The sequence below is a fragment of the Ranitomeya variabilis genome, chromosome 3, assembly GCF_051348905.1.
Source record: "Ranitomeya variabilis isolate aRanVar5 chromosome 3, aRanVar5.hap1, whole genome shotgun sequence".
NCBI classification, from domain to species: domain Eukaryota; kingdom Metazoa; phylum Chordata; class Amphibia; order Anura; family Dendrobatidae; genus Ranitomeya; species Ranitomeya variabilis.
In genome coordinates, this window is record NC_135234.1 from 730113684 (window position 1) to 730257862 (window position 144179).

Consider the following 144179-nt stretch of genomic DNA (forward strand, 5'->3'; position numbering starts at 1 on the left):
TGCGGAACCTGTAGCCCATTTCCTGCACACGCCTGTGCACGGTGGCTCTGGATGTTTCCACACCAGACTCAGTCTACTGCTTCCTCAGGTTCCCCAAGGTCTGGAATCGGTCCTTCTCCACAATCTTCCTCAGGGTCCGGTCACCTCTTCTCGTTGTACAGCGCTTTCTGCCACATTGTTTCCTTCCAACAGACTTACCATTGAGGTGCCTTGATACAGCACTCTGGGAACAGCCTATTTGTTGAGAAATTTCTTTCTGGGTCTTACCCTCTTGCTTGAGGGTGTCAATGATGGCCTTCTTGACATCTGTCAGGTCGCTAGTCTAAGGGTACCGTCACACATTGAAATTTCCATCGCTACGACGTTACGATTCGTGACGTTCTAGCGATATCGTTACGATATCGCTGTGTCTGACACGCTACTGCGATCAGACACCCTGCTGAGAATCGTACGTCGTAGCAGATCGTTTGGAACTTTCTTTCGTCGCTTGATCACCCGCTGACATCGCTGGATCGTTGTGTGTGACAGCGATCTAGCGATGTCTTCGCTTGTAACCAGGGTAAACATCGGGTAACTAAGCGCAGGGCCGCGCTTAGTAACCCGATGTTTACCCTGGTTACAAGCGTTAACGTAAAAAAACAAACCGTACATACTCACCCGTCGGTGTCCTTCAGGTCCCTTGCCGTCTGCTTCCTGCTCTGAGTGCCGGCCGGAAAGTGAGAGCAGAGCGCAGCGGTGCTGCGCTCTGCTCTCACTGTACGGCTGCACTCAGAGCAGGAAGCAGACGGCAAGGGACCTGAAGGACACCGACGGGTGAGTATGTACTGTTTGTTTTTTTACGTTTACGCTGGTAACCAGGGTAAACATCGGGTTACTAAGCGCGGCCCTGCGCTTAGTTACCCGATGTTTACCCTGGTTACCCGGGGACTTCGGCATCGCTCCAGCGCCGTGATTGCAACGTGTGACTGCAGTCTACGACGCTGGAGCGATGATCATACGACGCTGCGACGTCACGAATCGTGCCGTCGCAGCGATGAAAATTTCAATGTGTGACGGTACCCTTACCCATGATGGGGGTTTTGAGTAATGAACCAGGCAGGGAGTTTTTAAAAGCCTCAGGTATCTTTTGCATGTGTTTAGAGTTAATTAGTTGATTCAGAAGATTAGGGTAATAGGTCGTTTAGAGAACCTTTTCTTGATATGCTAATTTATTGAGACAGGTTTTTTGGGTTATCAGGAGTTGTAGGCCAAAATCATCAGTATTAAAACAATAAAAGACCTGACAAATTTCAGTTGGTGGATAATGAATCTATAATATATGAAAGTTTAATTGTAATCATTACATTATGGTAAATAATGAAATTTAACACTATATGCTAATTTTTTGAGAAGGACCTGTATATGGAGGAGACAGGTTATGGATGGCTTTGTAGGTCAGTATTAGTAATTTGAACTGGATACGCTGAGGGAATGGGAGCCAGTGAAGAGATTTGCAGAGGGGGGAAGTGGAGGAGTAGCGAGGAGACAGATGGATTAGTCGGGCAGCAGCGTTAAGGATGGACAGGAGAGGTGCAAGGGTGTTAGCAGGGAGGCCGCAGAAAAGGATGTTGCAGTAGTCAAGGCGGGAGATGATTAGGGCATGCACAAGCATTTTAGTAGATTGAGGGTTGAGGAAAGGACGGATTCTGGAGATATTTTTGAGCTGGAGGCGACAGGAGGTAGAAAGAGCTTGGATGTGCGGTTTGAAGGACAGGGCAGAGTCGAAGGTTACTCCGAGGCAGCGGACTTCGGGTACGGGGAAAAGCATGATGTCGTTGATTGCGATAGATAGGTCAGGTAAGGAAAATTTGTGGGATGGAGGAAAGATGATGAGTTCAGATTTGTCCACATTGAGTTTGAGAAAGTGAGAGGAGAAGGAGGATATGGCTGATAGGCACTCTGGGATTCTGGACAGCAGAGCGGTGACGTCTGGGCCAGAGAAGTAGATTTGAGTGTCGTCAGCATAGAGGTGGTACTGAAATCCATGGGACTTTATGAGTTGTCCAAAGCTAAGTGTATAGATTGAGAAGAGTACGGGTCCTAGAAAAGAGCCTTGGGGGACTCCAACAGAGAGAGGGTGGGATGAGGAGGTAGTGTGGGAGACATCATAGGTACACCACAACTATGAGAGTCAAAATGAGAAAACATCCAGAAAATCACCTTGTCTGATTTGGCAAGATTTATTTTTGCTAAATAAAAACATGCAACATTTCTGGCTCTCGCAGACCTGTAACTTCTTCTTTAAGAGGCTCTTCTGTCGTCCACTTGTTACCTGTAGTAATGGCACCTGTTTGAACTTATCAGTATAAAAGACACCTGTCCACAACCTCAAACAGTCGCACTCCAAACTTCACGATGGTGAAGACCAAAGAGCTGTCGAAGGACACCAGAAACAAAATTGTAGCCCTGCACCATGCTGGGAAGACTGAATCTGCAATAGGCAAGCAGCTTTGTGTGATGAAATCAACTGTGGGAGCAATAATAAGAAAATGGAAGACATACAAGACCACTGATAATCTCCTTCGATCTGGGGCTCCATGCAAGATCTCACCCCGTGGGTTAAAATGATCACAACTGTGAGCAAAAATTCCAGAACCACACGGTGGTGGTGGGGAACTAGTGAATGACCTCCTTAGAGCTGTGACCACCGTAACAAAGGCTGCCATCAGTAACGCACTTCGCCGGCATGGACTCAGATCCTGCAGTGCCAGATGTGTCCCCCTGCTTAAGCCAGTACATGTCCTGCACCGTCTGAAGTTTGCTAGAGAGCATTTGAATTATCCAGAAGAGTACTGGGAGAATGTCATATGGTCTGATGAAACCAAAGTAGAACTGTTTGGTAGAAATAAAACTAGTCGTGTTTGGAGGAGACAGAATGCTGAATTGCATCCAAAGAACACCATACCTACAGTGAAGCATGGGGGTGGAACAAGGTTGTGTTCGATTTTCACCCATCTCAAGAGATCGTCCTTCCCTCCTACCAGCATCCAGGCAATCCAAAAGAGGAAGAATATCCTTTAACAACCTTCCCATGTTGTTTGTATTTGCTCCAGATTTTAGACATAGCTGACTGTGAACAACCAACATCTTTTGCAACATTGCGTGATGATTTACCCTCTTTAAGAGTTTGATAATCCTCTCCTTTATTTCAATTGACATCTCTCGTGCTGGAGCCATGATTCATGTCAGTCCAGTTGGTGCAACAGCTCTCCAAGGTGTGATCACTCCTTTTTGATGCAGAATAACGAGCAGATCTAATTTGATGCAGGTGTTCGTTTTGGGAATTTAAATTGTGCATCACACAACCATCACCAAGATAGGGCGGGAACTAATACGGTGCCGTCATGGCTCTGGAAAATCAAATTACCGGTAAGTAATTATCATTTTTTACCTTCCCCATGACAGCACCACACATGAGAGGAAGAAATAGAAGAGACTCCTAGGGTGGGACAACAGCAGATAACACTTTCCTACCGAAAGCTAGATTTGAGGGCCCTAGATCTAGTCTGTAGTGGCGGAAGAAAGTGGAGGGTGAAGACCATACTGCTGCTCTGCAGATCTGTTCTACAGACGCATTAGCCCTTTCAGCCCAAGATGTGGCTATGGCCCTTGTAGAGTGAGCCCTTATACCCAATGGGGGAGTCTGACCTGAGGAAGAGTAAGATAGTGAAATAGCCATATGGAGCCACCGTGCAATAGTTGATTTTGAAGCTTTCTTACCCGTTTGTCCCCTGGAAGGATACAAAAAGGGCTGATGACTGTCGCCATGATTTTGACATCTCTATATAGGGTCATTCCATGTCAAGTGAACCAATGATTTTTACCTCTATATTTTTAATTCTTTTGAGATTTTGTTGTTATTTGGTAATAATGTGTCAGAGAATGCAAAATGTGAAGAAAAAAAAAATCTAGATATATATATTTTTTTAATTGATTTTCAAGGTTTGGAAAAAGTGCAAATTTCGGTGTTGCCTGCCTTTACATTTCTCATAACTCAGGCTAGAAAAAAAGATAGAGAAACCAAATAAACACCATTCTACTCAGAACTGTACAGGCTTTCAACAGATATGTCACAAGAGTATCTTTAATAATATTTTACCCATGCGAAAGCAAAGCGCAAAACTTTAAAATGCATTTCCGAAAAAAACGTTTAATTTAAAAAATTCAAAAACTGCACATGTGCCTGCTATGCTCCTAGCCACATCTGTACCAAAATACATGTTGGGATCGTGATGGGATCATATTTTAAAAAATAAAACTATTAGTGTCAGTTCGAAAATCTCAAATTCAGATCTGTTCAGCCTGTGGTGTAGAAGTGTGGGGTCCATATTTACCAAATAATCCATCCGGCGGGGTCTGATGAAATTTAGTCACAGGCCCTCGGATAATAAATTGGCTATCCACTGAGACAGGTAACGCTAACCATTGATGGAGGAAATGTCGGAGCCTTCCTCCCACCGGATTCCTGGCGTCATTGCTGTTTGAGGTGTGATCTAGGGGGAGGTTTATTGAAGAGGAATCCCGTATCTTTCCTCCAGGGTTTTCCTCGCATCGACCTATCATCAAAGCGTCCTCGACCACCTCTATTTCCTGATCCTTGAAAGGATGAGCGAGTATCACCCCAACGGCGTTTAGAGAAGGGAGGGAGTGGAAACCGTTTCTTTTTATCTGACGCTTTCTCCAATAGTTCATCTAATGCTTTCCCAAAAAGGTATTTGTTGTGAATTCTGTTGTGAATTCTGCTCTTGGGCTCCCTCCGGTGGTTATAAGTGGTAGTGCTGCTGTTTGTCCTTCACAGCAGTCATCAGGTGCGTCCACTTCGGACGGGGCTATTTAGTCTGGCTTCACCCTTTAGTGAGTGCCAGTTGTTCATTGTTTCTGAAGGATTCACATCCCTTCCTGGTCGCTCCTGCTTGCTGTTCATTTCTACAAGATAAGTTCTGCTTGTTTTGCTGCCCACATGTTGTGGGCCTCATTGTTCAGTGCATTGCATGTTTTTTCTTGTCCAGCTTAATCTGTGTAAGGATTTATGCAGCTTAGCTAGAATCTCTGGAGAAGCAGAAATACCCTCCATGTCTTTAGTTAGATGTGGAGTTTTTTTTTGTATTTTCTGTGGTGGACATTTTCCTAGTATTTTAATACTGACCGCATAGTTCTCTGTCCTATCTTTTCTATCTAGCTAAATTGGCCTCCTTTGCTAAATCCTGTTTTCAGCCTGTGTATGTTTTTTCCTCTCCTCTCACAGTCAATATTTGTGGGGGGCTGCCTATCCTTTGGGAATTTTCTCTGAGGCAAGATAGTTTTCCCTTTTCTATCTATAGGGTTATTTAGTCCTCCGGCTGTGTCGAGGTGTCTAGGATTGGTAGGTACATCCCACGGCTACTTCTAGTTGCGGTGTTAAGTCCAGGGTCTGCGGTCAGTACAGGTCCCACCTTCTCCAGAGTGTTCCCCATGCTGCTCCTAGGCCACCAGATCATAACAGGTATTGACCTTCACAAGGGACTGCACAAAGTTTTACTTTTGACTGAAAATCTGCAGTCCAGTTTTTTAGCCATAATGCCCCGAGTTTGATAGGGCGCACGCACAAGCGGCACATTGACTGACTCGTCCGCTAGGAATCCTGCCGCTTTCTGTAGTGAGGGTATTGCCTCTAACAGCCTTTCTCTCGGGCATTTGTTTTTAAAGGGCACCTGTCACCCCGTTTTTTCGGTATGAGATAAAAATACTGTTAAATAGGGCCTGAGCTGTGCATTACAATAGTGTAGTTTGTGGACCCCGATTCCCCACCTATGCTGCCGAAATACGTTACCAAAGTAGTCGTTTTCGCCTGTCAATCAGGCTGGTCTGGTCAAAAGGGCGTGGTGTCTTCCCCCAGAGCACGATGTTCGTTATTTCATTGGTGATGGGTGCGAACTCTGCTTCAGGAAAATGGCCGCCGCGATATCCATCTGCGCACGCGTGGCATCCCGCGGCCATTTTCCTGAAGCCGCGGCCAGCAGAGCGCCGCTTCTGCGCACGCGCGGCCAAAGGAAGATGGCCGCGCCCACCGATCACCAATGAAATAACGAACAGCGCGCTCTTTTCAATCCCCTGGCAGAGGATTCGGGACCTTGGGCATGTGCACACCACTATGCCACCAACGGAAAACTAAGCAAAATCTGGGGTAGACACCACGCCCTTTTGACCAGACCAGCCTGATTGACAGGCGAAAACGACTACTTTGGTAACGTATTTCGGCAGCATAGGTGGGGAATCGGGGTCCACAAACTACACTATTGCAATGCACAGCTCAGGCCCTATTTAACAGTATTTTTATCTCATACGGAAAAAACAGGGGTGACAGGTTCCCTTTAATTTGTTCAGTTAATTCTTTCAACCACTTAACCTTAGCACGAGCTGTGCAAGTGGTGGCAACCCCAGGCTTGAAAGACCACGATGACACCTCCCAAGCAGATTTTAAGAAAGCATCAGGGCTTGTTCACACGATCCTTTTTTTGATCCTTTTTTTTTCAGGTCCTCTTTTGGAAAACCCGCAGTGCAAAACAGCACTGCTGATTTTCCTGCGGATTCTTCTGCGTATTCCTCTGCGGGTTTTAAACAGCACTTTCCTATTGGTGCATGTTGAAAACAGGAGCGGAATCCGCAGAAAGAATAGACATGGTCCTTCTTTTTTTCCGCAGAAAATCAGCGCGGATTTTCGAGCGGAAAAAAGGATCGTCGGCACAGCGGTTTTTGTTTTCCATAGGGTAACATTGTACTGTACCCTGCATGGAAAACGTCTGCGGATCCGCAGCTGCAAATCTGCTGCGGATCCGCAGCAAAAACCGCACCGTGTGAACATAGCCTCAGCCTTCTTGTCAAGGGGGTCCTTTAAGGCACCCATATCCTCAAATGGTAGGGCTATTCCTCTAGAAGTGCTGGCGATGGCTGCATCTAGTTTTGGGGCTTTCTCCCATTTATCACAGACTTCCTCATCAAACGGGTATTTACGTTTTAGTGTCTGCGGCACCGACATCGTTTTGTTAGGTTTTTTCCATTCTCTTTTTTTATTAAATTTAGGAGGTTTTCATGAAAAGGAAAAACCTTAGGTTTTTTCCCTTCTAGATTGCTAAACATGGAATCTTGTACCATTCGTTGTTCCTTGGGCGTTTCAACCCCCATAGTGGACCTAACCAATTTTAGCAATTCCCCAATATTCTCGGATAAAAAAAATAAGGGTGGCCACAATCCTCATCTGATGAGTCTAGTTCTGACATTTCCGATGGGGTTAATTCTCCCAATTCTTCCTGAGTCTATATCAGAACTTTAATTTGGTTTTTTTAGAAGTATGGGAAGGGGTGGGTTTTTCAGAGCTGATTGTCGCTTGTTCCTTTAACTGCTGTTTTACTGACATCTTCACCTCATTCCTAATGATGGTTTTAATGCTTTGGAGCAGGGACGGTGACTCTTCGGCTACTGTTCTATCAATACATGACCGACAGATCCGTTTTTCGTATGTTTTAGGGAGGGTTTCCCTGCATAACACACACACCCTATTCTTCTGTTTTGCTGTGGCTTTTTTTTACCCTACAGTATAAACATGATATAGGGCAGTCACTACTGGTGTGTTTCGCCTTACAAAGGCTCTCACCCACCAAACCCATGAATACGACAGGCTGTGGGTTTCCTTCCTCCTCTTGTGCGCGTCCATCTGCAGCGGAGTCCGCCATGCTTGAGGCTGTTCACCACTTGGTACAGTGCGCTGCTTTGTTTTATGTGACGTCACTTCCGGTACGACCGGAAGCCGTCACCCATTCAGTCGGCGCCAGCGACGTGCTGGGCACGCCTGCACCCGGCCCAACCTCCTGACAGGAGCAGCCGCCGGGGAGTCCAGTGAGGGGACGAGCACGTCATAGGCAGCTCCCCATGGCCGGATTTAGACGCGCACCACCGTGCCCAGCTGCATCCCCCCGTGGACCTCGGCCTCCGGACCAGAATCATCACAGGGGGATCCCTCTGGAGGTATTTCAGCCACAGGCATCCGCCTGCAGGAACAGGAAACCAAAACTGAGGAGAGAGGTGCCGCCCCCTTCTTTTTTCTCTGCAACAGGTTTCCTGTTTCTGGGGGCGGACCCCATCTGTCATGTGCGGTGCTGTCATGGGGAAGGGAAAACATTTTTTGATGGCACTTTCCCTTTCTGTCCTCAGACGGAATAGTACGTCCAAGGACAGAGTCCCCCCTTTGATGCGCGCCACGGCGGTGAACCTGCATCGAAGCAGGGACATGTCAGCTGTTTTGTACAGCTGACATGTGCCCGCAATAGCGGCGGGTGGAATCGCGATCCACCCGCCGCTATTGACTAGTTAAATGCCGCTGTCAAACTGACAGTGGCATTTAACTAGCGGTTCCGGCCATCGGGCCGGAAATGTGCGCATCGCTGACCCCCGCCACATGATCAGGGGTCAGCGATGTGTCGCCCCTATGTAGTAGAATTGCTGCATTGCTATGAGCGGTGCTCATAGCAATGCAGCAATTCTACTACATAGGGGCAATCTGAGCATCGTTCCTATGTAGCAGAGATCAGGCCATGCCAGCTTCTAGCCTCCCACGGAGGCTATTGAATCATGAAGCATGGCAAAAGTAAAAAAAAAAAAATGGGAAAAAAAATAAAATATAAAAGTTTAAATCACCCCCGTTTCAGAATAAAACAATTTAAAAAAATCAAAACATACACATATTTAGTATCGCCGCGTTCAGAATCGCCCGATCTATCAGTAACAAAAAAAGGATTAATCTGATCGCTAAATGGCGTAGCGAGAAAAATTCAAAACGCCAGAATTACGTAATTTTGGTTGCCGTGACATTGCATTAAAATGCAATAAAGTGTGATCAAAAGAACGTAGCTGCACTCAAATGATAGCATTAAAAATGTCAGCTCAGCACGCAAAAAAATAAGCCCTCACCTGACCCCAGATCATGAAAAATGTATCGGAAAATTGCATTTTTTTTTTTTTTTTTTAGCAAACTTTGGAATTTTTTTTTTTACCACTTAAAATATAACCTAGACATGTTTGGTGTCTATGAACTCGTAATGACCTGGAGAATCATAATGGCAGGTCAGGTTTAGCATTTAGTGAACCTAGCAAAAAAGCCAAACAAAAAAACAAGTGTGGGATTGCACTTTTTTTTCTTTGCAATTTCACCGCACTTGAAATAATTTGTGTCCTGTTTTCTAGTACACGACATACTAAAACCAATGATGTCGTTCAAAAGTACAACTCGTCCCACAAAAAACAAGCCCTCACGTGGCCGTATTGACGGAAAAATAAAAAAGTTATGGCTCTGGGGAGAACGGGAGCAGAAAATGAAAACCGAAGAAACTGGTGTCATCAAAGGGTTAGGTATAAATACGTAATTCCTATTCCGGGGCCTCATTGTCAGCCATATTCTGCCTGAAGGCGCCCCACTCCAGCATGGTGTGTCTGAGGAGCTTCCGGAATCATCTCGATGCTGGCGGTGCAGCACTGTGCTCCACGGGAAAGCTGCTGCCTTCTGCTGCTTACTAGCGGCCTGCCAATTGTGGAGCTCCTGGGGGGACGCCCTCACAGAACCAACGCCTCTCCTGTCCTCTGACTAATAACTTCCCGCCCAGATGGCGAGTTGACGCTTTTATAGTCTCTGGCCCCGCCCCCAGCGATCCCCCTGACCAATGGTAAGCCGACTTATTCTGACTGACAGCGGATGGCGCTAACGCTGGCGGAGACGGAAGTCACGTGACCCAGAAACTGTCGTAATCTATGGAGGTCTCGCGGAATGTGACGTAAGCACAGAGATCTCGCGGGATCCGGCGGGAGGACAAGTTCAGGGAACATGGCGACGTCTCATCTGTTAAAGGTAAGGAGCCCTCCCCCCGGTGTGCGCTGCTGCTCCCCGGTCACCGCGGTGTGGACGCGTTCTCCGGTCTGGAGTGACGGCCGCTGCCGGGCGGCGCCTTGTCTGTGCGCTGTCACTGCCCGCAGCACCGGCCGGAGCCGCACACACAGGTCTGTGTCCCGCAGCGTGTGAGCAGAGCCGGCGTGCAGCAGGGCGGACAGTGCCCGGAGCCTGAGGTGACGGTCCGGGCCGTGTGCGGGGAGCTGCCGCCGCTCCTGTGTGATTGCTGTGCCTCTGTCCTCTGCTGCTCCTCCTGGAAACCTGGGGATAAATGGACAAGTGGGAGGTACCCTACACCGTCACCCACTGTCCAATCACTGCTGGGGCACTGACAGGATGGTGACGCCCGGATGTTGCTGAATTCACACTTTTCCAGGTGGATGAAGAGAGGAAGGTCACATCCCATTCTGTACACAGATGCCGGGGACTCGGTGTTTCCTGAGGAGCCCAAGTGTGTGCTCAATGAGACGCATCGGGCCCCGACAGCTCCCGGGGGGCCGCTCCCAGAAGTGTGAGGGCTGGGGTCCTGGAAGCAGATTGTTCACGAGGCAAGAAGTGTTTATATGCTGGAGGTCGGCCCCTGCCGGACACTGGGGGGAGCTAGAGCGGGGGCCAATCGTTTCTCAGGAGCCGGACCGTCATCTGTGGCTGTAGGATGGGAACCATGAGGAAACCTCCCCGATCCCCAGGTCTTGGGATTAAATGGCTCAGCGTGATGATGTGGTGGTCACTGGGGCGCGATGATGATGTGGTGGTCACTGGGGCGCGATGATGATGTGGTGGTCACTGGGGCGCGATGATGATGTGGTGGTCACTGGGGCACGATGATGATGTGGTGGTCACTGGGGCGCGATGATGATGATGATGATGTGGTGGTCACTGGGGCGCGATGATGATGCGGTCGTCACTGGGGCGCGATGATGATGCGGTCGTCACTGGGGCGCGATGATGATGCGGTCGTCACTGGGGCGCGATGATGATGCGGTCGTCACTGGGGCGCGATGATGATGCGGTCGTCACTGGGGCGCGATGATGATGCGGTCGTCACTGGGGCGCGATGATGATGCGGTCGTCACTGGGGCGCGATGATGATGCGGTCGTCACTGGGGCGCGATGATGATGCGGTCGTCACTGGGGCGCGATGATGATGCGGTCGTCACTGGGGCGCGATGATGATGCGGTCGTCACTGGGGCGCGATGATGATGCGGTCGTCACTGGGGCGCGATGATGATGCGGTCGTCACTGGGGCGCGATGATGATGCGGTCGTCACTGGGGCGCGATGATGATGCGGTGGTCACTGGGGCGCGATGATGATGCGGTGGTCACTGGGGCGCGATGATGATGCGGTGGTCACTGGGGCGCGATGATGATGCGGTGGTCACTGGGGCGCGATGATGATGATGATGCGGTCGTCACTGGGGCGCGATGATGATGATGATGATGATGTGGTGGTCACTGGGGCATGATGATGATGTGGTGGTCACTGGGGCGCGATGATGATGATGATGATGATGATGTGGTGGTCACTGGGGCGCGATGATGATGCGGTCGTCACTGGGGCGCGATGATGATGCGGTCGTCACTGGGGCGCGATGATGATGCGGTCGTCACTGGGGCGCGATGATGATGCGGTCGTCACTGGGGCGCGATGATGATGCGGTCGTCACGGGCGCGATGATGATGCGGTCGTCACTGGGGTGCGATGATGATGCGGTCGTCACTGGGGCGCGATGATGATGCGGTGGTCACTGGGGCGTGATGATGATGCGGTGGTCACTGGGGCGCGATGATGATGATGATGATGATGTGGTGGTCACTGGGGCACGATGTTGATGATGTGGTGGTCACTGGGGCACGATGTTGATGATGTGGTGGTCACTGGGGCGCGATGTTGATGATGTGGTGGTCACTGGGGTGCGATGTTGATGATGTGGTGGTCACTGGGGTGCGATGATGATGATGCAGTCGTCACTGGGGCACGATGATGATGATGCGGTGGTCACTGGGGTGCGATGTTGATGATGTGGTGGTCACTGGGGCACGATGTTGATGATGTGGTGGTCACTGGGGCACGATGTTGATGATGTGGTGGTCACTGGGGCACGATGATGATGATGATGCGGTGGTCACTGGGGTGCGATGTTGATGATGTGGTGGTCACTGGGGCGCGATGATGATGCGGTCGTCACTGGGGCGTGATGATGATGATGATGCGGTCGTCACTGGGGCGCGATGATGATGCGGTCGTCACTGGGGCGCGATGATGATGCGGTCGTCACTGGGGCGCGATGATGATGCGGTCGTCACTGGGGCGCGATGATGATGCGGTCGTCACTGGGGCGCGATGATGATGCGGTCGTCACTGGGGCGCGATGATGATGCGGTCGTCACTGGGGCGCGATGATGATGCGGTCGTCACTGGGGCGCGATGATGATGCGGTCGTCACTGGGGCGCGATGATGATGCGGTCGTCACTGGGGCGCGATGATGATGCGGTGGTCACTGGGGCGCGATGATGATGATGATGCGGTGGTCACTGGGGCGCGATGTTGATGATGTGGTCACTGGGGTGCGATGTTGATGATGTGGTGGTCACTGGGGTGCGATGTTGATGATGTGGTGGTCACTGGGGTGCGATGTTGATGTGGTGGTCACTGGGGTGCGATGTTGATGATGTGGTCACTGGGGTGCGATGATGATGATGCAGTCGTCACTGGGGCACGATGATGATGACGATGCGGTCGTCACTGGGGCGTGATGATGATGCGGTCGTCACTGGGGCGCGATGATGATGATGATGCGGTCGTCACTGGGGCGCGATGATGATGTGGTGGTCACTGGGGCGCGATGTCATGCCAGGCCGGCTAATGAAAGGAGGAGTTATAGATGCCATCAGTGATGAGGCAGGTCTCAGGTACCCTTCCTACGGCCACAGATCACTGTTCTGGCCGATGATCCTGGGTCCTAACAATCAATTTGCTCCAACTTTTATTATAATATATTGAAAAATAAACACTTTGACCTGATCAGAGACGGGAGAATCTATTTGTAGGATTCTGCTCCGTCAGCGAGGTCGGTAGTCTGTGGATGCGGGAGCCCGACTTTACCTCCCGACTCTTTGATTAGCCGGGATGCCACAATGTTGTCTTTGTCACGCTGTGTTCCGGGAATGCCGGGATGTTGGGAGATTCTCAGGCCTCTCATCCAGCAGTCACAGATTCCTGGCCTGTACGATGGAGCGGAATCTTGGAAATCGATTTTTTTCAACTCTAAACCTGATAGTGGATTCATGCTCCCGAACCTCAGACCTAGTGCATCGGACACTCTGCATTATTACAGCCGTGTATGTGATACTTAACAAGTTATATTGTGGTACTGTGGTAGCCAGAAATATCAATGTAAATACTTTAATGCCCAATAAACACAAGTTTGCCGTCTTGGTCTCATGATGTGAAAATGTGAACAGCCTGAGGAGGAGGACTGTTTAATACCAATACCCATAGGTTGGAGGTATCCCACTCTCCAGCAGCTGTTCCCTAATGATGTGACCTCCGTGAGCTGGAGCATTGTTGTCCTTGAAGATGAGATTAGGCCTGTGTTAGTGCAGACGCACAATAACTGGATTAATGATGGTATTCAGGTAGTAGGGGCTCGTCACTGTACCATTTACAAAGTGTAGGCCAGTTGGATATTGTCTAGACACCTGCCCTCACTAACACCACCACCAAAGGCTCATGTGACAACGGTGGCTGATGCATAGCGCATTCCTTGACGTCGCCAACGTTGTTGGCGGCCATCGTTTCTGTTCGGCGTGAATCGACTTTCATCAGTTAACAGCACTGAGGCCCACTTGTCCCTCTTCCAGCATAGATTCCCCCTGTACCTGGTGGTGTGGTCAGGTACTCTTTCAGGTCATCTAGCACACTGATGTAAACCATTTTGAATGGTCTGATGTGACACTTGGATGCCTCTAACCTCAAATGTGCCTGGAGATATGCGACATTCATCATCCGGTTTGGAAGGACATTGTTCACAATGCGGCGGTCCTTAGTGTGGGATGTGGCCAAAGGACGTCCACTTCTCTGCCTTTCTGTGGCTCTTCCAGTCTCTTTATCTCTGTTGCACCCTTCTGACTCTGTGACACTCTTAAGTTCTGTGGCCACTTTTGTCTGAGAACATCCTGCTTGAAGCCTCACAATGGCGAGGTACTGTGATCAATTGTTAGGTGTCGTCTTGGTCTCATGATGTCAAAATGTGAACAGCCTGATGATGACGGTCTAACACCAATTGTAATTGAACCCTAAAACTTATTGCCCGATTCATGGATCAAACACCTGTTGTGAATTGAATTTTGCCATTATGCTCCTTGTTAGAGAACAGCAAGTTGTGCAAAAAGTATTGAAACACTGAACAGTTGGACACGTGCATCCAAAAGTTTAGAGCCAATCACATTAATTTCACCTTTGAAAGGTTAGCGTGCATTTTAGGTTCATGCTGAAATTTTAACCCAAAAGCCAGATACACTATTCACAAAAAGTTAGGGCTATCTGAGATAACTAGTCCAAGGCAGGTCCTTCAGCCGCCCCTGGACTGATCGCTCCCTACAAGCGAGACCTGTCTATGTCTGAGACACTGCTGGGGACCTGCAAGGACTGGTCATCTGAGTTTCATAGCCGCCTCTCAAAGTCTGTTCTTTGATACACCACAAAGTCTCATAGTAAAACGTGCACAACGTCAGTATATGGGCAGCATGACTTAACGTTACCAAAAAATAATGATGTAGTTATGCCGGCAATGGCTGCATGATGTTCCTTCATAACCACTGGACCCTTGTCGCTCGGGTGTCATATATCAATGCTGCCTGCAACCTTTGGATGACGTAGATGTGATTCTGGAGGAAGTTCCTGTACGAAACGTTCACATTTTGTGGAGTTTTTTTCTGTTTATGATTTTAGTTATTCATGCCTGTCTCTTTTGGGTGACAACTAGTATGGCTGCCACTACAGTGGCTTCAGAATGTTCTCAGGTGCGTTTTGCAAAAATCCGTCTTGTCTTCTGTTTGAACAAAATCTAGATGATGACTTCTCTCTGTTTTACCATAAATCTCTGTAGGATAAGTCCCCATGCTCGGCATTAAAGAGAGTCCCATTTTAGATCACTAGGCTAGTCCATCTCTTTATAACCCATTTATATGTATGAAATCCCCCTAATGCTATGAGATGAGGGGGTGCACAGCACTGCGCCCCATGTTTAAGGGGATTTCCAGTTTCACAGAACACATCTGAAAACCCCTTTAAGTTTTTATCTTGCAGAAGCTGAACATTCAGCAGTATGTCTCCACTTTAGAAGACAGCAATTCCACCACTAATTGTCTGCTTCACCTATGTTCTTAAATGAAAAAAGTGGATCCAGCTCACTCACAGGGCTCATTTAAAAAATCGGCAAACTTTTATTGAGTTACTATTTAAAAATGGAAGATTACACTTACACACAGACATCTCAGATGACACAGCAATGACAGGAGGTGGTGTGTAATAATAAGGCTCTTGTACACTGATTACCAGTGTTATTAACCTGCCCGGTGCCTGCACGTAGCTGGACGCTGCAGAGAGAAAATGAACGTTGTTCTGACTGACACTGGCTCTGCACTGGGGTCCGGCTGTCAGTCAGTGCCGGAGGAGTGGTTACATCGCGACTGTGCCCACAGCTTTTGTCCCCGTGAAAGCGCCAGGCAGGTTAGTAACGCCATTAGCCTGCAGATTACCCCCATAGCTGCAGGTTAATAGCGTTTTTGCTGGTGACTGCTTCCCTTTAAGAATTACAAACATATCCTCGGGAGTGGTGTCCGCTTTCTCGGGAAGCTGTGGGCTCTCGCCCTTGGTTCTCTCAATTTAGATATTGATGAGTTATAAAAAGCGTAGCACAGCTTGAGTGGTCTGTCCCCTATATATATTACAGTGATAAAGCGGCCCGTTAACTAAATTGATGTCCCCACCCCTTCTCCCAATTCCTGACCCTCTTGAAGGTCATATTCTGTTTGACATACCCTGTATATGTACTCTCTTTTGATCCCTTACAGATGACCTCCTATGCTAAGGAAATTAGCAGTGAAATTTTTGGTATTTCTCCAACAGGACAACGCATTCTGACATACTGACCTCTAAGGTCAAGTTCTCATGATGAGCTTTTGACGCTGAGTATTATCACTGTGAACATAAATTCTCATCGTCTTACAGTTTCAGCAAAATGGATGGGATTTATAGAAATCTCATGCCCACTTTTTTTTTCTTTTTTTTTTCTTCAACACTACGTGCATGTGTTCATATCCAGAACATGTCAATTTCCCTTGCGGTTATGCTAAGAATGCAGATTTTCCCCATAGAGCTTCATTACATGTGGAAAATCTGCAGGTAAAAAAAGGCATATATGAAGTCGGTAAGCGAAACCTCCTACGCCGACTCCTCAATTTCACTGACTCCGACTCCACTGCACTGGTCACTACTGAGCATGTACATAAAGTGCAGCACAGAATAATCTCAACTAAAAGCAAAGATCCTCAGATCAGGAACAAAACAGACATTTCAGAACCGTCTCAAATTCTTATGAAAACTTGTACAGCACATCCTGCATTCTACTACTGAACCCAATTTATTATAAAAGGAGTTCGAGATGGTCCATTTTATTCCGACTTCACAGCCCTGCTGGAAGTGGAAAGACACTATAAATCCATGTAGTTCACACATGACTATACCAATAAAGTTTTCAAAAACCAAGTACCAAGAAATATAAAAAACAAAGCAGCTCATCAAACCAAATAATTAGGCTACTTTCCCATTTTGGGCTTTTGGAGAGTTTTTGAGGTTGCAGATTTCGTGCACATAATTAGGTTACTTATGTTTTTTCATTGCGTTTTGTTTTTGTTTTTTTACATGTGTTTTTATCACATCTTTGATTCTGCGTTTCTTGTTTCTTTTTGTTGTCATGTTATAAATAAAGTGGCTTAGTGTTTGATACTTCCTGGTATCACCCCCACTTTCCACACTTATAGAAACATACAGGCCATTAACACCCAGAAACTTATGAATAACTTGCAGTCCTCATTGGCCCCAATCTCCTCCATCTCATGTCCTGATTCTGCTCTGAACCATTACAATGAAACCCTGCAAAGTGCCCTGGATGAAGCTGCTCCTCCTATACACAGACGGCGACAACCGTGGCACACGCTGCAAACACGTTTCCTGCAGCGGTGCTCCAGGTGCGCCGAACGTCTGTGGAGAAAATCTACCCAAAGATTTCATCCATTATAAGTTCATGCTAAAAACATACAACTCTGCCCTTCACCTCTCCAAACAAACCTATTTCAACACCCTCATCACCTCGCTGTCCAATAACCCTAAACGTCTCTTCGACACTTTCCAGTCCCAACTCAACCCAAGAGAGCAGGCCCCAACCACAGATCTCCGCGCTGACGATCTGGCCAATTACTTTAAAGAAAAAATTGACCACATTCGACAGGAAATCATCTCCCAATCTCTTCATACCAGGCACTGTCCTCCCTCCCCCACTGCATCTAGTTCACTCTCTGACTTTGAACCAGTTACTGAAGAAGAAGTAAGCAGGCTCCTTGCATCTTCTCGCCCGACCACTTACACCAGTGACCCCATTCCGTCACATCTCCTCCAGTCCCTTTCCCCGGCTGTCACCTCTCACATAACAAAAATATTCAACCTTTCCCTCACTTCCGGTATTTTTCCCTCCTCATTTAAGCATGCCATCATACATCCATTACTTAAAAAACCCTCCCTCGACCAAAACTGTGCCGCTAATTATAGACCTGTTTCTAATCTTCCCTTCATCTCTAAACTCCTGGAACGCCTGGTCCACTCCCGTCTTACCCGCTATCTCTCAGATAACTCTCTTCTCGACCCTCTTCAATCCGGCTTCCGCTCTTTACACTCTACTGAAACTGTCCTCACTAAAGTCTCTAATGACCTAATAACAGCTAAATCTAATGGTCACTACTCCATGCTAATTCTCTTGGATCTCTCCGCAGCATTCGATACTGTGGATCATCAGCTCCTCCTCACTATGCTCCGCTCCATCGGCATCAAGGACACCGTTCTCTCTTGGTTCTCCTCCTATCTCTCTGACCGATCCTTCATTATATGTTTTGCTGGTTCCTCCTCCTCTCACCTTCCCCTTACTGTTGGGGTTCCTCAAGGATCAGTCCTAGGCCCCCTCCTCTTCTCTTTGTATACTGCCCCTATTGGACAAACAATCAGTAGATTTGGTTTCCAGTACCATCTCTATGCTGGCAACACCCAATTATACACCTCTTCTCCTGCTTTCACTCCGACTTTCTTAGAAAACACCAGTGATTGTCTTACCGCTGTCTCTAACATCATGTCCTCCCTCTATCTGAAACTGAACCTGTCAAAAACTGAACTCGTGTTCTCTCCCTCTACTAACCTACCTTTGCCTGACATTGCCATCTCCGTGTGCGGGTCAATCATTACTCCCAAGCAACATGCCCGCTGCCTTGGGGTCATCCTTGATTCCGAGCTTTCATTCACCCTCCACATCCGATCACTGGCTCGCTCTTCTTATCTGCATCTCGAAAACATTTCTAGAATTCGCCCTTTTCTTACTTTTGACTCTGCAAAAACTCTTACTGTCTCACTTATTCATTCTCGTCTGGACTATTGTAACTCTCTACTAATCGGCCTCCCTCTTACCAAACTCTCCCCGTTCCAATCTGTCCTGAATGCTGCTGCCAGGATCATATTCCTCACCTACTGTTACACCGATGCCTCTACCTTGTGCCAGTCATTACACTGGCTACCCATCCACTCCAGAATCCAGTACAAAACTACTACCCTCATCCACAAAGCACTCTATGGCTCAGCACCACCCTACATCTCCTCTCTGGTCTCAGTCTACCACCCTACTCGTGCCCTCCGCTAATGACCTCAGGTTAGCATCCTCAATAATCAGAACCTCCCACTCCCGTCTCCAAGACTTTACACGTGCTGCGCCGATTCTTTGGAATGCACTACCTAGGTTAATATGATTAATCCCCAATCCCCACAGTTTTAAGCGTGCCCTAAAAACGCATTTGTTCAGACTGGCCTACCACCTCAAAGCATTAACCTAACTATCCCTGTGTGGCCTATTAATCCCTTCACCCCCAAGGGTGGTTTGCACGTTAATGACCGGGCCAATTTTTACAATTCTGACCACTGTCCCTTTATGAGGTTATAACTCTGGAACGCTTCAATGGATCTTGGCGATTCTGACATTGTTTTCTCGTGACATATTGTACTTCATGATAGTGGTAAAATTTCTTCGATATAACTTGCGTTTATTTGTGAAAAAAACGAATATTTGGCGAAAATTTTGAAAATTTTGCAATTTTCCAACTTTGAATTTTTATGCCCTTAAATCACAGACATATGTCACGCAAAATACTTAATAAGTAACATTTCCCACGTGTCTACTTTACATCAGCACAATTTTGGAACCAAAATTTTTTTTTTGTGACTGAGTTATAAGGGTTAAAAGTTGACCAGCAATTTCTCATTTTTACAACACCATTTTTTTTTAGGGACCACATCTCATTTGAAGTCATTTTGAGGGGTCTATATGATAGAAAATACCCAAGTGTGACACCATTCTAAAAACTGCACCCCTCAAGGTACTCAAAACCACTTTCAAGAAGTTTATTAACCCTTCAGGTGTTTCACAGAAATTTTTGGAATGTTTAAATAAAAATGAACATTTAACTTTTTTTCACTCAAAATTTATTTCAGCTCCAATTTGTTTTATTTTACCAAGGGTAACAGGAGAAAATAGACCCCCAAAAGTTGTTGTACAATTTGTCCTGAGTACGCTGATACCCCATATGTGGGGGTAAACCACTGTTTGGGCGCATGGCAGAGCTCGGAAGGAAAGGAGCGCCATTTGACTTTTCAATGCAAAATTGACTGGAATTGAGATGGGACGCCATGTTGCGTTTGGAGAGCCCATGATGTGCCTAAACATTGAAACCCCCCACAAGTGACACCATTTTAGAAAGTAGACCCCTTAGGCCGGGGTCACACTAGACCGTAATACGGACGAGTGCTATGCGATAAAAAATCGCATAGCACTCGGCCCAATGTTAATCTATGGTGCAGCTCCCATCATCCGATATTTTCTCCACCGTATTTCGGATCCGAGGGAACTCGCAGCAGGCTGCGATTGTCAGCGTATCTCGGCCGAGACTCGCCAATGCAAGTCTATGGGTGCGAGAAAAAATCGGATTACACACGGACCATGCGTGTGCATTGCGAGAAATACGCAGCGGTGTTCTATAGAAAAGCCGGTAATTCAATTGCCGGCTTTGCATTTCTCCTTCACAAACCCGACAGGATATGAGACATGGTTTACATACAGTAAACCATCTCATATCCCCTTTTTTTTGCATATTCCACACTACTAATGTTAGTAGTGTGTACGTGCAAAATTTGGCCGCTGTAGCTGCTCAAATAAAGGGTTAAATGGCGGAAAAAATTGGCGTGGGCTCCCGCGCAATTTTCTCCGCCAGAGCGGTAAAGCCAGTGACTGAGGGCAGATATTAATAGCCAGGAGAGGGTCCATGGTTCTTGGCCCCCCCGTGGCTAAAAACATCTGCCCCCAGCCACCCCAGAAAAGGCACATCTGGAAGATGCGCCTATTCTGGCACTTGGCCACTCTCTTCCCACTCCCTGTAGCTGTGGGATATGGGGTAATGAAGGGTTAATGCCACCTTGCTATTGTAAGGTGACATTAAGCCAGATTAATAATGGAGAGGCGTCAATTATGTCACCTATCCATTATTAATCCAATTGTTTGAAAGGGTTAAAAAACACACACACACATGATTTAAAAGTATTTTAATGAAATAAACACAGCGGTTGTTTTAATATTTTATTGCTCTCTCAATCCATTTTCAGACCCTCGCTTGGCAAAACAATAAACACACAATATACATACCCTCTCTGATGAACTGTCACGTCCCACGAAGTAATCCATCTGAAGGGGTTAACTAATATTACAGGCAGAGGTGCGATAATCCACTCGCTCGTGCCTGTAATCCCCGGGTGCTGAAAGGAAAGCAGTGATGTGTACTTACATTCAGTCGCGGTGATGCGCCCCTGCTGGATGTTCTCATGAACTGCAGCCTGGGAACTTTTCCCCAGGCTCCAGGTCATATGAGGACATCCACCAGGGGGCGCATCACCGCGACTGAAGGAAATGTAGGTCAATGACCTATAGTTACCTTCAGTCGCGGTGATGCGCCCCCTGGTGGATGTCCTCATATGACCTGGAGCGTGGGAAAAAGTTCCCAGGCTGCAGTTCATGAGAACATCCAGCAGGGGCGCATCACCGCGACTGAATGTAAGTACACATCACTGCTTTCCTTTCAGCACCCGGGGATTACAGGCACGAGCGAGTGGATTATCGCACCTCTGCCTGTAATATTAGTTAACCCCTTCAGATGGATTACTTCGTGGGACGTGACAGTTCATCAGAGAGGGTATGTATATTGTGTGTTTATTGTTTTGCCAAGCGAGGGTCTGAAAATGGAATGAGAGAGCAATAAAATATTAAAACAACCGCTGTGTTTATTTCATTAAAATACTTTTTAATCATGTGTGTGTGTGTTTTTTAACCCTTTCAAACAATTGGATTAATAATGGATAGGTGACATAATTGACGCCTCTCCATTATTAATCTGGCTTAATGTCACCTTACAATAGCAAGGTGGCATTAACCCTTCATTACCCCATATCCCACCGCTACAGGGAGTGGGAAGAGAGTGGCCAAGTGCCAGAATAGGCGCATCTTCCAGATGTGCCTTTTCTGGGGTGGCTGGGGGCAGATGTTTGTAGCCAGGGGGGGCCAATAACCATGGACCCTCTCCTGGCTATTAATATCTGCCGTCAGTCACTGGCTTTACCACTCTGGCGGAGAAAATTGCGCGGGAGCCCACGCCAATTTTTTCCGCCATTTAACCCTTTATTTGAGCAGCTACAGCGGCCAAATTTTGCACATACACACTACTAACATTAGTAGTGTGGAATATGCAAAAAAAATGGGAATATGAGATGGTTTACTGTATGAAAACCATGTCTCATATCCTGTCGGGTTTGTGAAGGAGAAATGCAAAGCCGGCAATTGAATTACCGGCTTTTCACAGATATCGCGCTGAATGAAATATAAATACAGAATATATATATATGTGTCTCAATGACATATATTTATATATATATATATATATATATACTGTATATATGTTTTCCCGAACATTTGAGCACATAAATCCATTAGATGTCGGTTTTGCAAGCTTGCGAGAAAATCTCGGCATACGGATGCCATACGGATGTCACACGGATGTCACACGGATCATTTGATGCGAGGAAATTGCATCCTCGCACTGCACACGGATCACTGTTTTTGAAACATTTGTGCGATTCTCGGCCGTGAAAAACGGACCGTTTTTTTATACGTTAAGTGTGTCCCCGGCCTTAAGGAACTTATCTAGATGTGTGTTGAGCACTTTGACCCAACAAGTGCTTCACAGAAGTTTATAATGCAGAGCCGTAAAAATAAAAAATCATATTTTTTCACAAAAATGATCTTTTCGCCCCCTTTTTTTTATTTTCCCAAGGGTAAGAGAAGAAATTAGACCACAAAAGTTGTTGTGCAATTTGTCCTGAGTACGACGATACCCCATATGTGGGGGTAAACCACTGTTTGGTCGCATAGCAGAGCTCGGAAGGGAAGGAGCGCTATTTTACTTTTCAATGCAAAATTGACTGGAATTAAGATGGGATGCCATGTTGCGTTTGGAGAGCCCCTGATGTGCCTAAACATTAAAAACCCCCACAAGTGACACCATTTTGGAAAGTAGACCCCCCAAGGAACTTATCTAGATGTGTTTTGAGAGCTTTGAACCCCCAAGTGTTTCACTACAGTTTATAACGCAGAGCCGTGAAAATAAAAATTCTTTTTTTTTTCACAAAAATGATTTTTTAGCCCCCAGTTTTCTATTTTCACAAGGGTATCAGGATAAATTGGACCCCAAAAGTTGTTGTCCAATTTGTCCTGAGTACGCTGATACCCCATATTTGGGGGGAACCACTGTTTGGGCGCATGACAGAGCTTGGAAGGGAAGGAGCGCCATTTGGAATGCATACTTAAAGAGAACCTGTCACCTGAATTTGGCGGGACCGGTTTTGGGTCATATGGGCGGGGTTTTCGGGTGTTTGATTCACCCTTTCCTTACCCACTGGCTGCATGCTGGCCGCAATATTGGATTGAAGTTCATTCTCTGTCCTCCAGAGTACACGCCTGCGCAAGGCAATATTGCCTTGCGCTGGCATGTACTTTGGAGGACAGAGAATGAACTTCAATCCAATATTGCGGCCAGCATGCAGCCAGTGGGTAAGGAAAGGGTGAATCAAACACCCGAAAACCCCGCCCATATGACCCAAAACCGGTCCCGCCAAATTCAGGTGACAGGTTCCCTTTAAATGGATTGGTCTGCAGGCGTCACGTTGCATTTGCAGAGCCCCTGATGTTTAATTTCAAAGTCAATGAATGAAAAATTGGGGTACCTTAATGCAAAAATCATTTAAAACCCAACATGTTTATTTAGAGATAGCTAAAATGCCACCAACCTGTGGCTACACCAAAGAAAAAACCAAAACACACAGTGGAAAAACTAGTGTTGGGGGCCGGTATTTGCCCTATAAAGATTGCTATACTGGTGGCTACCTGGCAGTGGGGGTTGGCGCCCTAGGGGATGCGTTTTGGCACCCCCACTCCTCGTCGTCTTGCCCTAGGATCCTATAAGACCCTACCAATGGCTCTGGGTTCCCCTACCCACACAGTGAATATGTCTAAAGGTGCCCCTATAGACTAGACAAAGGTTAGCCTACAAATAGGAAATCCTAAACCCCAACATCGTGAAATTAAAAACAATGGAGTACATGTAGTGGACTTATGATGACTCGTTTGTAAAATAATTTCCCAAAAAGGCCAATGTTTGCCTGGGATAGTATATACGGCACCTATTCATGCAATGCCAGCCTGTAAAATGTATTCAGGACCCTTTCAGATCAGTCCTATATAGGGCCAGCTGCCCAAGAAAAAACATACAGTGCCACAATGAGCACAGAAAAAATGCCGTAGCAAGAGAACGAATCAGTTTAAACAGCACGCACTGCCCCAACCAGGCACCTTGTTGTATCTATATTTGATCATTTAAAGTGTCATAGTGCATATTATTGCTGTAGATCGATATTTGTCTAAGATTAAATTCACAGCACCTGTTTATGCAATAACAGCCTGCAAAATGCATTCAGGACCATAGAGATCAGTCCAATAAAGGGCCCACTGCCCGAAAAAACGTACCGTGCCACAATGAGCACAAGAATGCTGTAGCAGAAAAGCGGACAGTTTATATATCCCACATTGTCCCTATAAGACAAATTATTGTAGCTATAATTAATCATTTAAAGTGTCATAGTGCATATTATTGCTATAGCCCGATAGGCAAATATGGAGCACGTCATATGCATAAGTCTGTGCGGCTGATACTCATCGTTCTCTAGGTGCCGCGCCGTCTGCCACCTAACATAGTTCGCCTCGACGCGTTTCGCCCCTCTGGCTCATCAGGAGGCCTGATCGTGGTGTCATGTATCTCGATGATGAAAGATAAGAGTGAATTCTATTGTGTATTACCTCAATTTATCTATTTGGAGGCCGGAAAATTCGCGCGTACTAGTACTTCCGGTTAGACAACCCGGAAGTTATAAGATGATGCAGGGCACCTAAAGTGAATTACACCGCATGCGCAAAGTGGAGCGCACAAGGGCGCCGCAGCTTGCGTGTCACCTATGGTATCTCTGGCGGCCTAGTTGCTGCGCCTGCGTAGAAGTTATTAGCAAGATGCACTATTTTCAGCGCACACTATAAGCTTAGGTAGTGCCGCCACTAGGATCATCAATGGTTGCGCTTCTAACATCTGCCCCGTCACGCCTTTTCTGCCAAGTGTGATATCATGTTGCTCGGCACTCGATGTAAGATAGCCTATTATTTTGATATACTAGAGCGCCGAGAAGGACAATGATGTCAGAGGGGAACACTTTATAAATAAATTCATTGCTCCCATCCTATAAATAAAAGTAGGCAAGAAAATAGACCTTACTGGGAGATTAATAAATGTACATCTAAGCTATAACCAATGTGATAAATGGCTAGTCGATATATAGATATTCCTATATTAGTAACCAGCGTATTAGCCCCTGATGTACCCAAACAGTACAAACCCTGTCATGATCTCTGCAGGCAGAGATCATAGCAAGCCTATAGAGGGACAAGCTCTCGGAAGATGGAACTATACTGACCATGAACTAAGCCTGCCGCGCAACTAGAAATAGCCAGGTAGCATTTCCTATTTATCGCTAGATGCCCAGCTCTGGCCTAAGACCTAAATAGCTAGCAGAGGGAAATATAAGACCTGGCTCACCTCTAGAGAAATATTCCAAAGAAGACAGTAGCCCCCCACATATAATGACGGTGAGTTCAGATGAAACAACAAACGCAGCAGGAAAATAGTCTTAGCAAATTTGAGGTCCGCTTACTAGATAGCAGAAGACAGATAGTATACTTTCATGGTCAGCAGAAAAACACTAACAAAACACCATCCAGAGATTACCTTAAACTCTGGCATTAACTCATAACGCCAGAGTAGCAATCCCTGATCAACGAGAGCTTTCCAGACACAGTAACAAAACTTCAGCTGTGAACTGGAACAAATAGGCAAAACAAAACATGGACAAAAGTCCAACTTATCTAGTAGTAGTCTAGAAGCAGGAACAAGCACTGAGAGGCATCAGATAACATTGTTGACCGGCAAGAAACCACCAGAGAAATGAGCTTAAATAGCGACACCCACTACTGATGGAACCAGGTGAAACAGGAAAGAGGATGACAAGTCCAATTCCACAAGCGGCCACCGGGGGAGCCCAGAATCCAAATTCACAACAGTACCCCCCCCTCAAGGAGGGGGCACCGAACCCTCACCAGATCCACCAGGGCGACCAGGATGAGCCCTATGGAAGGCACGAACAAGATCAGAAGCATGAACATCAGATGCATTGACCCACGAATTATCCTCCTGGCCGTAACCCTTCCAGTTGACCAGATACTGGAGTCTCCGTCTGGAAACACGAGAGTCCAAAATTTTCTCCACAACGTACTCCAACTCACCCTCAACCAACACCGGAGCAGGAGGCTCAACTGAAGGTACCACAGGAACCTCATACCTGCGCAATAACGACCGATGAAAAACGTTATGAATGGAAAAGGACGCAGGGAGGTCCAAACGGAAAGAAACAGGATTAAGAATCTCCAATATTCTATAAGGGCCGATGAACCGAGGTTTAAACTTAGGAGAAGAGACCCTCATAGGGACAAAACGAGAAGACAACCACACCAAATCTCCAACACAAAGCCGAGAACCAACACGACGATGACGGTTGGCAAAACGCTGAGTCTTCTCCTGGGACAACTTCAAATTGTCCATAACCTGCCCCCAGATGTGAGCTCTGGCCTAAGACCTAAATAGCTAGCAGAGGGAAATATAAGACCTGGCTCACCTCTAGAGAAATATTCCAAAGAAGACAGTAGCCCCCCACATATAATGACGGTGAGTTCAGATGAAACAACAAACGCAGCAGGAAAATAGTCTTAGCAAATTTGAGGTCCGCTTACTAGATAGCAGAAGACAGATAGTATACTTTCATGGTCAGCAGAAAAACACTAACAAAACACCATCCAGAGATTACCTTAAACTCTGGCATTAACTCATAACGCCAGAGTAGCAATCCCTGATCAACGAGAGCTTTCCAGACACAGTAACAAAACTTCAGCTGTGAACTGGAACAAATAGGCAAAACAAAACATGGACAAAAGTCCAACTTATCTAGTAGTAGTCTAGAAGCAGGAACAAGCACTGAGAGGCATCAGATAACATTGTTGACCGGCAAGAAACCACCAGAGAAATGAGCTTAAATAGCGACACCCACTACTGATGGAACCAGGTGAAACAGGAAAGAGGATGACAAGTCCAATTCCACAAGCGGCCACCGGGGGAGCCCAGAATCCAAATTCACAACAAAACCCCCCACAAGTGACCCCATATTGGAAACTAGACCCCCCAAGGAACTTATCTAGATGTGTTGTGAGAGCTTTGAACCCCCAAGTGTTTCACTACAGTTTATAACGCAGAGCCGTGAAAATAAAAATTCCTTTTTTTTTTCACAAAAATGATTTTTTTAGCCCCCAGTTTTGTATTTTCACAAGGGTATCAGGATAAATTGGACCCCAAAAGTTGTTGTCCAATTTGTCCTGAGTACGCTGATACCCCATATGTGGGGGGAACCACTGTTTGGGCGCATGACAGAGCTCGGAAGGGAAGGAGCGCCATTTGGAATGCAGACTTAAATGGATTGGTCAGCAGCCGTCACGTTGCATTTGCAGAGCCCCTGATGTACCCAAACAGTACAAACCCCCCACAAGTGACCCCATATTGGAAACTAGACCTCCCAAGGAACTTATCTAGATGTGTTGTGAGAACTTTGAACCCCCAAGTGTTTCACTACAGTTTACAACGCAGAGCCGTGAAAATAAAAAATCTTTTTTTTCCCCCACAAAACTTATTTTTTAGCCCCCAGTTTTGTATTTTCCCAAAGGTAGCAGGAGAAATTGGACCCCAAAAAGATGATGTGCAATTTGTCCTGAGTACGCCGATACCCCATATGTTGGGGCAAACCCCTGTTTGGGCACACGGCAGAGCTCTGAAGGGAAGGAGCACTGTTTTACTTTTTCAACACTGAATTGGCTGGAATTGAGATCGGATGCCATGTCCCGTTTGGAGAGCCCCTGATGTGCCTAAACAGTGGAAACCTCCCAATTATAACTGATACCCTAATCCAAACACACCCCTTACCCTAATCCCAACAGTAACCCTAACCACACCTCTAATCCAGACACACCCAACCCTATTCCCAACCGTAAATGTAATCCAAACCCTAACCCTATCTTTAGCCCCAACCCTAGCCCCAACCCTAGCCCCAACCCTAGCCCCAACCCTAGCCCCAACCCTAGCCCCAACCCTAGCCCCAACCCTAGCCCCAACCCTAGCCCCAACACTAGCCCCAACACTAGCCCCAACACTAGCCCCAACACTAGCCCCAACACTAGCCCCAACACTAGCCCCAACACTAGCCCCAACACTAGCCCCAACACTGAAATAAATACATTTTTTAAATTTTTTTATTTTTCCCTAACTAAGGGGGAGATGAAGGGGGTTTGATTTACTTTTATAGCGGGTTATTTAGTGGATTTTTATGATTGGCAGCTGTCACACACTGAAAGACGCTTTTTATTGCAAAAAATATTTTTGCGTTACCACATTTTGAGAGCTATAATTTTTCCATATTTGAGTCCACAGAGTCATGTGAGATCTTGTTTTTTGCGAGACGAGTTGACGTTTTTATTGGTGACATTTTCGGGCACGTGACATTTTTTGATCGCTTTTTATTCCGATTTTTGTGAGGCAGAATGATCAAAAACCAGCTATTCATGAATTTCTTTTGGGGGAGGCGTTTATACCGTTCCGCGTTTGGTAAAATTGATAAAGCAGTTTTATTCGTCGCGTCAGTACGATTACAGCGATACCTCATTTATATCATTTTTTTATGTTTTGGCGCTTGTATACGATAAAAACTATTTTATAGAAAAAATAATTATTTTGGTATCGCTTTATTCTCAGGACTATAACTTTTTTATTTTTTTGCTGATGATGCTGTATTGCGGCTTGTTTTTAGTGGGACAAGATGACGTTTTCAGCGGTACCATGGTTATTTATATCAGTCTTTTTGGTCGCGTGTTATTCCACTTTATGTTCGGCGGTATGATAATAAAGCGTTGTTTTTTGCCTCGTTTTTTTTTTTTTTTCTTACGGTGTTTACTGAAGGGGTTAACTAGTGGGCAGTTTTATAGGTTGGGTCGTTACGGACGCTGCAATACTAAATATGTGTACTTTTATTGTTTGTTTTTTTTATTTAGCTAAAGAAATGTATTTATGGGAATAATATATATATTTTTTTTCTTTATTTAGGATTTATTTTTATTTTTTTTTACACACATGTGGAGAATTTTTTTTTTACTTTGTCCCAGGGGGGGACATCACAGATCGGTGATCTGACAGTGTGCACAGCACTCTGTCAGATCGGCGATCTGCTGTGCAGGGCTGCAGGCTTACCAGCGTCTGCTCTGAGCAGGCACTCGGTAAGCCACCTCCCTCCCTGCAGGACCCGGATGCCGCGGCCATCTTGGATCCAGGACCTGAAGCGAGGAAGGAGGCAGGAGACCCTCAGAGCAACGCGATCACATCGTGTTGCTTCGGGGGTCTCAGGGAAGCACGCAGGGAGCCCCCTCCCTGCGCGATGCTTCCCTATACCGCCGGCACACCGCGATCATGTTTGATCGCGGTGTGCCGGGGGTTAATGTGCTGGGGGCGGTCTGTGACCGCTCCTGGCACATAGTGCCGGATGTCAGCTGCGATATGCAGCTGACACTCGGCCGCACTCCCCCCGTGAGCGTGGCCGATCGCGTATGACGTACTATCCCGTCGGTGGTCATACGGGCCCACCCCACCTCGACGGGATAGTACGTCATATGTCAGAAAGGGGTTAAAGAAAAAACAAACAAAAACAAAACAACATTATCACTCTCATTGTGTTCTCATACACTTTATGCAGTTAATAGCACTCTGTGTCTGTACTGCTACATACTTAGGCAGTTAACTGGTTCATGCAGCTTTACATGAACACCCGAGCCTTACACTATGGCTGCTCCGAACAACGAAAGCAACTGTTACCATCCACCTCTCGTGTCTCCCCTTTTCCTCATAGTTTGTAAGCTTGCGAGCAGGGCCCTCATTCCTCCTGGTATCTGTTTTGAACTGTGATTTCTGTTATGCTGTAATGTCTATTGTCTGTACAAATCCCCTCTATAATTTGTAAAGCGCTGCGGTATATGTTGGGCGCTATAGAAATAAAAATTATTATTATTTGGCTTTGACAACACTTTCTTGATATAGTCATGTGTGGATTACATGCATCTTTGATGCGTTACCGCCTCAGAAATGCACTAAAATCTTAAGTGCGTTTTTTACTTATGATAGAGAAAGTGACGTGATTTGAAACGTGCACCGCAGGTCAGTTTGCTGTGAGATTTCGATACATTTTCTATAAATTCCATCCATTTTTCTGGAACTGTAAGGCTACTTTCACACTAGCGTTAACTGCATTGCGTCGCAAATCCGTTTTTTTGCCGAAAAAACGGATGCGTCGAAAAAGTGAAAAACGGTGACAAACGTATGCCACGCATCCAGCATTTCCACGGATCCGTCGCAAATCCGCTAAACGTTTCCGTCGAAAATACTGGATGCGTTGCATACGTTTTACCATCCGTTGTATCCGTTTTTCCGACGGATCCGTTTTTAAAATTGGAGGCTCCCAAATTTGATTGGCTACTGGAAAATTTGAAAAACTATATAGTTACTGTTTTTACAGCCCATCTTTGAGGGTTTTAGTTTTGTGGCAGCGATGGAAGGTGTTATTGGGAGGATTGCTAGTTTGGTTACCGACGTTATCTTTGAGACGAATCGCCTGGATATCATAGTGCGGGAGAAGGAGGCGGCAGCGGAAAGGCGTAGGATGCTTCTGCAGCAACGGAGACGGAGACGACTGTGGATTCATCCGATTAATCAACTACGGATGACCCGGGGTGTCCAGTCCACTCTGTACCTGGAGTTGCGGCACAATCCACACAAATTCCACAACTACGTGCGGATGAGGATTGAACATTTTGATTTTTTGCTTGCAAAACTGGAGGATGTCATCCGAAGACAGGACACAAGGATGAGGCTTGCCATCACACCGGCGGAGCGGCTGATGGTGACCCTGCGGTAAGCCTCTTTTTTTTTCTGTCATTGGTCATTTTTAATGTTATATTACATGCTGCAGACAATACTGCGCTGGCATACTGCGCACTATTTTCTGCAGCATGTAATTTGGGTTTTCTTGGCGTACATTCCACTGTTTTTTTACACCGGTTTCATGCTGGTTTTATTGTGTGTCCCGTCCTTAAAAAAAATTAACAGTGCCATATTAAAACTTGTTGGTCTGTGCAATTTTTTCTAACTTTTTTTTTTTTTTTTTTTTAAGTTTCCTAGCTACGGGTGAATCTATGACTTCGCTCCATTACCAATTCCGGCTGGGCATTTCAACTATCTCTGGAATAGTGAAGGACACATCGGGCTATTTGGACCACTTTGCAACCAGAGTATATCCCCCAACCATCCATGGAAATCTGGTTGCGAAGTGCTGAAGAGTTTCAGCAAATTTGCAATTTCCCTAATTGTGTGGGTGCAGTTGACGGGAAACATATAAGGATTGCGAAAGCGGCAGGAACAGGATCGGAGTATTATAATTATAAGAAGTATTTCTCCATCGTCCTTATGGCTATTGCAGATGCCAACTGCAGGTTCCTTGCCGTGGACATCGGAGCATATGGACGGTCCAACGATTCGCAAGTTCTTAAAAACTCTCCGATGGGTCGTTGCCTTTATGGAGAGAGCTACGATTTACCGCCAGCCAGACCACTGCCAGGAACAAATGACCCAGCCCTGGAATATGTTTTTGTAGGTGATGAAGCCTTTCAACTGTCGCCGCACCTACTGAAACCGTACAGTAGCCGGAACTTAAACCATACCAAGCGGGTCTTTAATTACCGGCTTACTAGGGCACGAAGAGTAGTGGAGTGTTCCTTTGGCATATTGACGGCGAAGTGGTGAGTTCTGCTGACTGCAATCAAACTGAAAACCACCACTATAGACGAGGTAGTTAAAGCCTGTGTGGTGCTCCACAACTTTGTCCTTTCAAAGGAGCCCGTTTCCTTGGATGATGAAGAGTTGGAGACCACCTTGTGGGACTACCGCAGCAGCTCGGTTCGCTCTACAAGTTCAGTTACAAGGATGAGGGACCAGTTTGCCGATTATTTTGTCTCACCTGTTGGGCGGATCCCGTGGCAAGACATGATTGTGTAACCTGTTTCCCATGTGTAACCTGTTTCCCATGTGTAACCTGTTTCCCATGTGTAACCTGTTTCCCATGTGTAACCTGTTTCCCATGTGTAACCTGTTTCCCATGTGTAACCTGTTTCCCATGTGTAACCTGTTTCCCATGTGTAACCTGTTTCCCATGTGTAACCTGTTTCCCATGTGTAACCTGTTTCCCATGTGTAACCTGTTTCCCATGTGTAACCTGTTTCCCATGTGTAACCTGTTTCCCATGTGTAACCTGTTTCCCATGTGTAACCTGTTTCCCATGTGTAACCTGTTTCCCATGTGTAACCTGTTTCCCATGTGTAACCTGTTTCCCATGTGTAACCTGTTTCCCATGTGTAACCTGTTTCCCATGTGTAACCTGTTTCCCATGTGTAACCTGTTTCCCATGTGTAACCTGTTTCCCATGTGTAACCTGTTTCCCATGTGTAACCTGTTTCCCATGTGTAACCTGTTTCCCATGTGTAACCTGTTTCCCATGTGTAACCTGTTTCCCATGTGTAACCTGTTTCCCATGTGTAACCTGTTTCCCATGTGTAACCTGTTTCCCATGTGTAACCTGTTTCCCATGTGTAACCTGTTTCCCATGTGTAACCTGTTTCCCATGTGTAACCTGTTTCCCATGTGTAACCTGTTTCCCATGTGTAACCTGTTTCCCATGTGTAACCTGTTTCCCATGTGTAACCTGTTTCCCATGTGTAACCTGTTTCCCATGTGTAACCTGTTTCCCATGTGTTTTGTTTATGTAAAAAATGTGTTTCTGCCCCCCCCCCAAAAAAAAAAAAAGCCAAAAAGCGTGGTTGTCTTGATAGTAAAACCATTATGTTATACCTTTAACATGTCTGGTGTTTGTTTTTATTAAACCTTTTTTATTATATTACCTTAATAAATCCACACACACACAAAGAGTAGAATTATAATCAGAATTTTATTTTAACTCTTTATTTTTATTTTTTATTTTTTTTTTGGAAAACTTCGCAAAATTTTTTAAATTATTGACATAAGCATTTAAAAAACATATTTACAAGTCTTCAAAGTGTTGGGTGGAGATATGAGAGGAGGGGGGGCAGGAAGGTTGGACCACGTCGATAGGTGGGGAAACCCTACTTGTTTGGGGTGCAGTGGAAGGGGGGGTTAAACCAAGAGGCTGACCAGAGGGGGGTGGTGTTGGGGTAGGGGGAAGAGAAAAGCTGAGTAAAGAAAACATTGGGGAAGTAATTTGGTCTGGGGGCCGGGATTGTTGTGGGGACTGGGTTGGGTATTGTGACTGGGTAGGGTAGTGGGACTGGGTTGGGTAATGGGGCTGGCGTGGGGTTTGTGGCTGGGTTTGGTAATGGTGCTGGTGTGGGGATTGGGGCTGGGTTTGGTAATGGTGCTGGTGTGGGTATTGGGGCTGGGTTTGGTAATGGGGGGTATGGTGTGGAAATGGGGCCTGGGGTGGAATTGGAGTGGAGGTATGGGGAGGTCTGTGGGTAGATTCATTAACGGCCTGCAGTAGAGCATTATGGCAGGTATTCATTACCCGCATCTGTTGCTCAAAAGAAAGTTTCTCCATGGTCCTGAGCATGGAGTTAAAAAAAAGATTGGCCGGATCTGGACTTACAGCTGAATGCAGCCTATCCAAGCGACTGCTGGTTTCCTGGCTTGTTTCACTGATGCGTGACTGCACCATGTTCAAACCAGCAGTCACTTGCTCTCCCAAAATTTTGAAAGAGCCTTGGAAGGATGCATTCAGGTGTAAGAACTCAGGAGCATAGCTCCTTTCCTGACCCCTCTGTCGCTGCCGCCACAAACCTAATGGTGGTGTCGAGGTGGCAGGATCAGAGGGGTGGGGTAAAGGGAACGCTAACTGTTCAGCATCAGATGCGAGCAATGAAGCCTGCAATAATGCTCCACTGCTTGGGGCGGATGAAGTGGAGGGGACAGAGGGGTCAGAGGAGGGGACAGAGGGGTCAGAGGAGGGGACAGTGGTGTGGGGCCTACCGACGTGGCCCTCAGTGGCGGACTCAGGAGGGATCGCTCCAGAGGGCGCAGAGGAAGATGCAGGCGCCCGGTGGCTGGAGAAGGTGCTGTGAAAGAAAAAACAAAAGAAATTAATACATTGGAATGAAAAAGCCCTGACAGAAAGCAAACTAAGTAGACAGGTTAACATGGTTATTAGTGGGTTGTAGAATACTTACACTCTGCTCAGCATGGTTCGCCTCAGGAAGGAGAGGGCCTGGCCATATTTGTATTTCCTCCTCTTCCTTCCTGCAGAGCCACTCGGGGCCTTCATCTCATCATTGAATTCCCTCTTAAAGCGATCCCTCAGTGACCGCCACCGCTTCCTAACCTTTCCAACTGTGAAGACAAGAATCAAAAGAAAAAAAAAAAATGGTAAATGCAATACATTACAGTCAGCTCAAAACATCACTGGAAAGTGAATACTTACCTAGTTTGCTCAGCTGCTGAGGATGAAGGCCCTCCCGCCTTGGAAACAGGTTGTGACACACTTCGTCCCAGAGCCGACGGGTGACACCGGTATCGGCATGCCTGCGGTCAGCCATGTTCCACAGCGGCTCCCGCTCGCGAACCTCCTCAATGAGATCATCTATGTCGATATCATCATCTTCTTCGTCATCTACTGCGGGAGCACGCTGTGAAGCCTGTGCCAAAAAAAGGAAGAAGAAAAACAAACAAATTAGTACACTGAAACACTAAAGTACCAATAGAATACCCCTCCCAAAAAAAAAACAAACTCACTGATGGCCGACCGCGGCGAGGAGTCCGCCAACTCTGGGAGTGTCTGGGAGAACCTTCAGCGGCAGCAGCAGGAGCAGCAGCAGCAGCCTGAAATAAAAGAAACAAATTCTCAGTAATGTAGGCAGATATTTTCTGTGTTTAGTTATGTATGAAAATCTGTTTTGTGTATGGTGCAGTGTGATGTGCGAAGCAACTGTTTCACCACTACTTACACTTGGTTCCTCCTCCACTTGCATCTCTCCACCCGTCTCGCCCCCTTCTGACAGCTCCTCATCTGATTCAGCTTCCTGTTGAAACATAATTTATGCATGTAGTGATAAAAAAAAAAGTAAATTTAAAAAAAAATAAAAAAATAAAAAAATAAAATTTTGTGTTAACTTACCGATACACGCTGTTGCTGTGGAGGAGGGCTGTCAGAAGAGGACATTGTTGTGGAAGTAAGCCGGTGGCTGTGGTCCTGGGCTGACAGGCGGCGGCTGTGGTCCTGGGCGGATAGGCGGCGGCTGTGGTCCTGGGCGGATAGGCGGCGGCTGTGGTCCTGGGCTGACAGGCAGCGGCTGTGGTCCTGGTTTTTCTGTAAGTTTAAAGACACTTGCAATCTGCTCTACACATTGAAGCAGCAGATTTGGGGTCTTCAAAACTTACTTTTAACAGTTGGTGGCTGTGGTCCTGGTGGGCTGGTCCTGTGCTGACAGGCGGCGGCTGTGGTCCTGGGCGGATAGGCGGCGGCTGTGGTCCTGGGCTGACAGGCAGCGGCTGTGGTCCTGGTTTTTCTGTAAGTTTAAAGACACTTGCAATCTGCTCTACACATTGAAGCAGCAGATTTGGGGTCTTCAAAACTTACTTTTAACAGTTGGTGGCTGTGGTCCTGGTGGGCTGGTTCTGGGCTGACAGGCGGCGGTTGTGGTCCTGGTCCCTGGTGTATCTATAATAAGTATAATGGATTTCTAGTTAGACCACCCCCTAAACTAGGTAATGTTTTAACCCCTTCCCGACCTTTGACGCATACGCTGCGTCATGAAAGTCTGTGCCAATCCGACCTATGATGCAGCGTATGCGTCATGGAATGATCGCGTCCCTGCAGATCGGGTGAAGGGGTTAACTCCCATTTTACCCGATCTGCAGAGACAGGGGGAGTGGTGCTTCAGCCCAGGGGGGGTGGCTTCACCCCCCCGTGGCTACGATCACGATCTCTCTGATTGGCTGTTGAAAGTGAAACAGCCAATCAGAGCGATTTGTAATATTTCACCTAAAAAAATGGTGAAATATTACAATCCAGCCATGGCCGATGCTGCAATATCATCGGCCATGGCTGGAAATACTTAAGTGACCCCCCCACACCCACCGATCGCCCCCCCAGTCCTCAGTTATGGGGTCCGGTCCCCTCCGTCCGCCTGCCGGCTCCCCCGTCCTCCTGTCCGCTCCCTCCTTGTTTCAATTCACCCCCCCTGTGGTCCGATCACCCCCCCTGTGCTCCAATCCACCCCCCCACCACCCCTTCATACTTACCGATCCTCCCGGTGTCCGTACGTCTCCTCGCTGGGCGCCGCCATCTTCCAATATGGCGGGCGCATGCTCAGTGCGCCCGCCGAATCTGCCAGCCGGCAGATTCCTTACAAGTACATTTTGATCGCTGTGGTAGGTTCTATCACAGCGATCAAAATAAAAAAAATAATAAATACCCCCCCCCCCTTTATCACCCCCATAGGTAGGGAGAATAATAAAATAAGGAAAAAATTTTTATTTTTTTTTTCGTTTTCCACTAGGGTTAGGGTTAGAACTAGGGTTAGGGTTAGAACTAGGGGTAGGGTTAGGGTTACGGGTAGGGTTAGGGGTAGGGTTAGGGTTATGGCATGTGCGGATTTGGCTGCCGATCCGCTGCGGATTTGGCTGCGGATCCGCAGCGGATTGGCCGCTGCGAATTCGTTGCAGTTTTCCATCAGGTTTACAGTACCATGTACACCTATGGAAAACCAAATCCGCTGTGCCCAGGGTGCGGAAAATTCCGTGCAGAAACGCTGCGTTGTATTTTCTGCAGCATGTCAATTCTTTGTGCGGATTCCGCAGCGTTTTACACCTGTTCCTCAATAGGAATCCGCAGGTGAAATCCGCACAAAAAAACACTGGAAATCTGCTGTAAATCTGCAGGTAAAACGCAGTGCCTTTTACCTGCGGATTTTTGAAAAATCGTGCGGAAAAATCTCACAGGAATCCGCAACGTGGGCACATAGCGTTAGGGTTAGGGTTGGAATTAGAGTTAGGGTACCGTCTCACAGTGGCACTTTGATCGCTACGACGGTACGATCCGTGACGTTCCAGCGATATCCATACGATATCGCTGTGTCTGACACGCAGCAGCGATCAGGGACCCTGCTGAGAATCGTACGTCGTAGCAGATCGTTTGGAACTTTCTTTCGTCGCTGGATCTCCCGCTGTCATCGCTGGATCGTTGTGACAGCGATCCAGCGATGCGTTCGCTTGTAACCAGGGTAAACATCGGGTTACTAAGCGCAGGGCCGCGCTTAGTAACCCGATGTTTACCGTGGTTACCAGCGTAAAAGTAAAAAAAATAAAACCGTACATACTCACATTTCGGTGTCCTTCAGGTCCCTTGCCGTCTGCTTCCCGCTCTGACTGTCTGCCGGCCGGAAAGTGAGAGCACAGCACAGCAGTGACGTCACTGCTGCGCTCTGCTCTCACTGTACGGCGGCACTCAGTCAGAGCGGGAAGCAGACGGCAAGGGACCTGAAGGACACCGAAATGTGAGTATGTACGGTTTTTTTTTTTTACTTTTACGCTGGTAACCACGGTAAACATCGGGTTACTAAGCGCGGCCCTGCGCTTAGTAACCCGATGTTTACCCTGGTTACCCGGGACCTTGGCATCGTTGGTCGCTGGAGAGCGGTCTGTGTGACAGCTCCCCAGCGACCACACAACGACTTTCCAACGATCACGGCCAGGTCGTATTGCTGGTCGTGAACGTTGGTAAATCGTTATGTGAGACGGTACCCTTAGGGTTGGAATTAGGGCTAGGGTTGGAAATAGGGTTAAGATTAGGCTTGTGGTTAGGGTTAAGGATAGGGTTAGGGTTGTGTTGGGGTAACAGTTGTGGGTAGGGTTGGGATTAGGATTAGGGTTAGGGTTGGATTTAGGGTTACGGGTGTGTTGGGGTTAGGGTTGTGGTTAGGGGTGTGTTGGGGTTAGGGTTGTGATTAGGGTTATGGCTACAGTTGGGATTAGGGTTAGGGGTGTGTTGGGGTTAGTGTTGAAGTTAGAATTGAGGGGTTTCCACTGTTTAGGCACATCAGGGGTCTCCAAACGCAACATGGCGCCACCATTGATTCCAGCCAATCTTGCGTTCAAAAAGTCAAATGGTGCTCCCTCCCTTCCAAGCCCCGACGTGCGCCCAAACCGTGGTTTACCCCCACATATGGGATACCAGCGTACTCAGGACAAACTGGGCAACAACTATTGGGGTCCAATTTCTCCTGTTACCCTTGCAAAAATAAAAAATTACTTGCTAAGACATAATTTATGAGGAAAGAACAATTTTTTATTTTCATGGCTCTACGTTATAAACTTATGTGAAGCACTTGGGGGTTGAAAGTGCTCACCACATATCTAGATAAGATCCTTTTGGGGTCTAGTTTCCAAAATGGGGTCACTTGTGGGGTGTTTCTACTGTTTAGGCACATCAGGGGCTCTGCAAATGCAACGTGACGCCCGCAGACCATTCCATCAAAGTCTGCATTTCAAACGTCACTACTTCCCTTCCAAGCCCTGACGTGCGCCCAAACAGTGGTTTACCCCCACATATGGGGTACCAGCATACTCACAACAAACTGGGCAACAAATATTGGGGTCCAATTTCTCCTGCTACCCTTGTGAAAAAAAAATTGCTTGCTAAAACATCTTTTTTGGAGGACAGTAAAATGATTTTTAATTTTCACGGCTCTGCGTTGTAAACTTCTGTGAAGCACTTGGGGGTTGAACGTGCTCACCACACATCTAGATAAGTTCTTTGGGGGGTCTAGTTTCCAAAATGGGGTCACTTAGGGGGGGTTTCTACTGTTTAGGCACATCAGGGGCTCTGCAAATGCAACGTGACGCCCGCAGACCATTCCATCAAAGTCTGCATTTCAAATGTCACTACTTCCCTTCCGAGCCCTGACGTGCGCCCAAACAGTGGTTTACCCCCACATATGAGGTATCAGCGTACTCACAGCAAACTGGGCAACAAATATTGGGGTCCAATTTCTCCTGTTACCCTTGTGAAAATAAACAATTGCTTGCTAAAACATCTTTTTTGAGGAAAGAAAAATGATTTTTTTATTTTCACGGCTCTGCGTTGTAAACTTCTGTGAAGCACTTGGGGGTTGAACGTGCTCACCACACATCTAGATAAGTTCCTTGGGGGGTCTAGTTTCCAAAATGGGGTCACTTGTGGGGGGTTTCTACTGTTTAGGCACATCAGGGGCTCTGCAAACGTAACATGATTCCCGCAGACCATTCCATCAAAGTCTGCATTCCAAATCGTCACTACTTCCCTTCCGAGCCCCGGCATGTGCCCAAACAGTGGTTTACCCCCACATATGGGGTATCAGCGTACTCAGGAGAAACTGGACAACAACTTTTGGGGTCCAATTTCTCCTGTTACCCTTGGGAAAATAAAAAATTGTGGGTTAAAAAATCATTTTTGAGGAAAGAAAAATAATTTTTTTTATTTTCATGGCTCTGCGTTATAAACTTCTGTGAAGCACCTGGGGGTTTTAAGTGCTCACTATGCATCTAGATTAGTTTCTTGGGGGGTCTAGTTTCCAAAATGGGGTCACTTGTAGGGGAGCTCCAATGTTTAGGCACACAGGGGCTCTCCAAACGCGACATGGTGTCCACTAACGATTGGAGCTAATTTTCCATTCAAAAAGTCAAATGGCGCGCCTTCCCTTCCGAGCCTTGCCGTGCACCCAAACAATGGTTTACCCCCACATATGAGGTATCGGCGTACTCAGGAGAAATTGCCCAACAAATTTTAGGATCCATTTTATCCTGTTGCCCATGTGAAAATGAAAAAATTGAGGCTAAAAGAAATTTTGTGTGAAAAAAAAGTACTTTTTCATTTTTACGGATCAATTTGTGAAGCACCTGAGGGTTTAAAGTGCTCAGTATGCATCTAGATAAGTTCCTTGGGGGGTCTAGTTTCCAAAATGGGGTCACTTGTGGGGGAGCTCCAATGTTTAGGCACACAGGGCCTCTCCAAACCTGACATGGTGTCCGCTAACTATGGAGATAATTTTTCATTCAAAAAGTCAAATGGCGCTCCTTCCCTTCCGAGCCTTACCATGTGCCCAAACAGTAGTTTACCCCCACATATGAGGTATTGGCGTACTCAGGAGAAATTTCCCAACCAATTTTAGGATCCATTTTATCCTGTTGCCCATGTGAAAATGAAAAAATTGAGGCTAAAAGAAATTTTGTGTGAAAAAAAAGTACTTTTTCATTTTTACGGATTAATTTGTGAAGCACCTGGGGGATTAAAGTGCTCACTATGCTTCTAGATAAGTTCCTTGGGGGGTCTAGTTTCCAAAATGGGGTCACTTGTGGGGGAGCTCCAATGTTTAGGCACACGGGGGCTCTCCAAACGCGACATGGTGTCCGCTAAAGATTGGAGCCAATTTTTCATTCAAAAAGTCAAATGGCGCTCCTTCCCTTCCGAGCCCTGCCGTGCGCCCAAACAGTGGTTTACCCCCACATATGAGGTATCAGCGTACTCAGGACAAATTGGACAACAACATTCGTGGTCCAGTTTCTCCTTTTACCCTTGGGAAAATAAAAAAATTGTTGCGAAAAGATCATTTTTGTGACTAAAAAGTTAAATGTTAATTTTTCCCCTCCATGTTGCTTCTGCTGCTGTGAAACACCTGAAGGGTTAATAAACTTCTTGAATGTGGTTTTGAGCACCTTGAGGGGTGCAGTTTTTAGAATGGTGTCACTTTTGGGTATTTTCAGCCATATAGAACCCTCAAACTGACTTCAAATGTGAGGTGGTCCCTAAAAAAAATGGTGTTGTAAAAATGAGAAATCACTGGTCAAATTTTAACCCTTATAACTTCCTAGCAAAATAAAAATTTGTTTCCAAAATTGTGCTGATGTAAAGTAGACATGTGGGAAATGTTATTTATTAACTATTTTGTGTCACATAACTCTCTGGTTTAACAGAATAAAAATTCAAAATGTGAAAATTGCAAAATTTTCAAATTTTTCGCCAAATTTCCGTTTTTTTCACAAATAAACTCAGAAATTATCGACCTAAATTTACCACTAACATGAAGCCCAATATGTCACGAAAAAACAATCTCAGAACCGCAAGGATCCGTTGAAGCGTTCTTGAGTTATTACCTCATAAAGGGACACTGGTCAGAATTGCAAAAAATGGCAAGGTCATTAAGGCCAAAATAGGCTGGGTCATGAAGGGGTTAATAAACACCCTGCTAAAATGATGTGAGAAAAGTTCATTAAATGTGAACACCAAAACCCCAAAACAGGTGCACGTTATACCATTCATTTCCATGTTCCCAAAAAAATATTTTTAAATGTGAACCCACCATGTAAACATATATTTACCACATTTTATTTTCAAAAATCACCTCCCCAAAAAAACCCTTTAAGTGTAACCTTTATTAAAAAAAAAGTGCCCTCAACCAACTGTGTATTGCAAGTATAACCATTGGTACATACACCTGTTTTAAATTTACCTTTATGAAATGATACTACGGACATTTTTTTTAACAAAAATGTTATTTTCTTTTTTTTTCACTCTTTTTTTTTTTTAAATCACAATTAGGAGCTGACATGCTCTTTATTTTAAATACAAGTACATCAACTGCAAATGGTTTTAAATAAAACCAACACTTTTAAATAGAAAAAAAAAACCACACTCACACATTCAAACCACAAGCTGCAGACCGCTAGACTTTTAAAAAATACATCAGATTTAAAAAAAAAAAAAAAAAACACATTTAAACCACATGCTGCACAGACCACTATACAGTCAATACATCAGAAAAAGGCAATTAACTAATTAAAGCATGGACAAATGCACATGCAATCAACAAGACGCACACAAACATGCATGGTATGTGTCCACATTCCGGATCGCATCAGGATTTGGTCAGGATTTTCCATCAGTATTTGTAAGCCAAAACCAGGAGTGTAAAACAATTAGGGAAAGTATAATAGGAAAACAGGCACACTTTTGCTTTTATCACCCACTCCTGGTTTTGGCGTACAAATACTGATGGAAAATCCTGGCCAAATCCTGATGCAATCCTGAACATGGACACATACCCTCCCACATGAACAGGCATAAGATTGACAAAGGCATAATAAGGTGCAGGCACATGATACAAAAGCATACAGCCGTCCAAAAATACACACATACACATGCACGCACATAGCTTTATGCAAATACACATATGTACAACAAAGGCAGAAAGGTGAACCCAATCAGAAGACGCATACACACACATACAAAAGGCTGACAATCCTTTGGTTGGAGCTGCAGGTCTTCACAGTGGCTGGCATCATGGTGGATCTGGACTCTAGCATGGCACTGGCTGGTGCAGGACGATGGCACGCCTCAGGTTCTCTTCAGGTTTTAAGCTCTTGCTGTAGTCAGTAGTACCTCATACACACAGAAATGCACAGGCACACAGATGCACACAAAAATTGCAATACTCACACTGGCTCTATGGTGGCTGGAGTCTTGTGGCAGGCTGGCTGGGGTCTTGTGGCAGGCTGGCTGGGGTCTTGTGGCTGGCTGGGGTCTTGCTGGCAGTCTCTTCTCCTCTCTGTCTTCTTGCTGGCATATGTGGGGTTGAAGGCCCAGGCCAGGTTTATATAGATTTGGGGGTGTCTGGCCAATTGGCAACAAAATTCTGCTTCTGAGCATGCTCAGTGTAAAAAAAACGTATTGCAGCGCTGCATTGCGTCGTACGACGTGTCCCGACGCATCCGTCGCACATAGGCTTCCATTGCAGCCAACGACGTATGCCGCAGGATGCGTCGCGACACGTTTTTTAGGCGGAGACAAAAAACGTTACAATCAACGTTTTTTTGAGACGACGTGTCGCCAAATTTCGACGCATACGTCGTAAAACGTACACGACGTATGCCAATCCGTCGCCATACGTCGCCAATACAAGTCTATGGGAAAAAAACGCATCCAGCAAAAACTTTTGCTGGATGCGTTTTTTCTGAAAAAAGACGTTTTGAGACGTAATGCAGTTAACGCTAGTGTGAAAGTAGCCTAAGATGATGCGTTTTGACACGGGGAAAATATGCAGCATCAGAAACTCATCAAATACTCATTGTGGGCACACAGCCTTAAAGGGGATCTGTCAGTAGGATGAAACCTTCTAAGCTGTCTGTATGGGTTTACAGGTCATGGAAAGTTTAATAAAATGATTCCTTCATATCTCTGATCCCGCTGTCTTATGTCAGAGAAATCCACGTTTTTCCTAATATGAGCTGTTAAGATCTCTGGGCCAGATATACAGCTCCCTGAGAATCTGCCTCCAGAGCTTTTTCTAAATGGAAGGTGGCATTACCAGTGTGAGACATGTAGGTCAGGAGAGCAGACTGTCAGTCATTACATGTCTCACGCTGGTAATGCCTTGTTTAATTTAAGATATGATCTGGAGGCAGATTCTCATGGAATTAAAAAAATAGAAGTAAGCGCTAGTAAAACCCCGGTCCCGAGTGCTGGCGGCAGTACCGAGAATTGATGCTAGAGTCTCGCGCTGCACACGCAAGTGTGACCCCGGCCTAAGACTGAAGTCTGAATTCCTGGATAGATGTGAATACGTCTCTTCAAAGTCTGCTGTTATGGGTAGGCAGGACCCTGTTGCAATTAAAATCCACCACATGCTGGAGGGCCGAGTTCTCAGTCAGAAAGCTAATATACAAATGACAGAAGACTGACTGGCATTTCCAAGCTAATGTGAACAGGTGCTAACTAGGAGCAACTACCTCCATATACAATATACAAAGCACCAGTCAGATTTTAATTGCAACAATTGTAACATAAAATTCCTGTTATCCAGAAGCAGTAATTCTATTCATATTTCATATTGACATGTTTTATCACTACAGAGTGCAACTTCTTTGTATAGTGTATATGGAGATGGCTGCTCCTAATATGCACCTGTTCACACTAGATTGGAAGTGCCAGTCAGTCTTGTGTCATTTGCACCTACACTGTGTTCCAAATTATTATGCAAATAATATTTCCTCATATTTTCTCTAAATTACCTATCTGAATTGCAGTCATTGTTATTTTCCAGTCATCTACTATTCTCGTATAATTGCAATGTTTTGGAAAAAACTGCCTATGAAAACAGTATCTTTTTAAAAAAAATAAACACTCAAAATGCATGTTCCAAATTATTATGCACAGCAGAGTTTTCAACCTTTTTTTTTATTTTGAACAAAATGGTGAATTGTGAAGTTATAAGCATTATCAGCTTATTACAAAATGAAATCAAACAGTTTTCAAGTGAAAACTTTATTCTAGGTGATGTTACATTTGCACATATGACCCCTTGTTCGAAAGAAGCTTCTGAACGCTCTCGTCCATTGAATTTGTCAGTTTTTGGATGGTTTCTGCTTCAATTGTTTTGCATGTGGACAGAATACCCTCCCAGAGCTGTTGCTTAGATGTGAACTGCCTCCCGCCATCATAGACACTCCTTTTGATGATGCTCCAGAGGTTCTCAATGGGGTTGAGGTCAGGGGAAGATGGTGGCCACACCATAAGTTTGTCCTCTTTTATGCCCATAGCAGCCAGAGATGCAGATGTGTTTTTTGCAGCATGAGATGGTGAATTATCATGTATGAAAATGATCTTGCTGCGGAAAGCACGGTTCTTCCTCTTGAACCATGGCAGGAAGTGTTGTTTTAGAAACTCCACATAGATTATGGAGTTCATCTTTACCCCTTCAGGGATCATAAAGGGGCCAACAATCTCTCTCCCCATGATTCCAGCCCAAAACATTACTCCACCTCCTCCTTGTTGGCGCCTTAGCCGTGTTTTCATGGGGTGTCCATCCTCCACTCCATCCATCTGGACCATCGAGCGTTGCACGGCACTCATCGGTGAACAAAACAGTTTGGAAGTCAGTCTTCATGTATCGTTTGGCCCACTGGAGCCGTTTCTGCTTGTTGCAGTGGATAGAGGTGGTCGACAGGATGGCTCACGCACAGCTGCAAACCTCTGAAGGACCCTGCATCTTGTTGTTCTGGGGACGTTGGAGGCACCAGCAGCTTCAAAAACTTGTCTGCTGCTATGACAAGGCATTTTTGCAGCTGCTCTTTTAACCTTATGCAATTGCCTGTTGGAAAGAGTCCTCAATTTTTCCTTATCAGCACGCACACGTGTGTGCTGGGGATCAGCTACATACTTCTTGATTGTGCGATGATCACGATGAAGTGTCTTGGCAATGTTGATTGTAGTCATGCCTTGACCTAAATACTCCACAATTTGTTGCTTTCAGCAGCCGACACATCCTTTTTCTTTCCCATTTTGGCAAAAAATGTAGGCTGCTTAATAATGTGGAACAGCCTTCTTAAGTAGTCTTGCCTTTATCTGGACACACCGGCCAAACTAATTTGCACAGGTATCTGCATTTGCTTTCAGTGATATAAAAAGCCCTGACACACATCACCATCAATAAGTTTAAATGACAAACAAAAAATTTCTAACCTTATCACTCCTAAACTCTACGTGCATAATAATTTGGAACACAGTGTAAATGCCACCCCCCTGCTTTGATCTGAAGGGACACATCCAGCGTCCTCCACATAGCCAAAAGGTCTCGCGCTTCTCATTGGAATCGTCGTTTTGCGCATCCACACTTTGCTCTGCCCTAAAATATATATATATATGTGTGTGTGTGTGTATCTGTGTGTTTTGTGTATGTATATACATACACAATGTGTGTATGTACCGTGTATACTGGCGTATAAGCCGAGAGTTTCAGCCCATTTTTGTAGGCTGAAATTGCCCCTCTCGGCTTATACTCGAGTCATTCCTAGGGGTCGGCAGGGGAGAGGGAGCGGAGCTGTGTAATCATACTCACCTGCTCCTGGCGCGGTGTCCCTGCTTCCTCGGCGCAAGCAGCTTCTTCCTGTAGTGAGCGGTCACGTGGTACCGCTCATTACAGTAATGAATATGGACCCCAGTCCACTCCCATGGGGGTTGGAGCCGCATATTCATTACTGTAATGAGCGGTACCATGTGACCGCCCACTACAGGAAGAAGCTGCCGGCGCTGGGGAACAGTCGTGCAGGGACCGCACCAGGAGCAGGTGAGTATAAGGCAGTGCGCGATATTCACCTGTCTGCGTTCCACCGTTGGCGCCGCTGCGTCTTCTGCGTCCTATGCAGTGACGCTCAGGTCTGAGGGCGCGATGACGCTATTAGTGCGCGCCGCCGTCTGCCTGAACAGTCAGTGCAGAGGACAGGGAAGACACAGCGGCGGTCGGCGGTGGAACGGGGAGCAGGTGAATATAGCAAGTGCCGGGGGCCTGAGAGGTGAGTATGTGATTTTTTTTATTTTTTTTTAATCGCAGCAACAGCATATGGGGCAAATGTCTGTATGGAGCATCTTATGGGGCCATGTGCAGCGTTATATGGGGCAAATATCTGTATGGGGCCATGTGCAGCATTATATGGAGCAAATATCTGTATGGAGCATCTTATGGGGCCATGTGCAGCGTTATATGGTGCAAATATCTGTATGGAGCATCTTATGGGGCCATGTGCAGCATTTGTGGAGCATTATACGGGGCAAATGTGTCTATGGAGCATCTTATGGGGCCATAATCAGCATTTGTGGAGCATTATATGGGGCAAATATCTGTATGGGGCCATGTGCAGCATTATATGGGGCAAATATCTCTATGGAGCATCTTATGGGGCCATAATCAGCATTTGTGCAGCATTATATGGGGCAAATGTCTGTATGGAACATCTTATTTGGCCATATTCAACATTTGTGCAGCATTATATGGGGTGTATTGTATATGGAGCATCTTATGGGGCCCATCATGAACTGTATGGAGCATTATATGGGGTTCCTGATTGAATATGGATATTCAAAAACACTTAACCTACTGATGTCTCAATTAATTTTACTTTTATTGGTATCTATTTTTATTTTTGACATTTACCGGTAGCTGCTGCATTTTTCACCCTAGGCTTATACTTGAGTCATTAAGTTTTCTCAGTTTTTTGTGGCAAAATTAGGGGAGGTCGGCTTATGCTCTGGTCGGCTTATACTCGAGTATATACGGTATATGTATATTTTCCTATGGAAGAGATTAAAAGGTAAAACAATTAAGTCCCCACCCTAAATATATCATTATTATACACAGCAAGTGAAAAAATATTGAACATATCATGTCAAATTTTCTAAAGGTGCTATTGACATGAAATTCTCACCAGATGTCAGAAACAACCCATCCAATCCACACAGGCAAAGAAATCAAACCATAATGTCCACAAATTAAATTATGTGCAGTAATGAGAAATTGCACAGGGAACAAGTATTGAACGTGCATTGTCACACGATAAATATCACCATGTAGCCTAACAGAGCGCACATGGATACTGTCCGTGTACAACATTGCAATGAGAAGGAGAAGCTTGATCATTTATTTACTATTTTTTTTCATGCAAGGAAATCACTTCTCACACAGTGAGGCTATGTGGACACGTTGCAGATTTTGATGCGGAACCGCAGCGTTTTTGGATTCGTGGAATTGCATCAAATCCACCGTGTAGTGCACCGCCATTGTTGGTCAATATGAAATTGAGAATTGTTGTGCACATGCTGCAGAGAAAAAACGCACGGATTTGCAGCGTTTTATTTTACGCAGCATGTCAATTCTTTTTGCGGATCTGCAACATTTCTGCACCCATTGATTTCCACTGTGTCAGGCCAATTTGCAGCAAAACCGCAGGTTTTAAAAAGATCTGCGGTTTTGCTGCGGATGTGCCTGCGAGAATCGCTGCAGATCGGGAGGAGGAAGAGTGTGTGGGCGGAGACTGTGTGTGTGGAGAAGATGTGCGTGCGTGTGGGTTTGCGGGGGTCTGCAGGTGTGTGTGGGGCTATGTGTGTGTTAGGACTAGTTGTCCCATCGGATGATGCCTATCTGGCAATGCCTGCTATAATGACAGCTAGCCAGATGATGGAACAGCAGTAGTCCCATCATCCGGCTACTGTGTTCAAGTGTAAAAAAGACAAACAAAACATACACATACAGTACATAAAAACATACAGTATATACTCACATATGTATACTATACATACAGTTAATCCCTGAAGCCCTCGATCACCTGGAAAAAAAATAAAATAAAGAACCAACAGTATGCTCCCTGATCCATGTAATCCATGTACTAACGATTGTCCCACGATGATCTCCCTTGGAGAGCTGTCACATCGGCAGATGCGACCGCTCTCCAGGGGCTCCGGTGATACAGTGACAGGAGGTAATCCTCCGCATTGTATCTCGCCGCCGTCAGAGGTCGCTGTCACTTATGGCACCGCTGCATGTGAAAATTCTCACCCAGCGTTGCCGTAAAGTGAGAGCCTGAACTCAGGCAACCTCTTCAGTGATGCACTGCAGGAGCCATTGTCTCCTGTCAGTGCATCGCGGGAGGCCTGTAGAGCAGTCACATCTCCTGATGTGACAGCTCTATAGGGGGATCGTCGTAGGACACTCGTTATTAAATGGACTGCGTCGAACCAGGGAGTATTTGTATTGGTTTATTATTTTTTAGATTTTTTCAGGAGATCGAGGGTGTTGCATGGATTGGCAGAACAATAAAGATGGCAAAACTGTGTAGTGTTTTATTTCATTAAAGGGTCATTCCATATCAAGTGATCCAAATATGATTTTTTTTTTTTACCCGACGTCTTTAGATTTTTTAAATTTTTTTTATGAAGTACAACTGTAGTTAATTACAAATTAAAAGTTTTGAATTTTTTTCATCAGTTAATTTTTTACAGACTTCTAAAGGTTTGAAAAAGCGCAAATTTTGGCCTGGTGTGGCTTTACATTTTTTATCATATCTGGGGCTAGATTTAAGATAAAGAGGTGGGAGGGACATCATTTTTCTCAGAACGTTACCGGCTTTCATTTGATATGTCACAAGACTATGTTTCTTTATATTTTGTTTTGGAGAAATCAAATTCAAACTTTTGATGCGCAATTGTGAAAAAAACGTTTGTTTTAAAATTGTGAAAAAATGCATGTGTGTTGTTTCTTGATTATATTTGTACAGGGATTCAACTTGGGACCTATCACATTTTTTTTTTTTATTTTTTTTTTTTTTTAGCCTTGAATCATCTGATTTTATGTTTGTGTGATTTTCTTCCTTTTTTTCTTTTCAAATTACAACTTATTGAATTCAACATTTATATGGAACAATAAAGAAACACACAAAAACAAATACCGTAAGTGCCAGAATAAATACATCTTAATCATCATAACACAACTTGCTGTGCATTTTCAACCTGAATGCATTGAACAAACCGAAAGAAAAAAGCTGATCACATCCTCAAGTGTGATTTTCTAAATACAGTCTCATCCTAATTATATGTTAAAAACAAGATTAAAAGAACCAATATTTTACCACCTATTCATACAGTACAGAGCAAAAGTTTGGACACACCTCATTTAAAGATTTTTCTGTATTTTCATGACTATGAAAATTGTACATTCACACTGAAGACATCAAAACTATTAACCCCTTCGCGACATGCGCCGTACTAGTACGGCGCTGCCGGCACTGCATTAGTGACAGCAGCAGTACTAGTACGGCGCCCCGATCACCGCGGTCTCACGCTGAGCGCCGCGGTGATCGGGTGCGGGTGTCAGCTGTATATGACAGCTGACACCCCGCAGCAATGCCCACGATCGGCGCTGTCGCCGATCGCGGGCATTTAACCCCTCTGATGCCGCTGTCAATAGTGACAGCGGCATAGAGGGGGATCGCGCAGGGACGGGGGCTCCCTGCGCTCTCCCACCGGAGCAGCGCGATGAGATCGCGCTGCTCCGGTGACCTGGAAGGAGTCCCCGGATCCAAGATGGCCGCAGGACTCCTTCCGGGTCATAAGATGACCCTGCTTGCCGGTGTCTGCTGAGAATCCTCATAGCAGGCGCCGGCAAGCCTGTGGAACGTGCCTGTCACATCGGTGATCAGACCGAGTGCTATGCACACGGTCTGATCACCGATCTGTGATGTCCCCTCCTGGGACAAAGTAAAAAAGTAAAAAAAAAATTTTTCCACATGTGTAAAAAAAAAAATAAAAAAAAAATTCCTAAATAAAGAAAAAAAAAAAAAATATATTCCCATAAATACATTTCTTTATCTAAATAAAAAAAAACACCACACAATAAAAGTACACATATTTAGTATCGCCGCGTCCGTAACAACCCCACCTATAAAACTATATCACTAGTTAACCCCTTCAGTGAACACCGTAAAAAAAAAAAAAAAAAAAGAGGCAAAAAACAACGCTTTATTCTCATACCGCCAAACAAAAAGTGGAATAACACGCGATCAAAAAGACGGATATAAATAACCATGGTACCGCTGAAAACGTCATCTTGTCCCGCAAAAAAAAAGCCGCCATACAGCATCATCAGCAGAAAAATAAAAAAGTTATAGCTCTCAGAATAAAGCGATGCAAAAACAATTATTTTTTATATAAAATAGTTTTTATTGTGTAAAAGCGCCAAAACATAAAAAAATTATATAAATGAGTTATCGCTGTAATCGTACTGACCCGAAGAATAAAACTGCTTTATCCTTTTTACCAAACGCGGAACGGTATAAACGCACCCCCTAAAAGAATTTCAGGAATTGCTGGTTTTTGTTCATTCTGCCTCCCAAAAATCGGAATAAAAAGCGATCAAAAAATGTCATGTACCCGAAAATGGTACCAGCAAAAACGTCAACTCGTCCCGCAAAAAACAAGATCTCACATGACTCTGTGGACCAAAATATGGAAAAATTATAGCTCTCAAAATGTGGTGATGCAAAAACTATTGTTTGCAATAAAAAGCGTCTTTTAGTGTGTGACGGCTGCCAACCATAAAAATCCGCCCAAAAAACGCTATATAAGTAAATCAAATCCCCCTTCATCACCCCCTTAGTTAGGAAAAATAATAAAATTTTAAAAAATATATTTATTTCCATTTTCCCGTTAGGCTACTTTCACACTAGCGTCGGTACGGGGCCGTCGCGCTGCGTCGGCCCGACATACCGACGCATACTGTGCAAGCGCCGCACAACGGGGGCAGCGGATGCTGTTTTTCCACGCATCCGCTGCCCCATTGTGAGGTGCGGGGAGGTGGGGGTGGAGTTCCAGCCGCGCATGCGCGGTCGGAAATGGTGGACCGTCAGCACAAAAAAAGTTACATGTAACGTTTTTTGCTGCCGGCGGTCCGCCACAACACGACGCAACCGTCGCACGACGCTTGCGACGTGTGTCAATACGTCGCTAATGTTAGTCTATGGGGAAAAAACGCATCCTGCAGATGACTTTGCAGGATGCGTTTTTTCGCCAAAACGACGCATTGCGACGTATGCAAAAAAACGCTAGTGTGAAAGTAGCGCTAGGGTTAGGACTAGGGTTAGGGTTGGGGTTAGGGTTTCAGTTAGAATTGGGGAGTTTTCACTGTTTAGGCACATCAGGGGCTCTCCAAACGCGACATGGCGTCCGATCTCAACGCGTTTGTTTGCGTTAAAAACGCATGCGTTTTTATAGAAAAAAAACAGAACACACACTGAAAAGTCACCCACCACCATCAAGGTGATAAAGGGATCCAAACCCTAACCCTACCCCTACCCCTAAACTCATCCCTAACCGTTTAATGAACATTTTCTGACAGTCATAGTGCCACGTATTTCAGTGCCACGTATTTCAGTGCCACGTATTTCAGTGCCACGTATTTCAGTGCCACGTATTTCAGTGCCACGTATTTCAGTGCCACGTATTTCAGTGCCACGTATTTCAGTGCCACGTATTTCAGTGCCACGTATTTCAGTGCCACGTTATTTCAGTGCCACGTTATTTCAGTGCCACGTTCTTTCAGTGCCACGTATTTAAGTGCCACGGTATTTCAGTGAAATACGTGGCACTGAAATATCGTGGCATTTACGTGAAATACGTGGCACTTAAATACGTGGCACTTAAATACGTGGCACTTAAATACGTGGCACTTAAATACGTGGCACTTAAATACGTGGCACTTAAATACGTGGCACTTAAATACGCGGCACTTATATACGTGGCACTTATATACGTGGCCACTGAAATATCGTGGCACTTATATACGTATATACGTATATAAACGTATTTCAGTGCCACGTATTTCAGTGCCACGTATTTCAGGGTAGGGGTAGGGTTAGGGTTTTTTGGTTTTTTCTTGTTTTCTTGTGTTTTTCTATAAAAACGCATGCGTCTAAAAAAACGCATGCGTTTTACCGCGATTACATGCGTTTTTTCACACATGCGTTTTTAAAAAAAACGCAAGTGTGAAACCAGCCTTACCCTTGGGAAAATAAAAACATGGGGGCTAAAATATAATTTTCGTGGAAAAAAATATATTTTTTATTTTCACGGCTCTGCGTTATAAACTGTAGTGAAGCACTTGGGGGTTCAAAGTTCTCACAACACATCTAGATAAGTTCCGTGGGGGGTCTAGTTTCCAATATGGGGTCACTTGTGGGGGGTTTCTACTGTTTAGGTACATCAGGGGCTCTGCAAATGCAACATGACACCTGCAGACCAATCCATCTAAGTCTGCATTTCAAACGGCGCTCCTTCCCTTCCGAGCTCTGCCGTGCGCCCAAACAGTGGTTTATCCCCATATATGAAGTATCAGCGTACTCAGGACAAATTGGACAACAACTTTTGTTGTCCAATTTCTCCTGTTACCCTTGGGAAAATAAAAATGTGGGGGCTAAAATATAATTTTCGTGGAAAAAAAAAATATTTTTTATTTTCATGGCTCTGCGTGATAAACTGTAGTGAAACACTTGTTGGTTCAAAGTTCTCACAACACATCTAGATAAGTTTCGTGGGGGGTCTAGTTTCCAATATGGGGTCACTTGTGGGGGGTTTCTACTGTTTAGGTACATCAGGGGCTCTGCAAATGCAACATGACACCTGCAGACCAATCCATCTAAGTCTGCATTTCAAACGGCGCTCCTTCCCTTCCGAGCTCTGCCGTGCGCCCAAACAGTGGTTCCCCCCCATATATGGGGTATCAGCGTACTCAGGACAAATTGCACAACAACTTTTGTTGTCCAATTTCTCCTGTTACCCTTGGGAAAATAAAAATGTGGGGGCTAAAATATAATTTTTGTGGAAAAAAAAATATTTTTTATTTTCACGGCGCTGCGTGATAAACTGTAGTGAAACACTTGTTGGTTCAAAGTTCTCACAACACATCTAGATAAGTTCCGTGGGGGGTCTAGTTTCCAATATGGGGTCACTTGTGGGGGGTTTCTACTGTTTAGGTACATCAGGGGCTCTGCAAATGCAACATGACACCTGCAGACCAATCCATCTAAGTCTGCATTTCAAACGGCGCTCCTTCCCTTCCGAGCTCTGCCGTGCGCCCAAACAGTGGTTCCCCCCAATGTATGGGGTATCAGCGTACTCAGGACAAATTGGACAATAACTTTTGTGGTCCAATTTCTCCTGTTACCCTTGGGGGGAAAAAAAATTGCGGGCTAAAACATCATTTTGTGGAAAGAAAAAATGATTTTTTGATTTTCACAGCGCTACATTCTAAACTTTAGTGAAACAACTGGGGGTTAAAAGTGTTCACCACACATCTAAATAAGTTCCTTAGGGGGTCTTCTTTCCAAAATGGTGTCACTTGTGGGGGTTTCCACTGTTTAGGCACGTCAGGGGCTCTCCAAACACGACATGGGTTCCGATCTCAATTCCAGCCAATTTTGCATTGAAAAGTCAAATGGCGCTCCTTCCCTTCCGAGCTCTGCCATGCGCCCAAACAGTGGTTTATCCCCATATATGAAGTATCAGCGTACTCAGGAGAAATGCACAACAACTTTTGGGGTCCAATTTATCCTGCTACCCTTGGGAAAATAAAAAATTTGGGGCAAAAAGATCATTTTTTGTGAAAATTAATATTAATTTTTTTTACGGCTCCACATTATAAACTTCTGTGAAGCACTTGGAGGTTCAAAGTGCTCACCACACATCTAGATTCGTTCCTTAGAGGGTCTACTTTCCAAAATGGTGTCACTTGTGGGGGTTTCCACTGTTTAGGCACGTCAGGGGCTCTCCAAACACGACATGGGTTCCGATCTCAATTCCAGCCAATTTTGCATTGAAAAGTCAAATGGCGCTCCTTCCCTTCCGAGCTCTGCCATGTGCCCAATCAATGGTTTACCCCAACATGTGGGGTATCGGCGTACTCAGGACAAATTGTACAACAACTTTTTTGGTCCAATTTCTCCTGTTACCCTTGGTAAAATAAAACAAATTGGATCTGAAGTAAAAATTTTGTGAAAAAAAAGTTAAATGTTCAATTTTTTTTAAACATTCCAAAAATTCCTGTGAAGCACCTGAAGGGTTAATAAACTTTTTGAATGTGGTTTAGAGTACCTTGAGGGGTGCAGTTTTTAGAATGGTGTCACGTTTGGACATTTTCTGTCATATAGACACCTCAAAGTCACTTCAAGTGTGAGGTGGTCCGTAAAAAAAATGGTTTTGCAAATTTTGTTGCAAAAATGAGAAATCGCTGGTCAACTTTTAACCCTTATAACTCCCTAACAAAAAAAAATTATGTTTCCAAAATTGTGCTGATGTAAAGCAGACATGTGGGAAATGTTGTTTATTAACTATATTATGTGATATAACTCTCTACTTTAAGGGCATAAAAACGAAAAATTTGAAAATTGCTAAATTTTCATAATTTTCGACAAATTTCTGTTTTTTTCACAAATAAATGCAAGTCATATCGAAGAAGTTTTACCACTATCATAAAGTACAATATGTCACGAGAAAACAACCTCAGAATCACCAGGATCCGTTGAAGCGTTTCAGAGTTATGACCTCATAAAGTGACAGTGGTCAGAATTGTAAAAATTGGCCGTGTCACTTAGGTGAAAACAGGCTTTGGGGTGAAGGGGTTAAATAACACATGTGGAATTATATACTTAACATAAAAGTGTGAAACAACTGAAATTATGTGTTATATTCTAGGTTCTTCAAAGTAGCCACCTTTTGCTTTGATGACTGCTTTGCACACTCTTGGCATTCTCTTGATGAGCTTTTTTCTAGCCTGGGTTATGAGGAGAAATGTAAAGGGAGGCAACACCGAAATTCGTTCTTTTTCAGAACTTTGAAAATCAATACAAAAAAAAATCTAGACTTTTTTCCCTTCACATTTTGCATTCTCTGACACACTATTACCAAATAACAAAATCTCAAAAGAATTTAAATATAGAGGTAAAAATCATTGGTTCACTTGACATGGAATGACCCTAAATTACTTTAGGCTTCTTTTACACTTACCAGGTTTTTTGCAGCCCGCTATTGCGGGCCTCATCGCCGCTTTTTTCACGGTCTGCCGCAATAACGGACCGAGAAAAACTTGAGGATCGACTTTTTTCAGATTTCCAATACTATGGTAAAAGTATTGGAAAAAAACGGTGTTCCGGAAAAACCAGAAGTCTCGGTGCACCGGAAAAACCAGCTTCAGTGTCCGTAAGCCATGAAAAAGATCGAGCAGGCTCAATCTTTTTTCATGGCCGTAAATATGGCCCTCACGGCGCATCGTGAAATTATTGTGGCCTGCAATACCACGGTATGTGTAAAAGAAGCCTTTTTCTGGCTGTGTGTGTTTATTAAACCTTTTCACAACTATAGGATTAGTAATGGATAGGTGTCTTGTTGACGCCTCTCCATTACTAAGCCGGCTTGATGTCACCTTATAATTCAAAGGTGGCATCAACCCCAAACTATTACCCCATATGCCACCACTACAGGGCAGTGGAAAGAGAGGGACTAAGTGCCGGAATTGGCGCATCTTACAGATGCACCATTTCTGGGGCGGCTGTGTGCTGGTGTTTGTAGCCGGGGGGGCAATATCCATGGCCCCTCTCTAGGCTGTGAATATCAGCCCGCAGCTGTCTGCATAGCCTTTTCTGGCTATCATAGGGGGACCCCACGTTGTTTTTTTGGGGTGGGGTCCCCCTATTTTAAAAGCCAGTAAAGGATAAATACAGTCATATGAAAAAGTTTGGGCACCCCTATTAATCTTAACCCCTTAACGACCGCCGATACGCCTTTTAACGGGGGCCGCTAAGGGTACTTAAACCACAGCGCCGTTAATTAACGGCGCTGTGGAAAAAGTGAATAGCGCCCCCCAGAGTCGGATTTACTCTGGGGTCTCGGTTGCCGAGGGTAGCCGAGACCCCAGAGAACATGATTCGGGGGGGTTTTACCAACCCCCGAGTTGCGATCGCCGGTAATTAACCGTTTACCGGCGGTCGCAACAAAAAAAAAACGTGATTTGCCATTTAATTTCTCTGTCCTCCGATGTGATCGCACATCGGAGGACAGAGAAATAGGGTCCCCGATGGCCTCCGATAGCCCCCCAATACTCACCTATCTCCCCCGGTGCTCCTCGTGGCTCCCGATGGGCGCCGCCATCTTTTTCCCGGGGAAAAAACGGCGGGCGCATGCGCAGTGCGCCCGCCGCCCGGCACCCGGAAGATCTTTGGGGTCTCGGCTGCCGGGGGTAGCCGAGACCCCAAAGAACATGATCAGGGTCGGTTTGCACCGACCCCTGTTTTGCGATCGCCGGTAATTAACAGTTTACCGGCGACCACAAAAAATAAAAAAAGCGATCTGTAATTCTCTGTCCTCTGATGTGATCGCACATCAGAGGACAGAGAAATAGGGGGATTCGGGGACCCTATCATACTCACCCGGTGTCCCTGGGTCCTCCTGCATCTCCTCCTGCCGGCCGGCTTTTTCCTCGGTAAAGAAAATGGCGGGCGCATGCGCAGTGCGCCCGCCATCTGCTGCCATCTGCCAGCCGGCAGGAGAGACGGGTTGGGGCTAAAATTAGGGTTAGGGTTGGGGCTAAATTTAGGGTTAGGGTTGGGGCTTAATTTAGGGTTAGGCTACTTTCACACTAGCGTTTTTTGGCTTCCGTCGCAATGCGTCGTTGGAGAAAAAACGCATCCTGCAAAAGTGCTTGCAGGATGCGTTTTTTCTCCATTGATTTGCATTAGCGACGGATTGCCACACGTCGCATCCGTCGTGCGACGGATGCGTCGTGCTTTGGCGGACTGTCGGCACAAAAAAAGCTACATGTAACTTTTTTGTGCGACGTGTCCGCCATTTCCGACCGCGCATGCGCGGCCGGAACTCCGCCCCCGCCTCCCCGCACCTCACAATGGGGCAGCGGATGCGTTGAAAAAACAGCATCCGCTGCACCCGTTGTGCGGCGCTTACAACGCTAGCGTCGGTACGTCGGCCCAACACACTGCGATGGGCCGAGTACGACGCTAGTGTGAAAGTAGCCTTAGGCTTCTTTCACACTTGCGTCGGTACGGGGCAGTCGCAATGCGTCGGCCCGACGTACCGACGCACGTTGTGAAAATTGTGCACAACGTGGGCAGCGGATGCACTTTTTCAACGCATCCGCTGCCCAGTCTATGTCCTGGGGAGGAGGGGGCAGAGTTACGGCCACGCATGCGCGGAAATGGCGGACGCGACGTACAAAAAAAAGGTTACATTGAACTTTTTTTGTGACGACGGGCTAAAATTATGGTTAGGGTTGGGGCTAAAGTTAGGGTTAGGGTTGGGGCTAAAGTTAGGGTTAGAGTTGGGATTAGGGTTGGGATTAGGGTTAGGGGTGTGTTGGATTTAGGGTTTTGATTAGGGTTATGGTTAGGGTTGAGATTAGGGCTGTTTTGGGGTTAGGGTTGTGATTATCGTTAGGGTTGTGATTAGGATTATGGATCGGGTTGAGATTAGGGTTAGGGGTGTGTTGGAGTTAGGGTTGGAGTTAGAATTTGGGGGTTTCCACTGTTTAGGTACATCAGGGGGTCTCCAAACACGACAGCCAATTTTGCGCTAAAAAAGTCAAATGGTGCTTCCTCCCTTCTGAGCTCTGCCGTGCGCCCAAACAGTGGTTTACCCCCACATATGGGGCATCAGCGTACTCGGGATAAATTGGACAACAACTTTTGGGGTCCAATTTCTCCTGTTACCCTTGTGAAAATAAAAACTTGGGGGCTAAAAATCTTTTTTGTGGGGAAAAAAAATATTTTATATTTTCACTACTCTGCATTATAAACTTCTGTGAAGCACTTGGGCATTCAAAGTTCTCACTACACATCTAGATAAGTTCCATGGGGGGTCTAGTTTCCAAAATGGGGTCACTTTTGGGGGGTTTCTACTGTTTAGGCACATCAGGGGCTCTCCAAACGCGACATGGCGTCCGATGTCAATTCCAGTCAATTTTGCATTGAAAAGTCAAATGGCGCTTCTTTGCTTCTGAGCTCAGCGGTGCGCCCAAACAGTGGTTTACCTCCACATATGGGGTTATCGACGTACTCTGAAGAGTGATATCATGGGCTCCGCAAAACAACTGTCAAATGATCTGAAAACAAAGATTATTCAACATAGTTGTTCAGGGGAAGGATACAAAAAGCTGTCTCAGAGATTTAACCTGTCAATTTCCATTGTGAGGAACATAGTAAGGAAATGGAAGAACACAGGTACAGTTCTTGTTAAGGCCAGAAGTGGCAGGCCAAGAAAAACATCAGAAAGGCAGAGAAGAAGAATGGTGAGATCAGTCAAGGACAATCCTCAGACCACCTCCAGAGAGCTGCAGCATCAACTTGCTGCAGATGGTGTCACTGTGCATCGGTCAACTATACAACACACTGTGTTTTGTTGCCGCCATGCATAATGCCTTTTTGTATTACCAAACAACTCAATCTTGGTTTCATCAGTCCACAGGACCTTCTTCCAAAAAGAAATTGGCTTCTCCAAATGTACTTTTGCATACCTCAGCCGACTCTGTGGCGTGCTTGCAGAAACGGCTTCTTTCGCATCACTCTCCCATACAGCTTCTCCTTGTGCAAAGTGCGTTGTATAGTTGACCGACGCACAGTGACACCATCTGCAGCAAGTTGATGCTGCAGCTCTCTGGAGGTGGCCTGAGGATTGTCCTTGACTAATCTCACCATTCTTCTTCTCTGCCTTTCTGATGTTTTTCTTGGCCTGCGACTTCTGGCCTTAACAAGAACTGTACCTGTGTTCTTCCATTTCCTTACTATGTTCCTCACAGTGGAAATTGACAGGTTAAATCTCTGAGACAGCTTTTTGTATCCTTCCCCTGAACAACTATGTTGAATAATCTTTGTTTTCAGATCATTTGACAGTTGTTTTGAGGAGCCCATGATGCCACTCTTCAGAGGAGATTCAAACAGGAGAACAACTTGCAAGTGGCCACTTTAAGTAGCTTTTCTCATGATTGCATACACCTGGCTATGAAGTTCAAAGCTCAATGAGGTTACAAAACCAAAAAAAGTGCTTTAGTAAGTCAGTAAAAAGTAGGTAGGAGTATTTAAAACAAGAAAATGATAAGGGTGCCCATACTTATGCACCTGTCAAATTTTGTTTGAATGCAGATTGCACATTTTCTGTTAGTACAATAAACCTCATTTCAAGGCAGAAACATTACTGTGTCCAACAGTTATTAGATATATGAAACTGAAATAGCTGTTGCAAAAAAACCCATTTTTATAAAACATTAAGCTTAAGAATAATATGGGTGCCCAAACTTTTTCATATGACTGTATACTGCCGCGGGCTGAGATTCATAGCCTGGGAAGATCCATGGGTATTAACCCCTTCTCAGGCTATAAACATTGCACTTCAGTCACTGTCTTTCCCTCTCTGGTGCAAAAAAATTGCGCGGTAGCCCACACCATTTTTTTTTCCTTTTTTTAATTTAAACATATTTTGTTTAAGGCCGGGGTCACACTTGCGAGAAACTCACACAAGTATCTCTCATCAATACCCGACACTGCCGCCTACACTTGGACCGGAGTGTTCGGCTGCATGTATTTCTATGTAGCTGAACGCTCTGGTCCGAGTGCCGGGTATTGATGTGCAAGTTTCTCGCAAGTGTGACCCCGGCCTAACGCAGATTTTGTGTGTGTGTGTCTTTATTTAACTCCTTATGTACCATTATATTATGTTTATTACAAAACATCGGGCTTGGTATTATCTATTTATAGATATAACTATCGATAGATAGATATATCGATAGATAGTTCGATAGATAGATATATCGATAGATAGATGAATAGATATACCTATAGATAGATGATAAATAGCTCTATAGATAGATAGATCTATCTATCTGTGTGTGTAAAGATTATTGTTCAATGGAGTATGTAAATGAAGAGGTTGGACAAGAAATTACATCACAATTCTTTTTTTTTTGTTGTTAAATAATAGATCTTTATTTAGCCAACAATAACGCATACAAATCCGCATGGGAAAAAAAAAAGTATGAAAATCCGCATCAAATCCGCGCAGATTTTTCCCTGCATTTTCTGCCAAGAGAGGAAGAATCTGCACAGGCAAATCTGCAATGTGTGCACTTAGGCTACGTTCACATTTGCGTTGTGCGCCGCAGCGTCGGAGACGCAACGCACAACGCAAACAAAAACGCACGCTAAAACGCTGCGTTTTGCGACGCATGCGTCCTTTTTTGCCGAAAGTTGGACGCAAATAAAATGCAACTTACTGCGTCCTCTGCGCCCAACGCTTGCGGCCAAAAAAACGCATGCGTCGCAAAACGCAGCACAACGCATGTCCATGCGCCCCCATGTTAAATATAGGGGTGCATGACGCATGCGGCGGCGCCCGACGCTAATGTGAACGTAGACATACCCTGTTTTTCTGTGTAATAGAAATTGTAAACGTCTGATTGAGACTTGAAAAGTAGGTGAAAATGTCAGTGTGAGAACACTTGTGGGTCTGTCCCCGCAGATCAGACAAAGCAAGTGTTGGGTGGGTCGCACCCTGGATGAGCGCCTGTGCACTTATTTATAGACGCGCACAGATCGCATTGCTGAGCTATTCGCTCTGCTGTCTGGTTTCTATTTCAGGCATTTCATATCCATGAAGATTTGACACCGTCTAAGTTTTACATTTTTTTTCTATTAAATTTGTGTTATATAGTTACGAGTTATCATTATTAGTAAGGTTTGCATTTTCAACAAAATATCCAATATCGTGCAACAATTCCTCACCTTTTTTTTCTTTAAATCTCCCCTGTCAGTCAATATGAATCACCGTTTATGTCCTGGCCATGTCATGGATTATTAGGGCATGTTAACTGATGGTGGACACGTTGTGGATTTTCCATACATTCCATTAAAATCTGCCTTTCTGAATTTTTTTTTTTTTCCTATTTTTAATAAGGCATTGTGTGTGCATACCCCTACACTGCTTAAAAAAAAAAAAAAAAGCATCTGGAGAAATTATAGATTTTCATCAATATTTGTTTGGTCAGCATGTCCTTTTGTTACCATCAACTATTTTTTTTCGTATGCTAAAAGAATTTAAAAAAATTGCAAAGCTTCTCCTGCCCCTTAGGCTATGTGCACACATTAGTATATTTAGCATTTTTTATTCAGTCGCCATGACAGCACAACGAGAGAGGGGATCCGCCCTTCAGGGACAGGAAACCTACAGACATAAAAGGGCGGTACCTCTCCCTCGCATCAGTTGGTTTCCTGTCCCTGACAGCGGAACCTCTTCAGGCAGGCCTTATGAAGAAGGTCGAAGATTAGAAGGAATCCCACTCCTGACAGGCCGATACAGGTGGCGGGGGTCCCCCACCTCGGCTTAGCCAGGAGGCTGGAAGCACCACACGGCAGGGGAACTGTTTGTGTCAGTGGCGGCAGGAGGAAGCAGCCTACGTGACGGGGCTAGCTTCTATCGTGGTCTACAGAGCCGGTTACCTGGTGAGTATGGGGGCTCCTCCTGGATAACTGCGCCTGCCGCGACTCTGCCGTCTGTCCGCGTCTCCGGGAGGCGCGTGCATCGGTCGGGGACGCAGCTCGCATCCTCAATCGCGTCTCGCTGTGCCGGCTGCAGCCGCGACCGGAAGTGACGCGGCTTGGCGGCGCGGTGTGATGACGCGACGGGGCATGCGCAGTTGCGTCCTTCCGGCCAATGGCGACGCTCCGGCGTTCTGGCCGGTTAGATCCCGGAGGAAGTGGCGATGTCGGCGGCGGGGGCAGGGCCCAGGGGTGGAGCGGACCCTATTGGTGGTGCCGGACTCGCCACTTCCTCTCCCTGCTGCCCCCCATCCGGGGGTGGTACCTTTCCGGGGGCATTATTTAAGCGCTGCATGTAAACCACAAGGTGTTCCTGGCCATTTCCCTGCATGATGGAATCGCCAGATGGAACTCCACCGCAGCAGCAGCATCAGCAGCAGCGCAGTGTGGAATCAGAAGAACCTGCGGTCTCCCAGCGCCGATCCAGTGGCAGCAGTTGCACTGGTACAGCTGGTAAAGCTCAAAAATCGGATAAGTCCTCAGGCCGTAAAGAAAACCCGGCTAGAAAGGACCCCCCATCTATGGTACCATTCACTGCAGGGCTGGGTAAGTGATCTACGTGAAAGTTCACTTACTGATTATTGTCCTCCCTTGTATTCCCTCTCTCCTTACTAGGGGAGGAAATGCTTAACTAAATCCAGGCATAGACAATGTGCCGAGTGTACTGAACCACTCCCTGATGGCCATAAAAAGTCACTGTGTAAATCCTGTATACAGCGCCTGGTTGAGGAGGAGGCCCCTAACCTCACTTCTACACTAAGACAGTTGGTTAGGCAAGAAGTGAGAGGCTCCATGAGGTCGCAAAAGGAGGCCAAAAAGAAAAAAAGAGTTATCCCCAGTCTCGGTGTCAGATTCAGACTCGGATGGACGGAGTTCTGACTCTCTCCCATCATCGGTCTCATCAGAGGACATAGAGTCCAGTCGAGCCTGTCTATCGCTCGACAGAATAAATAACTTAGTAAAAGCTGTCAACAACACGATGGGGATTGAGGAACCTCAGTCAGAATGTTCCATTCAGGATATCATGTTCAGGGGTCTGGATCGGAAATCCCGGAGGTCCTTTCCTGTAGTGGAAGAAAAGATCAAAACATTGATTTCAAGGGAATGGAAGAAGCCCGAAAGGAAAGGGTCACTTCCTCCAGCCTTCAAAAGGAGGTATCCCTTTGAGGAGGAAGCATCATCCTCATGGGACAAAGTTCCGAAGCTGGATGCGGCAGTAGCCAGAGCGTGCAAGAAAACGTCTCTTCCGTTTGAGGACTTGGGGAGTCTGAAGGACCCTTTAGATAGGAAAGCTGACGTGTTCCTTAAGGGTACCTGGGAAACATCAGCAGGTTCCCTGAGACCAGCAGTCGCAGCCACTTGCACGGCTCGGTCACTGATGGTGTGGCACAGACATTTGGAAGACCAACTCAGGAACAAGGTCCCCAGGAACGAGATCTTAGCCTCTATGCCCATTATACAGGACGCTGCTGCTTTCCTTTCTGATGCGTCGGCGGATTCAGTTAAACTTGCCGCCAGATCTTCTGCCTTGTCCAACGCAGCCCGAAGAGCGCTATGGATTAAGTGTTGGCCGGGAGATTTACAGGCCAGGTCGAAGCTCTGTAACATTCCCTGCGAAGGATCACATTTGTTTGGGCCAGTGCTGGATGATCTACTGGATAAGGCCGGAGACAACAAGAAACGGTTTCCTTTCCTAAAGAAACCCTTCTTTAGACGGGACTATAATAGAGGCTGGTCTAACCGTAGAAGGTCTAACCGAGAATCCAATAGAGAAAATACCAGATTTGACAACACCAGGAGAAGAGGTAGAGGATACATGTTTAATTCCTCCCGAGACTATAAAAAGCCCCAATGACTGGCGGACCAGGTGGGGGGTAGGCTTTTAGCCTTCTACCCTGCCTGGATACAAATTACTAATAGTCCTTGGATTCTGAGCATCATAGAAGCAGGTCTAAGATTCGAGTTCCATCAAGTCCCTCGAGATAAATTCAAGCTGACACCCATTCGTTCTTCTCCTGCAGAACAATTGGCTTTGGAATCAGAGGTGCAGGAGCTTCTACGGAAAAGGGTCCTAATCAAGGTGCCTGTAGAAGAAAGAGGTAAGGGGTTCTATTCCCCTTTGTTCCTGGTCAAAAAACCTGACGGATCCTTTCGCACCATTATTAACTTGAAAGGCCTCAACAATTTTCTGTTAATACCGTCCTTCAAAATGGAATCTGTGAAGACGGCAATAAAGCTTCTTTTTGAAAACTGCTTCATGGTTGTCTTGGACCTTAAAGACGCCTACTACCATGTACCAATACATGTAGATCATCAAAGATTCCTTAGGGTGGCGGTTTCACTTGCTGGCACAGTAGAGCACTTTCAATATCGGGCACTTCCCTTTGGTGTCGCAGTCGCACCCCGTGTATTTACCAAGATCATGATAGAGGTTATGGCGCACCTACATGAGCAGAACATATTAATCGTTCCTTATCTGGACGACTTATTGATTGTGGGTCATTCAGAATCCCATTGTAAAGTCCAACTAGAAAGGGTGATTGCAGAATTGCACGATTTAGGATGGATTGTTAACTATAAAAAATCCCGGTTACAACCCTTAAAAATGCAGGAATTTCTGGGTCTAGTTATAGATTCTGGTCGGCAGGAATGTCGTCTCCCAGATTCGAAGGTGGTTAGCATATGTCGGCTGGTCACGAGGGTGATTAACGCTCCTTTAATTTCTGTCAGAAATGCCATGTCACTCTTAGGTTCTCTTACATCCTGCATCCCGGCGGTTCTTTGGGCCCAATACCACACCAGAACGCTACAGTGGGATATCCTACATAACTCGCGCCGGCTGGGGGTCCAGCTTGACGACAAATTCTCGTTGTCCGTCGAATCCATTCATTCACTAAGTTGGTGGACTCGTGTTTCAAATTTATGTAGAGGAGTTCCTTGGACTAATCATGTTACTAGAGTAATAACTACTGATGCTAGCCCCAAGGGTTGGGGGGCACACTTGGATAGTAATTGGGCCCAGGGGCTATGGTCCCAATCAGAACAAGACTCGTCCTCCAACCTAAAAGAACTTTTAGCGGTGGAACGCGCTTTAAACAGTTTTCTTATACCCCTACAGGGTCGTCACGTCAGGCTGTTCTCGGACAACCAGGTAACCGTGGCCTACATTAATCACCAAGGGGGTACGCGGTCCAGTTCATTAATGGAGGTTGCGGATCGTATATTTCAGGTGGCCGAGAATCACCTACTATCCCTCATGGCACTGCATATAAAAGGAAAACTCAACAGCATGGCCGACTATCTAAGCCGCAACAAGCTCAGACAGGGGGATTGGTCTTTAAACCCAACCATCTTTAATCAGATCATTCACTTATGGGGATATCCAGAAATAGACCTTTTTGCCAGCCAAGAAAACAAAAAACTACACCGATTCTGCTCCCTAAATCCAAGAGACAACCCGTATGCAGTGGACGCTCTCTTAATACCATGGCGCTTCAGTCTCGCATATGCTTTTCCCCCTCTAAACCTGATACCGATAGTTCTGAGGAAGATTCGGGAAGACGGGGCCCGTGTGATCTTGATAGCCCCGTTCTGGCCCAGGAGGTCATGGTTTCCTTGGCTGAGGAAGATGTTAGTCACTCAGCCATGGATCCTCCCAGAATTGCCAGATCTCCTCTCTCAGGGTCCAATACTCCATCCACGAGTAGCCAACTTACACCTAGCAGCGTGGAATTTGAGAGGTCGCTGCTAAGGGGGAAGGGGTTCTCTAGGCATTTGATTAATACACTTCTTAAAAGTAGAAAAGCCTCTACTACTAACATCTATGTCAGAATTTGGAAAAAGTTCTTGTCAGTTTCAGGGGCACAAATTGGCCAAGAACCTTGTATTAGTCTAATTCTAGAATTTCTACAAAAAGGTTTAGAGTTAGGCCTAGCCACTAGCACTCTTAGAGTCCAAGTGTCTGCTCTAGGAGCACTGTACAATTCTAACCTAGCCAGCAATTACTGGATTTCTAGATTCTTCAAGGCGGTTACTAGATCTAGGCCTGTTATTAAGCAAAACATAGTTCCATGGGATCTAAATCTGGTTCTTCCAGCTCTAACACAAACCCCTTTTGAGCCTATTGATACTATTTCAGTAAAAATCCTGTCGATCAAAACAGCCCTTCTGGTTGCTCTCACGTCGGCAAGAAGGGTTAGTGATCTACAGGCCTTATCCAGACAACCGCCATACATGCAGTTTAGAGAAGATAGTTATTATGAAACCTGATCCCCTCTATCTTCCTAAAGTAGCTACAAAATTCCATAGGTTACAGGAAGTGGTTTTGCCGTCATTTTGTTCCAATCCCACTAATGATAAAGAACGTAGTTTTCATTCCCTAGATGTGAGAAGATGCCTCCTTAAGTACATTTCAGTTACAGATCCCTGGAAGAAAGATAATTCCCTTTTTATATCTTATCAAGGTGTTAGAAAGGGTTGTAGAGTATCCAAAAACACTTTAGCCAGATGGATCAGGGAGGCGATATCTCTCGCTTATATTTATTATTTTTTCCTCTTTTGAATGATGTGTTCACTTAATTAATAAATTGTATCAAAGTTTATGCTGTTTCTGTGTTACTAACCAAGGAGGTCCTCTCATGCTCTGGAACTAACTGATGCGAGGGAGAGGTACCGCCCTTTTATGTCTGTAGGTTTCCTGTCCCTGAAGGGCGGATCCCCTCTCTCTCGTTGTGCTGTCATGGCTCCTGAAAAAACACCAGGTAAGTAGCGTACGTATTTTGTTCGTTTTCCGCAGGAAAAAGCTTACATTAAGCATCCCATCATTTGAATGCACTCCACAATTTTTGTGCACATGCTGCGTTTTTTTCCGCGAAAGAAACACAGCATGCTCATTCATTTTGTGGATTTTTCGCGTTTTTGTCACTATATTATTGCATTGGGAAGCTCCGGAAAAAAACGTGAAAAATCCGCAAAAAAAAAAAAAACCTGCAAAAAAACTTATGCTGATTTCCTGCAGAAAAAGTCCGGTTTTGTTGAGGAAAATTCTGCAGACATTCCTGAACGTGTGTCCATAGCTGTAAGGTTATGTCCACACATTACGTTTTAGCTGCGAAACCTGCTCTCTTGGCGTTAAACAATCTGCTTACAAAACGCAGGTTTTGCTTCTTTTTTTTGGTGCAGATTACGTGTCATTTGTCTGCTGTACATGTTTTATTCAGCCAAAAAATGAATAGCTGAGTTTTTTTGCACTTTCTCATTTCTTTCTATGGTGAAAAAACAGCTGCAAAAAAACGCTGAAAGATTAAAAAAAAAAACAAAAAAAAAAAAACAGCCGTTTTCCAATTCAGTCAAGAAATAAAGCATGCATGTGCATGAGATTTCTGAATTCTCATGGCTTTTTCTGGTACTGGAAATAAAAAGAGCAACTTGTAAACATAGCCTAAACATGGTAATTTCTTTCCCTCTTTTTATGACCTATGCACAGCGACAGGGACCTATGCACAGCGACAGGGCCTTGTAATTGAGATAGATGTGAGTTCCAGCAGCACAAGAATTGTCCCCATTACCGAGACCGGAGGGGAGTATGCCGAATATTCCAGTCTTCTCCATTCCTTTACAGGGGAGTAATAGCTGGGGTGGCAGCCACTTCAGCCAGACATTTTCGAGTATATCATATGGATATGCCATAAATACTCGAGATGCAGCAGGCGGACCCCACAGTGACCATGTGTTTATCACTTAGCGCTTGGGCCCCTTTCATATCTTGTGACTTCATCTTGATTTAAATGAGGAGAGGGGTCTTTTTTTTTCTTCTGGTTTAATGTATTTTTCCATATTATAAGATAGTGATGATTTGTCTCAAGGATGTGACTTTGACATATTCATGATACTTTATGGGGGAACCTTTTTAAAAATGGTGGAAAAATTCAGTAATTTGTTTTCTTGGGGAAAAATACTTCTACATTTTTGGAAAAAAAAAAAAATTAAGCTGAATTCACATTGCTTTTCTATTTGATAAACATCAACAAAGCTCCTGCGACCCATGTTAAAAATAATCATCATACTCTATTTACCCAGTGTTTTTGTTTTGTTGATCTTGTTTTATTTATTTAGTAGTTTTGTTTTGTTTTTGTTTTTTTTTTATTTTGTGTGTATTGGTACAGTTGTAAAACATTGGATGATGATGTGCTCTATTTTTTTGCAGCATAAAGAGACCCTGAAAGGTTATTTTTATTTCGCAAGTTATGGAAATTTTAACAGCATTTCAGTACCACTTTCTGGGATTCACTGGGCACCTTATCTCTGGGACAGTTAAGGCCTCTTTCACACTTCAGTCTTTTGGCGTCAGTTTGAATCCGCCGTTTTCGTCAAATAACGGATCCGACTTTTTTTTGGCGGATCCGCTATTTTCCCATAGACATGCATTAGCGACGGATTGTGGCGGATGGTCGTCCGTTCTATCCGTCGAGATTTGGCGGACGTCATCCAGACATTGACGGACATTGTAACGTTTTTTGTCTGCGCCGAAATGGCGGTTTGCGACAAATCCGTCGCGTCCGCCATTCCATAGAATGACCGCCTATGGGCGACGGATCCGTCGCAACCGTCATTTTGGCGGATCCGTCGCCCAATCCGCTTTTTCAATTGCGCATGCTCCAAAAAGTAGATACTTTTCCCAGACAACCCCCAAGTAACGGATCTGTCAAAAAAACGGATCCGTTAGAACCGTTTTCTCAACAATTGTGACGGATCCGTCACTATGTCGGAGCTGACTGACGCCAAACAACTGAAGTGTGAAAGAAGCCTAACACTGCACGCCATAATTTGCCAATTGAGAATATGGCTACATTCACATGTCCACGACTATGTACACACGTCCAGTAATCATCCATTAGTATGGATCCAGCATCAATCTGTTATCGAAAAAGTTGTGCAGGCACACCTTTTTTTTTTTTTTCTTCCTTTTTTATTTCATCCACCTGAAAAAAAAACGGTTTTCTATTGAAACTTTTTTTTTATTACATTGAAGTCTATGGAAAACGGATGTGTTAAATGGCCATCTGTTTTCTTCCATTTGAAATTGATCTGGTAAGGCCGGGGTCACACTTGCAAGAAACGCGCACAAGTCTCGCATCTCAATAGGCGGCACTGCCACCGGCACTCGGGACCGTAGCGTGCGGCTAGATGTATTTCTGTGCAGCTGAGCGCTCCGGTCCAGGTGCCGGTGGCAGTGCCGGGTATTGAGATGCGAGACTCGTACGAGTTTCTCGCAAGTGTGATCCCGGCCTAAGAAAAACACTCCTCCTTTTCAAATGAAACAGACGGATAGCTAATTAATCTGATTTCCATAGACTTCAGTGTTAAAAATTTTTTTAAAAAAAATTAAAAAAAATTTTTTTCTTATTTTTATTCTTTTTTCTGTATTTTTTTTTTCATTTTTGTCCACTTTTTTGGCCATTTTAAATTGGAGAAAAGTTGTCTGCACAATGTCAGCAAGTCATCATTTATCCTGTAATGTGGGCCTGCGAGAGAGTCTTAATAGACAAAGACTAGAGCGGTGGCGTGGGTGCACTGCTGCTGCTCCATTTTAACGGGGCATTTCACAAGTTATCACATATTCAAAGTTGGGAATAATGTAAAGTAGAACTGTCACGGTCGAAAAAAAAAAAATTACGGTAAGTTAAAAACATTGACAAAATTGAGCACCCCAACGATTCTGCCTGTCTTCTCCATTTTGCACTGCAACACTCCATTACAGGGATATTCACATTTGTTTCTTTCGGAGCTCAGTATGTGAAATTTATGCTTATAGTTCACCTTGAAGTTTCTTCAGAATCTTCTCTGGGGGTGAGAGCTTTCACCTCTCCCTCCCAAATGCTGGCAATCATAGCCTAGCAGCTTTTGAGACCAATTAGCTGCCAAGCTAAGCAGGGTCTGGGAAGGAGGGGTGAAAGCGCTCACCCCGAGAGAAGATTCTGAAGAAGCTACCAGTTGAACTACAAATAGAGATTTCACATGCTGTGCTCCAGAAGATACAAATGTGAATATCTCTGCACAATTATTTTTATAATGTTTTTCGACGCATCTTTCACCAAGTGACAGGTCCTCTTTAAAGACGTAAGGTATCACATGTCTGAAACGCGGACTCTGATCAGGATACCCTGTCAGACCATCAGGTCTCCTGGCTTGAGGTCATGACCTAATATGCCTATGAGGCTGTTGGCTTAAGTGAGCCCTAGTCCTTCATGGATGTGTGAAACTTGGCTTAGTACTAGGCATACGGCGGAATTGCTTTGCATTCATTATATTACATTAATTTCTTTTCCAGAATAAAGGTTCCCTTCAGTTTGAGGACAAATGGGATTTCATGAGGCCTATAGTTCTGAAGCTTTTACGCCAGGAGTCCGTCACAAAGCAGCAGTGGTTTGATCTATTCTCGTAAGTCTTCTTCCAAGTTGCATGCTTAGTATTTCATGGCAAAACACTTCCAGAAATGCAAAAAATAATCAAGTTGTTTCTGTTATTTCCAGATTAAACTTTTCTACTGTAAAAAGGAAAAACTAATACGAGTAAGCAGGAAATATACTGACTTTTTACATATGACAAGTGTGTTTTTATTGATGCCATTTTATGTGGAAGTTAGCTCTGTTTTGCTCTTGTCACAAAGTTTAGTGCACGGACTTAAGCAAACAAAGTGACTCTTTCTATACTTATTAACCTCTCGCCGCTCCTTGCTGAACATGTGTGTCACAGATGAGGAGCAGCTCCCTATACAATTATATACTGTGGCTGTGAGGACGGTTGGCTGTGATTGACATCCGCAATTATAATCCTGAGTATTCACATCTACATTGTGACTTCCATATGGAACAGAAGGCAAAACGCATAGCTGTATCCCGTAATACACAAGGGGGAGAACCGCGAAACCTGAGAACAGCCATTACACAGTGTACGGAGCTGTGCTGTTCCAGCTCTGTACACTGCACATCTAGCTGCAGCCGGAGTTACGTGATCAGTGAGAGTGTTCGCGGTCAGATCTCCATTGATTTGATATTCATGATTTGTTATAATGATAGGTCATCAATATATAGCATTCTGCAAACATTTTATGCAGATGTGGAAAAATGTTGCGTAGTAAGAATGTTTTAAGAAAAAAAAATCAAACAAAGTGTTAAAAGGGTTGTCCTAGACTACTCAGTCGACCCTTTCTCAATCACCATGTTCACATGCGACATCCACAGAAGACCTGTGGTTAGTTCTCCAAGATGTTTGGAACACCCTCCATGCTACGTTCCTGCTAATATTGTGTGTAAGTGTAATGAGAAGGACTGATGTTGCTTTGAAGGCAAAGGGCGGACACTCCAAATATTTGTGATTTTAGGTTTCTCTTTTGTTCATTCACTTTTGCATTTTCTTAACTGATAAAAAATAAACTACCTACTTCTATTTTTATAAAGTTTTCCATCTTTGCAGGATTTTTTTTCCACACCTGCCTAATACTTTTGCACAGTACTCTTAGCATTCTTAGAGCATTTTTACTGTTTTGTGTTATAGCGATGTGCATGCAGTATGCCTATGGGATGATAAAGGTCCAGCAAAAATTCATCAGGCTTTAAAGGAAGATATTCTAGATTTTATCAAGCAAGCTCAAGCAGTAAGTGCTTTATGAATTTCTAAGTTATTGTCCTTTTTAATTTCAGTTATAGGACTGTTCACGATAACTCTTTTTTTATTTTAATGACCAGTTCTAAACGTATTTATATGTAGCCGCAGTGCTGATCTGCAGGTAAATACCATAAACATGTGCAGTTGTTTAACTGGATATGCAGCTGCAGAGAGAAAATGGAGTTCTATTTTCCCTGCGGCTGAACTCCCAGTTTTACATCGGCATAGGCTGAAAAAACGTATTTATCTGCAGATTAGCTCTATTTCTGCTTGTAAATACTATTTTCTTTATTTGTTTTTAAGTTTTTTTTTAAAAGGAATCTGTCACCAGATTTTTGCTATGTAATTTGGGAGCAGCATAATGTAGAAGTAGAGTAGTCATTATTAATGTACTGACGGATCATCCATGTCGGTGGTCTTCACTAACAGGGTTTTAGCCCACAACCATATAGCACTGGGATCTGTACAGTTGTAAATTAAAAAAAAAAAAAACGTAAAAGCCATCCCACCGCAGCAAGGTGTATCCAGTCCCGGAGGGTCCTATTCCATCTCTAGTGTTAAAACCTCACCTTGTCAGCCGACCTCCAAAATAGTTATAAGATGAAGGTACATATGGCAATAATGCAGCTTAAAGGGAACCTGGCATCAGAAAATTGCCTGCCAACCAATTCAGGACCCTCGATTTTTCATTTTTGCACTTTCGTTTTTTTTCCTTGCCTTCTTCCAAAAGCCATACGTTTTTATATTTCCACCCACATAGCCATTTGAGTGCTTGTTTTTCTGCAGGACGAGTTGTACTTTTAAGTTACACTATTCATATTGCCAAATAATTTGCTGGAAAACGGTGGAAAAAATGAGGTGAAATTGTGACAGAAAAACAACAATTCTGCATTTTTTTTGTGGGGACGGGTGTTTCTATGTTCATTGTGCAGTAAAAAAAATATGTGAAAACATGATTCTCCAGGTTCGGACGATTTAGGTTGCTGCTTTTTCTTTTTTTCCCTTTAAGTGGTGAAAGAAAATTCTAAAAAAAACTATAAAAAATAAATTAAATTTTTGCTTAAATCACCATTTTTTAAGAACTTTAACCTTTTAATTGCCAGGATGTCCTTATGTTTTTCTTAATACTAGTTTGGGGTGTATGCAACATTTTGATTGCATTTACTTTAAATGGGGGTAAAAGAGGGGATATATAGGCACAAGGGGCTACGGCAGGCACAAGGGGCTACGGCAGGCACAGGGGTCTACAGCAGACTCCTCATTTGTCATGAGCCATTAGAGAATGTCAAAGGCATGGAATAGGGTAAGAGCCACGGGCTCTACTCGTTACTGTTAAAGGCAGATGATGGCGGAATGACCAAACCATCATCTACCAGGAATGGCATCTAAGCTTACATCGCACACTGGGACCTTGGCTACGTCCTGAAGTTTATGAAAATGGCTAATGTTTAAGTTCTGATTTTGTGAATAATATTCTATACATGTTTCCTTTCTTGTCTTTTGAAGAGAGTATTAAGTCATCAGGATGACACCGCTTTACTTAAAGCGTATATTGTAGAGTGGCGCAAGTTCTTCACCCAGTGCGACATCTTGCCCAAGCCCTTCTGTCAATTAGAAATTACGTTAATGGGTAAACAAGGAAGCAACAAAAAATCCAATGTGGAAGACAGTATTGTTAGAAAGGTAGGCCTTGCTACATATTGCATTCCTTGAGGGTCTCGGGTGACCAAGCGTTTAACTTTTTCCTGAACCCGATTCTCTGTGGATCGCCTTCTGATCTGCTTGTTCATTGTCTTCCTTTGCAGCTAATGCTGGATACCTGGAACGAATCTATATTTTCAAATATTAAAAATCGTCTTCAGGATAGCGCCATGAAGCTGGTCCATGCTGAGAGATTAGGGGAAGCATTCGACTCCCAACTAGTCATTGGCGTTAGAGAATCCTACGGTAAGTCTCTCCGCTATGTCCATCTCTTTTTCTTTAGGCGCTTTCCATATCTCCTGAGATATTCTTTGTTTCCCCACAAGAGCAACAGACGCCTTAGAAGTGTTGATCAGCCCCCAATATAGGTTGTAGGAAGAGTTAGGTCTCATTTTGGCATCAGATTTTTACAAGCTTCTCTTGTCATGCAGTCTGTGAAAAATTGACGGCACATGAGTGGCCAAACACACACCCAGAATAAACTCAGTAAAACAAAAGGCGTGCGCACTGTTCAGCCTGAGCTTCCTGTTTCACCTCCCTTAGGCTTAGGAACGTTTCACTACCACTACGGACCAAGGGTGCTCATTCAGAAAAAAGCTAATCCACATGAATCAATAGAAGAAAAGGAAGAGCACTCACCATCCGTGTGTTAAGTCCGGTCTTTATTAAAGTGGCTTTACGATAAAAAGCAGAGCATGGCAGGGAGATGCAGTGGAGGGACGACGGCCGTTTCGCGCTCCTGCGCTTCAACGGGTCCGATGGTGACTGCAGGTGGGTGATACCTTTACTTATGCACTTCCGCTCTGGGAGTGCAAACCCAGCTGGAGTCATCACCACTAACCATACTCCTACTAATGGATAAAATCAATTAAAAACAACTTGAATAGAGCAAGACAGAGATTAAATCCTTAGTAAATACAAAACACCCCATAAATGATTATAAAAAAAACACCCAGAATAAAGTCCTTTATTTGAAATAATGACGTAGACTCCTTTATTGAATCTAAACTAAGCCGGACTAACGTCATCGCCCAATCCACTGAAGCCCACGGTCTCCTGTAAGAAAAATAAAATAATAAACAACATTATTCCTCACTTGTCCGCCGAGAAGATAATAATCCATAATGTCCCACAACGATCCTGATGACTTTGAGAGCAGTCTCTGATGTGACTGCTCTCAACGACAGCCGGCTACATGCTGACACAGGAGGTAATCGCTCCTGCAGTGTGTAGCGCTGAGAACATTCTCACACAGCGGTGGTGCCGTAAGTGAGATCACCGGAGCTCATCAGCTGATGAACTCGTATGACCTGTCTCACGGCAGCTCAGCGCTATCACTGCAGGAACGATGACGCTACTGTCAGTGTAGCTGGTGGATGGGTCGAGCAGTCACATCTCCCTATGTGACTGTTTGTCAGACCCGTGGGACTCTCTAGATTACGTGGTCTATGGCGGACAGGAGAGTATATGCTTGCTTATTGTTGTTGATTGTTTTACAGGGGACAAGGGCATCGTGGATGTGGCGCTAAGCTGGGTATAATGTTTTTTATTTCAATACGTATTTACGGTAATTATTTTACATGTTTAACTGATTTTAGTAGTCTCTCATCAGCTGATGCCTGCTGACCTGTGGTAAGCTTTTACCCACAGGGGTAACAATCTTACTGGAAGTAGGGTTACCGCCGAACCGCCTTGCCGATGTTTCCCACGCTGTCACACAGATGGCAGCGTGGGAAAAACCATAGGAAGTCTGTAAAAATGCAAATAAAAACTCAGCAAATACGCAGCAAGTCTGCAAACTTTTTTATACCTGTGTTTTTGCTGCGGATTTGACTGACTCAATTGAAGTCAATAAGTGAAAAACACTAAAAATCCGCACAAAGAATTGACATGCTGCAGAAAAAATGCACTCCAAATACTCAAAGTAAAATTAATGATCATGTGCATGGCACTTGAGGATTCTCATTGAATTAGCTGACATAAGGATTCCCTAGCTCTGAGGGTATTGTTATGGTTGCTGAGAGGATTTCCCATTGAGCTGTCTTTACCGCCAAAAGTTTCTGCAATTTCCTGCAGCTTGGAAATATGTTCTGAGTACACATGAAGAATGAAAATCTGTTTTGTGTCATGGAATTGTATGTACTGTACAGCACGGTGGCTCAGTGGTTAGCACTGTTACTTTACAGCACCCAAGTCCCGGATTCAAATCCCACCAAAGTTAAAATCACCAAGGAGTTAATGTTCTCCCTGCGCTTGCATGCGTGAACCTCCACAGTCCAAAGACAATCTGATAGGGAATTTAGATTGTGAACCCCAGTGGGGATAGTTATGATCATGTCCGTAAAACGCTGTGGAATTAGTGGCTCTTCTGTTCATGCAATGGTTTTCCTTGTTCTTATTGAAATGTGCACATTGTAAATTGAGAATGAACACGTATGGGAAAAAGGAGTAAAGAAATGTGTGAAACAAACTGTACTGTTCCTTATAGGGGATATCAGGGACTTTGCAAAACAATAAAATAATGTGCGTAAGCACTAACGGGCAGATCGTTGCTACCTACCGGCTTGTTGTGCAAGGCGCCGTTCTTCAGTCAGAGTGGCGTCAGTAGTAATGCCCTGTCATCAGAGCAGAGTGTAAAAGAAGCAGCCACTTTGTCGACATGAAGTCAGCAGAGGCAGCTGAATCGCCGGCAGGAGCGGTCTGTAACCGCTCTGTGCCGGGGAAGAACGCACAACAGGCAGGCAGGTAGCAACAACCTGCCTATGTTGTTGGCTGCCTTTTATTTCGATCTTAATTTGTTGTTTTTTGTCACTTGTTACTTTGCAGTTAACCTCTGTTCAAATCCTGAAGACAAACTCCAGATCTATAGGGATAATTTTGAAAAAGCCTACCTAGATTCGACAGAAAGGTTTTACCGAACCCAAGCCCCTTCTTACCTTCAGCAAAATGGTGTACAGAACTATATGAAATATGTAAGATGCCACGAATACAGATAATTTTTTTTATTATTGTTATTTTTTTTGTGTGTGATCTAGCGTAAACTGCAGTTTTCTTATAATCATTTCTCCATAAACAGGCAGATGCTAAACTTAGAGAAGAAGAGAAAAGAGCTGTGCGGTATTTAGAAACCAGGCGGGAATGCAATTCTGTGCAGGCGGTGAGTATGTGGAGATATAAAATTAATAAGCAGTGTTGGTCCAGCTGCTGCTTTTCCAGATACAGAGACTCGCATTTTAAGCATTTGTGAAACATGACGAGTTGTAAAAGCCAGCCTGGCACTCTAAGGCTACGTTCACACTTTGCGGGTTTTGCCGCGGATCCGCAGCGGATTTGACACTGCGGATCCGCAGCAGTTTTCCATGCAGGGTACAGTACAATGTTACCCTATGGAAAACAAAACCCGCTGTGCCCACGCTGCGGATTTCAGCGGAAAAAGCCGCGCGGCTTTTCTGCGGAAAAAAAGGAGCATGTCACTTCTTGGTGCAGAATCGCAGCGGTTCTGCACCCATAGAAAATCATTGATCCGCTCACTTTCCGCATGGGGCTGTGCCCACGTTGCGGGAAGTTAAGCAGTTAATGTGCAGATGGTACCTGGGGTGGAGGAGAGGAGACTCTCCTCCAGGCCCTGGGAACCATATTTTGGTGTAAAAAAAAAAAGAATTAAAATAAAAAATGATGCTATACTCACCTCTCAGCGCTACCCGCGGCGTCCGGTCTCAGTTGCTGTGCGAGCAGGACCTGTGGTGACGTCGCGGTCACATGACCGTGATGACGCCGCGGTCACATGATCGTGACGTCACGAAGGTCCTTGTCGGCACAGCCGCCTGCAGCACCGAGGAGATCCGGACATCGGAGGGTGAGTATAACCAATTTTTATTATTTTTTACATTACTATTGATGCTGCATATTGCTGCATATGCAGCATCAATAGTATAGGCGGAAACCGCAGAACAAACCGCGATAAATCTGCAGGGGTAACCGCAGCGGTTTTGCCCTGCAGATTTATCAATTCCGCTGCTGGATTAACCCGCAGAGCAGGCCGCAAAGTGTGAACGTGGCCTTAGACCAGCCTTAAAGGGGATCTATCAGATGAAATTCACACCCCAAACTATTTATATGTAGCTCTTTCAAAGACCAGTCCAGCAATACCATTACATGGCCTGTCTGCTGCTCCGTTACTGCCATACTTAATATACAAATGAGGCTGGAGAACTATGGTAGATCTGAAGTCTCCGTCACTCCAGCTCTTCGCTGCCCAGCGCCACCTCCTCCTGCTTGACTGGTGTCTCATTTGCCTGAAGTCACGCAGGATAGCTGTCAGTCCAGCAGGAGGAGGCTGCGCTGAGCGGGGAATAGAGCTGGTGTGACGAAGGCTACAAATCGTTCATCAGCCTCATTTGCATGTGAATTCGAACACTAATGTCTCTGAACTGGAGGAGTGTATGGCTATATAAAGGAATTGTTTGTTTTTTCTTTAAAAGAGCTACATACACCCGTATAATTTTGGGGGTAAAAGTATTGCATATAATCTGGTATGTTTGATTGCCCTGCTGAAGAGGCACTTGCATCAACATTTTTATCCTCTTAATATATTGCACACATTTTTTTTTTTATAGTGCTGTGTACTTACAATTGCTCATTTTGCCCAGTTAATTCTTCTGGGGCTTTTTTTTAATTAGGTCTATGACATCACGTAATTAGAAGCTGAATCCTTATAAGCTTTCTGTAGAAGCAATATTCCCTGTATGAGCCATAAGTAACCACCTGACAGGTAGGAGCGGAGCAGCTGGGTCAGGAGTTGAAGAGGGGAATGATAAATGCAAGGAACAGAGACTTCCTGTTTCAACATAGAGCAGAGAAAAGAGAAGAATTAACTATGTAGAAAGGCAAAAGGAGCAATTGTTACTAGGAACCTGCCGGGTCCCCAATGCCCTCCAGTGCAGCAGTATTCAGCTATGTGTAATTAAACTCCCTCCCTAATCATCCCTGTATAGCATAATTCAGTTAAATAAATGCTGACTAGCCGATGGGGCGGTAGTTTCCCCTGATTAGTCAGCCCTCCTGCCATGTTATCACGTCCCTGTGGGTGTAACATAATTTGCAATAGCCGGCGTTATCCCCAGCTCTTGCAAATCTGTGCACGTACGCCGCTCGTTCCGACTGCGTCTCTGAAACGGGGTGTATGAGTGATTTTTTTTTTTTAAATTAAAGAAATTTTAATCTATCAGTTTTCATGAATATTGTATTCTCTTATAATCCGCTAATGCAAAATACTGTGACGATTTACTCATTCAGAAAAGTGACTTTCATGTTTGACCTTCCAGCTGATGGAGTGTTGTGTGAACGCCCTTGTAACGTCCTTCAAAGAGACGATTTTAGCCGAGTGCCAAGGAATGATCAAGCGAAATGAAACAGAAAGTAAGTGGAACTACAAAATTATATTTTTGTTTTTTATTAACTGCCACTTTTCTATTTTGTCTTGTTGTATTCGTTGTTCTGGAGTTGATTTTGTCAAAAAAGGAGATTACTTTTTCAAAAGTCGCAGTTGATAAGTCGCCTACAAACGTCTGGAAGCAAAAACACACGCACCATGGCGACCAAAGAAGAAAAAAAAATGTATCCAAAAGATAGGCTAAAATGATGCAAACTAACCCCTTCATGACATATGACGTATATTTACGTCACATGTCGTGTCCCTGCCTGTATCTTTTATCACACATGACTGCTGAGTTGATCGACGATCAAGTGCCTCTAACAGCCACGAGGGGCACTCCATCCTTGACTGTTAACCTGTCCCGCTGTCAGTCTCTGACACACGCTTGTGTCACTCCATCTCCTATCTGTGCGCCTCTGACGTGATCGTGGGGCGTCGATTGGTTGCCATGAGATCCGGGGTCTGCTGATGATCCCTGTAGCCTGTGTTCATAGATCGTGATTTCTGCTGAAGCACTGCTATGTATATCACAGGCGATCAGAAGATGCTCAGAGGCATCCAGCATCATACACGTCAAAATAATGAATAATGGCCAGCAGTAAAATCTGTTTAATAAGCCAAGGAATGGAAAGCCACTAGTGTTAGAAAGATAATGCGGTCCAGTGCCTAGGACGCATATGATGGCTTGATTAAAGCAATGTCAAATAAATAAGGCACATATCATTACCACAATGATCACTAAAGGGACCCCACCACCCCGACGCGCGTTTCGCACTGAAATGCTTCATCCAGGGGTAGTTAGATACTGGTGAGGTATTTAAGGTATCTAGAGCCGATAAAAAGAAAGAGAGAAGAGTTGTCTCAACAAGTCCAATGATTACATACCACCCGTATAGTGGGGATGATTGCGCCGTTGTCAAAGAGTTTCATCATGTGACCTGATGGAAAAGGTGCAGCATTGCATCACTTACAATGAAGCGATGCCTAGGCAACGCATAAAGAAAGCCAGTCATATGACCTGACGTGACTGGGTTAACGGGAAGGCGGAACTCTCGGTATGTGACCCAGATGGGTCATTTGACCAGGAAAGTTGTATAAAGCTTGTCCTTATTGGTGTTAGAAACTACAGTAAAAAGTTAAAAAGAAAAGTTATTAAAAATATGAAAAAAATTGTTGAAATCACCCTCCGTTTACCCCATTAACCTCTCTACCCCAGGGCCAAAACTTTTATTTTTCCCTCAATATGGCCATGTGAGGGCTTGTTTTTTGCGAGACCAGTTGTACTTTTGAACGACATCATTGGTTTTACCATGTCGTGTAACAGAAAACGGGAAAAAAATTCCAAGTGCGGTGAAATTGCAAAAAAAGTGCAATCCCACACTTGTTTTTTGGTTGGCTTTTTTGCTAGGTTCACTAAATGCTAAAACTGACCTGCCATTATGATTCTCCAGGTCAGTACGAGTTCATAGACCCCAAACATATCAAGGTTCTTTTTTATCTAAGTGGTGAAAAAAAATTCCAACGTTTGCTTAACCCCTTCCCGACCTGTGACACAGCGTATGCGTCATGAAAGTCGGTGCCAATCCGACCTGTGACGCATATGCTGTGTCACAGAATGATCGCGTCCCTGCAGATCGGGTGAAAGGGTTAACTCCTATTTCGCCCGATCTGCAGGGACAGGGGGAGTGGTACTTTAGCCCAGGGGGGGGTGGCTTTGCCCCCACGTGGCTACGATCGCTCTGATTGGCTGTTGAAAGTGCAACAGCCAATCAGAGCAATTTGCAATATTTCACCTATGAAAATGGTGAAATATTGCAATCCAGCCATGGCCGATGCTGCAATATCATCGGCCATGGCTGGAAAACCTGATCTGACCCCCCACCGCCACCGATCGCCTCCCCAGTCGTCCGTTATGTGGCCCGGTCCCCTCCGTCCTCCTGTCCGCTCCCCCGTCCTCCTGCCCGCTCCCCCGTCCTCCTGCCCGCTCCTTCCTTGCTCCGATCCACCTCCCCTGTGCTCCGATCCACCCCCCGAGCTCCCCCCCCTTACCCCCTCATACTTACCGAGCCTCCCGGTGTCGGTCCGTCTCCTCCCTGGGCGCCGCCATCTTCCAAAATGGCGGGCGCATGCGCAGTACGCCCGCCGAATCTGCCGGCCGGCAGATTCGTTCCATGTACATTTTGATCACTGTGAAAACCTATCACAGTGATCAAAATAAAAAAAAATGTAAATGACCCCCCCCCCTTATCACCCTTATAGCTAGGGACAACAATAAAATAAAGAAAATATATATTTTTTTTTTTTCCCCCACTAGGTTCAGAACTAGGGTTAGGGTTAGGGTGTTCTGGTCCTCTGTGGATTTTTCCACAGCGCATTTGATAAATTCGCAGTGTAAAACCGCTGCGGACTTATCGCGGATTCAACGTGGTTTTTCTGCAGATTTCACTGCGGTTTTACAACTGCGGTTTTCTATTGGAGCAGTTGTAAAACCGCTGTGGAATCCGCAGAAAGAAGTGACATGCTGCGGAATGTAAACCGCTGCGTTTCCGCGCAGTTTTTTCCGCAGCATGTGCACAGCGTTTTTTGTTTCCCATAGGTTTACATTGAACTATAATCTCAAGGGAAACTGCTGCGGAATCCGCAGCGTGTGCACATAGCCTTAGAATTAGGCTATGTGCACACGGTGTGGATTTGGCTGCGGATCCACAGCGGATTGGCTGCTGCGGATTCGTAGCAGTTTTCCAACAGGTTTACAGTTCCATGTAAATCTTTGGAAAACCAAATCCGCTGTGCCCATGGTGCGGAAAATACAGCGCAGAAACGCTGCGTTGTATTTTACGCAGCATATCAATTCTTTGTGCGGATTCCGCAGCGTTTTACACCTGTTCCTCAATAGGAATCCGCAGGTGAAATCCGCACAAAAACCACTGGAAATCTGTGGTAACTCCGCAGGTAAAACGCAGTGCCTTTTACCTGTGGATTTTTCAAAAATGGTGCGGAAAAATCTCACACGAATCCACAACGTGGGCACATAGCCTTAGGGTTAGGGATGGAATTAGGGCTAGGGTTGGAAATAGGTTTAAGATTAGGCTTGCGGTTAGGGTTATGGTTAGGGGTGTGTTGGGGTTAGGGTTATGGCTAGAGTTGGGATTAGGGTTAGGGGTGTGTTGGGTTTAGTGTTGTGTTGGGTTTAGTGTTGGAGATAGAATTGAGAGGTTTCCACTGTTTAGGCACATCAGGGGTCTCCAAACGCAACATGGCGCCACCATTGATTCCAGCCAATCTTGCGTTCCAAAAGTCAAATGGTGCACCCTCCCTTCCGAGCCCCAACGTGCAACCAAACAGTGGTTTACCCCCACGTACGGAGTACCAGCATACTCGGGACAAACTGGGCAACAACTATTGGGGTCCAATTTCATCTGTTACCCTTGTGAAAATAAAAAATTGCTTGCTAAAACATCATTTTTGATCAAAGTGCTCACCACATATCTAGATAAGTTTCTTTGGGGGTCTAGTTTCCAAAATAGGGTCACTTGTGGGGGGGTTCTACTGTTTAGACACATCAGGGTCTCTGCAAATGCAACGTGACGCCCGCAGACCATTCCATCAAAGTCTGCATTTCAAAACGTCACTACTTCCCTTCCGAGCCCCGGCGTGTGCCCAAATAGTGGTTTACCCCCACATATGGGATACCAGCATACTCGAGACAAACTGGGCAACAACTATTGGGGTCCAATTTCTCCTTTTAGCCTTGTGAAAATAAATAATTGCTTGCTAAAACATCATTTTTGAGGAAAGAAAAATGATTTTTTTATTTTCACAGCTCTGCGTTGTAAACTTCTGTGAAGCACTTGGGGGTTCAAAGTGCTCAACACACATCTAGATAAGTTCCTTTGGGGGGCTCTGCAAACATCAGGGGCTCTGCAAACGCAACGTGACGCCCGCAGAGCATTCCATCAAAGTCTGCATTTCAAAATGTCACTACTTCACTTCCGAGCCCCGGCATGTGCCCAAACAGTGGTTTACCCCCACATATGGGGTATCAGTGTACTCAGGAGATACTGGACAACAACTTTTGGGGTCAAATTTCTCCTGTTACCCTTGGGAAAATAAAAAATTCTGGGCAAAAAAATTATTTTTGAGGAAAGAAAACGTATTTATTATTTTCACGGCTCTGCGTTATAAACTTCTGTGAAGCATTTGGGGGTTCGAAGTGCTCACCACACATCTAGATAAGTTCCTTTGGGGGTCTAGTTTCCAAAATGGGGTTACTTGTGGGGAGTGTCTACTGTTTAGGCACATCAGGGGCTCTGCAAACGCAACGTGACGCCCGCAGAGCATTCCATTCCATTCCGAACCCCGACGTGTGCCCAAACAGTGGTTTACCCCCACATATGGGGTATCAGCGTACTCAGGAGAAACTGTACAATAACTTTTGGGGTCAAATTTCTCCTGTTACCTTTGGGAAAATAAAAAATTCAGGGCTAAAAAATCATTTTTGAGAAAAGAAAAATTATTTTTTATTTTCATGGCTCTGCGTTATAAACTTCTGTGAAGCACTTTGGGGTTCAAAGTGCTCACCACACATCTAGATTAGTTCCTTGGGAGGTCTAGTTTCCAAAATGGGGTCACTTGTGGGGGAGCTCCAATGTTTAGGCACACAGGGGCTCTCCAAACGCGACATGGTGTCCGCTAATGATTGGAGCTAATTTTCCATTCAAAAAGCCAAATGGCGTGCCTTCCTTTCCGAACCCTGCCGTGTGCCCAAACAGTGGTTTACCCCCACATATGGGGTATCAGCGTACTCAGGAGAAACTGGACAATAACTATTGGCGTCCAATTTCCCCTGTTACCCTTGGGAAAATAAAAAAAGTCTGGGCTAAAAAATCATTTTTGAGGAAAGAAAAATTATTTTTTACTTTCACGGCTCTGCGTTATAAACTTCTATGAAGCACCTGGTGGTTTAAAGTGCTCACTATGCATCTAGATAAGTTCCTTGGGGGGTCTAGTTTCCAAAATGGGGTTACTTGTGGGGGAGCTCCAGTGTTTAGGCACACAGGGGCTCTCCAAATGCGACATAGTGTCCGCTAATGATTGGAGCTAATTTTCCATTCAAAAAGTCAAATGGCGCTCCTTCCCTTCCGAGCCTTGCCGTGCGCCCAAACAGTGGTTTACCCCCACATATGAGATATCGGCGTACTCAGGAGAAATTGGCTAACAAATTTTAGGATCCATTTTATCCTGTTGCTAAAGTCCTCGCCTGTTGCGGGGGCAAGGAGTTATTGCTTATATGTTAAAGTTACCGTAGTCATTCTAGAGGGTTTACTCCCTCTAATTTTTTTTTCTTTTCTTTCTTTTATGTAAGATTTATGCAAGGTTTGTGAACGAGTGTTTTTTTGTGTTACTCTTCTCGAATTGTATATTATAAGAAAAAGTACTTTGATCATTGTCGTAGTTTTCAACTACTGTTTTTCTTGTAAAATTCTCTTCTCTTTAATAAAAATATATTTACCCACATTTTATTCTGTTGCCCATGTGAAAATATTGAGGCTAAAAGAAATTTTTTTGTGAAAAAAAAGCACTTTTTCATTTTTATGGATCAATTTCTGAAGCACATAAGGGTTTAAAGTGCTCACTATGCATCTAGATAAGTTCCTTGGGGGGTCTAGTTTCCAAAATGGGGTCACTTGTGGAGGAGCTCCAATGTTTAGGCACACGGAGGCTCTCCAAACGCGACATGGTGTCCACTAACGACGGAGATCATTTTTCATTCAAAAAGTCAAATGGCGCTCCTTCCCTTCCGAGCCTTACCATATGCCCAAACAGTGGTTTACCCCCACATATGAGGTATCGGTGTACTCGGGAGAAATTTCCCAACAAATTTTATGATCCATTTTATCCTGTTGCCCATGTGAAAATGAAGAAATTGAGGCTAAAAGAATTTTTTTGTGAAAAAAAAAGTACTGTTTCATTTTTACGGATCAATTTGTGAAGCACCTGGGGGTTTAAATGCTCACTATGCATCTAGATAAGTTCATTGGGGCGTCTAGTTTCCAAATTGGGGTCACTTGTGGGGGAGCTCCAATGTTTAGGCACACAGGGGCTCTCCAAACGTGACATGCTATCCGCTGAAGATTGGAGCCAAATTTTCATTCAAAAAGTCAAATGGCGCTCCTTCCCTTCCGAGCCCTGCCGTGCGCCCAACCAGTGGTTTACCCCCACATATGAGGTATCAGCGTACTCAGGACAAATTGGACAACAACGTTCATGGTCCAGTTTCTCCTTTTACCCTTGGGAAAATAAAAAAATTGTTCCTAAAAGATCATTTTTGTGAATAAAAAGTTAAATGTTCATATTTTCCTTCCATGTTGCTTCTGCTGCTGTGAAACACCTGAAGGGTTAACAAACTTCTTGAATGTGGTTTTAAGCACCTTGAGGGGTGTAGTTTTTAGAATGGTGTCACTTTTGGGTATTTTCAGCCATATAGACCCCTCAAACTGACTTCAAATGTGAGGTGGTCCCTAAAAAAAATGATTTTGTAAATTTTGTTGTAAAAATGAGAAATCACTGGTCAAATTTTAACCTTTATAACTTCCTAGCAAAAAAAAAATTTGTTTCCAAAATTGTGCTGATGTAAAGTAGACATGTGAGAAATGTTATTTATTAACTATTTTGTGTCACATAACTCTCTGATTTAACAGAATAAAAATTAAAAATTTGAAAATTGCGAAATTTTCGCCAAATTTCCATTTTTTTCACAAATAAACGCAGAAATTATCGACCTAAATTTACCACTAACATGAAGCCCAATATGTCACGAAAAAACAATCTCAGAATCGCTAGGATCCGTTGAAGCGTTCCTGAGTTATTACCTCATAAAGGGACACTGGTCAGAATTGCAAAAACCGGCCAGGTCATTAAGTTCAAAATAGGCTGGGTCATGAAGAGGTTAAAAAACAAAAAAAAGGGGGCCTTTTTCCAAGACTCATAGCGTCTCCATTTTTCGTGATCTCGGGTCAGTTGAGGGCTTATTTTTTGCGTGCCGAGCTGACGTCTTTAGTGATACCATTTTGGTGCAGATACAATCTTTTGATCGCCCGTTATTGCATTTTAATGTAATGTCGTGGCGACCAAAAAAGCATAATTCTGTCATTTTGATTTTTTTTCCCGCTATGCCGTTTAGCTATCGGGTTAATCCTTTTTTTTTTTTCTTGATCTGGCAATTCTGAACGCCATGATGCCAAATATATGTGTGTGTGATTTTATTTATATTGTTTAATTTTGAATGGGGCGAAAGGGGGATGATTTGAACTTCAACAACAATCATATGTGATGTATCCCAACCCGCGATCTGTTTCAGCACTTTAGCTTGAAAATGTGGGTTTGGCGCATAAACGTTATTAACTCTGTAGGTCATTCCCTCTATGACGAGTCTGAGACAGACAAATCTCCCCTATTGATCTTCGAGCACGTCAACTATTTCATGACTAATATTTCTATTTCTCAAAATAGCAACACCCCTTTGTGAAGGAGTCTTCTGCACATAACGTAAATTTTTTTTTGCTAGAAACAGCTGATGATTGTCCCTCACCCAGTGAGTTTCCTGAAGTAAAACAATATGGAAATTCTCACGATGCAAATAATTTAAGATCTTTCTCCTTTTGACTGGGGAATTCAATCCATTAACGTTCCACGAACACCACAAAAAAGACGTCACAGCGGACTTCTCTTGCCCAGTGAAATCTGCCATTAACCCACTCCAGTTCTTGAAATTAGCTTAAGTTTAACATGCATAAGATTGGGATCCCTGCCTATCCCAGCAAGTAGGCGCGAGAATCCCTGGGTTGTTAATTTCCTTAGATTGAATGCAAAGACCCTCCCCCCCCGAATACGCGCCCCATCCCAACATTCTTAGCTGCAAACAGAACCTAGGCTCTCCCTTTAACCGGCATCGAAAAATATGATACAGAATTTGGAAAGCAACAAATATCAACAACATGACAAACTATTATCAGACGACATCACCTTGTGCGATTTATGAAAGTGTCCCTGAATGAGCCACACTAGATGTAACTCACACCGGTTGAGTGGCCTCTTGGACAAACTTCAGGGCTTTCACTGGGTCCTCAAAGATCCAGCTATTCCCCGACCTGTTAAAGCGCAACACCGCAGGATATTGTAGGCCAAATCTCTAATGTTTTTATTTGCCAAAATCTTGCACACCGGGTTGAAGGCTTTGCGTTTGGCCACCACCAAGGCTGAGTAGTTCTGGAACATCAGAACCCTATGGCCTTCATAGAAGAGCTGTGATTTCTTCCTATAGGCAGTGAGTAGGACCTTGAATAAGACCAGGCGAGATCTAGTGTTATCCCCACCTCTCGGTGGTCCCACTCTGTGCCGTTTCAACAGCAATCAATCCCGATGTTTGGTGAATATCCAAAGTCTTTGGCAGCCACTCAGATGTCAATTTTAGCAGATCGGAGGGGTGGATCGGTTCTGGCAGCCCCACTAATTTCAGATTATTGCGTCCACTTTAGTTTGGAGCTCCGTGATGACTTTCTCCTATCCCTCTAGACGCACCCCCCAACTCCCTGGTGGCATCTTCCTGTCTTGCATGTTTTATAAATTTTTAATCTATTTCTTAATTAAATTTTGATATATTTCTGTGCCTTCCACTTTATTCTCTGTGGATTTTGCTTAGAAATATGTATAAAAATTATATATATATATATATATATATATATATATATATATATATATATATAATTTTATTTTTTTCCCGAAACTCAAAACTTGCAGGATTTTTTTTTTGTTAATCGCCCCTCATTTAAGAACTGCAATAAAAAGTGATCAGTGTTGTAGCTGCCAAAAAGCTTAAGTAAAAACATGACTTTAAAAAAAAAAAAAGCGACATACAGGTCCATCATCAGAAATAAAATATCAAAATTTGCAACACAAACTATTTTTATTTTTTTTTAATTACGGTAAACTTTCTTTGCCACCAAATTAAAAAAAATATAAAGCTATACATGTTGGTATCACGATCATACTGAATTGAAGAAATCGGTAATATCGTGTTTTTGTTTTTTTTTTAATGGTTGTGGGGGGGGGGTGTCACCATTTTACCGCATTTCACATTCTTTTCCCGTTTTCGAGTACCTTGTAAGGTAAAATAAACGGTGTCTTTAAAAACTATAACTCGTCCCTTCCATAAACAAGCCCTCGTATGGCTATTTTGAAGGAAAAATAAAATGGTCATGGCTCTTCTGGAAGTATGGCGGGGGGGAAATGGAAGCACAACAAAAATGAAAACTGGCCTGGGAATGGAGGGGTAAATATCATGATGGTCTTATGTGGACGTAGTAGTGTGACCAATGTGATGAGTTTCCTTTGTTTCATTCTTAGAATTACATTTAATGTTTTCGCTGATGGATAAAGTTCCTAATGGGATTGAGCCAATGTTAAAGGACTTGGAAGAACACATTGTGAGCGCTGGATTAGCCGATATGGTGGCAGCGGCAGAGACCATTACTACTGTAAGTATCCTTCCTTTACACAGCACCGATCCCCGTGATGGCAAGGTTATAGTAAATGTGAAATTACAGAGAAAGGAGCTGATTGTAGAAAAATAATATAGGACAGTTGCCAAAAACCATAAATGAGTGACTGCAGAATCATGCAATAGTGGATTCTTTTCATTTTCTTTTATTTTTCCTCTTGTGTCTTTACAAGGATTCAGAGAAATACGTAGAACAATTACTGACATTGTTTAATAGATTTAGCAAATTAGTTAAAGAAGCTTTTCAAGATGATCCAAGGTTTCTCACAGCTCGGGACAAGGCAAGTTTGGTTGTTTTTTTTTTTATTTTCTAATTCTGTGTAATTTTTTTTAAAGCTGCAATTCGTTGTCATTTTGTGAAGATTTAGAATACAACCATATCTGCAAAACAAAAGATAAGAGAGGCCGAGGTGACATAGGTAGTCATATAAGCAGAACAATTCACATTGGTGGAAATAAATGCAAGAAATGACTGTCGTAGACTATGACCTACATCACCCTTAAGTTATGGGCAAGGCACTGCACTATGTGTTCAGTAAAAATGGCAACATGGTTTTAAAGGGGTGTCAACTACTAGGGCAACTCCTTCGCAGTATTATACTTGCATCCAGTGCTGGCACCGTTCCAACTATGTCAGCACGTGGTATCTCAGGGCTTGCATGACATAATGTCAAGGGAGCACTGTCTTCATTCAGTGGCTGCTTCACTCTCCTCCTTCAGACAAAACTGACATCCAGAGGAAGACTAAGAGCAGAACCGCTGATTGAATGCAGGGCCCCGAGAGACCATGCACCAGACATTGCTGGAGCTGTCTGCATCGGAATTGAGAATTGCTGTTATTATTTTACATGGGGGGAATGTAGTGATTGAGAAGGGGGTTTCGGAGTAGTGGATAACCCCTTTAACAAGTATCAGCCGTAATGGAGGATTATCCTGTAAGAGAGAGTAGTTAATGTTGGCTTTCCAACCAACAAAGACATTTTGTATAGATTTATAGAGGGTCACATTTTGAGTATGAAGCAATTTTATAATTAGCTAAATATACCTACTGGGTTACATTAATATACTAGAAATGTAAATTTTGTCTCATCCTCATATGTTTGATCGTGTACACTTTAGCCCATAGCAACACGGGCAACAAGTGGTGCTGCTTTTCATTGAGTTAGTTATTGAGTGATTACCAAAATGCCTCTACCTTCTCTGATATCACTTCCTGCTCTGGCTGTTATTGGTTGAATCATCTCTACACAGACTTCCTGCTCTCTGGCTATTGGTTGAATCATCACTGCACAGACTTCCTGCTCTCTGGCTATTGGTTGAATCATCACTGCACAGACTTCCTGCTGTGTGGCTATTGGTTGAATCATTACTATACAGACTTCCTGCTCTGGTTTTCCACTACTGAGATATTGATGGCTTACACTTAGGATAGGTCATAATTATCGGATTGATTGAGGTTGAACACCTAGCACCTCCACTGATCAGCTGTTGTCAGCTCCAGCGATGGCTCGAAATAGTATATTGTGGTGGAATAGCAAAGCTCTGTACACTGTGTATTGATTGTTCCTCAGGTATGTCAGATCAGCTCCTATGCAGTTCAATAGAAGCTGGCCTGCAGCCCCTGAGCGCGGCCACTACAATGTACACAGGTATTCCAGCACTGCAGCACCAGAAAGCGGCCACTACAGTGTACAGAGGTATTCCAGCATTGCAGCCCCTGAGCACGGCCACTACAATGTACACAGGTATTCCAGCACTGCAGCACCAGAAAGCGGCCACTACAGTGTACAGAGGTATTCCAGCATTGCAGCCGCTGAGCACGGCCACTACAATGTACACAGGTATTCCAGCACTGCAGCACCAGAAAGCAGAAAGCGGCCACTACAGTGTACAGAGGTATTCCAGCACTGCAGCACCAGAAAGCGGCCTCTACAATGTACAGAGCTATTCCAGCACTGCAGCACCAGAAAGCGGCCACTACAATGTACAGAGGTATTCCAGCACTGCAGCACCAGAAAGCGGCCACTACAATGTACAGAGGTATTCCAGCACTGCAGCACCAGAAAGCGGCCTCTACAATGTACAGAGCTATTCCAGCACTGCAGCACCAGAAAGCGGCCACTACAATGTACAGAGGTAGTCCAGCACTGCAGCACCAGAAAGCGGCCTCTACAATGTACAGAGGTATTCCAGCACTGCAGCACCAGAAAGCGGCCACTACAATGTACAGAGGTAGTCCAGCACTGCAGCACCAGAAAGCGGCCTCTACAATGTACAGAGGTATTCCAGCACTGCAGCACCAGAAAGCGGCCACTACAATGTACAGAGGTATTCCAGCACTGCAGCACCAGAAAGCAGCCACTACAGTGTACAGAGGTGTTCCAGCACTGCAGCACCAGAAAGCGGCCACTACAGTGTACAGAGGTAGTCCAGCACTGCAGCACCAGAAAGCGGCCACTACAGTGTACAGAGGTATTCCAGCACTGCAGCACCAGAAAGCGGCCACTACAATGTACAGAGGTAGTCCAGCACTGCAGCACCAGAAAGCGGCCACTACAATGTACAGAGGTAGTCCAGCACTGCAGCACCAGAAAGCGGCCACTACAGTGTACAGAGGTAGTCCAGCACTGCAGCACCAGAAAGCGGCCACTACAATGTACAGAGGTATTCCAGCACTGCAGCACCAGAAAGCGGCCACTACAGTGTACAGAGGTAGTCCAGCACTGCAGCACCAGAAAGCGGCCACTACAATGTACAGAGGTAGTCCAGCACTGCAGCACCAGAAAGCGGCCACTACAATGTACAGAGGTATTCCAGCACTGCAGTATTCCGAGGTTTGCTATTCCAGCACTGCTCACAGTTGACCAGTGCTTCACACCCCCACCAATCTGATATTGATGACATAGCATCAATAGTAGACAACCCCATTAATTCCTTTGCACCTATGCGTACTAGAAAATAATGCATAATACATGTAGAAAGTATAATGAGACAATGAAACCTTGTTAGCTTCTCTTCTTTATTTTTACTGATTTGCTTTTATTTCAGGCGTACAAGGCCGTTGTGAATGATGCTACTATATTTAAGCTGGAACTGCCGCTAAAGCAGAAAGGGTAATATATTTCAGTCAATATTTCATATTTTTGATAAAAAGTGAACCGTGGCAAAGAATGTTATTCAAATTTACTGATTTTATTTACTTTTTTACAGTGACTATACATTAGGCTAAAAGAAAACTCCCATTTTTTTTCCTTCAACTATTTCTGTTTGTGTGACCGGCATGTTGGGTGCAACTTTTCTCATTTCCAGCTGAAATTCAGCCGAATTGTGATTTTTAGCCTGGCTATGAAGTATAAAATCATTAACGAAGGCTTATCAATACCACAGTACAGAATACCAGCCGCATAAGTTGTCCCTCTCCGGCAAAAGACAACTGGCCGTGCAAATTGCCCTGATTAATTAAAGTAATTTTGTCAGAATTCTGGCTTAAATCGTTTTAAAAAGTCTCAAACATGTGACTTTTGGCCTGTTCTTGCCAGCTTGACCCAAAATGGGAAGAGCTGGGGCAGGACGAGAGCATGGCGCCAACAGCTAGAGACAATATGGACATCTGAATGTGGCCTAAAGAAGAGGTCCCCATGTCCATTCTTGATGCACAGTTAGAATTGCGGATACAGTGGGAGTTATAACCCTTTATAATGTGACTAAATTATTATTTTTTTTTATATAGTGTTGGATTGAAAACCCAGCCCGAATCAAAGTGTCCAGAATTACTTGCAAACTACTGTGACATGTTGTTACGAAAAACACCTCTCAGTAAAAAACTGACATCTGAAGAAATTGAGGCAAAGCTCAAGGAAGTGGTAAGAGTTAATTAATTGTTTGTCATATTTCCAGTATATTTGTGTGTGCATATATTATGGGAGTATATCTGTTTGTGTGTGAAAATTACACTGCAGTGTTACCTGTCTGGTCACAGACCTATAGATTTGTATTGACCCTTGTCATCAGCGCTGCTGGAAAAGATGGACATGTCTCCATGTGGTTCGCAGGGATACAGTCAGTGTAAATACAGACATGCGTATAGCAGCAGAGGTTATAATGGGTACATGTGGTATTCGTAAAAAGAAAAAGAAAAAATGAATGCCACATGTACTGGAAACACAGATGCGTGAAGGATTCCTGAGAGAACTGTGCAGAGGCGCAGTGCTTTCTTCTCATTCCTGACACTGATCAGCCTGATCTGTGCAGGAGAGAAGGCTGAAGGATCTTACAGGACATGTGCTCATTCACATGCCCAGAAGGAATTTCAAAGTGTGCGTCACTGCGTGCACGCATGTTGATGTAGCTGAGCCGTGCGCATGTTGATGTAGCTGAGCCGTGCGCATGTTGATGTAGCTGAGCCGTGCGCATGTTGATGTAGCTGAGCCGTGCGCATGTTGATGTAGCTGAGCCGTGTGAATGTTGATGTAGCGGAATATGTGCTAGTATGTGCAGCAGAGTTGAGTATATGAGTATATGCAGCAGTGCTGAGTATTCATGCAGCAGCGTTGTATATATGTGTGCGTTGCTGAAGGGTGCAGAATGTGTGCGCTGCCGAGGGTGCGGAATGTGTGCGCTGCCAAGGGTGGGGAATGTGTGCGCTGCCGAGGGAGGGTGCGGAATGTGTGCGCTGACGAGAGTGCGGAATGTGTGCTGTGAAGCTATAATATGTGTAATGCATATACTGCAGAAGAAGCTAACAATGGATTTATTACCTCCCTAGTCTCCCGTGCATTAAAATGAATATTTTTCATTATTTTCTGCTGTCTAAGTCCGTAGTACGTCTTATAGCAAGGTGCATTCTATTGTCCAAAAAATACCTCACCTCTTTTACTCAGGGAACATTTACCAGCCACAGGACACACGGACCTTCATTTCTCAGCAGGCCCCTGCCACCACGGACAATACATTTAGTAGCGTCTGTTCCTGGCATTGTAATTTGCTGCATTTTGGTAAATAGGACAGAACTGTAAAGCTGAGCCCAGCCGCTCCTGCAGGTCCGGAGCCGTGCTGTATGAAGCAGTGAATGCCATGAGGGGGGCACTGTGCTCTGTGGAGCCACGCCGCCCCTTTAAGTAGGGGTTCTAAATCTGTATCAAAACTGGAACAAGCGCTCCACGTGTGAACGCAGCCTGCGACTCTCGCTGTGTTATGTACATGTAACCACCACTGCTGTTTTTGCCTTTTGCAGCTGCTGGTGCTGAAATATGTTCAGAACAAAGATGTGTTCATGAGATACCACAAGGCCCATCTCACCCGACGGCTCATCCTGGACATCTCTGCGGACAGTGAGATTGAGGAGAACATGGTGGAATGGCTCAGGGTAAAAGAACGAGAACTGTACCAGGATTCACATACAGACTTTAGGCAACTTTCAGACTTGATCTGTTTTCTAGTTTCATCGCTGTGTGACAGATCACTGGTGTCTATTCTCCGCAGCGAGCTGCTGTGTTAGGAGCTCAGTTTGGGCTTTGCAGTCTGATGGCCACATTTTGTGGGTGACAAGCCAGAGACCATTATAAAGCTCTGCTGATGTTACAAAAACCGTGGCACTGCCCAAATTGGCCAGCACCCGCATCAAGCAGTTGATTTTGCTGGACGAGTCCATGGCTACCAGATCAGTGGTCACTGTGGCAGATTAGCTGCTTAGTGGTGGGCAAAAATAGGATCCATGCAGTCAGAGACAGATGTTCTGTTCACACAGGGCTTCTCCTATTCTTTAAAAATAAAGTCCTCTTCTATATAGTTGGCATATTACCAAGCACCCGAAAAAGATCATGTGTTACCTTACTTCAATAACCACCTACTGGAGTCGAGCAGTCCTCAATTAAAGGGAATCTGTCAGCTCAGCAGGTTTTTGTTATTTAGTCTAGGGCAACTTACACACTTAGTCAGCAGCTTGCTGTAATTTCAATGCAATCAGTGTTTTATCAGCAGGAGATTATCACTGCCGGACTAGGTGTCTCGTGCAAGTCAGTCAGGCTCATCTGTGGCACTCCATCCCCACCACTGATTGGCAGCTTGCTGACCCATGGGATTGGCAGCTTGCTGACCCATGGGATTGGCAGCTTGCTGACCCATGGGATTGGCAGCTTGCTGACCCATGGGATTGGCAGCTTGCTGACCCATGGGATTGGCAGCTTGCTGACCCATGGGATTGGCAGCTTGCTGACCCATGGGATTGGCAGCTTGCTGACCCATGGGATTGGCAGCTTGCTGACCCATGGGATTGGCAGCTTGCTGACCCATGGGATTGGCAGCTTGCTGACCCATGGGATTGGCAGCTTGCTGACCCATGGGATTGGCAGCTTGCTGACTCATGTGATTGGCAGCTTGCTGACCCATGGGATTGGCATCTTGCTGACCCATGGGATTGGCAGCTTGCTGACCATGTACAGTGTACAAAAAAGCTTTCAGTCAACAGTGATTTTATTAGAATGGCAGCAAGGCGCTCAGTAATTGACACATCGCTGGAATCAGGGTCGCTGCCCCTGCATAATACAGCGCTCAGATTACATAGCAAAAACCTGCTGACAGATTCCTTTTTAAGGACTCTGGGACAAACAGATCCTGTGTCTTCAGACAGCTTCTCTTCATCTAAAGTGCACATATTGTGTTCCAGTTTATGGATGACAGAGTCCAATACCTGGACTGAGTGAGGACCACAGAGACGACCAGGTCAGGAAGTAATGACTGGTCCGCTACCCAAAAACTGACCTCCAGACCTGAAAACAGAAGTTTCTTTACAAACGATACTTTCCTAGGGAGTCCAGCTTTTCCGGATTCCTTATACCTCACCAACTTTACCTGGATGAGACACTTCCTGGAGTCTGGTATCTATAGCCGAATCTGGGGCAATGATGGCCATCGCCAACCACCTGTCCTGTCACTATCATTCATCACAAGGTCAGCTTTATTTCTCCGAGACTGGAGACTCTCGTAGAGAGATGCTCTCCCTTCATACACACTGAAGGGGATACAGAGAAACCAAGCGCCCTGTGTTATGTTCATACCCTAATAGGTTATATGGACAAGGTGACAATGATATTTTTGTATTTCCATTGTTTGGGTTATTTGCATAGCTCTGCTTCTATCCAGGTGCTACTCGGAGAACTGCATCTCCGCAATATTCAAGTGTTTGCTCTACGGTTTCCATTACTCCACATTGATTTTAATGTTTCCAAACTTTTGCCGCAGAATCACCAGAATCTCATCTTTGACTACTGAATTCCTTATTTCCTTGTTAAGATAGTTTTTGTCATTCTCTGTACTCCGACATCTGGAGGAGGTCTCGCCTCATGGTGCTTTCTTATGATTTCTCTGCAGGAAGTGGGAATGCCCGCAGATTATGTCAACAAACTGGCTCGAATGTTTCAAGACATTAAAGTTTCTGAAGATTTAAATCAGGCTTTTAAGGAAATGCATAAAAATAATAAATTAGCCCTTCCAGGTAGGAGGTTTATGAGATATGTCTGCCTTGTGTGTAATGACTCGACACATGTAACCATTCGACCGTACTTTGAAAAATATCGATCCTGCAGATAATATGTAGTGTGCAGCAGGTAGATGATGGCTATACAATATATATGAATATTATGTCCATAGTAACCGTATGGCAAGAGATGCCAGCGTCGCTATCCTGGGCCAAGACCCTTTTATCCTATTTACCAGATCTGACATAGGCCATTTAAAAAAAAGATTATCATATAAAGCTCAGAGTAAATGCTCCTTTTTAGAAATGTTTTTGACACAACATATAGTCGTATTCCCTGGTTGTGATGGGTGGGAGCAGAGTGCTAAGGCCCCGAAATTAGGTGGAAGAGGCGCTCAGCCGAACACTAGATTTGGGGGAATTTATTTGAGTGGAATTGATTTTTGCTCGAATTTGACAAAAATCTATATTCTCCAGAATGTGTTTTTTTTTTTTGTAATTTGCTCTGTGCACATTCAGCAAGTTGGTCTCCAGTTTGCTGCCATTTTGCTAAATCATAGCAAGCCGTAAGAAAAAGATTAAAAATAAAACCTACTGCTCACCTCTTCGGTCACCTCTGCTGGTTGCTCTCCCCCATAGGTCCTCGGTAACTCTTCTTCCCCACGCCACACAGTGGAACTCTATGCATCTTCACATTGTGCTGGAACTTCAGGCAGAGACTAGCATGTTGTAATCATGTGCCAGTGACACTACATACGCCACAACAGACTGTTGGGGGCTGATATGAATAGGCTGGGAAGGGCTATGGGTATTGGCCCCTTCCCAGCTAATAAAACCAACCCTCAGACGCCCCACTGTTGGCTCAGACATTAGATGTGCCAATTCTGGTGCTTAACCTCGGCTCTTCCCAGTTGCCCTGGTGCGTTGGCAATTGGGGTAATGTTTTTAGGGTTGATGTCAGCTGTATAATGGGCTTGATGTTAGCGGACAAGGGTTAGTAATGGAGAGGCGTATGTCAGACACCCCCATTATTAACTCCGTCGTGAAAAGAAGTAGACACATGCAAAAGTCCTTTTAATTGTAAAAAGTACTCCCCAACAATTACCCTCTTTTACCCATTTATTAGCACAAAAAATAATAATTCACAGGATCCTCCGCCATCCATAATTTGGATGTCCTACTGCATCCAGAGGCTGTGATGAGCTGTGACATCAGTAACATTACCACTCACAACGCACCACTGTAGCATGAGAACCAGCAGTAGTGACGTCATTAAGGTTACCGCAGGTCACAGCCGGCGGTTCTCACTGTAACCTCTCTGTGAGCCGCCAGGGGTGACCTGTGGTAACCTTAATGACGTCACTGCCGCAGGTTGTCGCGCTACTGTGTGTTCCGGTGGCCGTGGTGAGCGGTAACATTACTGATGTCACTGCTTATCACAGCCTCCGGATGTAGCACAGTCGGAGATCGTCATGGGACATTTATATTATGGATTGCGGCGGACACTGTGGATTTTTTTTTATGGTAATAAGTGGGTAAAAGAGGGTAATTGTAAGGGAGTTCTTTTTAAAAATGGACATGTCCACGTGTGGATCACACGGAAACTTGTGCAAGCTCACAGATGTAAATGTTTGTGTGTGAAAACAGCACACCACACACACTGGAGACCCTGAAGAAGACCTTACATTTATTAAAATATGGGATCTCTCCAGACCCCAGAACATAATAAGAAACATTGTTTGTGAAGCATACATTTTCTCCTACGCCTCATTGGGGGACACAGGACCATGGGTGTTATGCTGCTGCCACTAGGAGGACACTAAGTAAACACAGAAAGAATAGCTCCTCCCCTGCAGTATACACCCTCCTGCTGGCTCTCAGCTCCTCTCCTGCAGTATACACCCTCCTGCTGGCTCTCAGCTCCTCCCCTGCAGTATACACCCTCCTGCTGGCTCTCAGCTCCTCCCCTGCAGTATACACCCTCCTGCTGGCTCTCAGCTCCTCTCCTGCAGTATACACCCTCCTGCTGGCTCTCAGCTCCTCCCCTGCAGTATACACCCTCCTGCTGGCTGTCAGCTCCTCCCCTGCAGTATACACCCTCCTGCTGGCTCTCAGTGAACCAGTTCTTGCTTAGTGTCTGTAGGAGGCACTTGGGTCTGTTTCAGACCCCACCGTTTTTATTTTAATTTTTGATTTTTTGTTCTATTTTTTCCTTTAACGGAGCGAATGGGGGTGACGGATCCTTTCTAGGTTCCGATCTCCCCCGAACCATCAACAGGCAAGTACGTGGAGCGTCCCTCCCGTATCCTTTCCTGCAACGATGGATGCCAGCCCTGAGCTCATCTTGCGGGCGACGGTTCCTTCGCGTTCCGATCTTCCCCCTCCATAGCAGGCGACCACATGGAGTAGCCCTCCATCTACCTCTCCTGGAGCCAGGTGCATAGCCGGACATGATATATATGGCGTCCGTGCAGCCCCCTCTGCATCACCACTGATATAGCGGATGACGCATGTCGCAGAAGCTCTCCACCCCCTCCCTGACTATCGCACCAGCCCACCGCATCTACCGTGAGTACACTGCGGGGGCTGGGGGGTCCTGGTCCCCGGGGTATGGGAGGTCCGCACCTTAAAGCCCGGGTCCGTGGGTGGTCTGCAGTGCGGCAATTCCTTCAGAGAGTGTGGCTTAAGAATGGCGCTAATACCGTTCACGGCGCTGCAGGCCGCAACCGCAGGTTTATAATTTAGCCCCTGGCTTTTCCCTCTCATACAGGCCGGAGTTTTGGCCACGCCCACCGGCAGTTACCACCGCCCACTCTTTCTGGCGCTTCTCGTTCCTTAAAAGAGAGACTTTCGCTTCCTGATCTCGGCGGCCATCTTGGTACACGCACAGGGCTGATGCTGCAGCGCTGCTCCAGCATTTTCAATGACAGCCTTCAGGAATAGCGATTCCTGTGCATAACTCCCGTGGCATCACACTGCGGACCTCCCCTGGGGACTCAAGACACAGGACCATGGGTAAGCTTCAGAAACATAGCTTAACCCTTCCCCTGATAGTAAGCGCTTTCCTCCAGGCTTTACTATGTCTCAACCAAAGCCTCACAAAAAGTCTGGGAAAACCCACACTGTATTTTTCACTGCATGTACCTCTTGTAAGGTATCATTACCCCGGGGTCACAATACTGCATTATGCACAGCTTGTGAACCGGTGACGGCTCAGGAACCACCTGTTGCTGATACTGAACCCAGTGAGCCTAGTCCCCCTGAGTGGGCTACCTCCCTTACCCGGTCTATGGCATCCCTGGCAAAAGCGTTAGACTCGTTCCGAGACCCTTCCTCTAACCAGGGCACTAATACGGACGACGCTTCCGATGGTCAGAACCCCTCGTACTCCAGGGGTCGTACCTTGCCAAGGAGGAGTTCTCACTCTTCCAGGATAAAGGACTCATGCCATATCCCCAGACCATCACCGGTTTTCGGGTTCTGAGAGCTCCATTTCTCGCTCCCCTTCCATTGGGGCTAGTAGAGAACCTATTTCAGAGGACGATTCTGATACGTCCCTAGATCAGGAATTTCATCACGATCAGGAGACTCTCGACTCTCTACTTGAGTCAGTGAATAAGGCTTTGAGACTTGAGGAGGGAACCCTTATCTAAAACGGATCATGCCGTGTCCTTAAGAGGACCAAACGAGCTCACAGAGTGTTCGCCACTCATCCCGAGTTTAAGCAAATTGTTGAATCTCACAGGATCCGTCCAGATAAACGACTCACAAGGCAGAAGCCCATGGAGTCCAAATATCCCTTTGCCCAGGATCTAAGAAAAGATTGGTCACAATCTCCCCCAGTAGATCTTCCGGTATCGCGCCTGGCTACCAAATCTGCTTTATCCTCCTCGGAGGGCGCCTCTATCAAAAATCCAACCGATCGTCAGATCAACAATATGGCGCGTTCAGCCTTTGAAGCCTCAGCGGCCGCACTCTTTTCATCTTTTGGTGCTACGTGGGTGGCTAAGGCTATGACCCACCGGGCTGAGGTCTTGTCTACAGCAGAGATAGCAGACCTCGCTACTCAGATAGCCAGAGCTGGAGATTTTGTAGTGACCGCGTCCCTGGATGCCGCTGACTGCGCTTCTCAAGCAGCAGCAAATGCCATCACCATCCGGAGGTCCTTATGGCTCAGGGACTGGCGTGCGGATTCTACTTCCAAAAAGTCATTGACTTCTCTCCCATATCAGAGCGGTCGCCTTTTTTGGCAAAAAGCTCGACCAGTTAATTTCTGACGCCACTGGAGGGAAGAGTAAATTTCTTCCCCAACAGAAACCCTCTCGGCCCTTTCGGAACCTGCAACCACAGGCTCGTTCCCGATTTTTTATTTATTTATTTTTTTTTTTTGTTACAACTCAAACTGGTCCTCTACTTCCACATCTCCCGGTTCCGGCTGGGCACAACGTGGAGACAGAGGTTCACAGGCCTCTCTTAAGCCTTCCCCTTCATGGAGAGGCAGGCCAAGGCAGCTGGGATCCAGAGGTGCCAGAACGGGCAGACTTCCACACAATGACTCCCTGCGGTATCCGGGGTACACCCTCAAAGTAGGCGACCGCCTGCTTTCCTTCAGTGCCGCGTGGCTCCCGGTCGTTCTCGACGAGTGGGTCCGCGATCTAGTGTCCTTCGGATACGAGAGAGATCTCTTATCTCATCCTCCATACCGTTTTTTCCTGTCTTCTCCTCCCAGGGCAAAAGCATCAGAGTTCTTCAAAGCTATAAGCTCTCTGAGAGAAGACGGAGTCGTTATTCCAGTCCCTCGAAGCGAAAGGTTTCATGGTTTTTATTCAAACCTCTTCATTGTTCCAAAGAAGGATGGTACAGTACGGCCCATACTGGACCTAAAACTGCTGAACAGGTTTGTCAGGGTACGACGGTTCCAGATGGAATCGCTTCGTTCTGTCATCGCCTCCAGGGAAAAAGGCGAGTTCCTGGCGTCTATAGACATCCAGGACGCATACCTCCACATTCCTATTTTACCTTCTCACCAAAGGTTTCTTCGCTTCACAGTTCAGGAAGATCGCTTCCAATTCGTTGCTCTGCCCTTCGGCCTCGCCACCGCTCCCAGGGTATTCACCAAGGTCATGGTGGCTGCCGTGGCCATACTCCACACCCGAGGAGTGGTCGCGCTCCCGTATTTAGATGATATCCTCATAAAAGGCCCCTCTTTCCGCTCCTGCAAGGAAGCCGTGGCCATCACAATAGATACCCTTTCTCGCCTGGGTTGGAATATAAGCTTTAAAAAATCTTCCCCAGTTCGGCTCAGCGAATTTCCTTTCTAGGAATGATACTCGACTCTTCCCGGGGGTTGGTTCTTCTTCCCCCTGAAAAGATCTCAGTCTTACAGCGAGAAGCTCAGAAGCTCTCTCAGCCTCTCACTCTCTGCGCTTCAGTATGAGAGTCCTCGGCAGGATGGTAGCAGCTATGGAGGCGGTTCCATTTGCCCAACTACACCTCAGTCCTCTACAGCATGCCCTCCTGGCTGTTTGGGACAGGAACCGGTTCTCCCTAGACCGTCGGTTCCTCCTTCCCCAGCGAGTCAGACAGTCTCTCAGGTGGTAGACATTGAAATCCTCCCTGAATCAAGGGAAGTCTTTTCTTCCAGTACACTGGCTGGTTGTGACGACCGATGCCAGTCTTCTAGGCTGGGGAGCGGTGTTCCTTCATCACACTGCTCAGGGCCGCTGGTCCCCCCAGGAATCACGCCTTCCAATCAACATCTTGGAAATCCGGGCATTCAGGCTGGCACTTCTCCAGTTCCATTCCTTCCTAGCAGGTCGCCCAATCAGGATTCAGTCCGACAACGCCACTGCAGTGGCATACATCAACCGCCAAGGGGGAACCCGCAGCAGGGCGGCCATGACAGAGGTAGGTCACATCCTCCGATGGGCCGAGAAAAACCGCTTAATGATCTCTGCGGTTCACATCCCGGGAGTGGACAATTGGGAGGCAGACTTCCTCAGTCGCCAGTGCCTCGACTCCAGGGAGTGGTCTCTCCATCCGGAGATCTTCAACCAGATCTGCTGTCGTTGGGGAATCCCAGACGTGGATCTGATGGCCTCACGGCTGAATTCCAAGTTTCCCGACTTCATGGCTCGGTCCCACGATCCGGCAGCCATCGGGGCAGACGCTCTTGTACTCCCGTGGCATCATTTTCGGCTTCCGTACATATTTCCCCCGCTTCCTCTCCTACCGAGAGTCATCAAGAAAATCGGAGCAGAGAGGGTACCGGTAATCCTGATTGCGCCAGATTGGCCGCGCCGGGCATGGTACGCGGAACTAGTTCAACTAGTTGCCGACGTTCCCTGGCGATTACCGAATTGCGCAGATCTGCTATCTCAAGGCCCCTTTTACCACCAGAACTCAGAGGCCCTGTGTTTGACGGCATGGCCGTTGAGTCCTGGGTCCTAACCCAGGCAGGTTTCTCTCCAGAAGTCATAGCTACCATGATCAACGCTAGAAAGCCTACGTCTATGCGTATCTATCATCGCACTTGGAAGACTTTCTTTTCATGGTGTAGCGACCGAGGACGTTCTCCTCTACATTTTTTCCATCCCTTCCATTCTCGAGTTCTTACAAACGGGTTTGGACTTGGGTCTCGCCCTTAGTTCTCTCAAGGGGCAGATCTCAGCCCTGTCTGTTCTCTTCCAACGCAGGATTGCCAACAGATTACAGGTCAAGACGTTTATTCAGGGAGTCTCCCATCGGGCGCCCCCCTATAGGATGCCGTTGAAACCATGGGATCTTAATCTGGTCCTCGGAGTTTTGCAACAGGCTCCTTTCGAACCTCTACAGGAGGTTTCCCTGTCTCTTCTTTCATGGAAAGTTGCTTTTCTAGTTGCGGTCACCTCTATTAGACGAGTCTCCGAGTTGGCGGCTCTGTCCTCTCAAGTTCCGTTCCTGAATTTTCATCAGGATAGGGTGGTATTGAGGACATCCCCGTCTTTTCTACCGAAAGTTGTATCCTCTTTTCATATCAATGAGAAGATTGTCTTACCGTCACTCTGTCCGGCACCAGTCCATCGCATCGAGAAGGCCCTTCACACACTGGATTTAGTGAGAGCTCTTAGGAGATACATCTCGCGGACAGCGTCCTTCCGCAGGTCAGATGCCCTATTCGTGCTCCCGGAAGAACCGAGGAAAGGATTTCCTGCTTCCAAGGCGACAATAGCCAAATGGATCCGTTCGGCTATTCAAGACTCCTACCAAGTCAGAGGTCTTCCTGTCCCAGCAGGGATTAAGGCTCACTCCACTCGGTCAGTGGGTGTGCCTTAGGCCATCCGGCACCAAGTTTCGGCAGCACAAGTTTGTAAGGCTGCGACTTGGTCTAGCCTGCATACCTTTACAAAACATTACCATATTCACTCTCAGGCCTCGGCAGATGTGACCGTCGGCAGACGAATTTTGCAGGCGGCCGTGCCGCAAATGTAACTTGTGGGTGCAAGCAGCAATTACAGTTAATTGTTTCCCACCCAGGGACTGCTTTAGGACTTCCCATGGTCCTGTGTCCCCCAATGAGGCGTAGGAGAAAAGGAGATTTTTGTGTACTCACCGTAAAATCTTTTTCTCCGAGGCAATCATTGGGGGACACAGCACCCACCCTGTTAGCCTATTGGCTTTGGTTTTGTTTTGAGTTAACTTGGTTTTGACATAGTTCATTCTTGTTAAATATTAAGCTCCTACTGCTTTGTTACCGAACTGGTTCACTAAGAGCCAGCAGGAGGGTGTATACTGCAGGGGAGGAGCTATTCTTTCTGTGTTTACTTAGTGTCCTCCTAGTGGCAGCAGCATGACACCCATGGTCCTGTGTCCCCCAATGATTGGCTCGGAGAAAAAGATTTTACGGTGAGTACACAAAAATCTTCTTTTTATGCAAATTGAACTTGCCAGTAAAATCCGCACAATTTTATGGATTTCAGTCTCTCTAGATCCACACATCTCTGCCGAATACCGTCCTTTTAGTAGCTCGCTCTACTTGGAGAGGTGCAGTCACCTGAAAATGGGCTTATTAGAGACCCATCTTACCAAAGGGGGCACAACAGTCCTCCCACGTCATTAGGGGCTCGGCATCAGCTTCCACCAATTAAAACTTTTGAGGTGGTGAATGTTATATGTTGGACGTTTTTTCATAGTGCAGTAGATTTTTTTTCTTGATTATTGTAATTCTTTTTACAGCTGATTCTGTGAATATTAAAATTTTGAATGCTGGTGCTTGGTCGAGAAGTTCTGAAAAAGTATTTGTTTCTTTACCCACCGAATTGGAAGACCTTATTCCTGAAGTAGAGGAATTCTATAAGAAGAACCACAGTGGTAGAAAACTGCACTGGCACCATCTGATGTCTAACGGCATTGTACGTATGAGCGGTAGGCGAGCTGCCATCTGGGTGTCCTGTTGGCTGGAGCTTCCCGAATGTCTACACCAAGGGGACCTGTCACCGGGTTTGTGCTGCCTCTAATTCCAGCTCTGGGCTGTCCTGCTGCTGATTGACATGAAGAGTTGTTTCGGCATTGGCCATTACCTAAACTTTCAAAAACCCGTATAAAATATAGAAGAAGAAACAAAAGTTTTAATTAAAAATATCAGTAAAATTCTTCACCTTTCACGAAGGCCATAAGCCATTGGATAATTTGACTACCTGATGTCTCTTTACTATGAATGTGATATTACTGAGGCCGACTCCATGCACAAGCCAGCCAGAGCGTGGCAGCGTAGAACAAGGGGATTTTTAATGGGGGTTCCACTACTTGGATATTGATGACCAGTTCCTCGGGATAGGTTTCAGTATCAGATCAGTGGGGTCCGACATCTGGGTAACTCCAGCAATCAGCTGTTATCTGCTTCGGTGACTCTTGAAGCTGAGCTGCAGTCCTCCGCAGCGCCCGTAAATCGGTGAATGCAGCTTTGACAGCTGATCATTGGCGGAGCTGGATGTCGGACCACCACCACCGATCTGGTATTGATGACATTTCCAGGTCATCGATATCAATGTATTGGACAGTCCCTTTAATGGTTCATATATTAGAAGGATTTTTTTTTTATCTACAGACTACTTATTGGACACCCCATCTTAAACGCCTGTTATATATAGATGCACTGTGTCTTTACATGTTGCGTCGCCCCTAAATATCCATTTATTCAACTTTGTAGATTACATTTAAGAATGAAGTAGGGCAGTACGACCTGGAGGTGACCACATTTCAGCTCGCAGTTTTGTTTGCCTGGAATCAAAGACCTAAAGAAAAAATAAGCTTTGAAAATCTTAAACTAGCAACAGAGTTGCCCGATGCTGAGCTGCGGAGGACCCTGTGGGTATGTTCTTGTTCTTATGGCTTTCTGTATGTTGTTAGCATTCTGTGTGTACGTTCCGGCAAAGCTAATATTAATAATTTCCTCTGTATTTAGTCGCTAGTAGCATTTCCTAAATTGAAAAGACAAGTTCTGTCATATGAACCGCAAGTAAACTCCCCAAAAGACTTCGCTGAAGGCACCTTGTTTTCTGTGAACCAGGAGTTCAGCTTAATGTAAGTACTTTAGAGCCAGGCGTCGTTTGTTGCTGCTGTTTCTATTTCAGAAAGTAATCACATAGCGTTATATCAGCTAATAATGACTCACCAAATGTCTGCAAATTGATTGACCACTTGTATTTCCACTGGTCGTGCAGGGAGCTGAAGTTTCACCAGAGCGGCAGTAAAACGAGCACACTGGCCCAAGTTACCATCAGCTGTAGAAACAATGGGGTGACGGGGTGCATGGCTGATTACTGATATGGTAAATGTCATCCTTATAGAAGGAACAGGGGGGCTCAACACTCCCATTCTTGTGATCTGTGATGCTCCAGCAATCGGACATTTGTGACCCTTTAGGCCGGAGGGTCACAAGCCACGTTCAGCTCTGAGAGATGGTCGCGAGCCACATCAAGCTCCTGCCCCACTTACATTATTGACATCCACAGTCCCCATTACCAGTATAATGACAGCCAAAGCTTTTCCACTGAAATGACAAAGGCTGTATGCCAAGCTCTAGGCTTTCCTATCTTACCCCCATTCAGATCTGCTCTTCTGTGCAAGGCTACACACAAGTCACCATCTAGAGATCTACTCTTAATAAGCTGCTTGCTACACCTGGTGCTAGTACGCCAAGTTGGCAAACAGCCACGGGCCACACATCACTTGACCATGAACCACATGTAGCTCTCGAGTAAAAGCTATGAGATTTCAGACATCTCATGCACACATAGCTTTTTTTCCCCAAAAAATAAAAAAAAATTCCTAGCCCTTCCCTGGCAGTTTTTCGCCCTATTCACTCCTTGTCTTCCCCTCCAAGACCAGCTGTGGCTCCCATGGCACCCATGCTTTAAAAATTTACCGTATATACTCGAGTATAACCAAAATTTTCAGCCAATTTTTTTTAGGCTGAAAGTGCCCCTCTTGGCTTATACTCGGGTCATTGTCGGAGGGGGAGCGGCGGCTGTGACCTGCTCACCTGCTCCTGGCACGGTCACTGCATCTCCGCTGGCCTCCGGGCGCTGACAGCTTCTTCCAGCGTTGAGCGGTCACATGGTACCGCTCATTACAGTAATGAATATGGACGCGACTCCACTCCCATAGGGGTGGAGCTGCATATTCATTACTGTAATGAGCGGTATCGGTGACCACTCAACGCTGTAAGAAGCTCCCGGCACCGAAGAAGACCATCAGGGAAGCTGCCAGGGACCGCGGCAGGAGCAGGTGAGTATAATGGGGAGGGTGAGCAGCATTGCGCGATATTTACCTGTCCTCGTTCCACCGCCGGGCGCCGCTCCGTCTTCCGCGTCCTCTGCTGTGACGCTCAGGCAGAAGGCGCGATTACGTGGTTAGTGCGCGCCCTCTGCCTGAACGTCAGTGCAGAGGACGTGGAAGACGGAGCCCGGCGGTGGAACGAGGACAGGTGAACATTGCAAGTGCTGGGGGCCTGAGCGACGAGAGGCGAGTATGCCTTTTTTTTTTTTTTTTTTTTTAAATCGCAGCAACAGCATACGGGGCAAATATCTCTGTGGAGCATCTATGGAGCATCTTATGGGGCTATAATCAGCATTTGTGCAGCATTATATGGGGCAAATATCTCTATGGAGCATCTTATGGGGCCATAATCAACATTTGTGCAACATTATATGGGGCAAATATCTCTATGCAGCATTATATGGGGCAAATATCTCTATGGAGCATCTTATGGGGGCCATAATCAACATTTGTGCAACATTGTATGAGGCAAATATCTCGATGGAGCATCGTATGGGGCCATAATCAACATTTGTGCAGCATTATATGGGGCAAATATCTCTATGGAGCATCTTATGGGGCCATAATCAGCATTTGTGCAGCATTATATGGGGCAAATATCTCTATGGAGCATCTTATGGGGCCATAATCAGCATTTGTGCAGCATTATATGGGGCAAATATCTCTATGGAGCATCTTATGGGGCCATAATCAGCATTTGTGCAGCATTATATGGGGCAAATATCTCTATAAAGCATCTTATGGGGTCCTTATTAACCTTTATGCAGCACTGTATGGGGCAAATGTGTCTATGGAGCATCTTATGGGGCCATTATTAACCTTTGTGCAGCATTATATGGGGCATATTTTAATATGGGGCATCTTATGGGGCCCATCATAAACTTTATGGAGCATTATATGGGGTGTATTTTGTATGGAACATCTTATGGGGACTATCATGAACTGTATGGAGCATTATATGGGGCTCCTGATTTAATATGGATATTCAAAAACACTTAGCCTACTGATATCTCAATTAATTTTACTTTTAGTGGTACCTATTTTTGTTTTTGAAATTTACCTTTAGCTGCTGCATTTTCCACCCTAGGCTTATACTCGATTCATTAAGTTTTCCCAGTTTTTTGTGGCAAAATTAGGGATCTTGGCTTATACACGGGTCGGCTTATACTCGAGCATATACGGTAGTCCCCGGCTTTTGCCTAGGCTTTCTTCAGTAGCCAGGCCATGCCTACAGCAGCCTGGCCAATCACGTGCTGGCTATCTTCGCCACCCACCGCTCTCAGCTTATCAGGGCGCTTTTTACATTCAAAAGCAGGGGGACTCCGCTCAGACTCCTCTGGTTCTTCTAGTCTTCGGCTCACAGTCAACCGTTGCAGGCTCTCTGGTTCATACAGACTCGGCAGCTCCATGACCAGGTCTGCTGAACCACTGTTCCTACCCGTTCTCCAGGGTCACAGGCTCCAGCACCTGGGTAAGTTTTGTCACCTGGGGGCAACTCTGTATCCCCAGAAACGCTGTCTGGCATTTTTCTCGTCCTTTATGCCAAACACCAGGGAGTCGTGCTCTCATCCCATGGCTATTGTCCTGCACAAGAATGTACCCCTCCCCCACATATCTCTCCAAAACAGTCGCCATCCTAAATAAAGTGTCCCATACCTAGGTTTCAGTCATTAGGTGACTTCCCGCAATCCTGCTACCGCCACAGAGCTCCTGTCTTCTTCCCTTGGCGACCCGGTCCCTCAAACCTACCAGGGTAGATCACTGCTAAATTAGTGGATCTAGCAGACCAGATTGCCCATGCAGGGAAGTGCCTTCCTTCATTTTCTCTCGACACAGCCACTTGATCAGCTTTTGAGGTTCACAACATCATCACAATCTGCATTGTCTTATGGCTGAAGGCATGTTCCAAAAAGAGCTAGACAAGATCATTTTGGACACCGCGAGGGAAAAAGATACTTTGCTTCCGCAACAGAGGGCCAAACATCCGCCTCCCAAGAGACCCACGATTCAGTTTAGATCCTTTTGGAATTTTCAGGCCGGAACAGTAACCACCAGAAATAATGTCTGGACCGCTAGGAAAAGAGGAGACCCTCCTTCAAGCCAGTCCCTTTCTGGTGTCCTTGATGCCACGAGAACAGATCCTCCAGGCCTGGTTCCAACATATTCTTTGTCAAAAGAATCCTCTCATTCCCAGCCTTCTATAAGGCTGTCTAATTGCTCCACAAGGCAGGCGTCATCATTACCGTCCCTCCGCAGGAATTCTTTTCGGGTATTTATTCACCCCTGCTTATAGTCGCAAAGAAGGATGGCTCAGTTCTTCTCGTCCTGGACCTTCTTTATATCAGGATGGCATCCCTATGTTTGGTAATAACCTCCATGGAGCCTGAGGCATTCCTATGCTTGATGTACATTGAAGGCTACGTTCACATTTGCGTTGTGCGCCGCAGCGTCGGCGCCGCAGCGCACAACGCAAACAAAAACGCGGCAAAACGCACGCTAAAACGCTGCGTTTTGCGCCGCATGCGTCGTTTTTGGCCGCAAGTTGGACGCAAAAAAAATGCAACTTGATGCGTTTCTTGCGTCCAACGCTTGCGGCCATGCGGCGCTAAACGCAGCACAACGCATGTCCATGCGCCCCCATGTTAAATATAGGGGCGCATGACGCATGCGGCGCCGCTGCGGCGCCCGACGCTGCGGCGCTGACCGCAAATGTGAACGTAGCCGAAGATGCACATCTGCACATTTTTCCACCTACCAGAGGTTCTTCTGTTTCGCAGTTTCATTTCATGACACTGCCATTAGGCCTAGTCACAGCACCTAGGGTTGGCCATACTTGAGATCAGAGGCGTTCTTGTCATTCCTTATCTGGATGACATCCTGATCAAGGCTCTATTCCCCCCCAGCATGTCGCAAGAGTTTGCAGATCACTCTGGACCCCCTTTCTCACCTTAGCGGGATTATTAACAGTTCAAAGTCTTCTCCACCCCTGGCCCAACGCATAGCTGTCCTGGGAATGCAGTTCAACAGTGCGGGGAAGCGCTTTTCTGTTCAAAGAAACTACTCAGCCCTACAACATGAGCTGTCCCTCCCCATGCTCACTCCTGTTCTGTATGAGCGTTATTTTTAAGATGGTGGCCTTAAATGGAAGCATTCCCATTCTATCAGTTCCACACATGCCCCCTACAGCTCTTTCTCCTATCAAGATGGGACAACACCTCTCGCTCCCTGTACTAGCTAGATGGGTTTGCAAGTTCCTTTTGAAAGTTCCAAATGTAGGGAATAGTTGGACGTGTTGGGGCACAGAATTCCAGAGGATTGGAGATACTTGGCAGAAGTTTTGCAGGCAATTGGTGTACATGAGTAATGTACGAGTGTGGAGGAGAGAAGTTTTGGACGGCTTTGTAGGTCAGCATCAGCAGTGGATATGTTGCGGAATTGGGAGCCAGTGAAGGGATTTGCACAGGGAAGAAGCAGAGGAATAACGAGGAGAGAAATGGATTAGTCATGCAGCAGATTTGAGGACAGACTGGAGAGGTGCGAGACTTTTAGCAGGAAGGCCATGGATGAGAATGTTGCAATAGTCAAGGAGGAAGATGAATACATGCACTATTATAGTTGATTAATGTTTGAGGAAAAGACGGATTCTATAAATATTTTTGAGTTGGAGGTGACGAGAGCTTATGTTTTTAAGGCAGAGTGGAGGCAGCGTTCTTAAGTTACAGGGGAAGGGTATTGTAATGTTTTGGCGACATACAGGTTTAGGAAGGGAGATGAGAAGCGGGATACAGCAGATATACACTTCGGGAGTCTGGCCAGCAGAGAGTTGTCGTCTGGGCTAGAGAGGTAGATCTGAGTGTCATCAGTGGATAGATGGTAATTGAAGCCATGGGACTTTGTCCCAGGCTAAAGGAATAGATGGAGAAGAGTAGGTTTACTAAGACAGAGCCTTTAGGGACTCACAACAGAGAGAGGATGGGATGAAGAGGTAGCGTGGGAGTGGGAGACGCTAAATGTGCGGTTAGAGAGGTATGAGGAGAACCAAGAGCGAGGGTAAGGTCTGTGATACCAAGTGAAGAAAGGATCTGTAGTAGAATGGAGTGATCAACTGTGTCAAAGGCAGAGGGTAGATCTAGCAGGAAGAGGACTATAGAAAAATGTCTGGTAGCTTTAGCAGTAAGTTATTTGTGATTTTGGTTACAGCAGTTTCGGTGGAATGGTGGCAGCGGAAACCGGATTGAAGGTTGTCAGTGGGTAGGTTAGATAAGAAATGGATGGAAAGTACACTGTGGATGTGCTGTTCGAGGAGTTTGGAGGCGAATGGGGTCAGTGATATGGGCTGATAGCTGGATCTAGAGGACGGGTCAGGGGATGGCTTTTTCAGGATATGTGTAATTGTGGCATGTTTGAAAGCTGAGGGGAAGGTACAAGTAATAAAATGACAAGTTGATGAGTTGGTTTAGGGCTGGGTTAAGCGTGCTGGTGAGGTTGGGGAGGAGGTGGGATGGAGTCAAGTGCACGGGTGGTGAGGTGTGATTTGTAGATATGAGTAAGCTCTTAATGTTTAATGTTTTTTTAATGTGGTGTTTTCTTCCAACGCCGCTCTGCAACCCTGGACACTTGCTGAAGTTTTTTGTAAGGTTTGTGTGCCAGGGCTGTCTATTGATTTGTCGCACTCTGCCATGCATGAGAGGGGCGACTGAGTCAATAGCTGATGTGAGTGTAGCATTGTAGAAATACAGTGCTGTCTGTGTTGTGGAATGAAGATATGAAGGACAGCGATAGAATAGAGTTTGTGTGTGAGGTTTCTGCAGGGGTGAGCTAGGCGCTGGAGTGGGGGGGTACAGGCGAAGAGGACATGGAATAGAATTTAAGTAGATGGTGGTTAGATAGCGGGAGAGGTGAGGTAGTGACATTAGATAGGTGGTAATGATGAGTGAAGGTCAGGTCTAATGCATGTCCATCTGTGTGGGTGGCTGTAGAGGACCACTGAATGAGGCCAAAGGATGAAGCAAATGACAGGAGTTTAGAGGTTGCCGATTGGTGGGTGTCAGTGGGGATATTCAAGTCACCCATGATGATGGTGGGAATGGCGGCAGAGAGTGTTTTATATCCAGGTAGAGAATTGGTCAATAAAGGCAGTGTTCAGGCCCAGGGGTCGGTATATGATGGCCATTTGGAGGTTGGAGGGAGAGTAGATGTGGACATAATGCACTTCAAAAGATGGGAGGATAACAGAAAATGAAAGGGGAAAAAGGTTGAAGGTGCAAGTGTTAGAAAGGAGAAGACCCACTCCTCCACCATGTCTGTTGCCAGGGCAAGGACTGTGGGTGAAGTGAAGGCTGCCATAGCACATCGCAACCAGGGAGGCCATTTTGGATGGTGTCAGCCATGTTTTGGTGAGAATAGGTTGTGAAAGGTGAAAAGACATGAATGATGTGGAGCTTATTGCAGATGGAAAGAGCATTCCAGAGCGCTCCAGAGAGAGGGAGTGGGGGTCAGGGGAATGAGTTTTATATTTGAGAGATTGCGATGGTTATTAGCAGGTGTACAGTGATATATGAGGGAGAATTAATGGGGGCTATCAGCTGTGGAGGTCAAGGATTGGGAGATATGTCACCAGCTGTGAAGAGAAGCAAAGACAGAGCAAACAAATGGAAGAAGGAGAGAGCCTGGCTTGTTTTGTGTTTCTGTAGGAGAGATGTGACATTGAGGAGCAGGTTAGCAGATGAAGCCAGGTGGGGAAGGTGAGAGAAATATTTGTTTGGATTGTGAAGGAGGGTAAGGATTGACGAAGCAATAACTGTTAGGGCATGGTAAACGTTTTAGTAAGAAACTAAAGTCCAATACAACAATGCCACCATAATCCACCGAGGACAAATTTGAAGTCGAACAATGATGTCAGAAGTGTCTCAGATGCTCTGCTCTCATTGGCCGATCAGGATGCGTTGGCAATCTTTGCAGTACACATTCCACGAGCGGACAATGGGGCCTCCGAGTTTCTCAGCCGGGAGGGCCTCACTGCGGGCAAATGATCCCTGAACCTGTCAGTCTTCGACAAGATCTGTTTCCGATGGGTAACTCCTGATGTCGATCTGATGGCATCCAGACTGAACCACAAGGTTCCCCAGTTTGTATCCAGATCTTGTGATCTCCTAGCAGTTTCCTCCGACGTGCTAGCGTTCTCCTAGTCCCAATTCTCTCTCACATACCTGTTTCCTCCTGTGTCGCTGATCACCAGGCTGGTCAAGAAGATGAAGACGGAAGGAGTGCCTGTCATACTTGTATCTCCAGACTGGCCAAGAAGACCTTAGTACACCAAAGTATTCAATCTCATTGCTGACACTCCGTGGAAACTTCCAGACTCTTTCACAGGGCCCTCTCTTCCACCAAAATTCTCAGACGCTCAGGTTAATGTCATGGCTGTTGAAGGTGCAGTACTGAGGTACACTGGTTTCTCTGATCATGGCAAGGAAGCTTTCTTCCTGTTGCATTTACCACTGTACATTTACGGCCTTCTTCTGCTGGTGCAAAGCCAATCAGACCGCCACCATGGTTTTTGTGGTCGGGCCTGGAATCTGGCCTATTCCTTCAGTTCTCTGCTCTTTTCATTCTGTTTCAGAAGGATCTGATGTTTCATCTTCAGATCAGAACCTTCCTTCTGGGGGTCCCACCTCCTTACCGCGCCCCGAGAACCTTGGGACCTCAACCTAGTCCTGGACGTCCTTCAGGAGTCCCCATTCGAACCCCTATGAGAAATCTCTCTCCTTCCTGGTAGCCATCACCTGAATCAGACAAGTGTCAAAACTTGCTTCTCTTTCTTGCCTTACGCCCTACCTGATGTTCCATCAAGACGAGGTGGTCCAGCCTCCGATCCCATCTTTCTTAAGGTGGTTTCCTCATTTCAACTAAATGAAGACATGATAGTTCCTTCATTTTGTTCATCTCCCTCTCATCCTTGGCAGCGGTGACTAAACAAGCTAAACCTTGTGAGAGCACTACATCGCTACCTCTCCAGGATGGCACCCTTCAGAGGGGCGGACTCTCTGTTCTTCCCTCCCTGCTTACAGATCTACCAATGCCCGCTTGACCTGTTCTGCCATTCAGGATGCCTATTGGATAAGGGACAGTGTGTCTACCTGGGGTCTCTGCTCGCTCAGTGGCCGCTCTGTAGGCCGCTCACTAACATGCGTCAGCCTGGCAGTTTTGCAGAGCTTCCATTCATACCTTCACAAAGTTCTACAGGGTTCACACCTACGCCTTGTTGGATGCAACCTTGGTAGAAGGGTCCTGCAAGCCTCAGTGGCCTGAGCTCTGACTTGAGGGTATTGTCCTTTTTCTTACCCTTGTGACTGCTTTTGGATGTCCCATGGTTTCCTGTGCCCTTCTTGAAGCGATAGAGAAAATAAGATCTTTCTCCGAGCCTTCATTGTTGCACACTACCCGCCCTTGTGAAAAGTTAAATTGGTTCTGTTATGTTGTTTTCAGCTATGTTCTTGCCTTACTGTTGCTTCTCCTACTGCTTTCTCACAAACTGATTAATTTGCCAGTTAACGATTGAACACTGCTGAAGAGGAGCTAACATTTTTTGCATAGTTTCAGCTCCTGGTGGCAGCAGCAGCAGCATACATACACTCATGGTTTCCTATGTCACCGAATGAAGGTGCTGAGAAAAGAGATTTTACAGTCAGTACTAGTGATGAGCCAATATACTCGTTGCTCTGGTTTTCCCGAGCACGCTCGGGTGGTCTCCCGAGTATTTGTTAGTGTTCGGAGATTAAGTTTTCATCGCGGCAGCTGAATGATTTACAGCTATTAGCCAGGCTGAGTACATGTGGGGGTTGCCTGGTTGCTAGGGAATCCCCACATGTACTCAGCCTGGCTAATAGCTGTAAATCATTCTGCTGGCGCAGCGCATGCCACTTAGTAGAGGCGCTAAGTTCATTAAGTGGCAATCGCGTTTTAATGAGTTCAGCGCCTACTACTCCTGCTAGCGATTGTGTGCTACGCCAATCTTGATGACTCTCACCCTATGCATGGCAGCATATATTCTACTGTAAGTATATCAGTCTCACAATCTGACACGCGCACTATTCGTCCAATTTGTGGAATGTGGTAAAAAACGGAAGAAGGTTTGGCACGCACATGGAGAACATATTTAATTATTCCTCTCGACTGTCCACTTTGTACAACCTGACATGTCTTTTTTTTTTGCAGAAAAAATGGAAAAGTTCAGAAGCGAGGAAAGATCAATCTGATTGGCCGTTTACAGCTGACGACCGAAAGGATGAGAGAGGAAGAAAATGAAGGCATTGTGCAGCTACGAATACTGAGGACACAGGTACATGGTCTAACCACTGCAATGTCCAGCAATCCCAAGAACGGGGGTCCCAAACTCCACTGTGTGAATGGAGCCATGGTGCACTTGTATGGCCACCACTTCTATTGGGGTAACTCAACGGTCATCTCGGCCAAGCCCATAGAAATAATTGAATGGAGCATTGGTCTTGCAAGCGCACTACTGCTCTTTTGACGGGAATGGATTGGTTGAGCCTCTCAGTTGCCAAACCCCTCTGATCATACATTTATCTCTTAGCCTACGGATAAAAAATTTAGTGAATAAATATTTATTGAAAAAAAAAAAAACCTTCAGTAAAAATGAAAAAAATAAAAATTACCACATTTCAAACCCAAATTTTTGCTTGGATTTTACATTAGTGCTAGCCCAAGTGGAGGTGGCCACCACGTAAATCAATGTTCGATCCTAGTCATGTTGCAAAGCTCTTTTAAGGGGGTTGCACATTTTGAAACTATTTTTCAATGGCTCCAGGGTTTTGCAAAAGTTAAAAAAAAAGCTTGTGGCACTGGTCCAGTAAGAAAGTACTTCCTTCCTTTTCCATCTCTTGCCGATGTCCTGGCTCTCTGCAGTGGCCGCTGATTAGCTGTGGTGAGCACCAGATGATGATGCCAGGAGCAGAATGGAGGTCCTGTAAGCAAATGAGTGTGTTTTTTTCCTACTTTTCCACCATTTTGTATTCATTTAAGAAACTTTTTAAAAGTAGTAAACTATCCCTTTGAAGTGTTGGACATTGACCTTCACCAAGTGGAGCATTCCCAGTAAGACTCCATACTCTGATGGACTCGTTAAAGAGACTCCAAAGTGGATTTTGTTAAAACGGGATAAATGGGCCAGTGTTGCCGGCCTCTGCAGAGCCCCTGATCAGTGGCTGTACGGGACCAACTAAGAGTGTGTTTTCCTTAAAACTTTTCCCCTTTTCTTTTCTTTTTTTCCTTTTAGGAGGCCATTATTCAAATCATGAAGATGAGGAAGAAAATCACAAACGCCCAGCTCCAGACAGAACTTGTAGAAATTTTGAAAAACATGTTTTTGCCACAGAAAAAAATGATAAAAGAACAAATTGAATGGCTTATAGAACACAAATACATCCGAAGAGACGAGTCCGATATCAACACCTTCATATACATGGCATAATCTCCCGCCTAACATATCTGGATGACGTGAGTGCTGGAGCAGGCCAACTCGAATATTTATGCTAAAAGCAAACGGACTGTGGACTTTTGTATTGCATAAATATGACGGTCCCCCTGCCTTACATTATGAGGACGAAACTCTGTTGCCAATGCCATTCTGCCAGCATGACAGCATCTTTCACATCGCTTTTACCAGCATGCTGTTTTAATGGAAAGTCGTTTTGGAAGAACTTGTGAGCTTGTAGAGTATGGTAAATTTTTTTTTTCCTCCAACCATGAAGCTATAGTGTTCATTTTTTTCCTAATTTTTTTTTTCCTGCCCATGGGACGGGATTATCACATTTCATCATGCACTGATTATTGCTGTTACTGTTAGACTTAAAGGAAGGAAGAATAAGAACTAAAAAAAAAAAAATCAAAATCCCCCCCAAAAAATCGCACTTTCATAACAAAACATTGCATTAATATAATTATTGTCCTTTTTTTCTCTTGCACAACTTTTGTAACTCCTTTAATACCTGTCATTCATTTTGGAGAGGTTCTTACTAATTTTGGTTCTGTCTGCTCTCCTGACACTTCATTTTTACCGAATGCTTGTTTCCTGGATAATCTTCACTGTACTGTGTCATCCCTTTATTATTCCTCCCCGAAATACGGGCATCACCATTGAACTTGTGCTTCTGCAAATGTCCATTCAATGCTGACAGTATTGGACTGTGCAGGAACACACACTTGATTGGGAAGGTAACATCCATTTGTGACTTCATTCATTTATTTCCAGGAGGAATAACAGAGAAACGGGACAATACAGAGATTTAAAACAGGGTACTCCAGAGTTTGTATTTTGTTGATGAGAAACAGTTGGGAAAGCTGGTTGGTCCTCTTCAAATACTGCTTCTCATATTTTCTTTTTTTTTTTTTAAGGTCTGGTCAATGCTAGGATCCACTGTAATAGTATAAATGATCCATTTAAGGCTAAGTTCACACAGGCACTGAATTTCTCAGACTGCTCCATGTGTTTGCCGCATGGCTGATAGGTGCAAGAGCTGCGCCTGCGCTAGTTGAACCGTAAATCGGACCAGACTAGCGCATGCTGCCATTTTTATTTTTTCCACCTGGACCTGGGTCTGTGTCAAGAATAGCCAATGTGCTAGTGCCCATGTGTGGTCTGTATGTGAGCCTGGACTGAAAATACCCCGATGTGAGATCTATAATCTCTGTAGCAGATTCGAGCAGGTTGGTTAGAATTATGCAGTATCGCAACTCTAGTCTTCTCGTCAAAAATATGGACACCCAACGGACCCTGTTGCATATCAAGTGTCCAATCGATTGACTGATCTGGCACCGAAAACCGATGACCATGCGCGTGAACTGGGCTTTGGACCGTCTTGTCGGTTCATGCCAGTAGTTGATTCAGACTTTGATTAAAACTGAAAAACATTAATACACAAGTTTCATGCGGACCAGTAGTTAGGCTCTGGGTACGTAGTTTTTGGTTACATTCTTCTGGGGTCTACCTCGAAGCAAACCACTGACATCCAAATGTCCTCTGCACCCGGCGTATGCTAAAAGAGTGCACTTTGGGCATATGCTGAATTTCACCATACTTCTTATAGGACAGCAAAGTCTACAACGCTTTCCTATGCAAAGGGACATTGGGAAAAAAAAAGATGTTTTTAATATGGCTGACGTATGGTAATACAGTGGTATGCCAAGGAATACTCCCAAGGTGTACCTACAACATAGTGCTGTGAACAGAGCCTATTAGCAAAAAAAATACACATCAAAAAAATCATTGGCACTTTCTCCCGTTTTTATAGGAAAATGTCACCTATTTTTGAAGGCCTCTTACAGCAGAGACTGCCATCATAAAGACTGTATTGTACATGTATGTATTTGTATATACATATGTCTAGATACGCTCTTATGCATCCAGACATACATTTTGTGTATTAACTTTTCCCATATACTCACACATATGTGTGTATATATATGCATGTGCCTGTATATATATTGTACATATGTATGTGTGTGTATATATATGTGCGTGCGTGTTTGTACATAATCATGATTTTCACAAAGCCAACACAATCAGCTCTAGGATGTATATCTAAATAAATTAAATATTTGCACCGGATATTTTTATATAGTATTACTTCTGCATAGTTATTCCCAAAATTAGTCTTTTTTTTTTTTCCCCCCATCCATGAACCTGTCTATGGGGCCATGTAGCTTCTAAAGAGCAGGAGGTATATTTTTATGTTTAATGAAGGTGTACGGTTGGTTTCACGATCCGTGTACAGACCGTTTTCCGGTCCGGCCGTGTACAGTTTGCCCAGATCTCGGCAGCCACATAGCCGTATTGAGTGTCGGTCAGAAGGATGACCTGCGTCCACGAATGTGTGAGAACGGCTTTAGTGTTTGTTAATGGAGCTTCCCACTACAATCGATAGGCATTGTAATACATTGGTCATGACTAGACATCCAAAGACACTAATGACTTAAGGTCCATTTTTCTGCAGAATGAAGGTTCATGGAAATGCTCGTTCCCGTGAATCGCCCATGTAAATATCCCGGGGATTAGCTGACAAACGATCTAGTTCATTGGCTGTTTGCACATTCTATGCAGGCATAAAGAAAAAATCATAATTGTTGTTAGCACAACCAGACATGTAAGGTTCTATTACACGGGAAGATTTCTTCTGATAACGAGCCCCGAGCTTACAATATAGTTAGTTGATCAGTGCTCACATAAGAGCCTTTGCCGATTCAGACTGCGAGGAGAAGATAGTCGTTCAGTTCAGTTTTTTGCTTTTTGTCGGCAGCACGTTCCTTGTTTACACCATAAGTTTTGCTGTTGACGTAACATGATTTTTTTTTTTACGCTTGATCCCTGCCGTGATTACTTGGGCCAGTTTTCAAGTACGAGCAGTTTTAGGAACGTTCATTCAGCCGCCAATAAATAGGGTCGTTGTGACGATTGTTCCTCCCCGTACCGATGGCAGAATGATTACCACATGTAGAAGATGTGCCAACGACTTCCTCCAGATTCGCTTGGGCAGCTTATGTGCCATTATGGAAGAACCCTTAGGTTATGTGCGCAGCTGGAGGGATTTTGGGGTAGGAGCAAACCATCGTCATACCGGAAACTTCATTCTTTATTGACCTCTATTGTGAGCAGATATCTGGTGCATAGTAACATCTATACAATGAACGTTTAGTTTTCTTGGGACGGGTTAAGACCGCTTTATTTCATAAGTCTGTAAAATATGGCCGTCTGAACAGGGCCTCACTCGGGGTCGTACCAGAGCTGTGGCTCTAGGACCAGAGTATGGAAACTGCACTTCAGTACTGTAAATGTCAGGGTCAGTGATGGACTCAAGAGGTGACATGTGCAGTGCCAATGAGAGCGGATGCACTCCTCTGAAATTAGCAAATATGGAGCTGTGGGGATGACTTTCCTGATCAAATAGGATAGGATACCATCCTGTCCTTGGCGACTCAACAAGGCATTGCCGCAGTATATCTACTTATCAGCATTGGTTTTCTGATTCTTTACCAATGAGAACCGATCCTCCATTCTCCAGTACAGGGTCCAGTCCGTAGACACTTGCATATAGCTCTTACTTATTCTGGTTGTTCTCATTGCACTATATAGAAATCTATAGGTTTGAACAAAGTGTCTAAAGAAAAAAAACAAATCGTTATTGTAAGTAACTGCAGGGAAAAACAAACAACTCACTGATGGTAACTGGTGTGACCAGACTAAAGGGGAAGTCCAGTGAAAAAATGTTTACTACTTCATTGGGTTGGTATTCGTTCAGATGGGACGCACACCGATTGCCAGAACGGGAAATGTTTATTTCTGATGGATGTTTATTTCTGATGGAGGCACTTTTATCCCGGTTGGATAATTGATCGCCGGTCCACTCATTCTCTGTGGGGCTTCCAGAAAAAGCCGAGCGCACCGCTCAGCAGCCGTATTGGGAATGAATGAAGCAGCTGTCGGGCGTGTGCACTGTCACTCAATTCTAATGGACATAAGTGGCCCTTTCCACCTTTTTAATGCAGGTCCCCTTGGTCAGACCCCCACCAATCAATAAGTTATCACCTACCGTGTCGGTAAGGGATAACTTGTTTTCACAACCTGTTTAAGGCTACGTTCACATTTGCGTTGTGCGCCGCAGCGCACAACGCAAACAAAAACGCAGCAAAACGCATGCACAACGCTGCGTTTTGCGCCGCATGCGTCCTTTTTTTAATTGATTTTGGACGCAGCAAAAATGCAACTTGCTGCGTCCTCTGCGCCCGGACGCGGGCGCCGCAGCGAAGCATGCGGCGCAAAATGCAAGTGCGACGCATGTCCATGCGCCCCCATTTTAAATATAGGGGCGCATGACACATGCGGCGACGCTGCGGCGCCGACCACAAATGTGAACGTAGCCTTAGACCTATTTAGACTCGCCATTTTTGTCCTAGTAAATTACAATGTTCAACTATCGATGCCTGCATTTTTTAAAAACGGGCCAATGAAAACCAATTGAGGTAGAACGATTACTACTGCAATGTTCTCAGCAGCACATCTCCTGCTTGCGCAGGACAACATGCAGCCAATAACTGTTTATACGCTAGAATAAATGACTTTATCACCTGACAGACAGGTGTTTCACATGTTTAATTGGTATTCACCGTCTTGTTTACACGGGGGGATAATTGAGAGTAAGGGTACCGTCACACATTGAAATTTTCATCGCTGCGACGGCACGATTCGTGACGTCGCAGCGTCGTATAAGCATCGCTCCAGCGTCGTAGACTGCGGTCACACGTTGCAATCACGGCGCTGGAGCGATGCCGAAGTCCCCGGGTAACCAGGGTAAACATCGGGTAACTAAGCGCAGGGCCGCGCTTAGTAACCCGATGTTTACCCTGGTTACCAGCGTAAACGTAAAAAAACAAACAGTACATACTCACCCGTCGGTGTCCTTCAGGTCCCTTGCCGTCTGCTTCCTGCTCTGAGTGCAGCCGTACAGTGAGAGCAGATCGCAGCACCGCTGCGCTCTGCTCTCACTTTCCGGCCGGCACTCAGAGCAGGAAGCAGACGGCAAGGGACCTGAAGGACACCGACGGGTGAGTATGTACGGTTTGTTTTTTTACGTTTACGCTTGTAACCAGGGTAAACATCGGGTTACTAAGCGCGGCCCTCGCTTAGTTACCCGATGTTTACCCTGGTTACAAGCGAAGACATCGCTGGATCGCTGTCACACACAACGATCCAGCGATGTCAGCGGGTGATCAAGCGACGAAAGAAAGTTCCAAACGATCTGCTACGACGTACGATTCTCAGCAGGGTGTCTGATCGCAGTAGCGTGTCAGACACTGCGATATCGTAACGATATCGCTAGAACGTCACGAATCGTAACGTCGTAGCGATGGAAATTTCAATGTGTGACGGTACCCTTAATGTGGACAATTATCAGCTCATTTAAAAGGGTGCATAATGGACCTACCTCCTACCTGTCAATCCTAATCCCTACTGCCCAGTGCCCGCACACATCGCAATCTGAATGTACAAAGCACCGAACGAAGGTAAACCTGTACACAATACAAGGGTGAATGTGATCATGTATATGTAAATGGAGAGATTATGTCCTGTCTTTTTCATGTTACCCTTCAGTTTTATTGACTTTTCAGCTGTACAATAAAAACCTTGAGGTGCATAAAAGCTTTGTATCATGTGCAAATGCATTTTTATTATCAGATTGTACAGTGACCATATATGTAATATCAGACCACCTTTCTCTACATCATTACATCTCTAGTCATTCAACATTTACTATTGGGAGTTCGGGAAATACTTGTACATCTCTAAAGTACTAGTTATGTCACCTTGTGGCCTAGGTGGTGGCCAAGAGGGCCATCCTACAATTAGGCCACTTGTGTGCCATCAGGGTTTTGCTGCTGCCGTGTGTTTTTCAGCCAGTCACTTTTCATAATTATCAAGGTATACATTTTTGAACAGCTCCAGAAACCCAATTTCAGGCGCTGCCATATAATGAAGGTCTTCTAGAAGATAAGACATGAGGTTCTCTCTCCACTGGGGATCACCTTATGCTGGAAGCACATATTTTTACGGCGCCCTTTTGTCTTTGGCAGCTTGGCTCAATTAAAGCAAGTGACCTACCAAACTCAGAATCATTGACGAGAGCGATGCTGGACAGTTGTGGCCTCCTTTATGCTAATTGATGGGGAGTCGAAGAGTCAGGCACCAATGGATCACATACTGAAGGCCGTACATGTAATGTCACTCATGTGTAAGTACTATACTTTCATGACGGCCAACAAAGATGGGGAATATCTAATTTACTCTGTCGCCTCATTGGGGGACAAAGGACCATGGGTGTTATGCTGCTGTCCACAAGGAGGCGACACTATGCATAATCTGAAAAAGATTAACCGTGGCTCCTCCTCTGCAGTATACACCCCTGGACGGCGTCAGCCTTCTCCAGTTTTTGCTTAGTGTCGCATAGGAGGCACACCTAAGATTTTTTACTCCGTTTTTTCCCAACGGATTACAGATGAAGAAAAGGGTCTCCTGTGAGACTCCCGGCATGGCTCCTTCCTCGGCCCCCTGTTACGGGGTGCCCGGTTGAAGTAGAGATGGCTATTCCCCATGTTGCTCCTTCCCCAGTCCCTCGGGTGCTGGTTTGAAGTCGATACTCCCCCCTCCTTCCCCAATTCCTTTTGGTTTCTGGGTTGAGGTCGAGGTGAGGATAAAGCCCCCTGAAGGTGACAACAGCACCCTCCCTAATCCCCCCTCTGGGGGTATTAGGTTGAGACGCCTCAGGTAGGGCCTGTACAGGCAGCACTCTGCAGCTCCCAACAATGAGCCAGCACACTGCGCCTGCATCCAGGGACCCCTGCCCAGCTGCGGGCTCCTGTCGGGGCCGGGGGGAGTGCAGGCAGGCATGGCACATACAGACACAGGGCTCCCTGCGCCCCTGTCTCTGCGGCAGCACCAGCTCTATACTGCCTCAGGGGGACCCCTCACAGGGCCCCTCTCCCGCTTACAGCCCCACCGCTATCCTGCCTTTAAATCTGGGGGGGTCCGGTTCAGATCCGACCCCCCCCTCCGGACTTCCGCGCCGGCCTGGAGCCTTTCTGGGCATCAGGCATCTAATTTAGACCCCGGCTTCGGCCTAGCGGTAGCCGCCGCCTCCTCTTCGCCCCCCCGGCCCGCCCCCCGGATGACAAATATGACACTCTACAGTGTCATAAAGGGGGTGGATCGAGACAGAAAGGGCGCGTTTTTACACAGCTTTACCACCTTTTTCTCAGCTCTCCGCCCCTTTCTCTCCCTGCCTCTTCTCGGTGACCATTTCTACTGCAGCAAGGATTAACCCTGCATCTCCCGGTCAGCAGGACCAGGCCAGCCAGTCTCCGGGGGGCACAAGACTGTGGATCTTCGGCGCTGGACCTAGAGGCATACTGGTGGGGTAAGATCACAGCTGGGTTGTTTTACTCGGCTGTGAATCCATATTACCTATAAGGCTCCCCTATAGGTTTCTCTACCCCTGTAAGGTCCTTTGCATAGCAGCCCTTCTGCACTCTGTGCACTATGCCGGGCTCAAGGTCCAAGAGAACCAGGCAGGACTGCTATTATGAATTCTGTACAGCCTGCTGGACCGCTCTCCCCAGTGGCAGCACGTAATGCGCTGCCAGGACTGCATCCAGACTACTGCGTCAGAGCCCCAAGAAGCCCCTGCCAATGCCTCGGTGTCTAATGCCACGCCGGAATGGGTCATTCAGAGGTCGCAATCTATGACGCAGTCTATAGATAAGCAAACCTCCACATTGCTTCGGGCTCTGCAGAGTCATGCCTCGGCTATGACCGCTACCCAGCAAAGGGAGAGCTTGACTCAAGAACAGAATGACCTGGCACATCCACGTCTAGGTCAGGACGCAAGCAGACCCATAGGTCAAGTCCATCTGCGTCATCCCATAGCACATGGTCATCCCCTTCTAGGGAGAGACACCGTAGTTCCAAGTCATCTAGACCGTCCCCTTCCAGGGGCAGACAATGCAGATCTCCGCAGTCCCCGACCAGAGAAGGCCTCCTCCCCAGCTCACCCAGCAGGGAACGCCTCAGTGATATACAGGATTCGGAAGGCATCTGTGACTCCGACTCAGACAGGGAAACGGAGGGGTCCCTGATCCCAATCCCCCCTAGCAATACAGCGCTAGTCGAGGACATAATCTCTTCCATCGGGTGCTGGACATTTCTAATCTGCCACCAGAGGATTTCCTTTGAAAGACCTCTGAAGCCGCCTAAGGTTTTCTCTAACCACCCAGAGTTTAAAGCGATCCTTATAGAGCAGCTCTCACAACCTGAGAAATTCGCTAATCGCAAATATCTGGAGGCAAGGTACCCTTTCCCACAGAAGGACACCAAGGAATGGACAGATCCACCCGAAGTGGACCCCCCCAGTCTCTAGACTAGCAGCACAGACTCTCCTTTCAGTGCCAGATAGCTCAACCCTCAGGGACGCAGCAGACCAGCAGTTAGAACCCATGGCTCGTTCAATTTTCGAGGCGGCAGGGGCCTCCCTGGCTCCCGCATTCGCTTCAGTTTGGGCTGCCAAGGCCATACTGGCTTGGGCCAAAAATTTACAAGCTGGCCTCCAAGCATCTGCTCCTGAGCTGTCGGACCAAGCAGCTCAAATAGCAGTTGTAGCAGATTACATGCTTCATGCAGCTCTGGATTCAGCAAGGGGCGTAGCGGGGATAGCATCAAATGCCATCACGATTCGGCGTATCCTCTGGCTGTGGAATGGAAAGCGGACGCAGCCTCAAAGAAGTCCCTCACGCACCTCCCGTATCTCAGTGGGTGACCTTTCAGTGAAAAGTTGGACACAATGATATCCAACGCCACCGGGGGGGAAGAGTACCTCTCTCCTTCAACTGAAACCTATACGCACTTACAAGAAGTGTAACAAAACCGATTCCGATCCTTTCAGAATTCCTCGGGCTGGTCCGTCTCGCGTCCAGCACAAAATCGTAACCGTTCCCCACACAGGGACAACTCATGGTCGACGCAAAGGTCGGACAAGACCTGGCAGTTAAAAGCAGGCCAGTCAAAGCCCAAAGGAGGTAAACCTCAGATTTTTTTTTTCCTCCTCATGACTCACGGACCCCGGAAGACATCCCACCTGTAGGCGGCCGACTATGCTCTTCCAGCAAGTCTGGATGCCTACTACAGAAAACAGGTGGGTCAGGGAACTAGTGTCTTCCGAATACAAGATATTGTTCAACCTCCAACCCACCGAACTGAGTCTTCCTCTCTGTTCCCCCAAAACCGCCAGCCAAGGCTCGTGCCTTCCACCAAGCGGTTTCCTCGCTTCTTCAAGCAGGAGTCATAGTACTGGTTCCCAAGGCCGGTCGCTTCCGAGGGTTCTACTCCAATCTATTCGTAGTCCCCAAGAAAGGAGGCAGCGTACGGCCCATACTGGACCTAAAACAACTCAACAAATATGTACGGGTTCGTCACTTCCGCTGGAGTCCCCTTCAGTCCATCATTGCGTCCATGGAGAAGGGAGAGTATCTCGCCTTCATTGAAATACAAGACGCATACCTGCATATACCGATTGCACCTGCTCATTAGAGTTTTCTCAGGTTCGCAATCGACCAGGACCACTACCAGTTCGTGGCTCTTCCGTTCGGACTCGCCACGGCTCCCAGAGTGTTTACCAAGGTCATGGCAGCCACCATGGATGTCCTGCACTCCAGAGGCATAGTAGTCGTTCCATACCTGGATGATCTACTCATCAAGGCTCCTACCTTCAAGGACTGCGAGCTCTGCGTCTCAATCACAATCGTCACTGAGTCACATGGGCTGGTTAGTCAACCTACAAAGGTCATCACCAACCCTGAGTCTGTCTCTGACCTTCCTGGGAATGCTATACAACACCTCTAGGGGTCTAGTGCTCTTTCCCAGGCACAAGGCACTGGCTTTCCGCCTAGGAGTTTGCATCCTCTTCCGCAAACCCCCTCGATCTCTCCGGTTTGCCATGAATCCTCGGCAGGATGGGGGCAGCAATAGAAGCGGTCCCAATTTGGCTCAGTTTCACCTCCGGCCTCTCCAACTAGCCATTCTCATGTCCAGGGACAGGAATCCCTTTCTCTCTCGACAGGGAGTTCCGGCTAACGTCAACCAAGAGGTCCCTGCACTGGTGGCTCAAGCCAACCTCGCTAGCAAAGGGGAAACTTTCTCACAGGTCAGTGGAAGGTTCTGACCATCGATGCGAGCCTGACGGGTCTGGGTGCAGTGCACCTACACCACAGGGCACAGTGCAAGTGGCCCCCAGTGGAAGCGACCATGCCCATCAACATCCTGGGAACTTGTGCCATCCTCCTGGCATTGAGGGCCTTCCATCACTTACTAGCAGCCTCTCACATCAGAATACAATCGGACAATGCCACCACTGTGGCATATGTGAATTACCAAGGGGGGACCCGCAGTACCCAGGTGATGCGAGAAGTGTCACACATCCTCCACTGGGTGGAGGACACAGGCTCGGTTCTCTCAGCGGTCCACATTCTGGGTGTGGACAACTGGGATGCAGACTTCCTCAGACGACAAGGAATAGATTCGGGAGAGTGGTCTCTCCATCCCGAAGTTTTTCGTCAGATCTGCCATCGCTGGGGGACCCCAGATGTGGACCTAATGGCATCCCACTTCAATGCCAAGGTCTCCAACTTCATGGCCAGAACACACGATCCGCGGTCGCTCGGAGCAGACGCTCTGGTTCAGGACTGGACCCAGTTCCAGCCTCTGTACATTTTTCCACCTCTCCCCCTGTTATCCAGAGTGGTGAGGAAGATCAAGCAAGATGGAGTTCCAACCATCTTAATCGCACCGGTCTGGCCCAGACGCACATGGTATGCCGACGTCGTACAACTTTCAGCAGACGCCCCTGGCGCCTCCCCGACCGCCCGGATCTTCTATCACAAGGCCCGTTCTACCACCAGAACTCAGGGGCTCTCAATTTGACGGCATGGCCATTGAAACCTGGGTTCTAACCCAGGCAGGGCTCTCGACGGACGTCATTAGGACCATGATCAGGGCAAGGAAGCCAGCCTCTGCCAAGATCTATGACCGTACCTGGAAAGTTCTCTTTACCTGGTGCGAATCTCGCGGCCAGACCCCATTACCTTCTTCCCTCCCCGAACTACCTGTTTTTTTTCTCCAATCGGGTCTGGAGGCCAGGCTGTCCCTTGGCTCGCCTAAGAGCCAGGTGTCAGCCCTCTCAGTGCTTTTTTTCAAAGGCGCATTGCTACCAAGCTGCGAGTAAGGACTTTTCTTCAGGGGGTTTCCCGATTGGTTCCCCCCTACAGACGACCACTAGAAACGTGGGACCTCAACCTGGTCCTAACAGCATTGCAGGAACCACCCTTCAAACCCCTTAAGGAGGTCCCGCTCTGCCTTCTCTCCCAGAAGGTGTTTTTTTTCCTGGTGGCAATCACCTCGCTACGCAGGGTGTCTGTACTGACAGCACTCTCCTGCAAATGGCCCTTCCTGGTTTTTCACCAGGACAAGGTAGTTCTCCGTACGGTCTCATCCTTCCTTCCGAAGGTTGTGTCCAACTTCCACCTCAATGAGGAAATTTCTCTGCCTTCCCTTTGTCCGGTCTCGGTTCATAGAGTGGAGAAGGCTCTGCATGATCTTGACCTTGTCAGGGCATTGCGTATATATGTGTCTAGGACTGCTTCTTTCCAGACGTCTGATCCCTTTTCCTTCTTCCGGAAGGTGGCCACAAGGGTCTCCCAGCTTCCAAAGCTACCCTTGCCAGGAAGATCACGTCCACCATACAAGAGGCCTACCGCCTTAAGAATTCTCCTCTTCCAGCCGGTATTACGGCACACTCTCTATACGGGTGGTAGGGGCCTCCTGGCCATTCGGCTCCAGGCTTCGGCACAACAAGTGTGTAAGGCGGCCACTTGGACTAGCCCACACTCGTTTACTAAACACTACAGGGTTCATACCCAGTCCTCAGCGGAAGCGAGCCTGGGTAGATGTTTTCTGCAGGCGGCGGTGCCCCAAGTATAGGGGCCTGTCTGCACAATATTCGTCCATTGCTTCCCACCCAGGGACTGCTTTAGGATGTCCCATGGTCCTGTGTCCCCCAATGAGGCGACAGAGTAAAGGAGATTTTTGTGTACTCACCGTAAAATCTTTCTCTTAGCCTCTAATTGGGGGACACAGCTCCCACCCTGTTGCCCTTTTCGGGCTGTTGTTACTGTTGAGTTCTCATATTGTTCTTTGAGCTCGTACATAGTGGCCTTCTTATAGGCATGTCTATGTCATTCATGTTACGTTCCTCCTACTGCTTTTGCACAAAACTAGAGAAGGCTGACGCTGTCCAGGGGTGTATACTGCAGAGGAGGAGCCACGGTTAATCTTTTTCAGATTATGCATAGTGTCGCCTCCTAGTGGACAGCAGCATAACACCCATGGTCCTGTGTCCCCCAATTAGAGGCTAAGAGAAAGAGATTTTACGGTGAGTACACAAAAATCTCCTTTTTCCTTATGATACACATTGTCAAGTCAGCATTGTGGCATCCTCGAGTAGTCCTGTCGCTATTGGCCATACTCATTGGAAGATTTCAACAGGACCGGCCAACCATCTACTTTTTATAGTAGTGTCCAAATGTTCCTCTAACGGCAGATGAAAAAAAGAGTTTCAATATGCCTTAAGCTTGGATTCACACAACGATAAGTCCAAATACTGATCACAATGTCTACATTGGCCACAACTCTCCTAACCTGAATTCTGCAGGATTTTAGGCATATATGAGACTAATAACTTTACGATGCTAGTAAATTTGGGTCAAGAGATCTTCAGCTGATCCGAACATTTCGGGTTGTGCTAATACTGTGAATGTCGGACAAGTGACACATAAGGCCTGGATCTAGACATCATTTTTTTTTTTTTTTCATTAAAAAAAAAAAAAGTGGATTGATTTTCATGAGTGTTTGGTCAGTTTATACCATCTGTGTTTCATCAGTGACTTATTTCATAGACAAAAAAATAATAATTACGAAGCTTCCACTATCAATTAAAAATTTAAAACCGGGCAGAACAAAGATTGTAAAGAACATGTGTAACACCCTAAAATGTACTTTTATTCGATATGCATTAATACCAGCCAGGAAAAGCTGGATAAAAAAAATGCCTATATACACGAGTATTAGATAAAACTGCTCCATAAATCACCAGGCGACACCAAGGACACTGTATGTCCCTACAATAATGCCCTATATACTGATACTGCCTAGCCGCGGAGGTTGGCACCTTGAAAGATAAACTAAATTTAGGTGACCCCGCTCAGCAGTGGCTATCTCTAAATAGTCCTTTAGGTCCCTGCCAAATTCATGAACCAGATGAAGATACCCCCAGAAAGGAATTATGGACAAGTGATCATAAAACGGTAACACCCGTTAGGTAGACTGTAGAGAATCAGATCAAAATTCCTCATAACGATACTAGGGAAATGAGAATACTTAATGTTCAGGACTCATGCTTCAACGTGTTTCCCCAAAATGAAAGTTTTATCAGGAGGCCAGATACTTGATGGAGGAACCGATAATGAAGAGAACATGTCTGGACCTGTTATTGCCTCGAGGCATGAGTGCCGAGCATTGTGTTTTCATTTACATACTATCATTATGATAAATTTTGATTCGGTTCTCTACAGTCTTCCTAACTGGTGTTGCCTATTTATGATCACCTGTCCAAAATTCCTTTCTGAGGGTATCTTGACCTGGTTCATAAAATTGGCAGGTATCTATAGGGCTATTTAGGGAGAGCCATCGTTGAGCATGTTTATCTTTGTGTGCCAACCTCTGCGGCTAAGCAGTATTGGTATATAGGGCATTGCTGCAGGGATATAGTGTCCTTGGTGTCGCCAGGTGATTTATGGACAAGTTTATCAAAGGTCTTTTACTTGTGTGTGTGTGTGTGTGTGAGGTATTTTGTTCATCCAGGTTTCTTGGCTGTTTTTAATGCATATCCAATAAAAGTATATTTTAGGGTGTTACATATGTTCTTTTTTTGTTGATGTCCCTTAGACAAATACCATAAACATTTTTAGAACACAGATTGTATACCGATGCCATCCGCAGTGCCATCTGTGATTCTTATGGATCCATAGTCTTGTAAGGGTGATTTTGAACCATAGCGCCAAAACTGTCTGTGTTATCTTTATTTTTTTGTGAACACACACGGTCTACAAAAATACACAGCCACGTGAACGGCCACACAGATTAATATGAGTACATTTTCTCCAGGATAAAAACCAGAACACCTATGTTAAAAACAAACGTCTGAATGAGGTTTCTTTGGGGTTATTTTATTTATGGAAGTTACCACTAAACACACGACAGCTGCCTAATTTGGCTAAGAAGGACCAGGAGGAATAACTCCCTATCTAAGGTATATGGTTTGTCAATTACTAGTGATGAGCGAATATACTCGTTGCTCGGGTTTTCCAGAGCACGCTTGGGTGACCTCCGAGTATTTACGACTGCTCGGAGATTAAGTTTTCATCGCCTCAGCTGCATGATTTACAGCTACTAGCCAGCTTGATTTCATGTGGGGATTCCCTAGCAACCAGGCAACCCCCACATGTACTCAGGCTGGCTAGTAGCTGTAAATCATTCAGCTGCCGCAATGAAAACATAATCTCCGAGCAGTCACAAATACTCAGAGATCACCCGAGCAACGAGTATATTCGCTTATCACTATTAATTACTTTTCAAGCCTGTGGCTCTTGTTTGTAATGAAGGGGATTATTTCTTCAGTGTTGGACCCAAAAGTCATAATGCAAAATGGTGGATCCTGGTCTCTGCATTCAGAGGTTGATGACGAGTACAGAGTTACAGAACCAGGCAACCTCCCCCATAATGAATCATTTACCAGGCCCTCACTGGATTTTTTTATGCTATATTTATGATTTTTTGGAGACCTAACGATCATTGTTTATATACTGGTGTTTTATTATTTTTGGAAGAGGGTAAATTTCGAAACCTTAGGAAGCTTTCCCTCTTTTTACCAAAATTAAATAGGATAATAAAGTTGTTTGTAGACTCCCAGTAATCCCAGGATGCTGACAATGTAATTATGTTCTTATAAATGAAATGGGTTTCAAAATGTGATCTCTTGGGTGTGTGTGTGTGTGTGTGTGTATGTATGTATATGTATATGTATGTATGTGTGTGTGTGTGTGTATATATATATATATAATCTGAATTGTTAATTTCTTCACATATTTACAGAATTATCAGACAAACAGCACATGTTCTTAAAAATTAAAAAATAAAATACTTCTGAATTATTTACTAAAAATGGTTTGTTTCATTGGCACCATGCGAGGTTTGGGTATTGTGCGCCTGTGTTACGGCAGTGTGAATCCAGCTTCAGACGGGCACATTACAGGTACATTTGTGTGCACGGCCTGACCACACAGCGATAAAAGTTAGAATTAAAGCTGTGCATACAAGCCGAATAGAAAGGAACTTATAAGCACTGCTGTCTAGAAACAGTGGTCGGTTGACAAGGTGACTAGATATCTGAATATGACAAATGCATGATCGTTGCTGCTCGCACTGGCCGATATCTACAGACATGATGTCTCTGGGCCCCGTTCACCTCCGATGCAGAAGTAAGATTTACAGTAAATCTATACAGGTATATAACAAGTGTCTAACATGAACAATAAGAAGAACCAGATCCACTTTATGACATTTCACCGCCCCATTCATGTAGAAAACGTCACTTAGACAAAAAATGTTGCGTTGGGCGCTGGCATAAACAGAATGGACGATATTTATATACAAAAAGCATTTATTCCTAAAAGCAGAGAACTTCTGATCATGTGGGGTTTTTTGTATTGTTTTTTCCAGGTTTTTTTTTTTCATTATTACTAGTGATGAGCGAATATACTCGTTCCTCGAGATTTTCCGAGCACGCCCAAGTGTCCTACGAGTATTAGTAAGTACTCGGAGGTTTTGTTTTCCTCACCTCAGCTGAATGATTTACATCTGTTAGCCAGCTTGATTACATGTGGGGGTTCCCAGGCAACCCCCACATATACTTATGCTGGCTAACAGATGTAAATCATTCAGCTGCAGCAAGAAAAACGAAATCTCCAAGCACTAAAAAATACTCGGTCACCCGAGCGTGCTCGGGAAATCTTAAGTAACGAGTATATTCGCTCATCAGTAATTATTACATATCAGGCTGTAAACTATTACATTTTGTGTTCAGAGAACCTGCAAAACAAGTAGCAGTTTCCTTTCGTCTTCTGTTTTATTTGCATTGAAACCATATGCAATTTTTTTTTAATCTTTACAACTTGCACTCACTTTTCACATGGGTCTTAGGGTGACCTGTTTTCGCTTTATCCTTTCGTTTTGCAATGCAGAATTGTATCAGTACAATGATGAGGCGAGTTCACAAACTTTACCGAATGTTATTTCCAAAAAATAATTTACCGAATGTTATTTCCAAAAAATAAGAGCCACAAATAATAAGCTCATCCACAGAACAGTCAACATTAAACCAAAGAAAAAAAGTGGGCCTTAGAGCAATTCTTGAGAAATGTATATATAAATTTTATTTGAAATTCTGACAAGACAATATTTTAGTCATAAAAACAGGTACATATAAAAATTTGGAACTATACGTACATATCCATATTACCATTCCCTTGACTGCAATTTTACAATACTGTGTTGCGGGCGAGGCACTATGATGTCACTATGCCCTGTCTGTTTTTATATGGACCTGTTTTTATGAGTAAAATATTGTCTTGTCATAATTTCAAATAAAATTTATATATACATTTCTCAAGAATTGCTCTAAGGCCCACTTTTTTTCTTTGGTTTAATGTTTACCGAATGTTTCATAAAATAAACTATTTTCTGTCTGAGGATGCAGTCATTGTAAATGGTTCCTTGATGACCTCTGTGCTACTCGGTGATACGATCGCTTTCTTTGTATGCGGACTCTATACAGTATATACAACCCCTGGCAAAAATTATGGAATCACCGGCCTTGGAGGATTGGAGAAAAAAAGCAGATGACAGACATGGCACAAAATAAATGACAACTTTCTGGCTTTAATAAACACTAAAATCAAGATCAAAAAATGTTGAGTCAGTAATGGTTACTTTTTTAGAACAAGCATAGGGAAAAAATTATGGACTCATTCAATTATGAAGGAAAAAATGATGGAATCACCCTCTAAATTTCAATTCCCAAAATTAACACCTGCATCAAATTAGATCTGCTCGTTATTCTGCATCTAAAAACGAGTGATCACACCTTGGAGAGCTGGTACACCAAGTGGACTGACACGAATCGTGGCTCCAACATGAGAGATGTCAATTGAAACAAAGGAGAGGATTATCAAACTCTTAAACGAGGGTAAATCATCACGCAATGTTGCAAAAGATGTTGGTTGCTCAGTCAGCTGTGTCTAAAATCTGGACCAAATACAAACAACATGTGACGGTTGTTAAAGGCAAACATACTGGTAGACCAAGGAAGACCTCAAAGCATCAAGACCGGAAACTTAAAGCAATATGTCTCCAAAACAGGAAATGCACAACAAAACAAATGAGGAACGAATGGGTGGAAACTGGAGTCAACGTCTGTGAACTGTAAGAAACTGCCTAAAGAAAATGGGATTTACATAAAGAAAAGCTAAACGAAAGCCATCATTGACGCCTAAACAGAAAAAAACAAGGTTACAATGGGCTAAGGAAAAGCAATCGTGGACTGTGCATGACTGGTTGAAAGTCAAATTCAGTGATGAATCACGAAGCTGCATTGGGCAAGGTGATGATGTATGGTGGTGCAGAAATGTGCCACCTAATTTTTCAATTTTATTTAAGTTGTATAATTTATTTTCCTTCAAAATAAAAATATTAAAGTTTATTTGTGTCCAATGTTCATTCATTTTTCGATCATGTTATACTCTTTGTCAACGGAGTGCTGAGTGTGTAGGAGACAAACCCTGAAGAGAAATTACAGTGATGAATATGCGGCTCCACCCCTATGGGAGGTGGAGCCGCATATTCATCACTGTAATGGGCGGCACCACGTGACCGCTCATACAGGAGAAGCTGCGGCGCGGAGAGGACGCTTCGAGGGAGCCGGGTGAGTATTTTCTTTTCAGCGGTCGGGCGCACAGGGGGTGGGAGGGGGGTGGAGACAAAGATATTTATTTCTACCGCAAAAAAAACCAAAATACAATGATTTTTCATTTCTTCTCTCCAGCGAACGCTGCTGGAGAGAATAAATGAATGGCGGCTTCAGCACCCAAAGCAGGGGACAGCGCTTACTGTAGCGCTGTCTCCTGCACGGTCCGTGCGGTACCCTTCCGCTCGTGTGCCACACTGATGTGCCACGTGAGCTTACGGACACACGGACACGGATAACTCCGGTACCGATTTTTCCGGTACCGGAATTATCTGGACGTGTGGGACAGGCCTAAGGTTGTGAGGGTCCTGAGACAGCTCACTGGTTTTACCCGTCATAGAGTGTTACTTGTGTGGCACCTTGGTAATGAGACTTTTATAGGCCAACAGTTGAACCAGCTAATATTTTTTACTAAATGGCAGAATTGCTTTCTAATTACTGATAGATTTCAGTTGGTGTCATGACTAGAGTTCAGCAAATTTCTTCGGGTCCCCGCTTATTCAGCAACCTATAGCACTTACCGAATAAGCGGGGACCCGAAGAAATTCCCTCAGCTCTACACCCTACAGTCATCCATAAAGTATAATGGACCCCTATTGTCATCCATAAAGTATAATGCACTCCATTTTCATCCATAAAGTATAATGCACTCCATTGTCATCCATAAAGTATAGAGCACAGCCCATAGTCATCCATAAAGTATAATGCAACCCCATAGTCATCCATAAAGTATAATGTACACTCATTGTCATCCATAAAGTATAATGGACCCCCACTGTCATCCATAAAGTATAATGCAACCCCACAGTCATCCATAACATATAATGCACCCCATAGTCATCCATAAAGTATAATGGACCCTCATTGTCATCCATAAAGTATAATGGACCCCATAGTCATACATAAAGTATAGAGCAACCCCACAGTCATCCATAAAATATAATGCTCCCCCTAGTCATCCATGCAGTATAATGCATAGCCCATAGTCATCCATAAAGTATAATGCACAGCCCATAGTCATCCATAAAGTATAATGCACAGTGCATAGTCATTCATAAAAAAAATAATGCAACCCCATAGTCATCCATAAATTATAATGCACCCCAGTCATCCATAAAATATAATGCACCCCCTAGTCATCCATAAAGTATAATGCACAGCCCATAGTCATCTATAATGTATAATGCACCCCCGATAGTCATCCCTAAAGTATAATGCACAGCCCATAGTCATCCATAAAGTATAATGCACAGCCCATAGTCATCCATAAAGTGTAATGCACAGTCCATAGTCATCCATAAAGTGTAATGCACCCCCATAGTCATCCATAAAGTATAATGCACAGCCCATAGTCATCTATAAAGTATAATGCACAGCCCATAGTCATCTATAAAGTATAATGCACAGCCCATAGTCATCCATAAAGTATAATGCACCCCCCATAGTCATCCCTAAAGTATAATGCACAGCCCATAGTCTTCCATAAAGTATAATGCACAGCCCATATAGTCATCCATAAAGTGTAATGCACAGTCCATAGTCATCCATAAAGTATAATGCACCCCCCATAGTCATCCCTAAAGTATAATGCACAGCCCATATAGTCATCCATAAAGTGTAATGCACAGTCCATAGTCATCCATAAAGTATAATGCACTGACAGTCATCCATAGAGTATAATGCACCTCATATGCATCCATATAGTAGTATGACCACTGATTGAAAAACAAATAAATATTCACCTTCTCTTTGTTCCCCCGTCACGCACCGTCCTCTTGTGAAGCCGGCAGCTGACTTTGGCATGCGATAGGAGGATATAACGTCACTGCCAAGCTTTTCGTTAAGTGCACACTGACGTCATCTGCTGGCCTTTGACTGGCCAATAGCGTGTATTGTCGCACATGGACCCAATATGATTGTGCACTGCAATACACTTCAACTGGATCTGTGTGTACAAGCACGCACATCCAGTTGAAGTTTTTGCTGGCGTCGGCGAGCTCTTGACCCTGCATCCACAGTCTTTATGCCCCTGGATTGTGTATTTGACAGTGGCCGCTCCTGCTCACTATTCTTCATTCATACAGGAGATTTTGGGACCCTCATTCTCAGGATCAGTGGGGGGTTCCACATACAGACCCCAATGATCATACATTTATCGCTTAGTGCCTTGAAAATGTATTCATACCGGTCACCTTTTCCACATTTCTTCACGTTACACAGACCATCTCAAATGTATTTTATTCAGATTTTCTGTGACATACCAACACAAAGCAGCAAGTGTTTGTGAAGTATAAAGCAAATGACACGGTGTTCAATTATTTTTAAAATATAAATCTGAAAATTATGACATGCATTTGTATTCAGACCCCCTGAGTCAGTACTGCTGTAAGTCTTTTGGTGTCTGTCAGCTTTGCACATCTATAGGCTGAAATCGTCCCTTCTTCTTTGCACACACGTTCTAACTCAGTGAGATTGGATGGAGACATCTGTGAACAGCAATTTTCAAGTCTTGTCACAGATTCTCAATGGGATTTAGGTCTGGACTGTGACTGGGCCATTCACACACCGGAATATGCTTTGATCTGAACTATCCGTTATAGCTCCGGTAGAATGTTTATGGTCGTTGCCCTGCTGGAAGGTGAACCAATGCCCCAGTCTCAAGGCTTCTGCAGCCTCTTACAGGTTTTCCTCTGGGATTGAACTGTATTTAGCTCCCTCCATCTTCTCATCAACTCTGACCAGCTTCCCTGTCCCTGCTGAAGAGAAGCCTCCCCACAGCATAATGCTGTCACCACCATGTTTGATGGTGGGAATGGTGTTTTCAGGGCGATGTGCAGTGTTAATTTTCTGCAACAAATACGTTTTGCATTTAGGGCTGATCTCATGTGACCAGAGCACCTTCTTCTACATGCCATGTAGGATGTACAGCTAACATGTGGAAGACGGTGCTCTGGTAAGATGGGCAAATATTTCAGCCTCCAAACGACTTGCAGCAGTAATTGCAGAGAAAGGTGCAAAGTATTAACTCAGAGGGCTGAATACAAAGGCACATCACAATTTTCAGATTTATATTTAGAAAACCATGTATCATTTCCTTTACACTTCACAAATACTTACTACTTTGTGTTGATATATCACATAAAATCCCAATAAAATACATTTAAGTTTGTGGGTGTAACTTGGAAAAAAAATGTGGAAAAGTTTACAGGGTCTGAATACTTTTTCAAAAGCACTGTATACTATGGATAGATAATATATGTTGTTTATGGGACAATCCCTTTAAAGGAGCAGCGGGATAGAATGAGAGGGCTGTGCATGTACCACAATGGTGCGAAGCTAAAGATGGAGCAAATTGGTGAGTAGATTTTTCAGTGTGGAGCCAAGCCCAGTGTTTTGTCTTGTAACTAGGGTGTCTGTTCTCATGGGATGCACTTAGTGCTGGGCAGCCGCCTAATCTAATAATATGGGTGTCACTAATAGGTGGTAAGCCAGTCACAGTGCATTACCTGTGTGTGACCAGCGTCCTATACAAGTTGCTTTTGTGCAATTTACTACTAACCAATCACCCCACCATGAATTGGTAGGTTGTGAGTGGTTATCTCATCAGTATTTTGCACCTGTGTTGCCGCCATCTTTGGTATATGGGTTTTCTGCATTCTGATAGTTCATTAGTTCTGAGACCTGGGCAGGTTAAAACCACTGCCCTTTTTTGCTGTGTTAATTCTTTGATTTTTGGAGGATTTTTTATTCTTTTGTGGCTTTGCTTTTAATTTCACTACCGTGTTTTACTGTGGGAATGGTGTTCTTGGGGTGATGAACTGTTTCTGGTTTGGTGTCAGACATAGCGTTTACTCTGGTGGCCAAAAAGTTCAATTTTGTTTTGGTTTCATCTGGCCATCGCACCCTGCTCCATACATTTGGGGAGTCTCCCACAAACTCAAAATGAACCTTACAATTTTTGTTTGTGAGTAAAAGCTTATTTCTGCCCAATCTTCCATAAAGGCCACCTCTATGGAATATTCGGCTTATTGTGGTCATATGGACAGATACTCCAGTCTCCGCTTGGGAACTCTGCAGCTCCTTTAGGGTTACCTTTGCTTTCTGTGCTGCCTCTCTGATTATTGCCCTGCATGCCACTGAATGTTTTGATAGGCGTTCCTCTCTTAGCAGATTTGTTGCTGTACCATGTACTTTCCATTTCATGATAATGGATTTGATGGTGCTCCGGGGATCATCAGAGATTAGGATTTTTTTAAAGACCCTACCCTGACTTGTCTTCTCAACAGCTATGTTCCTGACATGTTTGGTGACCTCCTTGGTCTTCATGGTGTTTGGTTAGTGGTGGCTCTTGCTCAATGGTGCTACAGCCTCTGTGACCTATCAGAAAAGCTAAAGTGTATATACTAACGGACACGTGACACTTAGATTGCACACAGGTGGGCTTCCTGTCACTAAGCATGTGACTTATGAAGGGAATTGCTTGCACCAGAAAGGGGATGAATACATATGCACATGGCAATTTTTATTTATTTTATGCTATAAATTTACAAGTGCTTTTCACAAAATTAGAATAGCATCAAAAAGTTAATTTATTTCAGTTCTTCAATACAAAAAGTGAAACTCATATATTATATATGAGTCATTATCTCAGTAAATAAGAATAATTAACAAAAAACACCTGAAAAGGCTCCCTAAGCATTTAAAAAATGTCCCTTAGTCTGTTTCAGTAGCTCCACAATCATGGGGAAGACTGCTGGCTTGAGAGATGTCCAGAAGGCAGTCATTGGCACACTCCATAAGGAGGGTAAGCCACAAAAGGTCATTGCTAAAGAAGCTGGCTGTTCACACTTTGCTGTATCCAAGCATATTAATGGAAAGTTGAGTGGAAGGAAAAAGTGTGGTAGAAAATGGTGCACAAAGGTGTAATGTATGCCTATATTTTTCTCACTTCACTTCACCAACTTAGACTATTTAGTGCTGATGCATCATACGCAAATCGGATTACAAAAATATTTAAACACAGGTTGTAATGTAAAACAAATGTTAAAAGCCAAGAGGGGTGAATACTTTTGCAAGCCACTGTATATGTAATTGTCAGGAAAGTAACAAGATTTTATGTAGATGCAAATCTAGTCTAAAATAATTGACACACTCAATATTATAGAGGAACTGTCACCTCTCCTAACATTTCTTGTTTAGTAAAATCTTGTGTTTCCTATTAAATACCAATCCTGGAGCATCTTGTCTTACATTATACAATTCCTTAATTATATCAAATGTCCGATAAAGGTTTTACGCACACCTACAATCATATTAAACAAATTCCCTTATGAATTTCACAGGGACAAAGCGGCATAAGCAACAAAATAGTTAAAATGTATCTTTAATAATAATAATAATAATAATAATAATAATAAAATCAATTAACATTCAGCAAGGGAAATTTCTCTAAGTACATACAGCCAAGAGCAGTAACCAAAGCCAGGCAAAAATAATATAGGGTAGCAAGACCTAATCATCTACATGTATACAGAGATAACGGAACCATACTACATGGAGACCTGCTTCAATTAGATCCACCTGACATATACAGCATAGTGCTTGAATTAAAGTGAATCGTGTTACTCTGCGGTAAAATCACCAAAATGTGGCCCAACAATCTTTAGAATGCTTGGAACATATCATTTATCATACTGCGGTGTAGGCGACTAGCAACAATCAGCTGCCAATAACATGAGTAAAAAAAGGTTACACTGATATCGGTAAATATCCAGGCTATGGATGCTCCTCAGCTACCCCGACAGTGCCGTTTCGCCTGACTGGCTTCCTCAGTGGGGGCATTGTACAGTTCCTCTATTATTCTTCCTGTAAATGTATAAATTACTAAATTCCTGCACAATGTGTCCCTGACAATGTCAGTCTGTGTAGCCCCCAACCAGTGACACCCAGCTGTAGAATAGGGCCTCATTCACATGTCTGCTTTTTGTGTACGAGCGCTGTCTGTGTTTTTAATGAATAGCCCTTGTATACCATAATAGTGAGCTGGTGCGCTGCCACAGGACACAGACGTGCTCAGCAAACCTATGACGTGGCGGCGTACAATCTAGTGGCTGCAGGAATCTCCGCTAGTTGCTAAGGAATAATATAAGCCCAGAATGACTAAAATTGACAAATATGCAAGGAATCAAAGTGCCCAAAAGTGACCCCTGGTCAGCCACAAGGGGCGCTGTCTGCCAATGGCTATTAACAGTATAAGCGCATGGATAATTCCAGTAACTGTTGTAAATGGGGCACTCACTAGTGCTGGTCTTACAGCTCCCCATCTCGGCACTGTGCTGGCAGAGTTGTTCAAACGGTGGCGTGCTCCGGCCGGAAGCGCTGCTGCTAGACTACAGCGCGAGCGGGGGGGGGGGGGGGATTGCATCCATTGTGACTGCACTGCCAATAGGCCACTTGGCCCTATCTCCGCTGTACCACCCTCTCTGGTCAGGGCTGCACTGTGCAGGGCGTCCATAACTCCATCCTCACCTCCCAATTGCCATCCTCACCACAATCAGCCAGCAAACAGCCCTCTGGTGCACAGCTCCTCTACCCATTACACCTCAGACACCACAGGGGGCGCCCTCTGCATCATCAGAAATAAGCCGTGTGTGATCTACTGAACGTAGATATAGGCCTAATGGTGAGGCCACTGTGGGTGGGTTTAATTACAGAAGCCTGGTCAGCGGCACTGACAGATTTCACCTTTACGCCTCGTTCACACGCTCAGTATTTGGTCAGTTTTTTACCTCCGCATTTCTTTCTTTTTTTTTTTTTTTTCCCTCAGTATTTCTAAGCCATAACCAGAAGTAGAACAATCAGAGGAAAAGTATAATAGAAACACATCACCACTTCTGTAGTTATCACCAATTCTTGGTTCTGGCTTACAAATACTGAGGTAAAAAAATCATGAAATACTCAATGTGTGAATGTGGCCTAGGTATACTACTAATAAAGCAGACCACGTGCACACGTTCAGTATTTGGTCAGTATTTTACCTCAGTATTTGTAAGCCAAAATCAGGAGTGGAACCATCAGGGGAAAAGTATAATAGAAACACATCACCACTTCTGTATTTATCTCCCACTCCTGGTTTTGGCTTACAAATACTGAGGTAAAAAACTCATAAGATACTCAATGTGTGAACGTGGCCTAGGTACACTACTACTAAGGCCGGTTTCACACGTCAGTGGCTCCGGTAAGTGAGGTGACAGTTTCCTCACGTACCGGAGCCACTGACACACGTAGACACATTAAAATCAATGCATCTGTGCAGATGTCATTGATTTTTTGCGGACCGTGTCTCCATGTGCCAAACACGGAGACATATAGCAAATAGATCAATGGCTGCACTCAAAATTTTACTGTGCTAAGACAAGGAAATGTGCAATATATGAAATGTGAATAGCATAAGGGCTAGGGAAATTTATGAAAAAACACATGAGATTCTTAGCACAATATTTGGCCAAACGTTGTGAGCCCATCCACCAAAACGTCAAGGTGATCTCAGATCGGATGGGTAACTGAGCTGACTGCCTAGTGTGAACACTTACCTATGGCTAATAACATGGTAAAGCCTGCTTTTATAGGGCGCTCAGAACCAACTGTGTATGGATGTAATTAAAATCACAGCATGGTGAAGGGCGAGGCGTTCAAGCCAGAAAAATAGTATATACTAAGTATAAGAAAACTGACTGAACAATAATATAATCTGAACTGGTGCATAACCAAAAAAAGTCATATAGCAAATAGATCAATGGCTGCACTCAAAATTTTACTGTGCTAAGACAAGGAAATGGTGGATGGGCTCACAACGTTTGGCCAAATATTGTGCTAAGAATCTCATGTGTTTTTTCATAAATTTCCCTAGCCATTATGCTATTCACATTTCATATATTGCACATTTCCTTGTCTTAGCACAGTAAAATTTTGAGTGCAGCCATTGATCTATTTGCTATATGACTTTTTTTGGTTATGCACCAGTTCAGATTATATTGTTGTTCAGTCAGTTTTCTTAGGCCGGGGTCACACATGCGTGTTTTACGGACGTAAGAGCGCAGAAACTACGTCCGTAAAACTCGCATTACATACGGCACAATTATTCTCAATGGGGCTGCTCCTATTAGCCGTATATTACGGTTCAGTATTATACGGCTTTCTACGGCCGTACAAAATCGCAGCATGCTGCGTTTGTCAGCGTATTGCGCAAAAAAAATCGCCAATGAAAGTCTATGGGGGCGAGAAAAATCCGGATTCCACACGGACCAGCAGTGTGACTTGCGAGAAATACGCAGCGGTGTTAGTGAAAAGTCGGTAATTCAATTGCCGGCTTTTCATTTCTCCTTCACAAACCCGACAGGATATGAGACATGGTTTACATACAGTAAACCATCTCATATCCCCCTTTTTTTTGCATATTCCACACTACTAATGTTAGTAGTGTGTATGTGCAAAATTTCAGCACTGTAGCTGCTGAAATAAAGGGTTAAATGGCGGAAAAAATTGGCGTGGGCTCCCGCGCAATTTTCTCCGCCAGAATGGTAAAGCCAGTGACTGAGGGCAGATATTAATAGCCTAGAGAGGGTCCATGGTTATTGGCCCCCCCGTGGCTAAAAACATCTGCCCCCAGCCACCCCAGAAAAGGCACATCTGGAAGATGCGCCTATTCTGGCACTTGGCCACTCTCTTCCCACTCCCTGTAGCGGTGGGATATGGGGTAATGAAGGGTTAATGCCACCTTGCTATTGTAAGGTGACATTAAGCCAGATTAATAATGGAGAGGCGTCAATTATGTCACCTATCCATTATTAATCCAATTGTATGAAAGGGTTAAAAAAACACACACACACATGATTTAAAAGTATTTTAATGAAATAAACACAGCGGTTGTTGTAATAATTTATTGCTCTCTCAATCCATTTCCAGGCCCTCGCTTGGCAAAATAATAAACGCACAAGATACATACCTTCTGGTGAACCGTCTCGTCCCACGAGGTAATCCATCTGAAGGGGTTAACTAATATTACAGGCAGGAGCCCTGCTAATGCAGCGGTGTGCTCCTGCTTGTAATTCCCCGGCGAATGAATGAAATGTAGGTCATTGACCTACATTTCCTTCAGTCGCGGTGATACGCCCCCTGGTGGATATCCTCATATGACCTGGAGCGTGGGAAAAAGTTCCCAGGCTGCAGTTCATGAGAACATCCACCAGAGGGCGCCTCACCGCGACTCAATGTAAGTACAGATCCAGCTTTCCTTTCAGCACCCGGGGATTACAGGCACGAGCGAGTGGTTTATCGCAGCTCGTGCCTGTAATATTAGTTAACCCCTTCAGATGGATTACTTCGTGGGACGAGACGGTTCACCAGAAGGTATGTATCTTGTGCGTTTATTATTTTGCCAAGCGAGGGCCTGGAAATGGATTGAGAGAACAATAAATTATTAAAACAACCGCTGTGTTTATTTCATTAAAATACTTTTTAATCGTGTGTGTGTGTTTTTTTAACCCTTTCAAACAATTGGATTAATAATGGATAGGTGTCATAATTGACGCCTCTCCATTATTAATCTGGCTTAATGTCACCTTACAATAGCAAGGTGGCATTAACCCTTT

General features: G+C 45.2%; 1 protein-coding gene across 1 annotated transcript; it reads left to right on the forward strand.

Annotated features, from left to right (window-relative positions):
• Positions 1 to 9782: 9782 nt before the first annotated feature.
• CUL5 (cullin 5) lies at positions 9783 to 118406 on the forward strand. Its single transcript, XM_077298422.1, has 19 exons — positions 9783 to 9913; positions 70458 to 70567; positions 71684 to 71783; positions 73301 to 73477; positions 73600 to 73741; positions 76322 to 76467; positions 76572 to 76652; positions 78820 to 78913; positions 88335 to 88465; positions 88662 to 88769; positions 91537 to 91601; positions 92219 to 92351; positions 93722 to 93853; positions 95857 to 95980; positions 104177 to 104352; positions 105150 to 105311; positions 105405 to 105523; positions 114995 to 115118; positions 116076 to 118406. The coding sequence occupies exons 1-19, from the start codon at positions 9890 to 9892 to the stop codon at positions 116268 to 116270; spliced, it is 2343 nt and encodes a 780-aa protein (XP_077154537.1). The 5' UTR covers positions 9783 to 9889; the 3' UTR covers positions 116271 to 118406.
• Positions 118407 to 144179: the final 25773 nt, after the last annotated feature.

Excerpts from the sequence above, each read along its gene's own strand:
- CUL5 (XM_077298422.1), top strand. The coding sequence starts at position 9,890 with ATGGCGACGTCTCATCTGTTAAAG. Across the intron at positions 91,602-92,218 it reads CTGCCGCTAAAGCAGAAAGG|TGTTGGATTGAAAACCCAGC; the intron begins GTAATATATTTC and ends TTTTTTATATAG. Across the intron at positions 93,854-95,856 it reads ACATGGTGGAATGGCTCAGG|GAAGTGGGAATGCCCGCAGA; the intron begins GTAAAAGAACGA and ends ATTTCTCTGCAG.